This window comes from Pelecanus crispus, chromosome 4 (assembly GCF_030463565.1).
Source record: "Pelecanus crispus isolate bPelCri1 chromosome 4, bPelCri1.pri, whole genome shotgun sequence".
In the NCBI taxonomy this organism is placed as follows: domain Eukaryota; kingdom Metazoa; phylum Chordata; class Aves; order Pelecaniformes; family Pelecanidae; genus Pelecanus; species Pelecanus crispus.
Genome location: NC_134646.1, coordinates 78,035,365 through 78,144,664, shown reverse-complemented (window position 1 = coordinate 78,144,664; position 109,300 = coordinate 78,035,365). Strand labels below are relative to the sequence as shown.

At 40.6% G+C, this 109,300-nt stretch overlaps 1 protein-coding gene and 1 non-coding gene across 2 annotated transcripts; both read left to right on the top strand.

Moving 5' to 3' along the window:
- The first annotated feature begins 19,503 nt into the window (after positions 1 to 19,503).
- On the top strand, positions 19,504 to 87,482 carry NSD2 (nuclear receptor binding SET domain protein 2). Its single transcript, XM_009480361.2, has 21 exons — positions 19,504 to 20,100; positions 35,757 to 35,922; positions 41,435 to 41,601; positions 41,969 to 42,460; positions 47,227 to 47,371; positions 49,939 to 50,057; positions 53,165 to 53,246; positions 54,277 to 54,401; positions 67,431 to 67,562; positions 68,607 to 68,730; positions 69,761 to 69,961; positions 70,651 to 70,830; positions 71,869 to 72,025; positions 72,781 to 72,986; positions 73,439 to 73,542; positions 74,062 to 74,331; positions 74,427 to 74,543; positions 76,508 to 76,649; positions 77,386 to 77,492; positions 79,149 to 79,353; positions 87,214 to 87,482. Exons 1-21 carry the CDS (start codon positions 19,504 to 19,506, stop codon positions 87,480 to 87,482), a joined length of 4,107 nt encoding a protein of 1,368 aa, XP_009478636.1.
- LOC142593502 (small Cajal body-specific RNA 23) lies at positions 76,232 to 76,362 on the top strand. Its single transcript, XR_012831031.1, has one exon.
- Positions 87,483 to 109,300: the final 21,818 nt, after the last annotated feature.

Below are 109,300 nucleotides of genomic sequence, written 5' to 3'. Positions count from 1 at the left end.
TGTATAACTCATAGTATGAAGAAGATTCATTTAACTGTGTATTTTCATCAAGGTTATCATTTCTTATTCTGAACAGTATTTAAGCTATAAGCTATAGTTGCACTTAAGATGTCTCTCCTTTGGACAGAGACTAATTCTGTTTGAAATTCTTTAAGCAGATTATTTTCTTTTTCCCAATGAATCAACTTTCAATTAAAAAAAATACTATAACTCCGTTTTCATATGAGATTACACAAAACATACAAAAAGTCTGAAAAGCCTGTACCTTCTCATTTTCAATTAATTAATTTAAAAATAAAACCAATTCTAATACATAATGCTGAATGTTTTAAATAACCATTTTCAATGAACTTTCATTCAAATTAATTAGCAAATATATGTGTAGGATCTCCAGAATGCATTTAGTACTACAATTTTGTCTACTACCACTCTGTAGAGTTATACCTACAATAGCTAAGGATTAACCCCAGACAGGGTTCAGGCAGGTTGGAAACAATGATTACTCACTGTTAATTCGAAGGAAAAACATGGACTGCTGGCCAAAGTCAGCACTCAGGTGATGGGTTGCCAGCTGACAGCATGAATGACAGAGTAATGGTGATACAAGGGACAACGCTGGGAAGGGATCTCTGGATCAGTGCTACAACAAAACAGGACAATGGGCAGCATTAACTTTCCCAGTTTATTTATGTTTCGAGTAGAACTATGTCTTCAGCGTTTAGCCCTAATAGGTGGAAAAGTCTGTGAAACAAGAAAAACCTACATTTGTGGATTCTATATGACCTAGTACAGTCCTTATCTCATTAAACACCTGTAGGACAACAAACACTGTGGACAGGCTGTGCTGCTGTACTAACTTGGGAATATCTGATTAACTCATCGACTGCACTCATGTAACTTCAGTTTAACTCTACTTGTAGTTATGTTTACATTGCCACCAAGATGATCTGCATTCCGGAAAATATTTACTAAACAGATGATTATATAAAATCCTGAAATAAAAATAAAAAGGGGTACAAGGAATTCAGAAAGCAATCAATCCTTAGGATATGTACAGGAGAGAAATGTAAACATGAAGCTCCTGCTACAAAGCTCTACAATGAGATTAAACGTGCTTGCTAACTGCACCATCATTACAAGTGGCCTTTGCCAGAAGAAAGGCAAAGCTTTAGCACGGGGACTGCTAATCTCCATTATTTCTAATAGCAAGAAGTACCCCAAAAGGTGCCCCATCCCCTTGTTAACAGGGCTGACCAAACTCTCGGGGGAGAGGGTTCTGCACTGTTGCATGGAGTAGCGCCACACACGTAGAATTTGTTTCTGAGCTCTGCCTAGCGCAGTGAAACTACAGCAACTGCAGTGTAGGCCTTCACTTTTCTGGTGCTGTCTGTCCCTGTGGTGGCAACAACAACAAAAAAATCTTCCTTTGGCTTCAGAATTTCAGAATATCCTAACATATGCCTAAGGTCAGGGGCACTGACTACAATTATTGCTGAGTAAATGATCTTGAAAAAGTGTTTAAATTGTAAATTATCTTTTGGGCTAGTAACTAATTGATAATCTCTAAAATATTTAAGTATTTCTAGAACAATATGCAGCCGCTACATTTATTTAAATTCCTTTATTGAGTTGAACAGAGGGATATTGATCCTGGTACTATTTCTTAACACAATATATCCACGAAAGTTGAAAGGAGCAATAAAATTTTAGATAGCAAATGAAACAGGAGTTGTTAATAAATTAATACTATTATCTGCTCTAGTTGTACATGTTTTGGTTTTAATGACCTGTTTGGCTATTCAAGAAACAGCAAACTTAAAAAAAATATTGGCTAGTTCAAAAATCACAAGAAAATGTAACGAAAGAGAACAAAACCTCCAGGAAGTTCAGTCTGGAAATTTGCAACTACTAGAACCAGATTAGAGGAGATTTACTTCAACTCTTTCGAAGCCATCACTCAAGTGTAATGCAGCACGCCTGTTGTCAGCACAAGCTCATTCTGCACTGCATGTGCATTTACACCGTTGGAAGTTAAAACTTTTTTGAACTCAGTTTTTGGAAGTGTAATTAACTATATCCACTTTCAAAGAATCAGCCTCTTTGTCTATTGCAGTGGAAAAAATGAGATATTTTTTTATCACAATATGAGCTCAAGAAAACAGACAACTGTTTTTGGAATTAAAAAAAACTGCTTGCAGAGTTTCTGTTTAAAAGGGTCATGATACTGGAGAAGTTTTCACCAATGTCTATGTACAGTATAAACTGGTGCTATTCCAGTTAAAGGTGTTAACTGCCAGTGTAAGCTTTCCTGGAAGTTTGCATGGTGGCTTTATCAGGAGGTAATTACATGGTTGCAAATCTTAGTAGCATAGACAAGGCCAGTGATCTATAGGAGTTGAAAGGACTAAGGAAGATTTGTTGTCACCTTGACCATGATAGCAAAATCCTTCCACTTAAATCTTAAACAACTGACACAGAAGGCAAACACAAGAACTGCATTATCTAGAGGATCTTATGCATTAGTAATAAGTATAGAATAAAAATCTGTTTCTCTTATCAGTCATACATTGAGATGGATTTGTATCATTGAGCCTGAACACAGAATTAATGCCCAAGAGAAAGCAGGTTTGCAGCATGCCCATTATTGATAACTAGCCTGGTTTCCTATGCAAGGTTGGGTTTGGGTTTTTTTTTTGGGGGGGGGGTGGTACAGCAAGCACCCCTGCAAACATATCATGATTTGTACTTTTAATACGTTAGCATTATTGTTCAGCTATGGAAGAAAAGCACACCTGTATATGCCCATATGTAGCAAAACATCAGGATTCACATATTTGTACTTCTATTTATTTGTATTGATAATGCTGCCTCTATTTTTAATTTAAAAAAAAATCCTTTTTTTTCCTGTAAATGCGTATAACTGAACTTTAGAAAGGAAGCTAAAAGATAAAATTGTCGTGACTCTTAATTCATATTAGCTATTTTAAAATGTGATGGCTCTTTATCTTTCTCTTTAATGCTGTAAATACTGACAAGCTAAATCTTGTTTGTCTAACACCTTAAAGATAGTGTATTTTTTTTACAGAAAGGCTGTAAACCAAGTTAAGGTACCTTTATCACTACAGACAGATTTCTTTCAGCCACCTTGAGATTAAAGTTTTAATCAGCCGATGATTAAGTTTTTCATTACTACGTAATTAACACTAAGTTTGCACAGTTCAACTGTTAACTGCCACGCTAAGAAAGGAGCGCCCACCATTAAACACACATGTAAAAACATCAACAAACTTTAACATATGAAAGGAAAATAAAGGATTATGTAAAAAAAAAAAAATCTGAGCCTTTCTGTAACAGATGGTGTAATTTCACCATTATCCAGAAAGTATGATGCTGGTGTGTTCCCCTCCTCCATTATTGCCTGTTTACCTTTCACAGGAGTTGCGTTAGGCCCTTAGCTACCAGGTTAATACGGTAGCCATAGCACCGCGGAACTATATTCCCAGCCTTCTACAGAAAACACAGGTTCTCAGTGCTCAATCATTTACCAAGCCATCAAAAGCTCAAAAAAGTTGGCCATTACCTGCTTTACATTATCTGGTGTGATGGCTCATGAGAATATTTGTTCCTATTGTAACACGACAGATATTTAACGATTTGGCCTAAAAAAAATAGCTGTGCTTTCAATTGGCAAATTGCAAGCACATGTACTTATTTTAATGCAAGCTTTAAAAAAAAAAAAAAAAACCCACACAGCTAAACCAGGCCATACTTCCAGAAGAGACAGCCCGGGTAATTTGCAGCCAGGCGTACTTAGGTTCTTACAGCTATCCGACGGCCTCAAAATTGTATGCAGTTGTACGGAAAGTCAAAACATTTGGCTTAAATCAAGATTTTCAGAGAGCGCACATGTACAGTCGCTGAGGCCGGCAGGTGAGGAGGGCACGTCGAGCAGGCAGTGCGGCCCACGGCGAGCGTCCCTCTGCCCAAGGGGAGATAAGAAATAACATTAAAAGACTGTTTAAAAGAGAAGTGTTTTCCCCCGACCCCTGCGAGGCCGGCGGGCCCTCGACGCGCTCTCTCCCACCTGAGGACGCCGCCGCGGCGAGCCGCACCCCACCCCCCCCACCCCCCCCCCCCCAGCGGGCCGGGCCCCACACAGCTCCCGCCTTCGGCCCCACCTCGCCCCGCGGCCTTCCCTCCCCTGGCACCCGGCCCGCCCTCCTCTTCCTCCCCGCCGGCGGCGGCGGCCCTGTCAGGGCGGGCGGGCGTCCCTGGGCGCGGGCCGGGCCGCGGCCGGCTGCGCTGGCGGCCCCGCTGCCGCTCCCGCCGCTGCCGGCGCTGCCGCTGGCGCTGCTCCTGGCGCTGCTCCTGGCGCTGCTCCCGGCCGCCGCCGGGCCGCTGGGCCGCGCGTGCGGGCGGCTCCGTGCGGGGGGATTTGAAACAGCCGCTCCAGGGGCAGCGCAGCGGCGGCGCCCAATCAGCGGCCCGGATTTTTCGCGCTGGTTCTGGCCGGAGGAGGGGGCGGGGCCGCCGCGCAGGATCGCCGGAGCCGCCGCCGTTGCCGCCGCCGCTGTTGCCGTGTCGCCTCAGCTCCCGCCGCTGCCGCCGCTCCCCGGCACCGAGCCGCCGCTACCGCCGCCGCCTCCGCCCGGCTCCTGGGGGAGAAGGATGCGCTAGGGCACAGGTCAGTAGGCCGGGAGCGCGGCTGGCTTCCCCCCCCCCCCCCTCGCCCGCCTCCCCGGGGAAGGGAGGAGGCACCCGGGGCACGTTCCCGCAGGCCCCGGGCGGGAGGCGGGAGCGGCGGCGGCGAGGCTCCCTCGGCTCCCTCGGCCGCGGGGATGCTGCCGCGCGGCCCCGCGCCTCGCCGCGGTCACCGGGAGCCCCCCTCCCGGGCTGGGACCGCGGGCCCTCCCCGGCCGAGCGCTGTGGAGGCGGCGTGGGGGCCGGGGGTCCCGTCGCGGGGCATCCGCTCCCCCCCCCGCCCCCGCTCCGGCCCTTCCCCCGGGGACTCCCCCTCCGCCGGGGCTCCGCTCCCCGCAAACTTACCGCCGGCGCCCCGCCGTCTCCATCGCCCGCCCCTGCCCGGGCAGCCCGCGGCTCCCGTTTCCCCCTTCCCCGGAGGAGGGTTTTTTTGTTCGCTCCCCCCCCCCCCCCCCCCCCCCCCCCGCGCCGCTACCTGGCCCTCGCCGAGGGGCCGCGGGTCCCCCCGCCCCCCCGGAGGCTGCCGCAGGATTTCTGCCGCTGGCTGGGCCTGACTCTTGGGTGGCGGAGGAGCGGAAAGGAGCGATGCCGAGCCGGAGTCCCGGCTGTTGCAGCTTCATCCTTTCCCCCCCTGCCCTCCTCCTCCTCCTCCTCGGCGCTGCGGGAGGTCGGGGGCAGCATAAAGGGGTAAGGGAGAGGTGCCCACCCGTCCCACCTCCCTCCCCCGGGGAGGGGGCGATCAATCAGTGCAAATGAGAAAGAAAACCGGGGGGGGGGGGGGAAGAACCGATGGGAAGGGGGAAAAAAAAAAAAAAAGCCTCCCCCAGGGTTTAAACCGCCTCCTTAAGGGGTGGGGTGGCTGCAAATGTCCCCCCCCCGTGGCGGTGAGGGTGTGGGGAGGTGGAGGCTGCTCCTGCCCCTTCCCTCCGGGTAGGACTGGGATTGTACGGCAGCAGGAGTGAATGTAACTCTGGAAATGTATGGAGGGGGAAGCCATGTTTGATTTATTCCTCCACTAAACACTGGTGTGATGATCCTTCTACTTACACCCTTCTGCAGTCCATCCTGGACCTGTATGGGAGGAGAGCCTTGTTAGGAAAACGGAAAGAAAACATTCCAGCGAAGGCGTATGGGCTCGTTGGCTCAATCTTCATTAAGTATAAGAGGATAGGGCTCTTGTAACTTGAATTGATATTTGTGTGGTAAAAGAGCCTGGGGAACTTGTATTCCCAAGGCCATAGTTACAGCTCATCCGCTGTGGCTTTACCGCTCTGGGGGTGGAGAAGGGAATTTGCCACACTTCTTGAACATATTTATACTTGCTTTTTGGTTTTGGTTTTTTTTAAATATGTCGGCTGAAAGGAGGAGTAAATACTAGTAGAAGTACAGAGACAGTAAACACCGTATTTAAACAGATTTCAGAGAAAATGGGCCTCTTGCTAACAGGCATTAAACAGGCGAGAGGCTGGTATCAGTCATTGCCCATGTATTTTGTGTGCGTGAATAGTTTCCTTATTGGCATTTGCATTAAAATTGGTTTATAATGATTCTTAAATTTAGGAGCTAGTGCTGCCTGCGCTGAGTAAGCTAAACGAGGTCTGCTTTTAAAAAAAAAAAAAAAAAAAAAAAGGAAGATATGTTTGGCGTTTAGCCTTTTCAGACATCTAAGGAAGGTAACTGTAAACACTGTAGGGTGGCAATTAAGTTTGTAATAGATTTTGTAGAGAGTCCTTGCTGGTGGTTTATGCGGACATGTATGCTTACTAAAATTCCTTAAACATGGAATGTGTGGCTTCAGCTGCAGGAATAAATTGGTTCTTTACCAAAATGTTCGTATGTTAGTAGAATCTGTAAATTTATTGCTGAAGCTATTATTCGCTTGTTTTGCTGTGGGAATTTTGCTCAGGAAATGCAGCATATCAACCTTAATAAACTCCTCAATTTCACAGTGTGGTATTTGACTGTTGGATGTAATCATTGAATAAAACCACTGTTTTGCAGGACTACTCAGGGCTCAATACTTACAGTATATGCAATTTTTGGTTGTTTCAGTAAGCATCTATACCCCATATATTAAAGCATGCTGAGATTTTCATCTAGTATGCAGCCATCAGAAAATATGACAGTTTTTTTTCAGTATTTGAATATAAAAGCTCTGGATATTCCTGGAGACTGTACGGCTAGTTCTTGTCATGGTTATAGGAGTATCCACCCTCATACGTACTCGGAAAAATTCAGATATTAAAAGTACGGTAAAACCTACTAATTTATCAAATATTATTTGAAAATGTCAGAAGAAACTAGGTCATTATACTTTAACAGGGTAGATTTAAAGTAGTTTAGAAAATGGAAATTAAATGTAAGATACATTTCCTTTTAGTTCAGTAGAAATCCAACAAATGGCTAGTAAGAATTAAAAAAATTGTGTTTTAATATATGTAGGGCTATGTGCTTTTTCTGAAGCCAGTGGTTGTTTTGCAGATGAGACTGCTGCATTTAAATTACTGCCTGCGTGCAATAGACTGGATATTACAACAAAAACAACCCCACTTTGTTTTAGACTGGAGGCAAAAATGATTGTTGAGGGGGTTGCTTTCTAATATTTGGGTGGTGAAACTGATGTGTGTGGGTATACATACACACATATGTATATGTGTGCATGTGTGTATATATTTTTAAATATATGAGTTTGTGTCCAAAACATTGCACTAACAAAATGGCAAAGGAATGGAAAGAATGGATTGTTTTTCAGTGTCCTATTGTTTGTGGCCCATTCACCTCTCACTTTTGCACTGAGCCTGCTTTTTGTTCCACCGGTGTCAGTGTGTTTCCCAAGCGAGGCCTTATTTCTACAGACTGATAAATGCGTGTCTTTCCTTGTGGTCGATCAAAGCCTATTGACTGCATTGGGATCCTGTGTGTATATAAAGGTTCATCTGCTCTGGTCAGATTACTGGATGTAGTTTTATGATGAGGAGAAGATACAAGCACAATTCTTGCAGCATTTCGGTCACCTCTGGTTGTTCCTGCTTACATAACTACAAGACATCTCTTAGGTTTTAAGCGTAGAAGATGGTTGAGTGCATGAAAATTGCAAGTATTTTCTGGCTAGAACAAGGTAAAGCACCTAGCCTTTTCTGGGAAAAAAATTTTCACCTCGAGATCACTGTGCTGCACAACGGGAAGCATCCACTAAGTGATATTGCTGAAAACAACAGATACCCTAACATTCAGTAATCAAACATCAATAAAGAAGTGCTTGGTGGGACTAATAGTAACACAGTAGACTAGTAATAATGCAGTAGATGATGGTGACTGCATGTTTTAATACTATGTTTGTGGCTATAATATTTGAGCTCTTTCATTACTTTTCTGCAAAGATAAATGAAATGGCCTTACAGTTGAGTAAATATGATAGATCTGGTATAATTCTCAAATCTAGCCTTTGGATGAAGGAAGAATGGAAATACTGAAGTGGATCTAAGTGGATAAGTAAGTCCATGTTTCTAGGTAGCATTGCTTTCCAGTTAGGATGTAGCTTTGAGAAATGTCTTCACTGAGGATGTACTGGAATCTCAGTGGTGTAAATGAGAAGGCAGAGATGGAATACAGCACCAGGATAAGCTGTCAGGTGGTAAAGTGGAGAGAGAAAATAATTTCCCATCAGAGCTTGGCATGGGAGTCCAAATTTCCTTTGGTGCATAGTTGTGGAGGACCTGGAAGAAAGGGGATGGGTGAGGAGAGCCTTGTTGATGTGCCAGTAGTCACCCTGCAGCTTGTAAATTCGTGTAGCTGGTTGAACGGGTCAGCTATTTTATAAAATTAATGGTCACTTGGAAGGCTTTGGTTCTGAGAACATTTTTGTAGGAAAAGAGAGAAAGTACCTAAATTCACCCTTCACTGCACCTTCAAATTAGGTTCCCTATGACCTGCAGTCATTGGAGGTAATAAGACAGCCGTATATATGTATTTACTTTTTCCCTTTCAGTTTACACTGACAGAAGTTACAAAAGTGATATATCAAGTGCTATTTTTAATGTTTTTATCAAGTTGATCGTGTCCAGCATAGTTATTTTATATTTTCTGTCATCAGCAGGAAGGAAAGTTTTTGGAACCTGTTATAAGGGAAACTTAGACCATACTCTATTATGCTGCCCTTCTGGTGAATAGCAAGCCACAAAAATACGCAAGATTCCTGGAGAACAGATCATATATACTAATACCTCATGTATGGTGATGATAGGTTAATGCATAGTCCATCATGTATTAGTCTGCTCGTAAGCAACTCTATACTTTAGCACCAGATAATCTATTGACTCTGGTACATTTGAAAAGCTGCTTTTGTCCAAAGCATATAATAGATTATACCATACACTGGATTTTTTAGAACGCGTTTTGTGTGCAATAAAGAAATAGCTGTTAATCATGGTTGGACCAAAAGCAAGGTTTCTACTATCCTTCTTGCTAATGTTAAGAAATAATACCATTACATGGAAATTGTTCTGATAGTACAATGGTGTGATGAGCTACATGTGGAAAGTAGATGTTTGAAAATCTTTTTGAACATTTCATAGCAATTGAATTAAATTGACTAAGTACGGAAAAGTGAAGTGCTAGCCCATACGTACTTCAGAGTATTCTTATGTTGGGCAAAATTACTTTGCCCTGGGGCACCATTGATGTGGGTTCTCGTATTTGACAGAATTTGAAACTAATAAAATACATAAGTGACTTAAAGCATGTGTTAAATTGCAAGGGCTACTCACCAGGTGATGGCTCAGTTTCTAGTTTTGTCCCCATCCTTTCAACTTGTCCTATTTTTATCTTAGTGCAAGATAGCAATTTGATCTTGTTTTGAACTTTGGTATTCAGGTCCCCAGCACAAATTGGAGCTATTTTATATTCAACCATATTTGGGGTAAGGATACATCTGTGGCAAATGACTGGGAAACGATAGCATGATGTGCTATTGAAATAGACTTTCATAAAGGCTTTAACATTTTTCTTGTGCTATCTGTGAAGGATACTGTCGGTTTTCTGTGTGGCTCTTTGGAGAAACGCAGGGTGGTCTTGTTCTGTTGGCTGACAGAGATGGCCATTTAACTGTCTTTGTGAAACCTCTTCTGGCTTGTGCCTTATATCAAAATACTAATATACTGACATCTCACATCTGTGCTAAAACAAACATAAAAAGTTAGAAAATTTGTGTTATAAAATAATTATCTTTAAACATATTTGGCCTTGAGGGCTAACATCAGAATCCCACTTTTTCTTTGCCATGGTCAAAAACATAATAGAGAGTGAATGTTATCTTGTTCTCTGAGTTCTGACTTACTAAATAAGAGGTACACCAAGGAGCAGAAGATGAAATATTTTGTGACAAAAATATTTTCAAGGAAGAAGGCTGAGGTTAGGGAAGATATTATTAGATATGTGATCTAAATGCCATTTGAAATATTTTGAAAAGCTACTGATAAAAGAATAAAAGAAGCAATAGGAAGGAGATGCAGTAATGCAGCCTCCTATCATAATGTTTGGGACCCATTTCATTTTTTTATTCTTTATAATAAGTTGAAGGGTAAGTGTTCCTGCTGTGGCATGGGTTAGTCTGTGGAGCTGAGGTTCCCAAGATCGTGTATCAGATAAATCAATTGTGGAACTTGCCAGCCTTGGTGGGATGCCATCGGAGCAAAGAACCTGACTGCACTGGCACTTGAAAACATCTAAATTGGGGAGTTATCTCTGTAGTAAAGAATGCCCAGATTCTAGTCTGATAATAAAGCCAGAGGGATTTAAGCCAAACTATGAACCTTGGAGAGCAGTGTAGGATGAAAGATATGAGTATGGATCGTTTAGCTATATGGAGTAGTTGCCAGGAACTTTCAACCAGATACTTCAGAATGAAATTAATGTTGTGATTTTTCTGTGGATGCAAAATGCAGACCATCAGAAGCTGTTTTGTAGTAGCGCTCCTGAACAAACCGGAAACAAATGCTGTGATTAAATGTGGAACATGACTGAAATTCAGCAATAGTGCAAAAACCAAGCAGTAGGCTTAAAATGTGTTGTAGAAAGTGCACATACAATATCTATTCATCAGGTGAATGCTTGGCTCAAAAGTGGGAGTGGTAGCTGAGTCTTCAAAAACTCTGCAAGTAAGGACAGCAACTACAATTGCTTAGCACAACTTATTTCTACAGTCAAAACTTTTTAGATTTTCCCATAAGAAGCAGGTACAACAGAATTTGTCTAAAGCACTAGATTTGGTAAGGCAGTGAAGTAATCCACAGAACTAATTCTGTGCTAAGAGAAAGGACAGCAAAAATGGCAAGAGATACCCATTGCAAACCTCTAAACACAAAAGCTTTGGAAAGTGGACAAGAAGGATTTGTTTTGTTGGGCAAGAAAGTGTTTTATCTTTCTGTCTCCAAGTTAAATGGGTAAGCTACACTACATCTGGAGAAACGTAAAATTTGCCTCAAATTCCAGACCTTTAACCTGTAACAGTCATTCTAATGTCTCTTCTGGAAGAATTCTTGATGTAGATGTAGCAAAAGAAATAGAAAGGGAATCAAGAACACTGTGAATGGTAGTAATGCATTTTGGCAAGGACATGTTGAAGCCCCAGCAGAGGGGGATACTTCAAATAACGTCCAAACCAGAAGGGCCACTTATTGGCGAGTATTTGGATCTGTTTGGAGAAGATCTGGTGTTCCAAGTCTCTTGTGAGCTCAGGCTTGTTTGAGTGTTCCTGGCATACGTCTGCCAGTTGTGTGTGTAGTTTTTGCTTCGAGGTAGTATATTGATAGAATAATTAACATAATCACACGTACATAGTTACAGTCTATGTGTAAATAGACCAGAATTAGCACAGTATGGCCAGGATTACATTATAGACATAGTTGCGTTGCTCAGATATGGATATATACAGTTCTTGATGAAAGGTGCAAGTCTCTAAGTAAAATTCCATAAAGCCGTTGAGTCAGTATTAACTACCTCTGAACTTTACCTTCCAGTTCTTTACTTAATGTTATAGGATGTGAAGTTGAATGTACTGGATGAAAGAAGTCATGTATATTTTTACATGTCACCTGTCCACATTAGAGAGGTGCCTTATCAGTGCAATGTGTTGCTGTTTTTATAAACAACAGAAGATATGGCCAAATACTGTTCTACGATAAAGATTATGATACTCTCCTATGTATACATATAGCTAGGCTTTCATATTATTGACAGGGCCTCTTGTATCACCAGTGTCACAACGTTGCTCTTTAGAATTATTCCAATGCACCAGTGTGCTTCTGGCATCTAAATCCACCCAGTTGGCTGAACAGGTTTTAATGCTGTGATAGGCAAAGATAGCAGAGTTTTAAGGGTCTAGGCAAAATGATTGTATCCTCTTTATTAGTTGCTGTGTGGTCTGATCTGGGCAACATTGTTTATTTCCGTAGAGGTGTAGCAGGTAACATTTTGTTACTACTACAGTTTGATTCATTACTTACATTGATAACTTATTTTGTGGTGTCATCCCAGATTTGATCTTCCCTTCTCAGAATTTGCATGATCAGAAATTTTCGTGATACTCGTAGTGAAGCTTCAGGCAATTGCTATGCTGTCATGACCACATATGGAATAAGGGCAGAATCATGTGCTACAGTGAAGAGGAAACAAACAGACTATAGCGCATTTATCTACTGCAGTTAGTATGATGTAGAACCAGAGGATCCAGGTCCTGAGGGTATGGTGCAAGGAGCAGAGGTAGGATGCTGAAAAGAAAAAGCAGTGGGATTAAAGATGGGGGCGGAGGGGAATTAAAGTAGGCTTGGACCAGGTGAAAAAGCAGCGTAAATAAGGAAGGAACTTTGCACCTAAGTGCTGAGCTATTTGAGATTGCATTTGGTTCTTCATTCCCAAGCTAAGTAGAAGCCAGATGCGCAACTCTGGCCCACCTGAGAGACAGAGACAGATGTAATTTCATTGGTGAGTAAAGACCTAGACTGAATGAGTGTTCTGGCTGTTTTGAATTGTTGAGTCTTGTTTTGCTAGAGAGGGGCTATTCCATTCAGCTGAAACATTTGGAACTCTCCAGGAGACAGAAAAGTCTCAAGTTTGCATTTGAAAACACTTGGGGTTTTTTTTTTTTCACTTTTAGCTGTTTGTTAAGCAACTGTTGAGGGCTACTTTTTAGTGTTTATTAAATATTTGTGGTAAATCCAGTAGTTCCTACCATTTTAGACACCAGTGTTCCTCTCTGCTTATCTGCAGAGGAGAAGCAATTCTTTTCTATTTGATTTGTGATCCCACTACAGTAGTACCTGTATTTTCTCTTCAGACAGAAATGCAATGTTTTATAAGAATTTGAATTTACTCAAATCTATCTCCTTCCTTCACCACCCACCTTCAGCAGCAGGACGAGAACTGACAAAAATCAATTTCTGCAGCAGTGGAAAAAGACTATTTCTTCTGATTTTGAAGAAAACTAATTAATGGGGAGGAGTCCTCTTACAGACTCCTCCAGCCTTATCCTCAGCAGCAAGGGTTGGTTGCAAAAGCTTTTTATGAGGAGGAACAAAAAGTCAAGTCCATCAGTTTTGTAAGCTTTCTACAGTAGCAAGTAACATTTAAAGCAAAGAAATTCCTCACTTGCCATTCTACAGTTCTTAATTGTACAAGCTGGTATTTTTTTTTAAATATTTGGTGGCAAATAAATGTAAGTGCAACCATAAGTACACTAACCTTTTTCACACAATTTTCAAAATATGCTTGATCTTTTTGTGCGAATGTATATTACATCTCTATATAAACATGATTATGTACTATAAGTGTAAGGAAATTTTCGTGTACTTATTTAAAAATACTTTGTAGGTCAGCCTTGCCAGCTAACTGGTTGACTGAAATCATCATATATCTACAGCAAGACTAATGAAGTCTTTACTTCAGGTGCTTTTAAACTTAAAATTGGCTCCTTTGGACTAAAGTTTCCTTTTTTTTTTCTTTCCTAAGTCTTTTTCTAAGACTAGTGGTAAATTATTAGAAAGTTTTGGTATAATTATTTTCAGTTCTCTATCAGCTACTATAGTAATGGTTTTCTTCATAAGAGATAATGCTTTTGAATTTACTGGATAGAGCTGGTTCATAGCAATTTTTTGCAAACCCACAATGCAATTTTCAGTTATGCATTTTCTTCTAAAAGTAAATTCTGTTTCGATTCTGTAGTAATTTTTCATTATTTTAATATAGTGAAGAACAGTCACAATGTGCTGCATGATAGTAAATATGACTCTACTCTTATTTGATATTTCAGGGGTTTTATACAAGATAATGTGAATAAGCATACTCAAGTTTTCAAATGTATTAGCAAGAATATGTTGTAACTTCACTAATCTCTTAAGTATTTTTTCTCATTCTGATCTGAAAATAAGAATAACCTTTGGTCTTAAAATTGATGAGAGAGTGGAGAAGACTTATCAGAAATCTATCATTACAGGAAAAAAAAAGCAGCAGCCATCTATTAGCTTTTGCAGTGCCAGCTGAAAGCCTGATGTGTAGGTAATAAAAAGAGCTTTTGTGGATAAAGTTCTCTTATTGTGAATTTGTATTTAGGTGTGTCATCTCCCCCCGACCCCCCCAAGTAATTCACCTGAGAAATGGCTTTAAGAAAACCCTTAGACAAAACAAAAGTGGTATTTAATAGTAACGTTTGTTGTTGATTACTTACTCTGTTCACTCCCGTTGGCAGAATTGGAAGGAATGGACTACTCCATTATTTCTGACACACAAGAAATGCATCTCTGAAATTGCAGCAGATGTGGAAGAAATGAATAATAAATATCACATAAATGATAGAGGTCTGGACAGTGAAGGAGGAATCTGACATGCAGACTAACTGTATTTGGCTCATGACTCCTGTCAAATGACGGACCTTCAAGTAATTAATAACATTATTTAAAATGTCTACAAAAGAATTTGCCTTATATATGACCTGTTTTTTTAGTATGAAAATGTGTACAAAGCCATTGCAAGGATTGTCCAATTGTCATTGTCCGACTAAAATACCTAGAGACCTTTCTCTGATAAGTCAAATCTTCTTTTGCATACTCAAAACTATTTGTTCACAAGCCAAAATATGTTTATTCAGCAGACTCTTTGTCTATCATGTTTTTTCCTCTTTGTTAGTGAAAATGGTACTTGTTGGGTCACCAGACAGTCAATATGGGACGATACTAGCTTAAGCTCATTAGCCACTACTAGTGTGTGGTGCTTTTGTCCCCTTCCTTTCCCTACCCTCCCCCCAGTTTCCTTTTCTATAGATACAGAGTCATCTAGAAAAAGATAAGGGATTGCTTTTGCTTCTACGTGATATGGTGGTCCGGCATGACTGCACTTAATTTAACTACCAAATCTAATCATATGCTCAGCTGCTTCAGGACCTTACTCTTACAACTCTGATCAACCAGATCTTGTCTGTGATCTATCTATCTCACTTCATTCTTTCATGTCCTGTCTTCCGGGTCTCCTTGCATTAATTCTAAGCTCATAGTACTGCTTGGTTATCTGTTGCTGACCATTTTCTTTCCTCGCCCCTTTTCTTTTCTGCTCTATTGTCCTCTTCTCACAAAAAGCCTAGTCCTTTTTCTTGCTTACGGTATTGTGCTACCGTGAATTTTAGATAGCAAAGGTCGTGCAAAATTTAACTAACTTCAATTTTGCCCTTCTTTCTTGAAACCTTTTGTTATTCCTGTGTGTGGTTTTGCTAGCTTCTTCTGTTTAACTGGACCCCACAATGTAGCTTATTTTTTATGAGGAGGACCGAGATGCATATTGGCAATTTCCCTCCGTTGGTTGTCCTAGGTATGGTGGCTAACCTGCAAGTTGCTCTCTACAAGTCTCATCTCCCCAGTGGGGCTATATTTGCTTACAGGTACTCACATCTGTTATGTTTGTCCGTTATTCTACCTCTTGCTCTAAGCATCTGCTTATTTGGCTCCATTAAATCTTTGTACAAACGTGGTCTATTTTCCATATTCTGTAACTGTATCTACCTGTTCTGATAATCTTACCATCTCAAATTACTGCCATTGTCTTCATCTTCCCATTTACTGTTGGCCTGGGTACACTAACTTCCTTTTACCAGTTATACTCCTGGATTTGTTGTGTCTCTAGTCTCCAGCGATTTGAGGAGCTTTTTTTCAGTGCTTTCAGCTGGTTTTAGTGACCTGTATTAGTGAGAATCATTAACTGAACCTTCACTCACTGAAGTTCTAAAATCCGCATGCTGTGTATCTTCAGATGTATTAGGCAAATCAAGATAACCCCTGAAAGGTCAGTCTTTCACTGCGTGGTCTTACTGGTCTTCCTATTTTTGTGATATGGAATACTACTCTCAGGTTTATTAGCTAGAAAGAGAGTAACTTGATTTCTTTAAGCCATGTCTTTTCACTTATTTACTGGTCATTCTCCAGACAAGGGCCTGAGCAGCTCGATCTGCGTTGGCCCTGATTTAGTCTGGAGAAGAGTTTAGTCTGGAGGAGAGGAGGCTGAGGGGAGACCTTATCGCTCTCTGCAACTACCTGAAAGGAGGTTGTAGCAAGGTGGATGTTGGTCTCTTCTCCCAAGTAGTTAGCAACAGGACAAGAGGAAATGGTCTCAAGCTGCGCCAGGGGAGGTTTAGATTGGATATTAGGAAAAATTTCTTCACGGAAAGAGTAGTCAAGCATTGGAACAGGCTGCCCAGAGAGGTGGTGGAGTCACCATCCCTGGAAATGTTCAAAAAACGGATAGACGTGGCACTTTGGGACATGGTTTAGTGGGCACGGTGGTGTTGGGTTGATGGTTGGACTGATGATCTTAGAGGTCCTTTCCAACCTTAATGATTCCTAGTTTTTACTTTCATTAAAAAATAATCCAGCCACCAAGCCAGGAAACATGAAATTATTACTCTACCCTTAATTGGTTTAGGAGTGGCCTTGGTAGTGTTAGGTTAATGGTTGGACTGGATGATCTTAAAGGTCTTTTCCAATCTAAATGATTCTATGATTTAAGCAGGGGGTTGGAATAGATGATCTCAGGAAGTCCCTTCCAGCCTAAGTTATTCTGTAACTCTGATGATTTTTATCTTTTGAAACTCTTAAGCTATCACTTTTTTAATGCATCCAGTGTTTTGAGATTGAATATACCAGTAATGTAGTCTAATTTGATTATTCGTTGCTTTTTTTTTGAGTTGTCCTGGTCTGCCTCAAGCTTGATGGCTTTCTAGCTTAAAGAAATAAGTGATGGGAGTAAGAGTTATTATTAAGCAGGACAAAAAAATTACTAGCAGAATTCTGGATTAAAACAAACAGTTACAAAATGCAGATGTCTTGATCCAGAAATCCAGACCCTGGTAAGCAGCTAATGGAGCCATATTAAAGAGTGTTTTTCACCTTAACCGTGTAGTTGATGGACAGCAGGAGGTCACACAAGGCATTTTTGGTGCTGGTCCTCTTGTGAGAAGCTGTGATTAGCAGCAGTCTGTCAGGCAGGGAAGTGGGGAACTGCGGTGTTTGCTGCTCTGGCCAGCTCAGGCAACCACTGGATGGCGTCTGCAGCCACAGAAAAGCTGCTCACTTGTGGGCTTATTTTTTAGATAGAGTTGGGAATTTTGATGCCCAAATCAAATCTCTGTTTTGCATTCTGGTTTACTCTGTTAAGAATCTGTGGGAAGGAAGTACAGATTTTGCAACAATTCAGTGTTTTGGGATTTTTTTTTTAAGGAATTTTGCTGTCATCTCCATAACCATAAGCGTCATATGTTCCGTAACGGGTTCGCTTTTTGCCTACAGATTTATAGAATTTGTCATCAGTTGTTTCTTAAAATAAATATGATTTCAGTTAAATCTGCTGAATCACAGCTTGAAACATTGTCATATTATTAATTGGGTTGAGAGTCTGTCTCATGTCCATGTTTTCAGAGAAGATCTTGTGAAAGTACATGAGTTCTCTTTCAATTCAGTGAGTTCTTTGTTCTGTTCTGGTGGAGTTTTGAGTTTCCTTTTACCTCTGACTCCTCTTTAAAAGGGTTAATACAGTTGGCTGGTTTGCACTCATTTAATCAGAGATTTTTATTGGTAATTCTGAAGTCTGACTTCATCTGGCTAAAGAAAGATAAGAACCTTTCCTGTTGCAGATTCACTTGGACTTCAGGTATACTTCTCACCTTGTTTAATGCCAGCTGTTTGTCCCCAGAGAATGGTTTTCATCTCTCAAATGAGTCTGTATAGCTTGTATGGAGAGATACCCTTTTATCTTGTAGGTACCTTAGAGCAGCATGTTAGGGAGATGGGAGCATTTGCTGAGGAGTGATGGAGTTAAGAGTTTTTAGATTTTTTTTTTTTTCCCCTGCATCTTTGTGCATGAAAAGGTTTCATGTTGGCCAATTGCTTTGCATTGAGGCTTGGCACCCTTAAGAAGCTTTGCCAGGCTAGAGCGATGCTCACTTATAAGCATTTGTACATTGCTACTTCTGATGCAGAGGTAGCAAATATGCAAGTCTCAGGAATATGCTAATTGTAAGCATTGTAACTGTGTACATTAATAAACAAGGTAGTGAGATTCAGAAGAGATTTCTTCCATAGCAACCAACAATTCAATAGTTATTCATCATGGCTTTTACTGCATTTTTTTGGAAACATGTGAGACTAGATTTGATGAATTTTTGATTTGATGTGACAGTTCTTGGACTTAATCATATATGAAATTGGTTACCTTAAGCATCAGTATGATGATTATTGTGCTGAGCTTTCATAATATTTATGATGGTGTATTTCTCTATATCATGTATGTGCTGGACCTGGTAATATGAAGAGTATGCATATGAATTTTAAAAATGAAAATGATCATCTTGCCTGGCCTAGGAGCATAAAGGAGTCATTCTGCCAGATTCATTTGTTTGCTACGATCATATAATGTTGAAGTGGGCACGGTTAGCTTTTAGAACCCTCGGAAAACATGTCTAGGGCAGTTTTAGCTTGTTGGATGTTTTCAAATTTCTGTATGAAAAATGGGTGTTAGATGATGTTATTGTTGTTATTAAAAAGCTGAAACTCCAGCAGTTGCCTTGACCATTTAAATTTTGCACAGTGTGGCCACTGGCCTGAAGCATCAGCTGTTTCTCAGTGGGCTGGTGTTCATGATACAAAATGCTCACCTTTTATTCGTTCTCAGAGCCAACACCTGGGATACATATGTCTGCAGACTGAGCTGTGTCGTTTCCTCAGGAGGTGTGCTTTGACGGAGGAGTGTAGAGTGAGGAAGAGAAGCTTGTGGTGCTGCTGTCCATGGTGTAGGTGCTACAGTAACACAGCCTGTGGGGTTTTTACGCTGGCACAACCTCTTAGAGACAAACTCATCTGTTTTACATTGTTAATGATATTATCTTAGGTCTAACTCTTACTTGTTTTAAACAGTGCAATACCTTTGAGTAATTAGTAAGACTCATGCTGTAGATTGTTAACAGATTGTTAAAATGAGAGCTGTGATTTTACACTCTGCTTTTGTTTTAATAAAATTCATGATTCATCAATCTACTTTTCTTGGACTCTTTTTCATAATGCATGTTAACAGATATTGAAGTATTTTGGTTATGAGGATTGTAAGCAACAGGTTTTTTTGGTAAAACCTGAATGAAGTACATTGAATGTTATATTAGTGGGGACATATCTATCTGAATACTTGGTATCAATTTTGATATTTCTGTATTATTAAAAATATTCTCTGTCTTTTTGTCTTAATATAGCAGTGTAAGACTGGAAACATCTGGGCTGAATGGACTTTAGCATCAAAAGAAGTTCTCAACTGTTAACTCGAAAAATTAACTACATCAAAATGAAGCAGGTACCAGAGATCCTTGGAAATACCAATGGGAAAACTCAGAATTGTGAAGTGAATCGTGAGTGTTCTGTCTACTTGGGCAAAGCACAACTTTCTGCCACTCTACAAGAAGGCGTCATGCAAAAATATAATGGCCATGAGGCTCTTCCATTTATTCCAGCTGATAAATTGAAAGATCTAACCTCTCGTGTGTTTAATGGCGAGTCTGGGGCCCAAGATGCCAAGCTACGCTTTGAACCCCAGGAAATAAAGGGAGTTGGAACACCACCCAACACTACTCCTATCAAGAACGGCTCTCCAGAAATTAAGCTGAAAATCACTAAAACCTACATGAATGGAAAGCCTCTTTTTGAATCTTCCATTTGTGGCGACAACGGTGCAGATGTGTCTCAGTCAGAGGAAAATGAACAAAAGCCAGCAAACAAGGAGAGGAGAAACAGAAAAAGAAGCATAAAATATGACTCCTTACTTGAGCAGGGTCTTGTTGAAGCAGCGTTAGTATCAAAGACTTCAAGCCCCACTGAAAAGAAGGTAGTACTTTTTTTATTGTTTCTTTTGTTAGGTTTGTGAATTATACTGAGATTTCATTTGTTTATATGCTAACTGTCATTTCAGGCATTTCAATAGGTGCTTCCCACAAACAGGTCACTTTGTATGATGCTCTCTCTTTGTCTCAGCAAAGAACAGATGCACTCTAGTTCTGGGCTGTGTTTCTTGCCTAGGCTAGGAGTACCCCATAAATTCTGTTTCCATATAAGTAAAATAAGTCTCCAGAGCAAATCAGGGCATGTGGTAGTATGGGATGTATGAATCAGAAGCTTCATCCAGACATGCAGCCAAGACCTAGCAGGGATGTGCACCTGGGCAAGGGAGCTGGGGAGGCCTCTAAATTTAGGCATGGCCTTTAACTGTTGGAGCATGGGGTATTCTGGCTTCCTAATAACCAGATGTTTCAGAAGAAAATAACGGTTTCTGTATTCCTGGTTCTGAATTAAAGAAAAAAGTACTTAGGTGTCAGTTGGTTGATAAGCTAGGGTCTTTACCTTCAGATTTTGGCAGTTGAAATGCAGTCCCTACCCTTATTTGTTGTCTGAAAAGATCTGGGTTTGCTTGCTATAACCTAGTGAATTGTATTAATTGAAAAGGTCTAGGTACTTGTATTAAATGTCATTAAATTTTGTGGTCAAGCTCATCTGTTTTTTGCTTATTTTAAACATGGGCAGAAATGGAAATTTCACTTTTTTTAATTTGCTTTACCAAGTTGTAAATAAGAATGCTGCTGCAAGCCCTTTTCCCCCGTAATTTAGTTTTTGTTGCTAGACTCCATTTAAAGGAATGTGGTTTGCAGTCATTTTATCTTGGAGGAAGAAACCTACATAGCAGGGATACTTCTTTGCATATTAAGTTGCTCAGTGAGTAATTCAGAATACTGTTCTATAACAATGGTAAACGTCGATGAATGCTTTGGCCGGTGAACAGGTCCTGGTTTTACACACCTTAAATGCAAAATGTATGTTACAGTTTTCTGTCAACTGCAGGTTTACTAGTTAATGTTGATTCTTACTTTCTCCCAAGGTCACACGTGCAGAGAAGAACCACACACATAGCTGCTGTATTACTGATTTTATTTACCCGTATTTTTCTTAAAACTACTTAATAAGTGAGTTTACAGAACTGTGTAAACACTCTTCTAAGTATCAGAAATATTTATCATTTATTTATGATTTGAATATATTATTCATACTAGAATGATCAATACTGATGCTTTCAGGAATTTTATTAAAGAGTTTGTTTTCTTTAACTTTGTTAAGGAGAATGTTTTAACACTAGTTGGCTCAGACTTTTCTGAATCACTACTCAAGGTGAAAAGTATGGGCACAGTCAACAACTGTAGAAATTCTTTGCCCTGTTCATTGTTAATGAGGGTAAATTGGACTAAAAGGTGGTGTATTTATTAGCGTCAACAATTCTAGTATATTTCTGTGTTTTTTTGGGTTTGGGTTTGTTTTTTTTTTTTTTTTTTGAAAGAGGAGGCAATATTTAATATGCCCATCTACACAGTTTATTCTGAGGCCTTTCACATCGGTTGTCGATTAAGGGTGGCCTTTAATTTTTCCTGGTGAGCAGTTTATTTAAGATTAAAAGAAGGATTGATCTGGCTTCTCTGAGTTGTCTTTTGGCCAGAAATGGTCAGGAGAAAACCATTTCAACACTGTTTCCCAGAGTGCTTGAGACTTGGTGGCTGGAGAGTGATAGGGTTATCTGCTCCTCTGCCAAACCCACCTGCTTGACCTCAGACTTTGCAATATTATAAACCTACTCTTTTCAGAGCACTTGAAACAGACGGTCATGCTTCTGGCTTTGTTTTCTTGCATACGGCACTTCACAGTACAAAGGGCAAAAGGAAAAGCATTTGAAGGTCACAAGATATTGTTTTATTATATAACTCCTTGATTGTAAAGTCTGGGCCTTTTCTTTCTCTCGCAGGGAGGGTTTGCAACTGTGCAGGTTTAAAATAAAGGAAGAAAAACATAATACTAGGGAACATGCTGAAGAAGATTTTTCAAATGTTTGTCCACATGTAGACTAGTGATATACATGTGTTCTCTGTGATCATAACTGTAGTATCTTAATATCAGTGTTCTTTGGTTTCAGGCCCCTGCTCTAGCTGTTACTTCATCACCAACATCCAAAACCTGAATGTTAGTGCATCGTACTGTGGCTTTATGTAGCTGATTGTGGCTGCAAAGTGGAAGTTAGAGAAATGTCCTTGGAGTAAAAGCTGATTAATTTTGCATTTAGATATCTGTTTATTGTAGGTTACAAGTTAATGTAGAACCTGTTTGTCTGGATTTATTTCTAGGCTGGTTTCTCTCTCAATTTGTCCAAGCTCTTACTCTTTTGATTTAGCAAAAATTGCCATGGTTCAAGTGCTGCCTTTTGTGTAAGGTAATTATATCTCTGTTTGATGGACATAGGAGATTGCTATCTTGCTGAGGTGAGAGGCATATCATTTAACAAATGTTCCAGTGCTCTGTTGTTGGGTTTTCTTGTTGTTTGGGCATTTTTGTTAACATAAAGGAAGGCTATTTAAAACTTTTATCTGCAAGTCAGTTTTCAATTGGGAATAATGTGATCTGCCCAGCTCTGACGTGAGTTAGATTTCTGTTGATACCCACCACCTTTTCCAGGCCTCTGAGAAACAGCTGTGCTGCTTCTGCTTTCCTGAGGTAGAGTAAGTGGGACAAGCCGTGGCTCTTTCTTCCTGCCCCTCCTGCCTTTCACCCTTATTTCCCCCACCCCCAGTATCTCTCCACCTGAGGAGTTTACTTTAAAATCCAGGCCTCTGCTGATAAGGCCTGGTTTAGCAACTTTTATGCGAAGGCACTACACTGATCCTAGGGGTCTGACACCACCTCTGAGTGTTGTGTGTTATTGGTGATAGGTATCGCATGTTAGATATTTGAATTGACGCCAAACCCATGGACTCCGATAGTTGCCCACTTAATAGTGCCACTCACGCGAGCGGCAGTGTGCTTCAGTACTAGATTTTGTGGTGGCTGCTTTTTGAGTCATGGTTTTTGTCAGTTCTTGCAAAGCTACCAGTTAGGAATGAGGACTTCCCTAGATTTTTCTCACTCAATGCTTTTGTTAGAAGTGAAACAATCCTGTTTGGAGAAGAATGGCAGAGGTTTACTTCATGTACGAATATGAAGTGATCCAAGTCCGATCCCTAGAGCAATACAGAATTTCTGTACGGGAAACAGAGAGAGTGCATATATCTGAAGCTCTCATGCTGGTGGTCCCAAAGTAGGTCTGTGCTCTCTAACCCTAAGAACAGCTCAGCATGTGATACTGGCACATTTGCGCTTGTTCTGCATAAGCTGGTTTGGGCCTACAAGTGGCAGTTTGCCCTTTTGGCATGGCTTCCTGGCATGACTTCCTAGCACGGGTACAGTAGCTCAGAAAAAGTAGCAACGCTGTGTCCAGAACAAACCTGGAAGTCCACACACTGCTATACTTGCTAGTTTAGGGATTCCAGCTGTGCAAGATGTGTGTGATCCAAAAGCTGTACCTTCCACATAGCTTCCTATCCAGTTTTCTTGTAGCCCTCTTTTAGTATTATACCAGAAACTTGGCAGTTTGCTACTCTTTCTGCTCAGCACAGTCTGAGCAGCAAATGACTTTGCAGCAGCTACATGGGGGGCAATTGCAAGTTACTGAAGAAATTCCCCTAGTCCTTGTCGCATATTTATGTTGCCGTTTCGTCTTCACAGAGAAAAACTGTTCCAGCCAACTCCATTATATCCGTTACCTACATAATGTTATAGTGCCTTTCTCAGTGAATGGCAAAGATTTAGAAACCCAGTAAGGGCAGAACAGAAGCAGTCTGGGGATTATCTGCTGCCTTTTATGCTTCAGCGCCAACTAAATACAGGAGGATGGGGACCACTGAAGGTGGCGATGTTGCTCTGATGCTTGCATCTAATCAGCAGAAGTGGGCAGAAACCAACAAGTTCCCTCTGTGAGACTGGAGAGCTGTGCTCATCAAATGTATGATTATCCTGTTATAGCTGTTACAGCCAGATCCTGAGGTGACTTATTCTGTTTTAATTTGAAAAAAAGTAAAAAGAAAAAATAGAGTCAAATAAATGCGTCTTTTTCAGAAGGAAGAATTGCTTGATTATTTTTTGTCATCGGTTATTAGGAATTCCTGGTCAAGTACGATTACTGAACTTGTCATGAAATGTGCAGCTAAACTACCACGGGAGTCAGGATCTGTAGTTGTAGGGTAAAATGAACTCGATTACTTTTTTAATAAGCTGTTCTTGAGGTATCAGATCCTGTCTTCAGGCGAGCGATAACATAGGCTGTCTGGCTGATGTCATCAGAATCCCAAAGGAGTAGGAGTAGCCCTAAAAATCTCTTCTGGGTGATCCCTTCAGGAACAAGAGAAGTAACTTCTTACCCTTTTTGGGAGGGTTCTTGAGCTACTGTTTTGCGTTAGCCATTAGTAAAGGATTATGTTTAGCTATGCCTTCAAAACTTGTTTGTGCTAAGCAGCTCACAATGTGCAGCAGTAATTGTTACTTTGGAACTTTAAATTGTTTGTTCTTAATGCCACATTGGAAAAGTATCTTAAAGAACTACTTGTACATTAAGAAGCACCAAAAAGCATACAGCATCAAGAGTATACTGGTTTGGGGAGAGATTAGGAGCTATGAGTATTCTCAGAGTGGCTACAGAGTTAATTAAAGAAAGCTTATGTATTTGTTCAAGGCTCTCCATACCAGACTTCCTGTTCTTGTATGTAAAAGTGGCTGAATTAAGTACACTTTCTGCGTAAAACTGTCGTCTGAATATGTAATATGTAAATACTTCCCCCCCCCCCTTCATAAATGCATTGGTGGAAGAATCCAAATAAAATATGAAATAATATCTTGAAGTGATAACAAAAATGCTATACAAGAATAGCTCTACCAAGTTGGATCAAGGAGCCGTTTAATGCAGCACCTCTGCTCAAGCGTGAGGTTCAGCAGAGGATGCACAATGGAGAGTACAGACGTGGCAAATCATGGAGTGATGCTCTCTTTGAATACATTCAGACTCCAGCAGTCTGTGACTCAGGTTTCTAGAGCTGGTCACTTTGTATTTAATAGCCGTAGATGGCTAAATTAATGGAAGAAAACCTCATTTTCTTTTTGAGCCAGTGTAAACTTTTTGCATGTATGACATCAAGTAATAGAGCAATAGAGCAAGGTCTTTTTCCTTTTCAATTTGCCACCTACTTGTTTCACTTGATTCTATCATAATACTAGAAATAGGGATCATGGACAAACTTCTTTATTACTGATAGTTTTATAGATTTCTCACAAACCTGCTCAATTTTTTATTTCAGCTTTAAGAGTCCTAGTGTGCTCTTCCACATATAGGAGCTGCTCTAGAATGTTACTTCTTGTTATCATCCTTTTTCTGAACTGTGGTGCCCTTTGGGTTCTGCTGTCTCTTTTTTTGAGAATGAGGGACCAGAACAGTACAGGATGTTCAAGATACAGATGTTTTGTGGATGCATACAGTGGCATGTTAATGATTTTCTATATTGTTCTCGATTTCATTATTTTTCATTATAAATAATACTTAGCATTTAATTGATTCTTGACTGCTTCTGAACACTGAGCCAGTTTTCTGTGGAAAAGAGCTGACCAGATGTAATCTAACTCAAATTGGAAGAATGTCAGCAACTGTTGCATTATTTCATACTCATCTTTGCTTTGTGTGTTCCAGGACTTTTTTTATTTTATTTTGGTCTTCTGGGCACTATGGTGGACATGACAGATCAAGTAGAGTGGTGAGCCATCCATTTTCTGGAAGACCTAACTTCCCTTTATGTCTCAACAGCAGATTGTGTGCCATAGCACAGTTGAAAGGTTAATGACGCTTTTTTAGTTTAATGGTTTTTTAAGTTGACCAGACTTATTCTCAGACTTATTCTACACTGGTAGTGTCATGATTTAAATTACTACTGTCATTTCAGCATCTCCTCTTCATATTGTATTGACATTACCAGTTGGTGTGGCAAGGAATTTGCTTGTTTTCACTGCTTTACTGTCCAAGATACGGTGAAGCCTTTCTGTTGCTCTGCTCAATGTTCTGCTTAACCAAAATAATGCATGTCTAACTTGCGTATTTAGCTGAGAGTTAGATCTACAGTTCAGGGTTATGTTACTTGGATGGATTTACAGGCAGATTTTTGGGAAACTTCAGTGATCTGTACCAGATGTCATTTCTGGCCCTCAAAGCCCCCTTTTGTAGTAACCCTTAGGCAAAGTAGCGAAAGCAAAATATTTTGATCTGTCTTGGAACAGTGGTATCAGTCTCTTTTACAAGTTTCCTTGTTCTGGAGTGGATTTCATGTAGGGTACACGAACTTTAGGACCTCCAAAAGAGGTCTTTGTTCACAGACACTAATTTTATGTTTTGTCTATTACTGTGTTTCGTTATCCTCCTATTATAAATAAATAGGTCCAGCCAGGCTAACATTTGTATTTCTGCTTTTTGCAAATGCCCAAAGTACCCACAGGAGTTGTTTGCTTGTGCATCATAAAATGGGCAGTAGCTAAAAGTGTAAGTTGTCAATAATAAGGAATTGATTCCCTTCTCAAAGACAGTTCATGAAAATGCTTTAGTTTGGAAGCCCAGTGCAAGAGGGATCTTGCACAGACAGTTGTTAAACAAGCCCTGCTGCACTTGCGTGAAGAAGGGAAGTAAATCTGTGGCCTCATAGCAGCAACTAATGCTAGAAAAGTTAGGGTTTGTTTCTTTGTTGCTGTTTTGTTTGGTTTGGTAAATGTCAACTGGAGTGTATGTTGAGGATGTTTGTGATGAAGTAGAATAATTTGGGAACTTAGTTCTTGTGGAATTGATAGCATTTTGATCATGTGCTTTATGATGTTTTACTGCAACGACTGCCCTATTTTAATATTTGTATGGGGTTGGGGCATTTCTGGTTGGGGTTTCCCAGGTTTTCTGCACATCTTTATTGCTGAAAATAAGGAATGTTTCAGGAATATGCTTCAGCATTGCCAAATCAAGGTAATGTCTGTCTGATTAGATTTTTTTGGTTACCCCCCACCCCCTGCCACACTTGCCCCTAGGCTGATTAACCACTGATACTGTTTCTTGCGCTTCATCTCTAGAAGAGGAGGACCTACTAGGTATATGTAACAACACAACCTGGATGGAAACCTCTTATGCCTGCTTTTAGGTATGGGGATTCATTTTAAAGGTCTGATCTCAAAGGCAAAGTAGTACGTGGACTGTCTTAAATTATTAGTCAACTAACAGAGTGCTTTTATGCCAAATCAGCATTTGTTCTATTTAAGCCTAGACAGCTTCTTTCAGAAGTGTTCTTGTTGCAAAAAAGTGTAGAGATAAGTATCTGCCTTCACCAGAAAACCATGTTCTGTAAATCTAGTTGCCTATTTTGGTGGCAGTATTATCTGGGCTTGGGGTTTTCTGTTTCCTACCAAGAATGTCAGGATTCAGAACACCTACATGTGCTACCTTGGATGTTTGTGAGCTACCAAGAGGAGGATATCTGTTAAGAAAGTGTTTTGGGAAAACCCTGAACTCTGTAAGGGTGTAGGAGAGTGCTAAGGATAAGGCCGTGATACAGATTCTGATCTTGAAAGTATGTGAAACCATTGTACATGCAGATAACAAAATACATATGGATATGGCATTCTGAAAATCTGTAGGTATGCTGAGATGATTTAGCTTTCATTCTGTTATCCTACGTGAAATTCATACGGAAATTATTCAGAAATAACTGTTTCCCCGTGCCAAATTTCCTCATGGCTCTACAGTTATGCTTTTCCAGACTTCTGTAGCATCTCATATCCACGCTTGTCTTATATACCCAGATACCGCATCAAAAGCTTAAACTTTTGAGGGTGGGTGAAGGTTAGAGAAGTTGGATGTAGGCAGAAATCTTTTTCTAATACTCAGTATAAAAGAAGGTTTCATTCATTCTGATCAAGCCTTATCTAATTTAAATTTCCGAAACATGGAACCTTTCAATAATAAGCCAGTAACTTACAATTTAAGAGGTCATCTAAATGTAAATGCAGAAGTTCAGTAAAGCAGCTGAAAGAAACTGCTCTCCACAATTTTAAGAAAGATCGAGGGTTGGGAAGTGTTCCAGAACTTGGCATCATACTGGATCTATCTGTGAATGATTGAATCTGTTTCTCTTCAACTCTTTACTCTGAAAAAAGGGTTGTATCCTAGTTACTAAAATACCGTGTTAAGTTTATTTCTAAAATACTTGCTCATGTAGTGTTTGTGTAGAGGAAGATTGCTGATTTGGATAGACAGATTTGATTTTAAATGTAAAAGCATCCTTAAAAAATTTCTCATCTGCTGGAGACTTGCTAATAAGGGAACCAAAGCCAGAAAAAAGAATTGAAATGTAACCAGGAGTTTAGTGGTTGATTTGAAATACAAATTCGAGCTTTTATCTTGTTTTAAAATCCATGATCTACATTATGAATCCCTGTCCAAACTTAAATGAATTTTTATTGTCTTCTGCTTGCTTTCCCTCTTGGAGGGGAGGGTCCTGCGTGGTGATATTCAACATGCTGTCCATGAACTGCTTTAGATGAGTGTGTGGAAAGAAATGGAGGAAACAAACCTATTGTCACAAAACTTACGTTTGGTTTCAAAGAGCCTCAGCCAGCACAGAAAAGTTTGCAGGGGATCTGCAAGTAGAGTAGTGATTTTCTTCAGCCTTTTTTGTCCTCTTGTTCTATAGATTTACCATCTAAGCACACTGAAGAAAAATAAATAAATCTGGTTGTGGCAGGAAGATTCAAACTTAGGCAAATGTAACTCTTCACACTGCCAGATTTGACCCCCTTTTAGGAATAGAAGAAAAGAAGTGGTTAGTAATAGAAGAAAAGAAAAGATAACTTGAAGAAATTGTAATTGCTCTCAAAGTTGAATTTGGAAGCTTTTCGTTAAATCTCTGGCTTGGTATAAAACAATTCAAAATTGAAAAACTAATGAACCAACCCCCAGTAGAGTTTTTTCATTCTTTTTGGTTTTGATCTGGACTTTCATGTCCTTTTCCCCCTCAGTCTTTACCTCACTGCACAATATAATGCATGTTTTGTGAGGGTGTGGCAGGTTTAATTGTGCAGAGGTTGATGCAGTGGCCTTTTGAGGGCTGCAGTCTTTGGATGCTCTACTGAAGTATCCCTTTCTGTTTTACTGAAGGTAGAACACAAAACTTTGCCAACTCATTGGTTCTTTCTTCATGTTTCCTCATCCTTCTCCATTTCGTAGTAATAATTCAGTGTTTTCTCTTAATCTTCTTGCAAGGGTCTGGTTTACTCTTTAGTCTTCTGCCTGAAACATTCTCTCTGTAGGCAGTGGTTTGCTGAATGTGTAATTACAACAGTATTCTTCATCAGACAATAAACAGGATACAACAAGACAAAGTGGAAAAACTTATTTTTATTCTTAATACATTCAGTTACTTGTGGTTTACTATCTAAATATACTCCCCCACATCCCAGAAGGTGGGAGCTATTTGGATAAACATAGGGCCTCTAAGGACTTGTCCTTCTGGGATAAACAGATTTACTACAACGCGTGAATTATAATCTTAAAAAAAAACCCAACCAAAACACAAAAAAAACCCCACCCAACAAAACACTAAGGCAGTTATGTTTGAGAGGATACTGTATTTTTATAGACAGAATCATTTAGAACGAGCACTGGCCATTTCTTAACAGACTTGTGTTGTTACCCTTTTCATTTGAAGCAATAGTGTATATTGAGGGGTTTGCATAGATTTTAATAAGCTGTAGTTGTAATTTTTTGTTCTGAAGTGATTTGACTTCATGAGATTTTTGTCCTCAATCACAGAGCAAGAAGCAGCTGTTTCTCTGTCCTGAACGACAGGACATCACTCATTGGGAAAGTAGCTGCATCCCTCCATTCCTTTGCCTGATTTGGCTTTTGTCAAATTAAATTCCTGAATTTTTCAGAAAGCAAGAGCTTTCCTAAGAACATAATTGTGATGGTGGTATTTCAGGGAAGAAACATTTGGAATCGTTGTCCTATTATGTAGTTTGTTTGTTTATTTGCTTGTTTATAGTGTTCTTAATCATTGGTGAATTCAAGTGACAGAACAACATTACAAAACCAATCTTTTTTCTTCTATTGCTCCCTGTTTCTCCAGACAAACCTCCCACCTCTCCTGAACCTCTGAAAGGAATGAAGTTCGTTCTACAACCACTTCCTTAGTTCACTATCTTTCCTGATAGAGAAGCAAGAGAAGACAAAACTTTTTTATTTTTATTACACAAGTCCATGATAGAAAATAGGAGTATTAGTGGATGAAACACAACACAAGTAGATAGCAGGACCAGAAAAATATGTGGTTTTGGTCAGCAAGCAATGTTATCTTTTCCATAGTAAAGAAACACATTTGACTTGTCTTAAGTTTGTGTGTTCTAACTTTGATTCAAAGTACTTTTTAATTGCATATATTCTGTTTAAGGACCTTGATTATTTTGTTTTAGTTTCTTTGTAGTGCTAGTAGATTGTTTTTTATTCTGGAGTGCGGCAGACCTCCAGCAGTCTGTGTTTGTAGCATGGCCTTCTATTATAGTGCAGTCCAGTGGAAGTTCTTTGATACAGGATGGAACTGAATTGAAAATGAAAACAGAAAGGGAGATATCGGATATCTGCAAGTTGTTCCATATGTACTTCCCTGTTACGTTACACAAGAGGAGAGCATTTACTGTCTTCACTTGTCTTAATTGTTCTCTTTTTTTTTTTTTTTTTTTTGTCCAGTATTAAATTCTGGTGGTGTATGCTTCACCAATTCTCAACATTGTTCTTTGTCTGATCCCTTTTTGACAATTTACAGTTAGATGAAGTTTTTAAAAATTATTTCTATAGCTTTCCAGGTTTGTATATTGAAATAGTAGCTTTTTGATGCTTAAGGTAATTTGCAATAATTTTGAGGGGTTATAATTCCTTGCACATGTATGCACATGTGCGTATATATACAAAATAGGTAGTGGTAATATTAGTATCTCAACTCTACCACTGATCACTTTAAAAGGGATAAAGTTCTCTCAGGCTGACACCACCTAGTAAGCCTTCTAGGTGTTTTTTAAAAAAATTGCCTTTGTCCCTTGCTTACTAAACACTCATCCTGGTGTTTTCATAACAGAGTCTACAAACAAACCTAAAGCTCTCAGTACAGTAAAGATGCTGCCCTTAAATGCATTTTTCTTTGATCATTTTAAGATAGTTTTAAGCTTTGAAATTAGCCATTACTCATGGTGTGTTCTTGTCTCATCATACTCATTAGTCAGACCAGAACTAAATGGAAACTGATTGGATTATTTTGATCAGATGTAGGCAATGTTAATTAAATACTAATGTTTTCTATGGCCAAGCCACTTCTTTGGGCTAGTAGAATGCTTACAGCAGTGTCATAAATACTTGTCAATCTGCCTGTCACTCATCGCTTATGAAAGTGTTGAGAGAAATGACAAGCAAATCTGTGAAATGTTAAGAGGAAAGGCATGTTAAATTTTTCTTTTCTTTTTTGGTCCTTCTCAGCCTATTGCAGCTGCTGGCCCAGATGAGTTTTTAAGGATGCTGGTACTCTTCAAGGCATAATTTCTCACAGAAAAACTCAGTTGCAATAAGAGAACTACTCCATCCACACTCCACACCCCCCTGGACAAAATAAACTTGAAATCCATGTAGCTGCCTTTCAGAGCAAGTGGTTCATTAGGATACTAATCCAGAAAGTCAGGAATTTCGATGCCTGCCATATTGAGTAGTGCAGAGCCTGTCAAATGGCCTGTGTATTCAGCGTTAGGACTGCTCTGTGTGGGAGTCATCACCTGCTCACCCAGGCTTTGATTGCCCATTTATGTAACTTCTCTGCAGTCTGGTGTTTGAAAGGGGGGGAAAAAACCCTGGAATTCCTTCCCAAAGTAGAAAAGAAATATGATCACAAGCTGTTTCCTACTTCTGTTCAGCATAACTGGTTTAAAGTTTGGGTCTAAGGTGGTTGAGATGGTATTTATGTCAGAGGCTGCAGAGCTTGCAGGAAGGAGAGGGAGGGGGAATGCTGTGACTAAATGTGTATGCATTTACTTCTGTCAAAACTGCAGTAACAGGTAACAGGATGGGGCATACAGAGAGCAGTCCAAACTTACTTAGCAATGATGGTAAGCAAAGACTGTTCCATGCTCCTCTGCAGCACAGAAAGACCAACCAGCTTTACGTAGTTGACATTTATGGGTAGGAGATCTAACTAGAAATGAGAACAATTTCAGGAAATAAAAAGTCCTCAAAAAGACGCAAAGAGCCAAAAATCAAGCGGAAGGTATTTTAAAATAGTTTGATTTTGTGTAACCTTCCCTTGCTTTACAGTTGTGCTCCAAACCAGGAGTCTTCTATTTTAATTTGCTTGCTTAAGTATCATCATAGAAAGAATTGATCAGCTCTTGCAGGAGGAGGTATTCCCTGTCTTCTGGTGCGTTCACACAGACCACCAAAAGTGCAGTTCCAGTCCTGCCTCTCCATCTTCCATGGGTGCACAGTCAGATGCCCTGTTGTGTCTGACTACACACTGTTAGGAATCAAAATTTGCTTAAACAACAATTCCTGTTTTCTTCTGGGGGGGGGAGGGGGGGAGAAACCCTGCAAGCCAAATTACTTTTTTCTATACCACTTTGTAACTTGAATGGTGATTTAAAATTGCAGAGAGTGCAAGTGTCTCATTAAGAAGCTCCAGCTCTCATCATATGAGAACATAGATGCCGTCAGGGGACTGGGTGGCAAATCTGTTTAGAAATGCTCTCTTCCTCCTATCCCGTCCCATCCCATCAATAATTTAAAAAACCCAGCCTGGATACTGAAATAAAATCTATGCATATGACTTCCTTGCAGTATCTAGCATTTTCTGATGTTTTTAAACAATTTAAATAGTTAAGCATTTAATGCTATGCTGGCAGTTTGCAAAAATGTTTTTGAGAGGAAGTATTGAAGAGCCTGTTTATGTGCTACAGTTGCTTGTCTCAGAAGTACATGCCAGGAATTTCACCTCACTGTTTACTGTTGAGATACCTATTAAATAGATCAGAGTAATTCCCAGAATGAGGAAATCAAACTAAACAGGAATGATGTGGGAAAGTAAGATGGAAGTGAGCGAGTTCATGGTGATATTTTCTATAGGTTTTTAAATAGTCTCATATGAGAGCTCTTAAAAAAATTATGTATATAGAATTCTGTACTGTATTTTGCCATTCTTTTAAAGTATGTGCATTTTATCAATAAAAGAAAACATAAATACAGCAAGTGTTGTATAGATAAACTTTGCAGGTTTTATTGTTATGCCTGTCATGTTCAAGTTTTTTATCATGATCCAGTATAGTAAAAGAATTCTAGGCATATTTAAAATTTGTGAAGTGCTTTTATATATATTGAAATGCAATATTCACCCCTGTACTGCCACTCCTTTTAGATTATGCTGCAATAAGAAGCACTGCTGGAGCCTTTTCATTATTCCAGCCAGCTCCCTCTCATATTGTAGTCATAAATCTTTGCAGCTTAGTTGCACTTTTTGAAAAATACAGGGACTCATAAATTAAAAATGAGATTCAGAATTCTGAATAGCTTTTACATTTCTGAAAAGTTAACTCACTGAAAAATATTTTCATCCCACTTATTTGTTCAAATGCTGAAGTCAGTTTGTGTGTGTTAGGATTAATGTTTTTCTGGAACTGTTCTCAGCATATGTATTTCTTAATTTTTAGCTTTTAAGCATAACTTTTCATGTCATGTTGAACTGCTAGAAGGAGCATTTGATTTTTCACATCTTCTTGGAATCTTTTAGGTCCATTGAGACCGCTGGACTTGCGGCAAGCTCTGTGGGAGGGGTTTTCTGACAGTCTTACAGAATCCTTAGAGAGCCAAAAACCTTGAGACATGGGAACATGTCTCTAGCTGGAGGCACATGAACCAAGTCCGAATTCATCAGAAAAGCTGAATCACTGGATGAGTAACTGTCGCTAACTATCAGATGACATAGCATCATGTGTGTTTACCAGGCATAGCTTTAAAGCGTAGCTTTAAAAGCATTGAGGAAAGGAGTTTCTGAGTACATTAAGCTTTAGGGTTTTTTGATTTGATGTACCTCTATGTTTGAGTTGCAAAAAAATCCCTATGCTGTTGCAGCATGTCAGATTTTTGTTGTTTGTGTTTGGAAAATAACGTGTAATTAGTTATGGTAGTATTCTCTGGGTTTAAAAATCTGTACAAGGTAACCTGACCTACTCTGATTCAACATAATGCTCCAAATACTTGTTTCTGCATCCTGGATTTCCGGTTTCTTAACAGTGTTCTTTCTTTCCTCTTGCCACTTTAATTAAAACAGAATTTTGCTCCAGCTCTAACATTAAATCCACTGAAAGCCTGAAGCTCCGGTCTGCCTTCTCTGTGTTGAACTGCTGCTGTGCAAGATGAACGATATAACATGTTGCACATAAATTTAGTACTAGAAAAACAAAAAAAGCAAATTTAAAATATGTGATTTTTTTTTTATGGATATCTGTAATGAGACACGTTCTGTGCTTTTCTTACATCCAGAGTTAGAGCTTACCTAGATAAAGGCCTTTGTTATTTATATCAAATAGAACAGATGAAGCCAAAAGGACAAAATGTAACTAAATTCATGAAATGGTTTTAGTTGGTGAGTAAATGTCTGTGGTGCTGAACTTTTTTATGATGCAGTAAAAATGTGTGTCTATCATAGGGGAACATAAAACTCCCTTGTAGTTAAATCTATCCCTTGAAGTGGAAATAGTTCTGTAATTGTTTTCCAATAGCTAAAATAGCTTTAGAGCAGCAGCTGAGCACTCACAAACTTTTACTGCTAGAACTGGAACGGGGCGGGGGGGAGTGTGTGTGTGTGTGTGAATCTTGCAAAAGGGTGTGGGGAAGGGTTCATGTTGCAAATTCTCAGTATGTGAAAAGATAGCTGAAAGATGCAGAGTTTGGGGGTTTTCAACTGGTTATTTATGTAGTTTCTATTCAGACATAAAGACAGTATTTTAGTCTACTCTAGTTGGGATTTTTTTTCTTAAATCTTAACACATTTTTGTGTACAGTGCTTAACTTGATTAATAATATTCAATACAGAGTGAATTTGGCTCTTCCACATCTATGTCCAGTGCTTAGTTAATGTGTTCGAAATTAAAGTAAGCCTTCCTGATGGTCTGTCAGCAGTTATTCAAAAAGATAAAGGCAAACCACAGCTTACTTGCCAATACTTCTAACTAAAACCAAAAACATAAATGGAACTTGGAATTTTTTTTGCTGTGAGAGAACAAAAATTATGACTTAAAGTTTTTATTACACATGAAATATGATTACTGTTTGTTGGCAAACATGATAGCTCTTTATTCTGGTGAACTATTTATTTCCCTCCTTCCATTACCACTCTGTGTTTTTACATGTAACGAGAATGTTTAAATAGAATACGAACTGTAGTTTGTTGTTTATTTTTGTGTGCTATTTAGTAATGCTAGTGCATATCTGAAGAAATATGGTGATAGGTTTTTTTTTTTTCCTTTTTTTTATCTCTTAAGGCTCCTGCTAAGAGAGATCCAACTCAAAGTACCATCAAAGAAGACAAAGTCCATCTGTTGAAGTATAATATAGGAGATCTAGTATGGTCAAAAGTGTCTGGTTTTCCATGGTGGCCATGTATGGTTTCTGCTGATCCTGTTCTCCATTCCTACACTAAACTAAAAGGTATGTCAGTGATGCTACAAACATCCAGATTTCTTCAGGTATATATAACCATTAATTTGGGAAAATTCTGTTCTTCATTTTATCTACTCAGTTGGGTCAATAACTGAATCAGCTCCTTGTTGTCAAGAAGAATGTTAAAATCATGTAAACACTATTCTTGAGCATATAGCAGACGGAGCTTTTTTTCCACTGTCTTTTTAACTCTGAACTTCTTATCTCCAAAAGATATTAAAATTGTGATCTATGAAACTGTGTGAAGTCTTACTAAAAAGATTATCTGATGGTACTTCCCATTGTTTTTATGGAGATGCTTGGAGAAGTGATATGGGCTAAAAATTTTATTGAAAGCTAAGGGAATTAAATACTCCTGAAGACTGTGCTTTAGTCAAAGCAATCTGTAATTCAGGCAGCTAAATTTTCTGTGATTCATAGAATCAATACTGTTATCTACAGCCAACATTAGTTGATTCTAAATGCGGGGACTACCAAGTGTCAACGAAATTTTTCAGTAGGAACCTGTACGATTTCTTAATCTCATTTGCAGCTTTGTTCTCTGTTCTTATACCTGCAACTTTTGAGGCTTATCTGTGCTGGTTGTTGAATGAAAAAGTAATATAGGTTGGAAAGGACCTCTACAAGTCATATGGTCTCCAAGTTAGAGCAGGTTGCTCAGAGCCTTGTCCAGTCAAATATTTAATGTCTTCAAGGATGGAGACTTTACAGCCTTTCTGGGCAACTTGTTCCAGTGACTGGCAGCCATTATGGGAAGAGGACTTTTCCCTTTGCCTAGTTGAAATTTCCTTTGTTTCAACCTGTGTCCATTGCCTTTTGTATTAGCACTGTGTGAATCTGATTGATTAGCCACAGGTTGCCCTTGGTGAGTCTGTGCTGGCTATTCCCAGACACCTTCTTGTCTTTCATGTGCTTGGACATGTCTTTTAGGAGAATTTGCCCCATAATCTTGTAGGCATTGAGAGTACGCTAGTCAGCCTAGCTTGTAGTTCCCCAGTTCGTTCTTGTTTTTCTTGAAGATAGGTGCAATGTTTGCAATGGTTGCCTTTTTCCAGTCATTGGGTATCTCCCCTGATGACTGTGACCTTTCAAAAATTATAGAGACCACTGTTGCAATCACATTGGCCAACACCTTCAGCATCCCATCTGGTCCCATAATCTCATAGATGTCCAATTTGATTAAGTGCTCCCTGCCTTTTTCTTAATATGCTGTGGGTAGTGCCTCAGTCTTGCAGCCTTTATCACTAGACTAAAGGACCTGAAGGCTTGGGAGCAGATGTTACAGTTTAAAAAACAAACAAAATGCTGAGACAGAGGGGGTATAGAGTACCCCAGCCTTTTCTGTGTCCTTTGTCACTCAGTCTCCTGCCCCAGTGAGCATTCCTTAGCCTTTGTTTTGCTACTGTTGTATTTACAGAAAATCTTCTTGTGGCACATAGCATCCCTCACTAGTTTTAACCCCAGCTGAGCACTGTAAGCTATTTTTTACTATGTTTATGCCAAACTATACTGAAACTTTAGAAAAAACTGAAAATGGAATCCAGAAAACTTGCAGATTAAGGAGACAAGCAAGAAGTTAATAGGAATATCAAACCAAAGTAGGAGCACATAACTTTTGTTTTGATATTTATGCTTCTGAATACTTTCATCTATCTTATTAGATCAAGTGAAAGTATCAGCTTCCATTGTTGTGAACAGAGTAGGGCATTTACTTGTCACTAGCAATTTCAGTAACTTTGAACTATGTATTTCCAAGTCTGGGAAAGGAGTGTTTTTGTGGTTTTGCTTTTGTGTAGTTTTCAAGGGTTGCATTGAGAACTCGGAAAATTGACTAGAATATACATCTAAAATTTGCATTGGAATTACAAATTTCCAATGTGGAGGGACTGTAAACATGTAGGATTGGAAGTCAGAATAATCCTGATGCTTTGGATATGTGGTCTGAAAAAAAATGCTGTTCAGTAGGACTAAGTGTTGGATTTTCATAGTGGTAGGTGATCAAGCTGGGAGATGAGTGGAAGCTGCATTTTCACAGAAAGGAATCTGAGAGTCGTAATTGTAGTTTTCTCTGCAGAAAGACCAAAGTCACACTGACATAAATTAATAGTGCTGTTTATAAAAAGCATGAAGAAGATTCTTTGCTTTTCCAGTGGTAGTACTCAGCGGGAGTACTTTGTTCATGTCATCCTGTTTGGGCCATCTTGTTTCAAGAAACAGGGACCAAACAGAGAAGCTTCTGAGGACAACATGAACAGAAATCTAGAAGTCTACCTGCGTGGGCAGACTGAAGGAACTGGGGCTGTTTAATCTGACAAGGAGGAGCTAAAGGACAACCCAGTAACTGTCCTTAAATAACTTAAGTTACATGCAAAGAAGAAAAGGCATAAATTATTCTTGTTCCAGGAAGAGGAGAGCTTAGTAGCAATGAATATTTAGACTACATATTAAGAAGAACTTGGAAGGGATAAAGATAGTGAAGCATTGGGGTGGATTGCCTGGAGAAATGGTGTAATCGCATTCAAAGGAGGTTTTTAAGAACAAAATGAATGAGGATCTCTAGGATTATAGCCAGACTCAATGTTGGTAGTAAACTAAATGGCTTCTTGAGAACCCTTTCAAGCATTCATACAAATGTTACAATGGTTATTATAGACTCCTCAGGCAAATTTTTCTTGTGGCAGTCTTTCAGAGTTTTGATCAGGCAGTCCCTGTGATTTTAGTCTTTGGATTATTAGGGCTATTATTAGTTAAAAAGCTGAATTTTGAGAGAAATAAAGCCGTTTATTTGTTCCTAACGGAATTACTCTGCTCCTTGAAAGGTACAAGGTTTATGCTTCATTATCAATAATCTGTGTGGTAGCTTTTTATAAGGAACTATAGAAATAGGCCTAGCAAAAATCTCTGTGGTGGCTTTTTATAAGGAACTATAGAAATAGGCCTAGCAAAAACCATTGTCATATGTCTGAATGGAACCTGTGGAGTACTAACAGAAAGAAGGGCCCACAAAGTTTGAGATGTTAACTTCCATCTCATTGAAGTAATATGGATGATCCTTGTTTCTGATATTTGCTCTGGAGTTGGCTTGGGGCCTGGCTTCTCCTTCAGGAGGTTTGACTAGGTCTGGGCAGCCATCATAACTGATAAATGCACACTGATGTGCATATTTCCATCGGTACATATTTCCATTCTTGTTTTATCTTCCACCTACCGTTTACTGAGGCACTATCAAAAGTCTCCTGTTGCAAACAGAAGAGTTCTTTTGTATGGGAGTTGTAGAAATACTCAGCTAGGTCTCTGTATTTCTCATTTCTAGGATTAGGATCAACAGTGTTCATAAACAAACTGAATTTTTGGATGCTAATACTCGATTTCATCATTCCAGCTGGTTAGGCTTGAGAAAAGTTTGCAACTTTCAACTTGCGGGATGTACACCTTCATGTAAGGAGGCCCATACTGAGTCAAACTAAAGCTCCATCTCACTCAATATCCTGTCTCTGACTGTGGCCAACCACAGGTGCTAGGGTACAGAAAAAGACAAGTAACAGTGGTGGGTCCCCAGAATACTCTCCCAAACCTTCAATAACTAGTGGTTCCAGGATTCTGTGAGCCAAAAATTTATGTCTTTGTATATAATAACGCTTAATGAATTCCATTGTTTTGTCCAGGACCGTTGATATGAATTCAGCCCACAGACGATATCTGAAGATTCACAAATAGGTTCAGTGGTTTTAGTGGTAGGCACTATTGTTTAGACTCCCTAATTAGACAGTTACAGCTGTCCAGCATTATATTGTAAAAGGAATAGAGTGTCTGTGTCTGCTTGGAAGTGGGCTGTTGGCTGCTCAGAGGCAGATCTTTACAGGTGGTTTTAAATGTATTTTGTGCCATCTCTCTGTCTGCAGCTAGGACATCCTGGTAAAATACAAAAATTATCCTTTATTTCATCATAGACAGATTAAGTCATTGGAGCTCAGTAGTCCCTAGTTAAGCAACAGTTTGCTGATGAGGACAAAATAATTGCTGTGCAAGAGAATTGCTCCTGACTGTGCATTACTGGAACATGTATTAGACTACTGGATTGGATGTGTGATGCATACAGTCCCAAGACCTTTCCCTATGCCATTCTTCTAGATTCTCATATCTGATCTCAAACGAGTCATTATTGTTCTTGTAGCTTTCATGTATTGTTTTTTTAATATATATATATATGTATGTATGTAATGGTTAATAAAACTTATGCACATACCATTAGTTAGGTTGATTTCATATTACCATTCCCGATGCCACATCTTGAGACAATATCAAGCCCCTTTAAAAGTAACTGTTGGCTGAGCAGTTACAAAAAGAAAGTTCTAAGTCTAGAAACCCCAGTAATAATAGTGCATGAAGCAATCAGCTAGATGTATTTGGTGATTAAGGTAGAAGACATGCAGTGTATGAATAACCTATCAAAATCTAGACCTAGTTTGAAGACATCTGTAACGGATAACTGTGACTGTTATTTGTTCTTAATTGGGTAGACATCCTTACCTGATTTCCTCCCAGACTACATGTTAGACATACTAATGTGGTGAAACTTTGAAGAACCATAGATACTCGGGGGGGTAACTGATTTTTTTTCTAGCAGGATTGAATTTACAAACACAAAAGTGTAGGTCATCACAGTTAAAACGCTTTCTATTTTTAAATGGGACCCTAATTTGAACACTTAGACAACAAATCTGCAAGTTTTAATGAAGGAGATGCTCGAGGACGTCTAAAGTCTGATTCTCTTACCTCTGCCTTTTAGAAGTTCATTGTTAACTGTGAACTCTTTGGTGAATGTTGAAGGTGTTGTCTTCCCCCTTCACTGTAGAATAGCTGAGATCTTGAAAGGGAAGGTTGTATGCCTATATCTTGCTACAGTGAGACAGTATTCCTCTTTACAGTCTTAGAGGAATGAATGTTTCTTGTCTAGGTTTCAGAATTGTTCTCTTATCTTCCCACTCTCCCTTCTCTCCCACCACCCAAATCCTTTTCTTTTTGTGCTTTGATTCCTTAAAAGCTTGGTTAAGATGAAATTGTGATTGCAAGTATTAAAACTAGCTGAAGTATATGTTTCTGTTCAAGAATATTAAAAGATAAAATTTAGGTAAATCAGAGGTGAGGCTGAGTGCACAGACTGTCCAAGGTTTGGAAACTTTTTCGACTAGCATTTTCAGAAACATCCAGGCCTACATGTAAGTTAATATATATGGAAAGCACTGACAGATGATTGTAACCTTAAGTTAATTTAGCAAAGCATATTCTTGTTTGGAATTAAACTATTGGGCTTTTGTGTCAAACTTCATAGATTATAGCTCAGAGACTTTCAAGCTAGTTAAGTGGGTTTTTGAAAGGTTAACCAGTTGTTCAGTGTTTTTGTCATGGTAACTATAGCAGCTTACAAAAGACTTCAAGTCTGAAAGTGCAGAGAACAACCTAAGTGGTATCTTAAAACAGGTTCATTTTTAATTTTCAGGACAGAAAAAGAGTTTTCGTCAATATCATGTTCAGTTTTTTGGAGATGCCCCAGAGCGAGCCTGGATATTTGAGAAGAGCCTTGTGCCCTTCAAAGAAAAAGACCAGTTTGAACAATTATGCCAAGAAAGTGCAAAACAAGCCCTCACTAAAGCAGAGAAAATAAAGGTAAGAGGCTACCAAGTCAGACAAGATTTGCAGCTTTTTATTTTACTGTTACAGGTATGTACAGATATAAATAAATATTCTAGAAAGCTTTAAAGAAAGGTTGTTTTACAGAGGCTTGTAGTCTTATATTTCACTTACAGATGCAAAGAACGGGATGATTTACCACTGTTAGTTACTTATTAAAAGTCAGTACTCTTCTGCTGTGTCATTGATTCATGCATGGTATCGGTACTATCAAATACAATTCCATTTGAATGTCTGAATTGTAATTACACATTACACTTAGTCTCTTGGAATTGTTTTGTGTTAACGTTGGCATTTTGAAATTAAGTGGGCAAATTTCCCACACTGTTGTCTTATCTTGCAGATGTTAAAGCCTGTTTCAGGGAAGCTGCGGCCACAGTGGGAGATGGGTGTTAAGCAAGCAAGTGAAGCAGTAGGCATGACAGTGGAAGAACGGAAGGCCAAGTACACCTTTATCTATGTTAGGGACAGACCTCATCTTAATCCTCGAGTGGCAAAGGAAGTTGGCATTGCTGTGGAACCGTTAGAGGAGATAGATGAGTCATCTTACTCAAACGAAGAAACCACTCAAAATCTGAAATCGATGAAGGAGTCTGGCATTCCTAACAAGAGGAGGAGAAGGACATCAAAATTGTCTGCCACTGATGATATGCAAGAAGGCAGTCAGTCGGGGACTAAGAATACTACTCCTCAAAAGTCATCCGAACAGGCAGAATCCAAAAGAGGGATAGGCTCCCCTCTCAATAGAAAGAAAACTCCAGCATCTACTCCACGAAGCAGAAAGGGCGATGCAGTATCTCAGTTTTTGGTCTTTTGTCAGAAGCACAGAGATGAGGTTAGTTGCTTTTAGCTGTTCTTGTTGTTGATTGTCTCATTTCTGTACTTAAACTTCTTTACTTAGTTGACAAAAACTAGTTGTTAGTGTAGAATCCATAATACTCTGGGCTTGACAAGGTATGCCTGCATCAAATCTTAGTCTAGACAGGAACAGAGAAAGAAGGGAATGTAGGTGAGCAATATAAACAAAACAGTGGTAATGCCATTGTACTTTAAGCATAAGTTGTGTTAGTATCTTCTTACATAATCTCATAGTCCTTTGTATTCGCCATAATTTTTTTTAGTGTATGTAAAATATAGTAAACATACATACATATGCTCAGGCAAATATAACAAAGGTTATGCTGTTTATGGCAATCTACTTGTAGTTATCCTGCACATTCTTTCTGAAGATGTGGCTCAGTTCCTTTGGTGTGTTCCCTTGTCTTTGAACTCAAAACTCCATTTACCTACCTACAATCTTTTGCTGAGCTTCAAAAGAAGCTAGTCGCCAAAGCTTGTGAAAATCACTGTCAAGTGTGCAATCTGCTGGGACAGCAACTAGGTCCTCTTGAGAGGATTACGCTTCAAGACAAGGTAGCATAAATAAATACCTTAATATCCACATTTCTTAGGAAGACAGAAGTATAAAAGCAGTACTGCTGTTCTAGCTCATTACTTCAAAGTCATGACCGTCATTTTTCTTCCTTACAACCCTCTGCTCCATTTGCAGCACAATTCCATGCACTGGAAGAAGCATGAGTGCTCATATTTTCTTGTAGTTGTACTATTCCGTAATGCCCACAGAAGGACCAGAAAGTTAGTGATGACTTTGTCACACTGTTTAGCTACTGAATAGTTGACTTCATTATAGGACATTTGTGTTAGAAAACATTAACAGATAGTAACTTTATAAAGAAAAATTGAAAAACAGATTCTGTTGTATGGAAGTCAATTAGTTGTGGTTCAACTTGGGATCTTCTTAGATGATTGCAACTTAGGCTAATATTGAGAGTGAAAATGAACACAGCGTTAGATATACCTTTTAGTGGCTTTGGTTAAATTGAGAAAAGCATTGGCAGTTCAGTTTGCTGGCTCCAGAAGGGAAAGGGTTTTGTAGCCAGACTATTAAATACAGATTTTGACATAGTCATTTTGAAAAGCTGTATGGGTAAATCATCTGTCTCATGTTTGAGAGACCTGAGTTCTATTTCCAGTTCTTCTATAAATAACCTTGTGTCTTGCATAGTGGCAAGGGGGAATTTCCTTGGCCTTTAATGTAGGTAGCAAGAAGTCTTGTGCAATATTGAGGGACATGAAATTACTTCTCTGGAAGAAATGAGATTATTATGACTGGTTTTGTCGATTCTTAGCCAAACGTATCTTACCACAGAAAACACATGCTGAGTCTCTGATGTTGTATTTCTATTTTCTGTGCCAGTTATCAAGGTTCATTCCCTACTATGGTTATAGTGTAATTCTCAAATTAATAGATGGAAAATATGAAGATTATTACAATATTTGACACCGAGGAATTGCTTTGTCTTCAGTGTCATTTCAGGAAACTGAAAAACTTGCATAAACTTGAAAATCACACTGATGATAGTGGCTAATGTTGCACAGTTTTAAGTCAAAGGAAGTAAGTTTCAAAATATTACATATATTTAGAGAGAGGACATCCTACCATTCCTGACTAGAATACCTTTAAATAAGATCAGTCATGAAAACCCAAATCCATCTGATTGTGTGACCCATTCTAACAGGCACAGAAGCACTTCTGTGTGTAGAACAGAACTAGGTTATGAAAACTGCAGATACCAGGTAACTGCAGATGACAGCCCCTCTAACTGATCAGGGCAGTAGAACCTGTCTTTCCTTTCTCCTGAATTCAAAGTTAACTGTCGAAGTGGGGAAATACCATTTTAGATAGTCATGCTTCTTGCACAGAACCAAAGTTACCTGAGTTTGTTTAACACTTCCAGCCTGTCATGTCGCTTTTAAAATGGCAGTTTTGTGCCTTCATTGGAAGGTGGAGATTGTATCCAAACTAGAATTTGGAGTTTTGCCTTCCGTTAGGCTTGTCTGGTTCAACTTGCATGGTTTGCTTTCCATCCAAGAGTTTGCTTTGTTGCTGTTGTAATGTTCTGATGCTTTAGAAGGAGTGATAACATTGAATAAAAAACAGACCTGTTCTTGAGCTACTCGTATTGGTGGCATCTGAGAGTTTAGTGTATGGCTACTTCAGTATTTGTATGTAGAAACTTAGAAGAAAGGAAAACCATGGATCCAGAAGAGGCTTTCTGGCCCCCGGACTTGGGAAGGGATGGAAGTGAATGGAAAGGAATGACTGAAGACTTCTATTTTGGGGCCTCTAATAATCACAAGCTCTCTTAAAAGTAGAGCCGCTTCTGCCATGTCTTGCTTGGAGTCCAGCTTTGTACGGTAGTAGAATTCATAGATTGGTTTGGTTTTATTAATTACTACTTTTTGTGTTACTTTTTCTGGGGATAGGAGGGTGACGAATAGTTGAAATTTTTAGAAATTAATTATGGCTGCTGGAAGACTGGATGAACTGCTGGAAAATGTTTTTAATGATCTAAGAGGCATGCTTCCCTTAGGAAGGTATTGAAAGCTTGGAGCACTTTCATGGTTGTAGTGACGCATTAAGTATTTTGCACTGTTACCAAAGGAGTACAGATATATTTTGTACTGTTGGCATTCTTATGCGCTTCCTCTGTGAAACATAACCATAGTAACTATTAGAAGGGAGTGTTTGACTTGAGATAAATGTATTGTTCAGTGAGAGGCAGACAGCTATACTGTTTATATTAGAAATTCACTGATTTGGGCCTTGAGTCTGTTTTGAGGTAAATTAAGAAATAATTTCACTAGTATAGTTCACAGTTGAAGATTTCTGCATGCGTAAGGAGCTGTTGAACATCAAGATAAATAAGAGCGAAGGTAAAATGCTTTGCTTGGATGAGCTAGGGTGTGCCTGGTCTAATTACCATGTTTTCCACACCTATAGTGATACTAATTCCCAGATCCAAGAAAAGGTCTACCATGTGTTCTGTAGCATAGTTAGACTTAGAATAAGTACCTGGGAGAAGTGCATGATTTTCATGTACATCAAGATACCCAATACATCATTTCCAGTATTTATACTGGGATTGAGTATTACAGTTATGAAGTCTTTGGAGAAGACTGCTGGGCATTTTCCTTGGAGGCCTTCTTCACAAGGATCCCTTAACCATTAAGAACCATGAGTGTCTTCTGTTTGTCATTTCAGAGCACTCCTAGCCAGTTGAAAGTTGTTTTTATTCATATTTTGGTGGGACTGGAGATGATGTTAAACTGTATTTCATTTATGTGAACAAAACAAGTTATTTCTTAGAGAATTAAATAACTCTGTGCCCTAGTTGAGCACACTGAACTAAACGCTTAGTAGCAATGGTCAAAATTGATGCTGATTTCTTTTCCTAAGTGAGATTTGTTGGAGGGGTATCTTGTGGGTCTGTCTGCGTTCTCCCCTCTCAATAACTTTTTGATATTGTTGGATTTTAGCCAAACTTTGAGTAGAGGCCTCCAAAGGTAGTTGTATTCTCCAAGCTTTATGCAGATGGGTTATACCAGATAGAAGCAAGAGAACTTGGTACTCCACTAGGGGAGAAATTACAGCATGAATTTTCCTACTAGACACTGAATAATCCCAATGGAAGGAAGGTACTACAACTATTCTAACCCTTTGAGAAGCTTCAGTCACACTTGCATCTTCTTTGACAACAGGAAATGCAATTTTAAGACACTAAGTTCTACGAAATTAGGTTTAATCATTTCCACTTGTCACAGAAAATTTGTATTTCTGTTCTGTTGAATGGTATTACTGTTTGAATGCTTGGCTTTGTTTGCCTAGTTTTTATTTTGCTCTTTGATTTTGGAGCATTGGTTGCATCACTCCAGTAATAGGATTTGGAGAATGCTGGGTAATGCGAGCAGAGGGTTTGTTTTTAAAGCTACTGTTTCATTTCTGTAGATTGTACAGTCTTAGAGCTTTCCGACTTCTATGATTAATCAAATCTGGTTTTCCTTAAGTAGAAGTATGGGAATACTGAAGGAGTTCGGGAGGATTTTTTCTTCGCTTTTAATACTGGATTTTCTGTTTGTGTTGAATAAACTGCTCGAAACTCTCTTAAATTCCATGTTGATGGCTATTATGTGTCATGCTCATATTATTAAGAAAAGATGCACAGCTTTTTGAGTTCCTAATGTTAATATACATAGTATAAAATGACAAATTAATACAGGAAAATGTTGCATCAGACGCTAGCTTGTATAAATCTCTCTAGATAGGTGTAATGAGTTTTATGTTTAACGAGTTCTCCTATGAATTGATGGATGTCTTTGTAGGCAAGCATATATTCCAATATTGCTTGTCTGTCTTTTGTGGTATAGATTTAAACTTCATCAAGAAATAATACAATTTTTTTTTGAATGACCACAAGATTTACATTTACTCCATTTTTGAATGTTAAAAGGCAAATACATACTTCCAAAATGATTCTTAATACTTCTGAATTTGCTAATAGATTTTTTTTTTTTGAGACAGAGAGAGAGAAGTGGTTATTCAAAGAAAAACTGGATACAGAAGGTTTTAATCTAGTTCTGTCTACAGCAGAAATGTTAAATAACTCATGTGTATCCAGTTTTCCAAAGCAATAGAAGTATGTACACCATTCTTTTCAATGGTCACCTTTTTTTAATACAACCCTATTTCTGCATGTATAGGTGGTTGCTGAACATCCAGATGCTTCAAGTGAGGAGATTGAAGAATTGCTCGAATCGCAGTGGAACATGCTTAGTGAAAAACAGAAAGCTCGCTATAACACAAAGTTTGCCATAGTGACCTCTCCCAAATCTGAAGAAGACTCTGGTAAACGTAAAACTGTGCTAGTGTACTCTAACTAAATTTGATATACATAGTGGTGTTAAACTAAGCACATATTTGAGACCTGTAGGGAAAACAGCTTTCACTGTTTTCCAGTTTTAATTCTTGGTGTTTGTGCCAATAGCAAAGGAATGCCAATGGTTACAATAAACGCAACCCATGAAGTCTACATTTCTTGCTCATTGTTCTGAAAAGTTGTTATATGTAAACCTTCTACTGTTTAGAGATTGATGATTTCTCATTCTTCTTCTGCCCATAAGCAGCTGCCATTGCATCCACTGCCTGTTACGAGTGGATGGTGGGAAGGGAAGACAAAGTGTTACTACTAGTAAAATTTGAGTTGTTTTTTTATATAATAGTTAGGAAATGGTTTTAAAAGTTTAATCAGTGCTACACCTTTTCTTCGTATATACCTGAAGTATATTACCTCATCATCATCAACTCAGGAAGAAGTATTCCAAACTTTATTCTGAAACTTTCATCTGTTTGGATTTTATTGTGCTAATCAAAGTTTTTTAGGACATTGTGCAAGATTGCAAATACTTTTTTTTTTTCTCCTTTTATTTTTTTGTTGCTGTTGTCTAGCGTTTGGTTTTGATAAACAGTCTCAATTATTTTGCAAAATACTTAAGGGGTTTTGGAGTCACTTATTTGAGAAAGAAGGAGGAAGATAGTTTGGCATTTGCATGAACTTTATCAAATTTAACTAGCTATCATTTTTCAAATTTAAATAGCTTTACAGCACTGTAAGAAGACTTCTTATGGAAGTATTAGAAGCCAACAGGTGCTGCTTTGGGCAATGACAAGAATGAGAGGGAGTGTTTGAAAGTTTGTGAGACTTGGAAAAACTTGTATAAAAATGGCAGTCAGTTTTGTTAACTGTGTGTGTGTGAAATAACATCATTTTGTGGAAAATTGAAAAGTTTTTAACTTTAAAAATTTAAGTGTCAAATATTTGGATATCAGTTTAAAAAAAAAACACATTCTGTATCTCTCAAGGTTCATCATTGAAGAATATTGGAGAGGCCAAACGTAAAGTGTTTCAAGACTCACCTAAAAGGAGATCAAGATCCAGAAGTAATTGAAATTTGTGTTGTGTGCAAATAGTTCATCATTATAAGTAGCTATTGAGTGTATTTTTTTATGTAATCGCCCACGTATCATAATCTCTTTATTTTATCTCAGATGTTGTCTTCCTTGACGTTAGAATTTTAATGGATCCCAAATTAAATATCTAAACACTGTAGTGCTGAATTTTGTTCACCTTCCTCAGTGTCATATTGCAAGAAATGTAATTGAAATTGTACCTGTACCAGGTGTTTCTAGTACATATATTGTGTACATTTATAGTTATCTACAGATGAAAACGTGTCAGTTCAATCGTTCCCCTACCCAAATCCTCTTATCTTAAACTTGGAAGAATATTGTGGGATTTCTTTTGCTGGCTTTTTGTAAGTAGCAGGTTCTCCTGGAGCCATTTCAGTCTGCTTTGTGGATTCAGAGTCTGATAAAAGAATATGTCCTAGATTGTTTAGATAAGAACATTAATTTGATAATTACCCATTATTTTCAAGTTGCTATATTTTTAATATTTACAGCTATTTGTTCCCACTGGAATAGAATACTTGTAGCTGTAGGGCAGTTTTCAGTTAACATATTTGTGCCCCTGGAGCTTGCAATCTTCATACTAATAATACTCTGTAGCTTCATAAACTAGAGAGTACTGGAGAGTGTAATGATGTCATTTCATCCTGATGAAACAGACCACTTCCTAAACCTTCATCTATCTTTGTGAGGTGGAGTGAGTGCAAACAATAGCTGAACCTGTGGAAAGGGTATGTAGGTTAGTCACTGACCTTTTGTAATTGAGCAGCTGCTTGAACTTTACAGCGAACGATCATCTAAGTACGTGAATAAGTGCGTTGGTTTAAAATGACCAACATCATTCTGTTCTTAGGATTTTGGTTCACAAAGGAAGGGGATCTTACGGTCTCCTGTAAAATATAAGTAAGCTTGCTAGAGTTCATAACTGCCATACTAGAAAGAGAGAATTAACCTGTACGGTTGGTGATATCTTGTCTTTTCCAGAGGCCCCTTAATAGATGTCGCCAGTATCTTTATCTGTAGCATTTGGAGAACTTAAAGGAGATTTAAGGAAGGGACTTAAAAGTTCATTTCAGTGATAAGACACTGTTACAAAGTGGCAGGAGAGTTAAAAGCTGTATGGATCAATCATGTGCAGTCTGACAATATGAAACAGATGTTGGGCAGTAATATTCAGATCTTAATCTAGTGCTTATACAGGTAGACTCATCTTTCTAAAATAACTTGAGTATGAAGCAGTTGATTTGGATGTGTTCTAGAGTTAGTCTTCAGCACCAGAAACCAGACCTTAAGCATTAAGAGGTCATCAAACTGTGTTAATGTTTAACCATGTTTTAAAAATAATGACTGAAAGAAAAGTAACTTAAATAACTAGATCAGTTCAAAATAATTTGAAAGTGGGTTTTAGATTATTTTTCATGTAAGTTTCCCCCATCCCCCATCCCAAGGTAACTTACATGGAAATAAAAGAAACCAAAAAAAGAGGACAAAGGAACCTACAGAAGATTTTGAAGTTCAGGAAGCACCTAGGAAAAGACTCAGGATGGATAAACAGAATAATCGGAAGGTAATTATGTCGTTGGTTTGTTTGGGTTGATTTATAGCAGCACCAATCACATTGCTGTAGTTAAGTTTGTCAGCATTTCCATTTTCAGGATTAAAAAAGTAATGTCTGTATATCAAACCAAACTGTTGTAAATATTCAGAGATACATGTGAGCTTATTGCTGTGGGGTTTTTTTTTTGCTTTGGTTTTGAGGATGGAGGTATGACAAATTGCACTTGCTACTTAAACTGTGGTGAAAATGTATGCTGAGAAAATCTGTTTCCTGAAGGAATGTGCAGAGGCATGACCCTTCCGTCTTGTCATGCTTTGTAGTTCTTTTTCTTTCCTCCTGGAATTCAGAGATGTATACAAGAATGTTAAAAAAAAAAAAATCTTTAGTCAATACTTAATTTAGACAAAAGTCGGGGGAAGAGAGGAAAGCAAGTAAAGCAAAACAGAAAAACTACTTTTCAGGAACTGGAAGCCTGTAGTACACTTGGCATACTGAGCCATTTCTTAAGTTAGGAAGCTGCAGTAAATATTACAGTATATTTATCGTACAAATCACAGGCTCCTTTTCAGTTTAGCTTTCTTGTGAGAATGAGAATTTTCCTTACATAGGTCACTAAAACTATGTATATGGATACAGCCCAAATGTTGTAGAGAATGAAGCATAGGTTTATTTAGTCCTGCATGTAGACCAGTGAACTTTATGGGTTTTACTTGTGTGGAAAGCTTAGCTTACAAGTGTTTTCAGATGTGTTATGACAGTATCATACTGTAATTTGAGTCTTGCAGACCTCATCTGAGGACTTTAGTGATACAGTGATTAAATGAAACAACCTAATATAAGGAAAGGTGGTGGATTTATTTTTTAAATGAACTATTGGAGGTCACATTTGTTTGGTAGGCTGGTTGTTTTAGTACCTCTGTTGATATTGTGGATATTCAGACAACTTGTTTAGAGTTCAATATAAAAAACGAATAGAATTTCAGATAGCCAGGCTTAATGAGCTTATTAGCAAGGGACAAAGATAATTCTTAGAGAAATGTTGTTACCTTTGCAGAAAGAAGGGCGAAAACTGGGTTTTGCACTTCTTGCTCTAACGAGTTAGTCGTTGAATATTCGTCTTATATTCTAGGAGAAGTTTCTCAACCCTTTTTAAACTTGTCTAATTGATTTGAATTCCCTATAATACACTAGATTTATGGAATAATTAATTTTACTTATTGTAATTCCTGCTATGAAGTCCTTGTTTTGACTGTCCCTAAAGTTACTTCTTTACTGTCCCACCGGCGTTTGTACACTACAATTAGCCTACATTATTACAAGTAGAATGAAAGGTGGTTGCAGTATAGTTCATGCAGAGGAGGTTCTGGTATCTTTGATGCTGTGATGCAGATGTGAGTATCAACAGGAAAATAAATAAATAAATGAGATGAATGATTCCCTTAAGATATGTACCACTAATAACGCTGCCTTAGTAATGTGCGTTTAAAAAGTGTTGTCCTCTCTCTGATCCGTTTATCAGAACTAGTTACAAGGAATCTGGTGTGTGTAAATATTAGGTAATTTGGAAATTCTAAATGCATATAGCAGTGTTTGTGCTTCTGTCCACAGAAAGGTCAGATATCATAGAAAGGTTGCTTGCGGTTTCTTTTATGAATTATCTTAGTCTTTTTCCTGTCTTTGCCAGCCCAGAGTACTTCTAGCTGTATGTGTGGCTGTTTAGCAAAACATTTAGTGAATGACAGTGAAAATGTCTATGATTCAAATGATTCAAAAAAGTAAACACTAACCATACATCTTCCTTCTGCTGTTCCCAGTTTACCTGCAGGCTTTTGTTACAATCATTTTGGATAGGAGGAGCTTTAATGACTCTTTTTCATGACATTTTACTTCTTGCATGAGAGTTGTCCTTTTTGCCTTTAATTCTTATTTACAAAATCTGAATGTTTTCACACAAAGTAACTAAGTCATAAGTACCCATATGGAAGTTTTGAAAAATTAATTTGTTCATCAGTGCTTTCATGATTTATATAAAATGCACATTAACAAAATGGGGGTTCTGTAAAGCATGCTTTAAGAGTGAACTATACTGTACATTTTCTTTCATTTTTACACAGAAGTGTAACAGTAATCTTACAAAACTGATATTGGGAGCCTCTGGTGGCATTAGTGCTAGGGCGTCTTGTCTGCTTAGAAGTCAGTAAAAGCACAGTGTAGCACATCTGTAGTACACTAGCCATTCATATTTTATTTTTACAAGGGAAACCAGTTCTCTGGCCTTTGAGCTGTTCACCTGCACATCTTTTGTAAAACAATGTCAGATGAAGAATATGAAAAAGTATGTAAAACCTTCTGTTTGGTAGAATTATTCTTACTAATGAGGTGAGCTTTTGTCAGGGTTAAGCATTCTTGGCTACAGTTTTAGTGACTTATTACTTGAATGAATTTGTAACATACAAAAAGTAAAAAAAAATAGTGGCATGTGTAAGGAACAGTGTCTAATTTTGACCAAGCTTTGACAAAAACTTCCCCAGTTTTTGGCCTAAACTTTTAATGATAAATTCTCAATCTGGAGCAAATTTATGTGTTGTTTATGCTCCCTTGAAAACAGTGTTTTTATTTTGGAAATGCTGAAACAATCTTAACCATAGTAATTTAAAAAATGGCACTGCTATAAGTTGTGGAGTCGAAAGCAAGCCTTTCTGAGACTTAAATTCTGCATAGGGTTTATTCTCAAATTTATTTACTAATTCTGCAGTTTACCTTTAATAATTAAAGGTGTTAATTTGACCAGTTTAGACAAAGAATAGTAAGGATTATTTACATGTTTTGTGTTCATTTAGAGCTCCCCTTTTTGATATGCTGAGTTTGGGATGGATAAGTGGGATGCTGGAATACTGTGTTCTTTAATTTTTCTCATTGGTTTACGGGTTTGTACCCTGTGCTGTAAATGAGTTTTAAAAATCACTTAAATGGGGCTACCTTAACTACATTACCATTCAGATATTTGTAAAGACACTTTCTTTTTAATAACATAAATCCAGAAGTTATTGCCAGTTTTATCCAACCACTCATAAATTAGGAGTTTTTTTATTTTTTCATATTTTTTTTTGTGACAGAGGGAGACAAGCAATGACAAAACAGCAAAAACAAACTCTTCTAAGGTCACAGAAACCTCCTCTTCACAAAAGAACCAGTCAGGTAATGTGGTCAGAATAAGTTTTAATGTAACTTTTTCAATTAAATAATTTTAAAATAAACAGGTTGTCTGAGGCAGCCGGCTAAATTTTGCTGACGCAATAACCAGTTACAGCCACTATGCCACAGATGGGGGGGGGAGCGTGCCCTCTTCCTTCACTACCACCATTTTGCAACATTATACTTGACTGAAATTGTGTATTGCTGATTTAGAGCAGCAGTTCACAAGTTCACCATTTGATGGCACCAAATTAAAGCTATTGCCCTGTGATTTTGACGAGCAGTGATACAAATCCTACTGCTCCAATTTGTCATTGTGCATTAGCCCAATAAAATAAGTGCAGTGACCATCAATGTAATCAGTTACTATATGATTTTTTTAGTCCTTTTAAATGATGCTTGATGGGAGGCAGTGTGGAGCGCGAGAGGGAATTCTTCTCTAAATAACCTTGGATCAAAATCCAAAAGTCAGACTTGTTAATCGTGCTCAAGTTTAAGGTAACTTCTGTAAGAGCACGTCTCTTTAGGTATTATCATGATATGCCAAAGATGAGTAACCTTCAGCAAGCTCTGCGCAATGTAGAAGTGATGACGTGCCATAGAGAATGTCTGATACCTGGCTCCTGTGTATAACCTTCCTCTTTTAACAAAGTGTTAGTGGTACTCAGATTGTGATGAGATCATGTAGGCCTTCTAATGTTTATCTGAGGAGATAACTGTTACCTCTCCTTTAAAGAGGTCATAAGTCACAAGATATTTTGATTTTAACAGAAATGAGCCAAAAAAAATTGGTAAGACATTTCTTCGCCATTTGTAGTACATATTTGATTACTAGAAACCTCTTTATTTTTAAAATCAAGGCAAAACACATGGTTTCAGAAACTTACTTCATGTTCTCTCAGCCCTACGTAGGTGCCCAGAAGACCTACCTAAATCATTCCTTCGTTTATCTGAAGGAATATTTTAAATGGCTTCAGGGAGATAACGTTTTAAAGTTCCAAACTTCACTTTGTAAACCAAAATTATTTTACAGCAACGAAAAATCTGTCTGATGCATGTAAACCTCTGAAGAAGCGAAATCGGGCTTCAGCAGCAGAATCTTCAACTCTTGCTTTTAGCAAGAGTTCATCTCCTTCAGCTTCCTTAACTGAGAATGAGGTAAAAAAAAAGTGGTGTTTGCACACAGCCATTTAATTACAGAAATTTTCAGGTGTGAATCTTGTTTTAAAACAAAAATCAAAGGCAAATTCTCTAACGTTGGTGCTCTAGACAAGTTACAGTTTTGGCCTCTGTGAAACCTGTTAATGTGTGCATTGCAAATTCATTTATTGTAATACGAACGTCTGATTTGGGGACGTCGAGATATTATTGTGGTTTTTAATGTATTTACCAACAAAGTTTTAGAATTGTAACCTATTAGAGGCAAAGTAAAATGCCGGTGTGTTCTGTATTTTCTTCTACAGACTTTATGTAAGTGTACTACATTAGTTACATTATGTAACTCAATATTGTCATGTTGCCATAGCTTTTATATTGAAGCAAGTTTCCTAATCCTCTGTTTGAGCTAGAACTGGACAGTTTTCTGAGCAGAGCCCCTTTAAGCTCAAATTAGTTTTCAGGCTGTTTAAGTGCTATTTCTCTGTGATGCAAATAGCTTCATCCCCCGTAGAGTTAAGCAGGCAGTGAAGGATGTATCTTTTTGATACTTACTAATCATAGTCTTAGCTCTGCATATTTGGAACTGTAATTCTTCTTAATCAACATCCAATAAATTACATGTATGTACCAGAAGTGTATTCATACAATCCATTAAACCATTCCCCAAGTCATCTACACTATTAAAACCAATCAGCCAAAGAGTGGCAGCATGAGGGTGAAGTATGCATGCTGTTTTGCAGGTGGATTCAGAAATGTAGTTGGTAGGATTTAGTGAAATATCCATAGACAAACAGCTTCAAGCAGTTTGTATTACAGAAGCTGTAGAAAAAATACTCGCCTGCTAACAAGGGAGTAGGGCTTCCAGCTATCCTAGAGACTTTTTCATCTCCCCTAACAAACGCATGAGGTACTTAGACACTATAATGAATGCAGTTAAAATATCTAGACAATGTTCAGTAAATGGTTTACCTTTGGGTGGGAAAAAAAGATTGCATGTTAATGGCTGTATATCTTACTGTAACTGGAAAAATATTTTAACAAAAAACCCCAACAAATTCTCCCTCCTGTATCCCAATAAAACAAGCAAAGGAAGTCCCACAGGAAATAATGTCCATGGCAGCAGTCAAGTAAAGTAATATTTGTTCTCTCAATTGAGAGACTCCCATCTATTGGCTTATCAGCTTCTGCTGTTTTGGCTTTACTGCTGGGACTTGCTGTTTAATGGCTGTTTCTGTTTGGGACCATCTATTCAGCCCAGACCAGTTTAAGGAACATACTGTCTTTTTGGCTCTAAATACGCATCTCCAAATATTGTAATCTCAGGAGAAAGACTCTCCTATTTCTAGATACTGTGTTTATAAAATGAAATCCCCAGAAATCTTTTTCAACAAAGTGCTCATTTTGGTAGGAATTTGGGTTGTGACTTAACAATTCACATGTAAGCAAGGATATGGTTATATAGGCTGAGATGGAAATTTTAAGACTTGGCTCTTAATCTACTCAGCTACTGCTAAACAGCAAAAGGTGTAAGAAAAAGTAACATCATACACTGCTTGCAAAACACAGATACACAAACTAGAAAGTTAATTAATTGTTTTTAAGGGTTTAAAAGGTTTTAAAATATCAAAACAATCCCAATCAACATAACAGAAAATACGCCCTGTCAAATAACAGAGATTTGGCAGGGCTGGGTACAGGGGGGAGTAGATTAGTAGGCTGGATCCTTAGATGGTTTAAAGCTGATCTGAACTTGTACCATCTAAGGATTGGACCCAGTTTGTTTACTATGATATTAGATATATTTTGCCTTTAAATAAAACAAAAATGTCAGGCATGTGTTTCTGAACTTACTATTGATCTATTCTAAAAACAAGGGAAGGTATAGATTTTGGATTGTGTAGGTGGCTTTAAAAACTATTTTCCCTTTTGTATTGTTATTTAGCACTTGTCTAAATGGCTAAATATGTGTGTGCCCTGAGAGCCTTCATCCAGAGAGAAACCTTCTCCAGAGTGTGAAGGGAAAGAGTTTAAAAAACACACACAATCATGCAATGATGAAAGCCTTGCTCAGCTAATTGAATAGGATGTAATTCTTCTCAACATTAAATACATTTACTGATTAACTTTTTTATTTCTGTGTCCACTATAATACTTCTAAATGTTGGCTTAGATGCTCTCTTAACAAAGATAGAAATAATTCTGCGTATTCCACAAGTACATACACCTCCACAAGCAATACTAAGTGGATTCTGGCCTTTTTTTTCCCCCTCCCCCCCTTTCTTTTCCGCCCACACTATTTGTGGACAGCTGGTTCCAGAATGGAACCTGGATATGACTATTATTTGTCAAGGACTGTTGCTAGCTGCACACCTCTTAAATGTCAGTCCATTGCAACTAAGTTCCAGGAAAGGTGTGTTTAACAGGAAGGGTGTGCTCAGTTTTTTCTTATTTGAAAGATGCATCTTACTTTGACATTTTTTAAAAAGACTTTGGATGCTTTTTGTTGTTATTGGGGGTATTTTTTAATGGGGTTTACTTGAAATATTATAAAATTAGTCAAGGCCAAATTTTCAATTGATAATTTACTTTGGGTATCTAATTTACAAGGGAGAGAGACAGGGGTTGGGGTATGGACTTCTGCCTTAAGAACAAACATTTATAGACCTGACATATCAGAGATTAAAAGGTAGGCTTTCACTCCCTTCAAAAAATCAGGCTCTGAAGTTGTTTTAAGATGGATGGACGGAAGCAGTAGGGTGTTTATACATGAATGAATAAATTTCATACCTGCATTTAATCTTGAAACAAAATACTTAATTGTACTTCTAGGCACTTGACATCAGTAGCTATTTCCTCCAGTACTTCATGTGAAATATGATTTTGTTTAAAATCTAATTCTTAATGAGCAACTGGTAGGGCCAGATGTGAGAAAGATACTCAACACTTTGGAGTCTGCAAAAGCTCGGAGTAGTTTTTTACTGCCTATGTAAGACTCGGTGTAACCATCCAAAAGTTCATGATATTTGTGAGAAGAGATACAGGTGGTGTATTCTTGGTTCTTTTTTTACCTTGGCCCTCCACCCCCCAATAATGTAGTAGGTGCCAGTAGAGTGTAACCAGTATTTTTTTAATAAATAAAAAAGGCTTTACATTATCCTTACTACTGGATTATTGACACACTTTGTGTGTTGGCATGAACATATCTGCTTTAGCTTTTCAATCAATTTTTGTGGTTATTGGCGTGCTTCATTAAATTGGATGGATTGTTGACAGCAGATAAGTGTCATAGTATCCTGCAGGGTCTAGATACTACTTCTGAACTTTGTCAAAGAAATTGTAATTTTTTAAAGAGAGGTCAAAATAAAGAACATGTAATATTCTAAATTCTTAGCTAGTCTGTCATTCATCATACCCTCATGAAGTATGAGCTGACCAGCAGATGGCAGTTTAAAGAAGCCTTTGAAAGATTTTGAAGGTGTTGCTTTCATCGTAAGTTCCTTATATCTTCCCTAGAGGGAATTCTTCTTTCTGTAGCATCCAGTGTCAAAACAAGCTCAGTTGCTGGTTATAGCTACAACTTCTTGCGTTTCCAAGGCCTAATAATGCAAGTTATCATAATGCAAGCCTTAAGTTTTGCTCTTTTTCTGCATATTAAACAGTATATTTTTTTCTCATTACTGATTTGAGGCAGATTTGGTTTCTCTGCATTTTTTGATGGGTATTAGCATGTGTACACAATGGAGAAAACACGTACAATTCTTAAAAGGTAAGGTAATTGATTGAGAAGGCAGTCTTGAGACATGTACAACTTGTGACTAAAAAAGTACTTCAGCTCCATTTATTGACCCTGGAGTCTAGTTGTCCTACAGTATACAACTAAAATATTCTAGGCACACTTACTGAAGGTAAAAAATAACTGTCTTTGAGATCCTAAGAACAGGAAGGAAGAAAGGAATTCACGTTATTTTAAAGAAACTACTGCCTTAAAGAAAAAATAGTTGAAGCTAACCTTGCAGGTTGTTAAACAAAATCAGTGTGCTTCTAGTGTTTCATTCTAGCTTCCTTCGAAGATAATTTTCTCTTCAAAACAGTACTTAAGGATAATTTAATATATACTGTCACTTTAAATCCTCTGACTTAGCAGACAGTTGTTTTACTGTGTTTGTTTCTGTATGCCTGTAGATTTATTTTTTTCCTGTTTCAAAGCACCAGTATGCAGTCAGGGGTACGTTTTTGTGGAACACTGCAAGTAATTGGACTTGTTTCTTGCTAAACCTCTGCTAAAGCCTCTAATAACTGAAATGACCTGCATCATCCATCAGATCATACAGTTTTGTTACGATGCTTCCACTTTCACATGGAAAAAAGTTCTAGGCTTGACTCTTGTTCTTTGGCAGGACGTTCTGTGTAGAAAATTAAGTTTCTTATGTAATTATTCTCATCTTGTGTATTACTTAGGCTTCAGAGTGCAGAGAATCTGTTTACTGAATGTTTACATAATGTAGGTTTTTATTCCACATCCCCTACCAAAGTATCATGAGTATCTGTAGGCAATTTTATAATGTTTTAAAATGTTCTCAGAGTTTTAATTAACTTTCCAGGCAAATTCAGAAATGCATAATATCCTTATCTGAAACGTCTAACTCCTGCTAATAATAAAAATGAAACTTGTCCCAGGCCGTCTTTTTTGCTATTACAGTACTGTGTACACTTGTGGCACCGCATACTTAAAGAATTTATCTAGTCTAGCAGTATGGGCCAAAATATCATTCTTCATTCAGTTCAGGAATTCTTATACTGAAATAAAGGAAATGTTAACTGTAACTCAATTGGCTCTGTCAGTTTTTCTGTCTCCGTGTGGGTGCACGATAGATTGTCTTTTGAATACAGTCTGATCTGTTGTTTGTATGTTGCTTATTGACTTACTCTTATATAAGTTGTGCTTAGATTTAAAAAGAAAAAAACCCAAACCCAAAACCCTCTAGCCATTGAGATTTTGTTAATAAGAAAAGAAATGCAGTTGGTGTTTCTCTGTGGAAAGACTAAAGAGTTTGCTTATCAGAACATGCATACTCCAAGCTTTCTAGAGAGAGCTCTTAGCCAGACCAGACCACTTCCTCCTGGATGACTGTGGTATAGCAATCACTGACTCTAAAATCACGTCAGGAAGTCTGAGCTTGTAGCAGCGTCCTTAGTTTTAAGCAAGATGGAACTCAATAGCCAACAGCATTCAGAAGTCATGGAAACATGCTTCTAAAATGCTCATAAAAAGATGCAATGTATCTGTTTAAAGATAGCAGATGACCTGAGAGAGGATGCCACTTAAGCCAGTGAGTGTCTTAAGACAACTCTGAAAGAGTGGTAGGTCACTCTTTGTGGGCCCTTTCTTTTATGGATCCTGCTGATCCTGCTGTGGAGGTGACTTGCCTACCAAACAAAAAAGCAGAAGGAAATAATTTTCTGCCATGCTTTGTTTTCATTTTATATACCCCTAGCTTTAAAATAAGTATACATAATGGATTCTGTTTCCATTTGATGTTCTACAGCTGGGATTATGAAACAAGAGATGCACGAGTAAAACAAGGGGAAGCGGGAGGGTTAACTTTTTTGGCTCTGGAAAAATTTGCCCTTTAGTTGCTTTTATAACTGCTTAAGCACGACATGACAGAAGAATACCATTGTGTTGAATATGACTAAGACCAAAGCTTGTATTCTTAATGCTTAAGAAGTGCTGTTAAGCAAGCATATATGAGTAATATAAGAAGTGTTTTTATAAGACTGAATGAGTTAATAAAGTGAGTTTTCTGAGGAAGATTTTTTTTAATGAACATTGCACTTTTGTAGCTAGAAAGTCTGAAAAGGTGTGTGACTGGTGGAGTAGTAACTGTTGGAGCCCATTCCAGTGTGGGCACCATAGATGCATAAATATTAGCAACTTTTTCACTCAAAATTTCCAAATTCGTTTTCAACCTTCAAACACCAGGCAGGGAAAGCTTATCTGAATTGGATCTAGGAAGTCCTAGTGAAGCTGATAAGCACAGAAGTGTGAATGTTGCTCACTTTGCAATTGCTAACACACACTTGAATAGTATTTGAAACTTACCTCTACTCCATGAGGCACGAGTCTTTGCCTTAACAAATACTGATGCTCTAGTCCCTTAGGACATTCTTTAGCCAGGAGGCACTTACAGGGAAGAAAAAAAGACACCACCACCACACCCTTCCCATCCCCAGGATAACGCTGAGCCAGCAAAGATGCTTTTATAGATCGTCTTTTAAAAATGAAGACTTAATCCTAAGCCTAAAACAAAAAAGCACGTTTAATAGCCAGGTCAACAGCTGATTTAAGGGCCAGTCTTGACAAGCAGAACAGTTGCATTTTATGTTCTTACTATGGTAACTTCTTAAGTTCTCGGGCTGTAGATTGGATGAGTACAGCCATTTATTTTCAGACCTAGAATTTATGAACCTCTTTTTCTTTCAAATTACAGTGTAATGGTTTTGCTGGTACTGGTATTTACTATTTGATTTTGGAGCTGTCTGAAAGGAAGTAGAAAATTTTAAATGGAAAACAAAAATTTTCCTCAAGTGGGTGAGTCAATGGAGCAAATGTCCACATAAGTATTTCACTTCATCCTCACCTGGTGCTTTGAAACACGGCATCATTTGATTTTTAAATTCCAGGCTATCCTTTCTTGTATTGTGTATCAGTATGATTGGATGCCAACTGAGAATATGTCAGTACCTTTTTTTTTTTTTTTTTTTTTTATAATAAGTGAAATTTCAACCATCTAGATGTGGAACTAATGATACCATTTGCAAAGTTCACCCACGTGATTCTAGAAATATGCAAGCTGAGTGTACATACCAGCTTGCATCCAATTTTTTTTTTTTTTTTTAAAAAAAAAAAAGCCAGAGGGAATGAAGAATTGGCTCGCATTTCTGCTGAGGTGTGTGGCTGAGACTTGGAATCAGGTACCTGGTTGCAAAAAATGCTTAAAAAGTTGTTGTAGACTTGAACTCAACATTTAGATGTACTGAATGATGTGAGAAATGTTCCCCTATGTTAGTGCTTATCCTTTCACCTTTGAACGCTTTAATTGATGGTGCAGTGAACTATGCAGTTAACTGAAACTCTGTTGCAGCCGAGGAAAGTCTTGCAGTAGGAAAAACATTTGAGAAGTGATTTTGTACACAATGCTTCCGTCAAATCATCTTCCTGCCCTCCCCTTAATCTTTTTAGAGAGCTTCAATCAAAAGGCAAAATTAAGAATATAAACATATAAACTCACAAAATGCACATAGCTGACTCAATTTAATTCCTTTTAATACTCTAGTGTCTTAAGTCATATTTTAAATGTACGGAGTTGCACACACTTCCTCCTCTTTTCTTAGCCTGCCCAGCAGCCTCCATCAAAAACAAATTCTCATTTACTCAACATAATCATGAGAAGGAAACTCGACAAACAGTCCTTGCAGCTGTATGCACATTGTGTATCCTTTTTGCACAAAACGGGAGAGGTAGTTCAGGAAGCAGTAAAAAAAAAAAGTAAATCTCATCCTTATATTTAGCAATTAAACAATTACCCAGTATTCCGTGGTGGTTGCTGGTGTAATCTGGCTTTATAGAACAAATATTGCAGTATGCAAAACATCTTCATTCAGTTAAGAATTAATGCTGAAGATTGCTTTTATAAGCATTCTTATATAGTCTTTCTAAAAATAGGTCAGTTTGTCTGAAAGAATCCATTAAACACTTCTTTTAGTTATTGTGAACAGGGAATTGTAGCATATAGTTCAAAAGAAAATTAAAAATACTTTGGGGATACGAAGTCTTGATATGCTGATTCCTCTACTGCTGTGGGTCTGAGTAACTATTGCCAAAAAAAAAGTTGTAGTAGTATAAGATGTCTGATCAAAATACCTTGAGATGAGTAGACCCAATTCTAAACTAATGACACATTGCCACAATTTGTATCTTTTCACGTTTAAAAATACAATACTAAACCCAGAGAATTTACAGACATGCCAAAATTTTGTCCCAGTTGACTCAGTAACAAGTATTTTTCCAGTAACAAAGCTATACAGAACTTGGAAAAATGCAGTGATGTGTCCTTACATGTTCCCTTTGAGTCTTACATGTGTGAGTAGTGAATAATAACTGATACACAGTTACTATTATGGGAAAGGCAAGATTGCCTGGGGAGCCTGACGGTAAATTTGTCACTTCCGTGAGCAACCATATTCTGAACCCCACTGATCCCTGAAGTAAGTTCTGCCCCAGCCCAAATGAAGAGCAAAGCCCATGATTTGGTTTTTAGGCCAGTTTTTTCCGTTTCTCTCACTTGTGTATGCAGATGCGCAGTTTCCAGTAGAAAAAGCTGCATTTGATTTCCGAAATACCACCCGGTTGCTCAGTGTTCAGGCAGTGCGGTGTGAAAGCCTCTACAGGCAAGTACTGGCAAAATAATGTTGACGTTCAATAATTGAAGGAGATGGGAAGGAAAGCCTGACTGATGTGCAAAATGTAAAGTTTGATGGCGCTTGTGATGATACTGACTTCAGCAGAAGAAGGGTCTCTTCCGTGTTGCAGCATCGGTAATTGCTAATGAAAAGTGGAGGTGATTATAGAGTTCGGCTACCATTTCACTGCAGAAACTTCTCACTTGCTATAAATCTGAAGTGAACAGCCTTGCTGTTTTCCCCCTAAATTTGCACTCTTAAAAACAGTGCTTTGCCTTTATGAGAAATGAGAAATTACTCAAAATGTAAACCAGAATAAAACAGCAAACCAGCAATCACTACAAATTGCTAATTAACAGGTTTTGCCACTAATCTAAATGTTGATTACTTTGAACCTTGGCCTGAATATCAGAAGAGTTAATTACATGCAATTTACTTTGCTAAGGAGATTATATTACAAAAGTAAGGACAAGACAAGCTCTGGCATGATCACAAGGGAAAGATTTACATTAGCAACTTAACAATTAAAGAAAAAAGCCCCCCAAAACCTGTGCTGATTTTTATTGAATGCTGTGATTTGGGCACTCATATGTGAACTATTAGACCTTCCATTATGGAAAGTTGTGTTAACAAACCACAAAAGCGTTATGTTTAATTTTGGAGGTGGCTGTGTTTCATGTCAGCATGACCTGATTTCCAGCAATTGTCTTGTAAATCATCTTTAGTTAGTGACTGTTTCAATCTACAAGTATTCTTATTGTGAAACTCAACTGTCCCCATGGTGAATCAGAAGCTTTTAGTGCCGCTGCAGCTTCCTTGGGGTATGAATATAGTTTTCCCAACCATCTCGTGCTCTAGCTGGCATTAGGTTGCAAGTCTGCTCTGAGAAACGTTAGATGAAGGTTGTCTCAGCCTCTTCTACACAGGCCTGAAGGGACAGATGCTCGTTTTACTTCCCTGATAATTTCCATCAGCTATTCTGGGATAATTTCAGGAGCTGAGGTGTTGAATTCTGGCCCTCTTCATAGAGGGAGCTTTCCCAAAAGATGGTTATATAGAACAGGGTTTATTTGCAAAGGGAGATGGCTGGTAGAGAGTGTTTCGTCTTCTGCAAGATATAAGGAAGATGAGATTGGGGTCAAACTCTGAATTACCCTGAAGAAATGCTTCCCTCTCTTATAACAGGGAATCTGCTAGCTTCCCCCTTTATTAGCCCCTTAAAATTAGCCAATATGAAAATTCAGATGATGGTGGAGTGGATGCGAGCTGTGTATGAGTTACACGTGATGTGGCTGGTGGATGCGATGGCTAAACCTTTGGTCGTGGTAGCAGGGATCAAGAGATGCGTTCTGCAGCAGCAGCCTGCATCAGGCAGTAGAAGTATATCGCTGAGCTGCTTATGAATCTCTTGGTTCTTAGGAGTTGCAACAGCCATGAGCAGGTATCCAGGGTTGTCTGTGTAGTGCAAAACTGGTGGTTAATAGAGCATTTGATTTGTGAAGTGTGTGAGGCTCCTGACAGCCGTAAAGAAGAGATCTCGAAAGCTACTCACAGTCTGGTAGCCATACGGTTGATGAACTAAAGGTATTTTGTTCATGCTATGTGTGTTGGTATTGGTGCTTGAAATCCAGCATTGCTCTATAGGCGGGTGTAAATTGCCAAGTTTTGTCTTGAATGGGCTGATAGAATTTGGGTTTTGTGGTTGCATTTGTGATGTAGAGTTTGATTCTTGCCAACACTGCTCCTTTTTGGCTAGGTAACCGTTTAATTTAAATGAAGGGCTGGTGCATTAATTCTGAGGCAGTATAATCTCAGTTCTTCAGGAAAATAGCTGGCAACCTATGGTTCACAAATGGCTGGGATTTGGTGACCTCTGTCTAGGGGGGTTCTGAAAAACTCATCTGCAAATAGGGTTGCCTTTCCATATAGAGGTCTGCATCCTTCGTTTGAACAGTTTACAAGTATATAAGATAAGCTGGGAAACCGCTGCTTTGAAACAAACCTTATTCTCTTGTGACTGAATGTATTTGTCACTGGATATGTTCTGTTTCTCTGCTCTGCCTTCAGAAGTAGTGAGCTGGGGGAAGAGGCGTGCTTTCCTCAAGGGCAAGACTGTATAGCTTTTGCTGCTGGGAAGACTATCATAACTCTTAAGGTGTGCTGCACAAATGGTTCTTCTCAGGGTTTAGGTGTGCAAATTAACATAAGACTGATTGTTTTGTTTCCAACATAGAGAGTACTCTTTTTTTAAGTAGAAAAGAAATACAGATCTAAGACCTTCCAGCTTTTTTTTTTCTTTTTTTTTTTTCTTTTCTAAACATGACTAGTTTTGGCTAGTTGAAACAGGAACATAATGAGGTACTAAAAATGTTAGAGCAGTGCACTGCTTATACTAATTGATGTTTCTGTGGGAATAGTTTAACCAAAAATAAGCATGTGTGTAAGTTTACTTAAACCGTAAGGGAAAATGTTTTTGTGTTTTTGCCGACCTCCCACGCTACCTTTCTTTATCTGCCCCTTCCCAGCGAGAACTGGCTGCTCCTGGCCATGCACTCAGGTTGCATTTGCAGTTTACTGTTTCACAGCTCCTTCCAGGGGACAGAGATTTCCTGGTGCCTGAACAAAGCAATGATTTTACATGCAGTTTCTTTAAGCCACTTCTAAAAGGGTTGGGCAGAATCTCCAAATCACTCCAGTGTAGAAATATTCATAGGTGAAGTGTAGGTACAAATCACTTCGATAGTATGCATTTGCACAGAGGAAATGCATTTAAACCCTTGCAAGTAATCTGGAAGAAATAACAAAAACCAAAACAACCGACAGCCATCCATCTGATCCAATTTACAAATATTTTTAGACATGACCAAGGAAAACAAATGTTAAATGCAAGTTAGCTGGCAGCAATGGTGCGAAGTAATTGCTCAAACCAGTGTTTCTAAAGGGATTTTATAAAGACTAATGCTAGGCCTGGTTCGGCTTTACATTTTTCTTTCTGATTTGAAAATTAATCACTTTTAATAAATTTGCACATTACATGGAGATTGGCTGACATGGGAGGTTGCACATAGCTGTCTCCATTACGAAGTAAGCTGGGCCATTTTTAATAAAATGTGGTTTACTGTAGATAAATATGAGATCGTATGTCTGAAAACAGGAAGCAAATTCTTCATATAAAGCGGGGTGTCTGTATCCTGACAAACAGCTATTGGCAAAATGATCTCTTGAGTACTGCGGCAATTTACAGTGACTTTCAGTGCTGTATTGCAAAGACTTGGGGAGATCCTTACCCAGCAGAACAGAAGCAGTGAAGAAGAGTAGCGTGTTGGTTTGCTTTGGATATTGTACTTATGAGACTTGTAATGAGCTGTTGCCTCCAGTTCTCATGACTGGTATTTCAACAACTGTTTCAAAGTATAGATAAGGTTTAGAGGAAACCCACCAAAATTCTCTTGATGCCGGAAAAAATTCCTCAGGGAGAAACTTAGAGGGCGTTCTGGCTTACCAGAAAGGATTGAAACGGGCTTAATTGCAGCATGCCTTCACAGGAGGAAAATGTCTGGTTCCAAAGGACTTCTAATATAGCTGAAATACCTGGAGAAAGCATGGTCAACTGTGAGTTGCCATTAGACAACTCAAAAGGGACATGAGGCAGTATTTTTGATGGCATGTGTGAGTAACTGTTAGAACAAGCTCAAAGGGAAGTGGCAGGTTTCTTTTTCAATTGCAAGCGGTAATGCTGTCCTGGAGAATGTACTCAGCCAAATGCAACTCACTGAGTACCATGTGGGGGCAACAAGATGAATTTCTGCACCTTCTGGTGTAACGTGAGATGAGACAAATGTCCATTCCCTCCCTAAATTCTATTGAACTGAAAACTGCCCTGTATTTTCTTTTAAATATGTTACCTGGTTGGTTTTTTTTTTTTTCCAAGTAAATTATTAATATTTTAAAAAATCCTCTATCTTTAATACATCTAGATCTGTTACGTAAGATTTATCCATAACAGTGTTGTCTCTTGTAGTAGTATTTTGAATTCATTGTTATCTATATAACGTTCCTTAAACATATTCAGAGAGCCACTTTCTTCTTTCTTCCTCTCTTCTATATATTGTTCCCACGTTCTTGGAGAATATTGGGTCAGCGACTTTCATATGCAGCTTGAAGTTTACCAAGTTTCTAAAATTAACTGTTACTCTCATAAAACATGTATTCAAACTTTAATCAAGGGACTTGAAGATAGCCCTGTGTTACTGGCTAGGCACTTCTAGCTGACTGTATTACAGAACTGAGTATAAATAAAATGCCATATTACAAAGTTTTGGTGTTTTCTTTTGGCTGCTGTTGAGTTGGTGAGGATGATTTTTATATAGTCCTTTTGATGAGACTTCCACAATTGCATGCTCTGGTTTTAATCAAGCTTTTTTTAAAGGTGGGGGAAACAAAACTGAAAAAGTGTGCCTAAATCTGCTAGTCTGAATTGCAGTCTGTTTGCTTCCTTCAGTTGATATTCTGTACAAAATCAATGATACATGACTGCTTTCTCTAACACGTATGTTTAATCTTCAGATCTCCGATGGCCAAGGAGATGAGCGGTCAGAATCTCCCTATGAAAGTGCTGATGAAACTCAGACAGAAGTGTCTATATCATCCAAAAAATCTGAGCGAGGAGCAGGAACAAAAAAAGAATATGTGTGTCAGGTGAGAGATGTTAGCTGGGGCAGCGAGCCATGTTTTCCGAGGTTTCCTAGAAAAGGTCTTTTTCAATATGAAAATGACAATATTAGGCCAGAAGGAGGTTTTATCGTGTGCCTGAAATGTCTGTTAGTGATGAGGGTGCCATGCCAGTAAATGGAATTCTTCATTCCTAATTATTTTTTTTCTTGACCTCCAATAAGTGACTTAGCCTTTCTGCTTGAGTTTTCAGATCTGTAAGATCAGCATAATTTGTACCTCAGAATAAGTGCATGAGTGTTGCCAGCTGACTAGGTAAATGACTGAGAAGAGCTGCTCACTTATCTGTTAATAAAGAGAAAGGAAAAGCCAGTGGGTTTTGTGCTTCTGCGTGCAGCAGATGCATCGGTAGCAGCGTGCACGTGGCATGCTAATTGAAAGCAAAAAGCTTTCTCAAACTATTCTGAAAGAGTTCTTGGATTATGAAATGATAACACAGTACAAATGGACAGATCAAATTTGTTCCCACGAGACTGGGCAAGCAGTTGTATTTCCATTTCTTGTACATAGTGATGATGAGGTTATATCTATCTTTAAATGTTGGCTAATCCCTTAAATTCTGCCAGCATTATTGTTCGGTTCATTTTTAGTTATGCATGTGTCATTGCTAACCACTTGGACATAGAAGTATCATTGTGCCACCTAGATTAATTTCCTTTTGCCAAGGAAAAGGAAAACAAGGATGCTTTTTAACCCTACTCAGATGCATCAGTGTGCTTAGGGAAAATTTCTTAAAGCTTTTTTTCTTTTCCTTTTTTCTGTCAGATTGTATTTACTCATGAACCGTGGTTCTATGAGTGATATTTCTAGCGGTTTAATGACTCTATTATCTGTTTCAACTGGAAGCCAGGGCGTGTGATGATACTTGTAAAATTATCTTTCACTTGTTAAATTTGATTTCAACAACGGGAAAAGAGATTTTGAGGAGCAATATATGAAAAGGAATAAAGAAAACAGTTTTTTCCACATATGAACTTTTCTTTAACATTCAATGCCTTTGTGTTGTAAAAGCTGTGTGAAAAAACAGGTGATCTCCTACTGTGTGAAGGACTTTGCTATCGAGCTTTTCATGTAAGCTGCCTTGGGCTCTCTGGAAGACCAGCAGGAAAATTCATTTGTAGTGAATGTACATCAGGCAAGTTTGTCCCTTTCTATTAATTTTAAAAAAAAAAAAAAAGTTATAGTTTTCCCATGCATTGTTCTAGGAAATCATCCTGGACAGAGTATCTATCTCTGGAGAAATCATATTTATCCTTTGGTGCCTGACAGGGTGGGAGTTCATGTAGCACCATTAAGTGTGCCGTGTTTTAGAAAGCTCACGTTATTTTCAGTGAGAACTCTCTTGCAACTTGGCCAATTCAGTCTGAATTCCATTGCCTTAATAATTGCGGAATATTTGCTCTCTGAGTACAATTACAGATTAAATTTAAAGTCTGTCACAAAGACTTAAGAAATCCTAGGAAAAAAGCGGCAAGTGAAACATTTTAAGTCCTTTTTCAGTCCTTTGTGTGTCTATGTCAATCTTTTGCTTTTCCTGTTAAAAGACTACCTTATTGCTATTAATTTCATTTGCTTTTAATCCTATAATAACTGCTTGGAAGTTCTTAATCTTAAAACTTTATGTAAACAATTTGCGTTCTTGCTCATAAGCTCAGTTCAGTACACGTGGTAAACCTTGTTGGAACAAGGCTGCTTCAAAATAAAGCTTTTCCAAGCAGTCCAGAGAGAAGATTACAGGATGCTTGTCCTTGGTTTGTGGACTTACTTCAAATTTCACAGGTTCACAGACAACCCGTCATCCTATTTCATTGCTTTAAAAAAAAAAAAAAAAAAATTCACAGTCATCCTGGCATACTGAAGCTTATAAATAAGAACGTAAAAGCAGATCAGTGAGGCTCTGGGTGTTGTTGTGTACACTTTAACTGCAATGGGTTTGCACTGTAACTTTATTTTATCTGTATCTGAACAGATTAATATTTAACACTAAAGAGTTAAAGTAAATAGATTGCTGCATCAAATAATACAATTTTATTTGAGTTTGTTTAAAAAAAAAAAAAAACCAACAATCTCCCCCATGCATAACAAAAACTCACAACAGAAGCATTTTAAATACACATGTTTGGATGAAAAATTAGTTACATTATTTTTATTACTTTTGCCACTAGGTGTGCATACCTGTTTTGTGTGTAAAGAGAGAAAGGCAGATGTGAAACGCTGTGTCGTATCCCACTGCGGAAAATTCTACCATGAAGCTTGTGTGAAAAAATTTCATCTTACTGTGTTTGAGAACAGGGGGTTTCGATGTCCTCTCCACAGCTGCCTAAGTTGTCATGTTAGTAACCCCTCACATCCACGAATTTCAAAAGGTAGTTTCATTTTATGTTTTTATGACTGATGAATTAAGTCTATTTATGGTATGTTAAGGTAAGGAATCTGTCCATTTCATAGCTGCTAGCTGCAATTTTTCAGGCATGCATGTACTATTGATTGATTCAGAATTTTTTTTAAAAATAATACTCGCATAATTTTTAATCCAACATTAGTATTTACCTTGGATTTTTTAACTAGCTTTCAGTTCTCTCTAGTGACCGATGTTTTCTTCTCAAGAGAGAATGGAATGCATAGAATAGAATATGGAATAGAATGCATATATGATGATGAGAGACAGGCTGAGCAGAGGGAGCGCAAGACCTGTGAATGTACAAATAGTGCAGCAAGGCTCGCTGAATGTGGAGACATTTGATTCTGTGAATATTTTTAGCTTTGGGCAGCATCTGTAGGCAAAATTGCATGACTGAGGAAAGCTTGTCTACCCTGGTGTGCATAGTTAAAGCCTTCACATTTAAATATTATGGTGCTTTAGACTCAGTGTAAGGTTCTTCAAAAACCTTTGTTAATTCAGTATTGTTGCTAAATGCAAATACACAGACTTTGAAAACGTAATTGATGTATTTTTTTGTGTATATAGGCTACCTCAGGCAGTAATACCATTTTTAAGCTCAAATAACAAATCAGTTTTGTTCAGAAATAATATGGCAGTATTCTGCTTTGCTAGGAAAGATGATGCGCTGTGTTCGCTGTCCTGTTGCATACCATGCTGGAGACGTTTGCATTGCTGCGGGATGTGCAGTCATCGCTTCCAACAGCATTGTTTGTACGAATCATTTCACTGCCATGAAAGGAAAAAGTCATCATGCGCATGTCAATGTGAGCTGGTGCTTTGTGTGTTCAAAAGGTAAACTGACGTAAAACTCTTTCATAAATGCAGCATCAAAACCAGTTTATTCTTCAGTTTAAATTTCATTTTACTAATCTGTTTATAGAAAATTATTAGAAATGGGCCATATTAAGTTAGGCTCCGTTAGGTATTGAAATAACTTCAGGTTGGCTTGTGCTGCTTCAAGTTTTTGAGTATCCTTTTTTTGCAGATAAAATTTATTAAAGAATGTTTTTACTTGGACTTTGTCTGGCAACCAGAAGCCTGATTTAATTCTTTGCCAGGGACATGTAATGAGAAGTATTTTTCTGTTCTTTCCCCTGTGTTCAGTGTACTGAAGCTTTTTGTGTTTCTTTATTGCTAATACGTAATATTAAAAAATATTTTAAGAGTTGCTTTTACTTTAGCAGCAGACAGCAAATTGAATCAGTATTAGTTGTTGCTGGGAGTGCCACTAATTAAGGGTGTTTTGGTTTATGTTGTATAATAAATTTATTTCTTATTGACAACCACAAAATGCATAGTGCTGATTAAACTGTAGCAGTGAAAGTTTACTTGATTTGTTACAAATTAACATGCAGCATAGCAGCTTGTTAAGCTGCAGCTAACTTTGCACTTGATAATTCATGAAACAAACTAACAACCCCATTCCCTCTCCCCCCAGGAAAAGAAACGTAAGAGAAATCTGTTGTTAAAATTTTGTATACAGTGAAAAATTAATATATATTAAACTATGTTAAATATATTATAGTCATTGAAGTAAAACAAAGTAATTATAATTGGTGGTGTATAATTCTGGCTTTTTTATCACTAGCTCGCTTGTTATTTTGTATATATTACTAATCCGAGTCTGCCGGGCATTCAAATTAGTACAGACCTCTTGGGTTTTGTACGCAACTAAATTATATGTATGTGTTACAGGCCAGCATGTTTTAACCATTTATTTTCTAACTGAACCTACCATATGGGTATCACACTGCTTTGAACCTGGTTGGAATGCAAAACTTCTATTTTTGTCTTGATGTTTTTCAACTTTCTTTTTTTCCCTCTCTGAAGGAGGAAGCTTGTTGTGCTGCGAGTCATGTCCTGCGGCATTTCACCCAGACTGTTTAAACATTGAAATGCCAGATGGGAGCTGGTACTGCAATGACTGCAGGGCGGGGAAGAAACTCCATTTCCAGGATATCATTTGGGTTAAACTGGGAAATTACAGGTCTGAGGAATGGATTTATGTTGTTTTACCGTACTGGCATGTTTAATTAAGGATCGTACAATTGGTTGCTTCTGTAGGCCAGCCTTGCTGCACACAGATTTCTCATTCCTCTGTGAACTAAGGACCCCACCTCCTTTGCAAGCTTCAAGTTCAAAGACTTGAAGCTTTGTTCTTGCTCTCTGCCAAGGCATTACCCATACAGGACTCCGTGTAGTCTTGTGACATCTGCTTCCAGTGTATGAGCATTCAACCCCTTTTGTTTCAGAGATCTCTTCAAATAATTAAGCTGGTATAACTTGTAATTGGCTAAATTACTGCCTTGCAGGCTGGGAGAGAAGTCACTCAGGTTGTCAGTGCTTTACACTTCATTGAGATTTGAGTGAGATAGAGGTGGGTGGGGTTTATCCTAGAAAGCGCTAATAGCTATTATCAGCTGTCTCTTCATCTTTGACAATTACAGTGATTGCCAACCTTATTAAAGATGATGTGTTTGCTAACCAGATGTAAGGAGCTTGATGTGTATGTTTATCTTGTAGGCGGGCAAAAGTCCCACAGATTTGAGCACTGGGCTTTCCTTTGCTAGTCCTGTCTTCTCTCCTTGCCTAGTGAGTGGGGGGAGGGAAAGGGTTTTAAATCCACTTGGATCTTGGAAGTAATAATCAGTTACTGCTGCTTAGGGTGATTTTGTTAAACTGTCCCTTGCAGGAAGAGCTTGACTAAAATGCTGTATTTTTTTATTTGTACTTCTATGCTAGATGGTGGCCTGCAGAAGTTTGCCATCCGAAAAACGTTCCCCCAAATATCCAGAAAATGAAGCACGAAATCGGAGAATTTCCTGTGTTTTTCTTTGGTTCTAAGGATTACTATTGGACACACCAAGCACGGGTGTTCCCTTATATGGAAGGAGACAGAGGGAGTAGATACCAGGGGATCAAAGGAATTGGAAAAGTCTTCAAAAATGGTACATAACTAAAAGTAAACAAAAAATAACCTGGCGATGTGCATGCTCTACTTTATTCACACATAGCCTTGGGACTGGTTTTGTACATTTGTTTTGCAATATTGAATTCAAAAAATTGTTTTGGTGTCCGGGCAGCAGTCATTATTACTCACTTTGAATGAAAGCAGTATTTTCATGGCTTGTGAAAGACTAGCATCTAATTGGAATTATTTCTGATGATTTTTGCTTCTGGAAAGGAAATCATGAGTGCAACTGAGAGACAGAAAGAGTAGAATTGATACATCTGTTAAGAGTATTAACACTCCAGAAGCATTGTTTGCAGGAAAATTGAATGATGGTACTAGGAAGTAGAAGATGATTCTTTGTTTAATACACATGGGAATGAGCAAGTCAACTTGGGGGGGAGTAATCCTCTTTCTAGCATTTCTGTTGATACAACAATCTTTTTTTAGCTTTGCAAGAAGCTGAAGCTCGATTTCGAGAAATAAAGCTACAGCGAGAAGCCAAAGAAACCCAAGAAAGTGAACGTAAACCTCCACCATACAAGCATATTAAGGTAAAGTTTGAGGAAATTACACTGGATACTCAAAGGTCTAAGCCAGCCCTGGAGAGGAAGAGCTGAATGGTGAGATGCGGAGGAGAGGCTGTAATGACATGCTGATAATTGTGCTTTAGAGTCACAGGATGATGAAATTTTGCTTCCATTGGAACATCTAGTGTTGCAAAACACCAGGGGAGGTTTAGATTGGGTATTAGAAAAAATTTCTTCACGGAAAGGGTAGTCAAGCATTGGAACAGGCTGCCCAGAGAGGTGGTGGAGTCACCATCCCTGGAAGCGTTCAAAAAACAGGTAGACGTGGCACTCTGGGACATGTTTTAGTCTAGTCTACCCTTAATTGGTTTAGTGTGGACTTGGTAATATTAGGTTAATGGTTGGACTGGATGATCTTAAAGGTCTTTTCCAATCTAAACAATTCTATGATTCTGAAACCAAATTAGTAACCACTGTGATAACTCTTACAATAAATTCAAATGTTTTAAAGTGATATTTGGACTATTTTAATGTATTATTCAGGTGAATAAACCTTGTGGTAAAGTGCAGATATATACTGCTGACATCTCTGAGATTCCCAAGTGCAACTGCAAACCCACAGATGAAAACCCTTGTGGCTTCGATTCTGAGTGCCTAAATCGGATGCTGATGTACGAATGCCATCCACAAGTTTGTCCAGCAGGAGAACGGTGCCAAAACCAGTGCTTTACAAAACGTCAATACCCTGAGACAAAGATCATCAAAACCGATGGGAAAGGGTGGGGTCTGGTCGCTAAGAGGGACATTAAAAAGGTATGAATCGTTCTTGCCTGGCAGAGAACTGGTGACTTGTGATGATGTTTGTGGGTTTGGTATATACTTTACTAGTGATACCTGGTATCTTTCAGGGAGAGTTTGTGAATGAGTATGTCGGTGAGCTGATTGATGAAGAGGAATGTATGGCAAGAATCAAATATGCACATGAAAACGACATTACCCACTTCTATATGCTTACTATTGATAAGGTAGAGTATTTTAAATTTTCTTCCATTATTTAATTGTAATGTTATTTCGATCTCTTTTCCTTCTGTTGATCACCGTGGAAGGGCACTCTGCTACCTCTGATGTTTCACAGTTTCATATATTCACAATGTTGTATCTTCTATGCCTGCTTGCTCCATTTTATATGTATAATACATCTCATTAGTTCTAACTACGTAATGTAATAAAGTATATATGAAGGTCTATAAATTGTGCTTTTCTGCTTGAAATCAAGTACAGCAAAAGTATTTATCTGCCTAGTCTTAAAAGGCAGTATGAAGTTTCAGGAACTAGAATGATAGAATAGTTTGGGTTGGAAGGGACCTTTAAAGGTCATCTAGTCCAACCCCCCTGCCATGGGCAGTGACATCTTCAACTAGATCAGGTTGCTCAGAGCCCCGTCCAACCTGACCTTGAAATAGTAATGATACAGTTGAAAGAATTAGTTAGCAATCCCTTTACTAAAATTTCAGCAACAAAAAAAAAAATTCTCACTTGAGAGTAGTGTGGAGTATAGTTGTGAGGCTGTGTCCTTATTGGGCATTTAATCTTTATTGCAACTTTCTGTCCCTTTCTTTGTTTATAGCAAAACTAGGCTTGTACTTTTATAGAAACTCTTTTCTGAAAGCACTGTCTACATTAGTAGCCAGCCAGCACTTCACAAATTGATTCTGCAGCAAATTAATCCAGTAGATTAATGAACACAGCAAATTAATCCAGCGTTTGTGGTTCTCTGTTGCACACCTCTGAGTATTTTGTTCCTGAGAAAAGGAAGAAAGCGGAAAACCTGGACAGTAGTGGGTATTGATTATATATATATTGTATTGCTTTGGTGCCCAAACAGCTACTTAGGAGAAAAACAAGAGTTGGCTGTCAGTCCTGCATATTTTTTCAGTCCTAATCACCTTTCTTTTGCCCAAGACAGGCCTGCTCTGTGTTTCCACAGCTCCTGTTTTCATTAGCCCTGTAACTGAGGAGTTCCTGCACAGGAGTTATCACCTAAGAAGGATGAAACCATTTTTCTCTGAACGCTTCAGTTTCTCACCCCTCTACTAAACTGACACACAACATCAGTGTGTTAAATATCTGAACTGAACGTGTATTTGACTCTTGCCGTAGTTAATAAATAATCATTGTGGTTCTATCTTTCAAAGATGGCCATGCCATTATGAGGATGAGCTGCACATGCAGCTGGAGTGGCTGGATGTATGTGCACATAGTCATGAGAATCATACGTGTGCATTATAAATACGAGTTTAAAGGAAACTGTAATAATTGTTCATAAATAAGCAAAGCTGTCTTAAGCAGTCCTGCAAAGAATCATGGTTTCAAAATTCTTCTGGCTATTTCAAGACTTTGTTTTATTTTGTTAATGTTTGGTATGTTTGGTAAAGATAGAAATTAAAAGGCAATTATGTATAGGGATGGGATTTTTTTTTTTTTTTAGTTTACCAAGAGCTTGTTTTTGTTTAAACTAGGCTGATTTGGGGAAAGAAAGCTGGTGAGAAACTGGTAATCTCTGCAAGTAATCATGCAGTGACTTGGTAAATACCATAAAGCACAGTATTTGTAAATGCGTCACAGCTTTGTGAATGCAAAGTAAAAGGTAAATGGACTGAGTTTGAGTTTTGAGGCTTTTTGGAGGGAGGGGGTTCTTAATATGACCACCACAGTGCTCACAAGAACACTTATCCTGCCACGTGGCTGAGTTGAGTTCTGGGAAAATGTGAGCTAGAGCATGAGTATTGCTTTGGGAGTGTCACATTCCAGGCCACATGAGACACTACAGTTTTCAATACAACATGTACCATTGGTTTGCTTGTGTGCTTCTGGGTAGCAACACCATGTCTGTTTTGGATGCAACTACTGAAATAATTTATGGATTTTTTTTTTTTTTTTTGAGGGGGGGGAGAAAAAACATTCATTCTATTGCTGGTTTGATCTCCAGGACCGTATTATTGATGCTGGCCCCAAAGGAAACTATTCTCGTTTTATGAATCACAGCTGCCAACCAAATTGTGAAACTCTAAAATGGACAGTAAATGGAGACACTCGTGTCGGCCTCTTTGCTGTGTGCGATATTCCTGCAGGTATATCAGCTTATGTTGGTTTTGGTTTCATTCCCTAAGTTAAACCTTTTGCACAGTTATGAGTGGGATGGTCATGGTTTAACTGATTCAGTGCAAATATTTGTGTAGAGAACTCAGCACGCAGAAGAGATGCTTTGTGATCTGCCTTTTATTTAATGTTCCTTACTAGTGAGTGTCCCATGGATGCTTTTTGTTGCTTGCTTCTTAGGGAACACCAAAGAACCCCTAGTCAGTATCCCTGCATTCACTTCGTGTTGTAGAGCATAGTTTTTGTTTTAGAGATCTCAAATAATATTTCTGTATCTTTTCTTCAAGTAACAATAATATACTTAAACATCCTTCTTGCCCCACTCCTTAAAAATATATATGTTCTGCTTGTGTACACACATGCGCACACACACACATATCTGTATATATCTATAGCTATATCTAGCTGTCTGGATATATGGATATATATGATGTGTGTGTGTGTAGACCAGACACATGCACAGTTTTGTGAAGTCAAACCAATTTATTTTAAAATGTAATTGCATAAGACACCATGCTGTACTGGCATCTAGTTAATCATTGTCAGTGCTTATGAGCAGTAAAGAAGGGGAAAATCCTATGATAATAGATCAGCCAGCAAGTACAAAACCAGAAGACAGATAACGAAACCTTTACTTGTTTGTAATAATTTTGATAGACTTCGTTACCTTGTCCTTCGTAATGAAAGGGTACGTCTTATCTCACTCAGGGACGGAGCTGACTTTTAATTACAACCTTGACTGTCTGGGCAATGAAAAAACAGTCTGCAAATGTGGTGCCCCAAACTGCAGTGGATTTCTTGGGGACAGACCAAAGGCAAGTAATATGTCAAGAGAATTTGACAGTGTCTTGTCAAACTACTAGCCTTGTTTTTCTTTTAGGGTATGTGTTGGTGGACTAGTTTTATGTTATGATAAGGGTTAATGCTGCTTAAACAGACACTAGCTGTCCTCTGAGGAAACAGCTTACTGTTTCCCTTGCTGGGAAGATGGAAACATTCTTTTGCCAAACATAACCTTGGTGCTAAAGAATACATTTTTATGCTGTAGTAGTACAGCAGGCAATACTGCTTTTGGGAACACCCTAAAATATTTTTCTCCCACTTTCTCCTATGAGAAGTTGATTACTTTAGGTCCCGAATAAGAAATATTGCTAGCTACTGGCACTAGCTTTTGGAATCAAAAGCATATAAAAGAAGGGGTTGCAGAGGGAATAACCTTCCCAATCCTGTTCGAAGTATGAAGAAGGGGAAGGGTTGTAGGAGCTAGGAACTGACTAAGAATTAGCCTAACTATAGCCAGTGAGATTATTCTGACATTGCAGTTTATATTTCCCCCATCTAAACCTTAATATGATTATTTTATTAAGATTTGTTAAAATTCTTTCAGTTGAACTGACGAATTAAAAAAAAAAAAAAGAGTTTTTAAATGTAAATGTAAAGAAACAATGATACCAAATTATGTCAAGAAATGGCCTGTATGATTCATGTCAGGTTAATTTAAAATCTGTAATCCAGGAGAAGTTGATGGGGCTTCCTGAAGGGCTGGCATAAGAGTGCGAGAGAAGGCACAAGTACATTCCCAAGAGAAAGAAGTCTCACCTGTGGATGTAGAAAGGCTGCACCTTCATGTGGTCCACCTTCATGTGGTCCTTTACACTGCTCAGTATCAGGCACTTCAGAGGATGGATTTAAAACCTCCAGAATTCGCATAGCTGTTTTTTGTTAAGGGAGAGGCTTAAGTGGGGTTTCACATAAGCTTGTGATCAATTTATGCAGACAGCCATGAAGAAATGAAATGTTACAGTTCAGTTTTGCAGGGCTGTCTGCATTGGTAGATAGAATGAGCTAAATTTAAAGAAAGTAGTTAATAATTACTGGGGTGAGGGGGAGGGAATGATGGTAGGGATGTCAAAAAAACATCCAGAATTAATTTTATATGATTTGGTGAAGGAGAGTTGAAGTGTAAGCAGCAGACTGTCAGACTGAAATAGAGATAAGTATTGGTATGTTCTTTCTGGCATTATGGACAGAGTTACAGTTCCTGAAATTCTGCTGCCTGTTCCTCAAAGAAGGGAAGAGGAGGCTGTTTTTAATAATTCCAGCATGAGCATACATATATGGAAGAGAAAAATGGATATTGAAGATATTGAAGTGATTGGTGGTGCAAGAACAAAATGGAGATAAATTAGCTGCAAGTAGATTAGACTGGAAATTGGAAGACCTTTTTTCAATCATAAGAAAGTGGAGGAGCTTTCCAATAGGAAGGGATTGTAGGGGCAAGATCTGGTTTCAAGATGACTTTTTACAAATGTTTTATCAACACAGATAGGCACAGTGAGGCTCTGGACAAGTCTGTACCAAGTCAAATTTTTGCCTGTGTGCACAGTCTGCCAGGCATGCCAACAATTTTGCGAGGGTTTTTTTTTCCTTTGCAAAACTGACATTTACAGATTTGCATCTTATTCTTTTAGAATTCTTCCACTAATGCCTCAGAAGAAAAAGGCAAAAAGACCAAAAAGAGAACACGGAGACGCAGAACGAAAAATGAAGGGAAGAAAGAATCTGAAGACGATTGTTTCCGTTGTGGTGACGGAGGCCAGCTGGTATTGTGCGACAGGAAATCTTGTACTAAAGCTTATCATCTCTCCTGTCTTGGTTTGGTGAAACGTCCTTTTGGTGAGTTGGCTTGTGTCGTGGTTTAGCCCCAGCCAGCAACTAAGCACCACGCAGCCACTCGCTCACTCCCCCTACCCCGATGGGATAGGGGAGAGAATTGGAGGAGTAAGAGTGAGAAACACTCCTGGGCTGAGATAAGAACAGTTTAATAATTGAAATAAAGTAAAATAGTAATGCTAATAGTAACAGTATAATAATGATAATAATAATAATGATACACGAAGCAAGTGATGCACAATGCAATTGCTCACCACCCGCCGACCGATACCCAGACAGTTCCCGAGCAGCGATCGCTGCTCCCCGGCCAACCCCCCCCAGTTTATATACTGAGCATGACGTCATATGGTATGGAATAGCCCTTTGGTCAGTTTGGATCAACTATTCTGGCTGTGCCCCCTCCCAGTTTCTTGTGCGCCTGGCAGAGCATGGGAAGCTGAAAAAGTCCTTGACTAGCATAAGCAGTACTCAGCAACAACTAAAAACATCAGCATGTTATCAACATTCTTCTCCTACTAAATCCAAAACACAGCACTATGCCTGCTGTTAGGAAGAAAATTAACTCTATCCCAGCCGAAACCAGGACAGTATCCACCCCTTATTCTATACCATCTACGTCATGCACAGGCCCTCCCCTTTCCAATGTGTTCCAATTAATCACCACCCCTTTCCCTATCTTGATATACACACAGATATCATTCCCTTCGTCTATGGCCCATCCCTCTAAAATGTCCATTGAGTTCATTTAGCCCATGACTTTGGGTTCCATCTGTCATCACAGTCTTTCAGAGCAGGAGAGGTGGTGTGCAGTGTTGGACTGTTGCATGCTGAAGTCAGTTCTCATTCCAACATGGTTTCATCAAAGTTCATTTTCCTTAGGCTGGGCAATTCTTACTGCAATACCATTGATGCGGCATATAGCAATCATAATATATAGTATTATATACTTAATATTAACCTACTATATTATTATATTAACATGCAGTTAAGAGATAACATATAGTTAAGAGATAACATACAGTATTATAAAGCAATTAATATTATACAATTCAGTTCATTGGCTATTTTCACCCAAAATCAAATTCCCTTGAGGTACACATTGGGCTTCCCCATCCTTTCGCATCACCCACCAAGTGCACCCAGGTCCTTGAGCAAAAGCAATCCCACGAATGGGTTTGCCTTTGCCAGAGGGGGAAGTAACCCAGACTGTCTTCCCCAGCATATTTTTCATGTGCACTACAGGAACTTTATCTCCTTCTACAGTACGTAAAAGTTTTGATTGGGCAGGGCCAGCTCGATTGGCAGATCCCCTGGTGTTGACTAACCAGGTGGCTTTTGCTAAATGCGTATCCCAATGTTTAAACGTCCCACCACCCATTGCTCTCAGGGTAGTCTTTAACAATCCATTGTATCGCTCAATTTTCCCGGAGGCTGGTGCATGGTAAGGGATGTGATACACCCACTCAATGCCATGCTCTTTGGCCCAGGTGTCTATGAGGTTGTTTCGGAAATGAGTCCCGTTGTCTGACTCAATTCTTTCTGGGGTGCCATGTCGCCACAGGACTTGCTTTTCAAGGCCCAGGATGGTGTTCCGGGCGGTGGCATGGGGCACGGGATATGTTTCCAGCCATCCAGTGGTTGCTTCCACCATGGTGAGCACATAGCGCTTGCCCTGGCGGGTCTGTGGGAGCGTGATGTAATCAACCTGCCAGGCCTCCCCATATTTATATTTCAGCCATCGTTCACTATACCCAAGGGGCTTGAACTGCTTGGCTTGCTTGATTGCAGCGCATGTTTCACACTCATGAATAACCTGTGCAATACTGTCCATAGTTAAGTCCACCCCTCGATCACGAGCCCATTTATACGTTGCATCCCTTCCTTGATGGCCTGAGGCATCATGGGCCCACCGAGCTATAAATAATTCACCCTTATGTTGCCAGTCCAAATCCACCTGAGCCACTTCAATCTTAGCAGCCTGATCTACTTGCTGGTTGTTTTGATGTTCTTCAGTGGCCCGACTCTTAGGTACATGAGCATCTACATGACGAACTTTTACAACCAGGTTCTCTACCCGGGCAGCAATATCTTGCCACAATGCGGCAGCCCAGATTGGTTTGCCTCTGCGCTGCCAGTTGCTCTGCTTCCATTGCTGCAGCCACCCCCACAGGGCATTTGCCACCATCCATGAGTCAGTATAGAGATAAAGGACTGGCCACTTTTCTCTTTCAGCAATATCTAAAGCCAGCTGGATGGCTTTCACCTCTGCAAACTGACTCGACTCCCCTTCTCCTTCAGCAGTTTCTGCGACTTGTCGTATAGGACTCCATACAGCAGCTTTCCACCTCCGATGCTTTCCCACGAGACGACAGGACCCATCAGTGAACAGGGCATATTGCTTTTCATTTTCTGGCAATTTATTATACAGTGGGGCCTCTTCAGCACGTGTCACCTCCTCCTCTGGTGATATTCTAATGTTTTTTCCTTCTGGCCAGTCCATGATCACTTCCAAGATTCCTGGGCGACTGGGGTTTCCTATTCGAGCCCGTTGTGTGATCAATGCAACCCACTTACTCCATGTAGCATCAGTTGCATGATGTGTAGAGGGGACCCTCCCTTTGAACATCCAGCCCAACACCGGCAGTCGGGGTGCCAGCAGGAGCTGTGCTTCAGTACCAACCACTTCTGAAGCAGCTCGAACCCCTTCATATGCTGCCAGTATCTCTTTCTCAGTTGGAGTGTAGCGGGCTTCGGATCCTCTGTATCCCCGACTCCAAAACCCTAGGGGTCGACCTCGAGTCTCCCCTGGTGCTTTCTGCCAGAGGCTCCAGGTAGGGCCATTCTCCCCGGCTGCGGTGTAGAGCACATTTTTAATATCCTGCCCTGCCCGGACTGGCCCAAGGGCTACTGCATGAACTATCTCACGTTTAATTTGTTCAAAGGCTTGTTGTTGCTCAGGGCCCCATTTGAATTCGTTCTTCTTCCGGGTCACTTGATAGAGAGGGCTTACGATCTGGCTGTAATTTGGAATATGCATTCTCCAAAACCCCACAACACCTAAGAAAGCTTGTGTTTCCTTTTTGCTAGTTGGTGGGGACATAGCTGTTATTTTGTTGATCACATCCATTGGGATCTGACGACGTCCATCTTGCCATTTTATTCCTAAAAACTGGATCTCCTGTGCAGGCCCCTTGACCTTACTCTGTTTTATGGCAAAACCAGCCTTCAGAAGGATTTGGACTATTTTCTTTCCCTTCTCAAAAACTTCTTCTGCTGTATTGCCCCACACAATGATGTCATCAATGTACTGCAGATGTTCTGGAGCTTCACCCTGTTCCAGTGCTGTCTGGATCAGTCCATGGCAAATGGTGGGGCTGTGCTTCCACCCCTGGGGCAGTCGGTTCCAGGTGTACTGAACACCCCTCCAGGTAAAAGCAAACTGGGGTCTGCACTCTGCTGCCAAAGGGATGGAGAAAAATGCATTAGCAATATCAATTGTGGCATACCACTTAGCTGCCTTTGACTCCAGTTCATATTGAAGTTCTAGCATGTCTGGCACGGCAGCACTCAGCGGCGGTGTAACTTCGTTCAGGCCACGATAGTCCACTGTTAGTCTCCACTCCCCATTAGACTTTCGCACTGGCCATATGGGACTGTTAAAGGGTGAGCGAGTCTTGCTGATCACTCCCTGGCTCTCCAGTCGACGAATCAGGTTATGGATGGGAATCAGGGAGTCTCGGTTGGTGCGATATTGCCGCCTGTGCACAGTTGTGGTAGCAATCGGCACGTGTTGTTCCTCAACCTTCAGCAACCCTACAATCGAAGGGTCCTCTGAGAGACCGGGCAAGGTGGACAACTGTTTAATTTCCTCTGTGTCCAAAGCAGCTATACCAAAAGCCCACCGGTACCCTTTTGGGTCCTTGAAATACCCTCTCCTGAGGTAGTCTATGCCAAGGATGCACGGAGCATCTGGGCCAGTCACAATGGGGTGCTTTTGCCACTCATTCCCAGTTAGGCTCACTTCAGCTTCCAGTACAGTTAGCTGTTGGGATCCCCCTGCCACTCCAGAAATACAAATGGGTTCTGCCCCTCTATAGTTTGATGGCATTAGCGTGCACTGTGCACCAGTGTCCACTAGAGCCTTATACTCCTGTGGGTCTGACGTTCCAGGCCATCGAATCCACACAGTCCAGTAAACCCGGTTGTCCCTTTCCTCCACCTGGCTGGAGGCAGGGCCCCTCTAACACTGGTCACAGTATTCGTTGTTCACTTCCTGTAAATGTGAATCAAAAGTCCCCTGATCAAGGTCGGAAGTAAAATTAGCCCTCTTACTCTGTCTCGGGAACTGCTCACTGGAAACTGGAGCTGCAATTTTCCTGGGAGAACCGCCTTTTCTAATAGTTTTTCCTTGCAACTCACGCACCCGTGCCTCTAAGGTTGAGGTGGGTTTTCCATCCCACTTTCTCATGTCCTCTCCATAATCACGCAGGTAAAACCACAGGGTGCCCCGTGGTGTGTATCCTCTATATCCTCTCTCTTGAGCATAGGGACGTTGACTCCTAATGGCTGAGACACTGGTCCGTGCAGGTGGGGAGTAGGACAGATCCTCTCTGAGTTGTTGGAACTCTTGGCATATTTTTTCAGACAGTTTTTCCACAGCCGAGACACAGGCCCGTAGGGAGGAAGAGAGCTTTTCTTCGTAGTCCCGGAGTTGTCTAGCCACTTCATCCACCGTTGGTGCCTCGTCGTCTTTCCAGGCTAGTATTGCCAACGAGTTGGAATACGATGCTGGTGCGCTCCGTACCACCTTCCGCCACATGGATTGTGTGCACCTGACTTCATCTGGGTCTTTGGTTAACCGCTCATCATTCAGGTCACTGTAAATCACCTCCAGCACGCCTAATTCCCTCAGGTACTGGATACCTTTCTCTACGGTGGTCCATTTGCTTGGGCGGTATAAAACATCCTCCTTGAAGGGATACCTTTCCTTCACGCTTGACAGAAGTCGCCTCCAGAGGCTGAGCGGTTTTGCCCCTTTTCCAATTGCTTTGTCAATGCCCCCTTCCCTGGAAAGGGATCCCAGCTGCTTGGCTTCCCTACCCTCTAAATCCAGGCTACTGGCCCCGTTATCCCAGCATCGGAGCAGCCAGGTGATGATGTGCTCGCCTGGATGACGACCAAAATCTTTTCGCATATCTCGCAGCTCACTCAGGGATAGGGATCGGGTGGTCACCATCTCATTTATGGGTTCTTCCTCCTCTGGTTCTCGTGATGGCCCTGGTTCATCTTCATCCCTTACTAAACGAACTGATTTCCTCGTGTATTTCTTCTTCTGTATAGGGGCAACTGATACCGGTGCAGGTTGGTTCTCTGGTTTAGCCGCAGTGCCTGCCACTGGGGTTGGAGTGGCTGCAGTACCTGTGGTGGGTGTTGGAGTAGCCACAGTGCCTGTGGTGGGTGTTGGAGTAGCTGCAGTGCTTGTGGCTGTGGTTGGAGTAGCCACAGAGCCTGTGGTGGGTGTTGGAGTAGCTGCAGTGCTTGTGGCTGTGGTTGGAGTAGCCACAGTGCCTGTTGTTTTGTCATCAGATCCAGAGACCTTCTCTTTCCCTTGAGGGTACTGAATAGTGTTAAACAGGGCTCTATAAGCATGGGCCAGTCCCCAGCATGTTGCAATGAGTTGTGTCTCTTTGGAGTTGCCAGGGTGAGAACATACTTCTTCCAAATACTTTACTAGTTCTTCAGGATTCTGCACTTGTTCAGGGGTAAAGTTCCAAAACACTGGAGGTCCCCACTGCCCTAGGTACTTGCGCATACAATCCCACACACCCTGCCACTCATAACTATCCAGCCTTGGGGTAGATCTCTGGATGGTATTTTTAAACTGCTTACTGACCTTTATCAAAATGGAAACAACATTCCCAAGAATTATCAATAGAAGTATCTTAACAGCCCAGGGGTGTTCAAGATACAAGAAAGTTGTTGTAATGAAGGAGGAAACATCATAGAAGAAAGCAGCAAAGGTGCCATTCTGTATTTCCTCCACAACAAGCCTCTCAGAGTAAGAAGTATAATTGCTAACTCTCTCTATGAGGTAGTACCCGAAGTACAGTAGTGACTTCTGTATGAAACCCAAATACCAAAGAATGCTCAAGGTCAGGGCTTTGATAAGGAACCTCCCAAGCAAAAGATCATGAATCACTGCAGAGCATAGCACACTACACAAACTGACAGCAAGCTTTAACGCGTGCTGCAAAAAAAAGAACATGGTGCAGATCAGAAGAACTAATATCGTGACCGGCAACTGTTAACAGACTCCTTAATACACTCTGATTAATCTGTTGTTATCTCAAGCCCCACGTTGGGCGCCAAAAAGGACTGTCGTGGTTTAGCCCCAGCCAGCAACTAAGCACCACGCAGCCACTCGCTCACTCCCCCTACCCCGATGGGATAGGGGAGAGAATTGGAGGAGTAAGAGTGAGAAACACTCCTGGGCTGAGATAAGAACAGTTTAATAATTGAAATAAAGTAAAATAGTAATGCTAATAGTAACAGTATAATAATGATAATAATAATAATGATACACGAAGCAAGTGATGCACAATGCAATTGCTCACCACCCGCCGACCGATACCCAGACAGTTCCCGAGCAGCGATCGCTGCTCCCCGGCCAACCCCCCCCAGTTTATATACTGAGCATGACGTCATATGGTATGGAATAGCCCTTTGGTCAGTTTGGATCAACTATTCTGGCTGTGCCCCCTCCCAGTTTCTTGTGCGCCTGGCAGAGCATGGGAAGCTGAAAAAGTCCTTGACTAGCATAAGCAGTACTCAGCAACAACTAAAAACATCAGCATGTTATCAACATTCTTCTCCTACTAAATCCAAAACACAGCACTATGCCTGCTGTTAGGAAGAAAATTAACTCTATCCCAGCCGAAACCAGGACAGCTTGCCTCTTAAACCTACATAAATCAATAACTTGGGCAGGTACCTCATTTATTGCGCTGAAACCTTGTCATCAAGAGTGTCTTCTCAAAAACATTCTTTTCATATGGTAAGAACTTCATTTGTGTATCATGTAGGAGCTCTTCTTGAGTATGGAGACAAAATCGTGGCCCTCCTCCTGCCTCTGGCAAAATGAGCCTTTTGTTTTACAAATGTAGATAATTGAGTACATCACTTGGTAGGAGCACTGTGGCCCTTTCACAGGAAAGTTGATTATATCTAAGAAATGCATGAAGCTAGTTGAGTTCAAGCCAAAAGCAGCCAAGATGCAGTAGCATCTGGAACAAGGCAAGTAGGAAAATGTTAAGGGCAGCAGACGTCAGGTTGCCGTTCCAGATACCACAGGGGTTACCCGGTTCCAGAGTCAGCCATGTCACGTGGGATATGAAGAAGCGAAGCAGGCAAAGCCTGTTATCCCAGAAACAAGTTAAACAATGACTGGTAAAATATGCTGGGGCAAAAGAGCTTGTAGGTAAAGCTCATCAGCCACCCCTGAGCAAAACTTGTAAAAACCAGGTGAGCGTTGTAACGGTAGGCAGCAGTTGACTGGATGTTTGGATACTCCACCAGCCTGCAAGTTCTATAAAATTCTGTTGAGTAAAGCCTGAAGAATTTCTTCTAGCTGGAGTTCAGTGCTGTATTTAAATGAAAGGATGTCAAGTCTGCTACTCACTTCTGTCAGTTGAGCTTCAGAAGTATAATGTAGCATTTTGAATTTTTGAGATTAGCCACAGTGGTTGCCGTCTCGTCTAGCTTTGTCAGGAAAGTCGTGCATTGTTCAGCTGCTAAAACACAAAACTTTAAAAGACGATGACATGTTTTACTCCCTACTAATGCGCTCTTTGGTTTTGAATGCAGGAAAATGGGAGTGTCCTTGGCACCACTGTGATGTTTGTGGCAAACCTTCTGTTTCTTTCTGCCACTTCTGCCCAAATTCTTTCTGCAAGGAACACCAAGATGGGACAGTACTAAATTCTACGTTGAATGGACAGTTATGCTGCTCTGAACATGTTCTTGGGGTGGATTCTGTTGAAAATCAGAAGACTGAGAAACCCCGCAAAAAACTGAACAAGTTGAAGCCTAAGAGAAAGCAGAGGAACAGATGGATGAGAGCTGAATGCAAATAGTCATGGACTGCAGTTTCTACTGCCAACACTATCTTGTAGATAAGTTGTGAATATGACCAGGGAAGGACACAATTTTACATATATTCTGTAAAGGTTACTTGGGGGGGATTTTTTGTTTTGTTTTGTTTTTATAAATCCACTGAGCCAACCACAGCAGTCTTCTGCTGCTTCTGCACTGATAACGAACTGCATAGTTCAGAAAATTTCAGGACAAACCAAACTTATTACTCAGCATTACAGTTACACTTGAATTGTTACGAATGTAAAAGGTTCCCTCCAAAATACTTTCAGACTGGAGGTAGGTTAAAATCAAACCAGGTAGGCGTAAACATAGGTTTTTGAGATAGTATTTGTCAACCAACAGATGTTAAAAATAGTATATCCTTGAAAGAAGTTTTTAGCTCTCAAGTCCTTTTAAGTAAGAAATGGCTTGGTCTGTGGTCCCAATGAGATTTGCTTGCCTTGTGTGTTTTTGAGCAAGTGCTTGAATGCCATTCATGATCCAGGTGCGTATCTCGCTATAACCACACCCATAACAATTTGTGCTCTTATAAAATAGCTCTCCAATTATTATTAAACAAACAGGTTTTTAAATATCCTTCCACCAAGAAATATAGTGTGTGGTGGGAAAGGCACACCCTGTATCAGAGAGGGGAAACCTTACATTGTAAGAGATTTTTTTCTATACTGTTTTTTCCTGTATTTCATTCCAGCGAAATAGAAGTGACTTGATCTTGCAGAGCTGCACAAGTCTGGATTTAAAGGGATATCATCTTGCAATCTAGGCCCAATACTCTAGGATTTTTGTCTTAATAAAAATAAATCTTACAAAACCTATTCTTTGAAAAAATTACTTGATTTTTTTTTTTTCTTTAATGTCAAGTAAAATGCCGAGGCAAACATTTCTTTGGAATGCTTGGAGTCCAAGCATTACAACTTTGTGATAATGCAAAAAATGCCAAACAGGGAACAAAAAAACCCCCATGAATGAAACAGAAGGTGAAACTTGACTAACGTGCAAAAACTAAATTCAAAACAAGTTATTAAAAGTGAAACAGATTTTTGAAGAAGCACGTAAGGAACAATTTTAACGTGAAATTCAGCCTGACTCTGTTCCTTTTGATAAAGTTTGTGTAAAACTGGCTACTTGACTTGGCAGACTGTTTGAAATCATTCTTTACTTTTTTTAGGAGCTCTGCTCTTGACTATCTTATCACCACTGTGTTGTGTCAGCAAAGCTGTTTTGAATTCTTTGCTCCCGTTAGGTTCTCACACTTGCAGTGAGATAAATATACAAGATTTAGCATTGATGGAAATAATATTAGAACTAGGAAAAAACGGTAAAGAAAAAATGTCTTTACCTGTTTTCTTCCCAGTGCATGTCATTGGTGTGTGATTAGGCAGTGTTACAAGTAAGTTTTGACTTGTGCCATTGTTATCTAGCCTATGTAAACATAATGTGCGCCTTCACGTCCATTTAGTAATTTGTGTATGTTCTAGCTTAGTTTGCCTTTAATAGTGCAGAAACTCTGTGTAGCCCTTTTGAAAATGAAGCCTTGCTATATCAGGAAAGTGTATGTTTTCTTCCAAAGCATTTCTTCAGGAGTTGATTGCAGATTTAGTTTTTGGAATTATCAAAATCCCCATTTGTTCCCAACATGTAAGAACTTTGGGTTTATTAGAAGATTTTAATTGAAAGAGGTTTTTAAATGTAGCATTGCCCTATCCTGAACTCTGGTTTCTATTTTGTGACCAAACTGCTTTGTTCTTTTATCAATTTTTATAAACACTGTTGGAAGGTTAATTTTTTCAAATAATTTTGAAAAAATAGCACAGTTCAAAATAGGGGGAAGTGTTACATGTTTGCATTTTTTAAAGTGGTATGCCAAGCCTTGCACTCAAGGAAAAAATCAAGATTTCTTAATTGATTTTGAGGGAATCTTTCCCTCTGCTATAGATATGTGTTGTACCAGGACTGAAGCATAGGCCTGTGCCTAAAACCAAAACCAAAAATGGTATTATGTATGTTTCTCTAATATTGGTTTCTGAGGGGAGGAAAGTGAGATCAGGTAGTAAAGCAGAAAGATTTTCCTCGTCGCTTTTAAACAAAATGAAGGAATTTGATGTCATTGGGACCATTCTTTGAATACTATACCATGTAAGGAAGGCTTTATAAGAATACCTTTAAATAAGTTATTATAAAATTTTACCTTTACATTCCATTGCTTTTATAATTTGTTAATTTTTTAGTTGTTTCGTTGCTTTTTCCTCTTCATATATAGGTGTAACAGCTCTGGCACCCTGGAACAGTTATGCCCCAGGTCCTGAGAGGCAGATACCCACTTCCAGAAACCACCATCTCAGAATAGTTATTGATCGGCACTGCTGCAGTAACCCCATCCATTTTAAGATCGGTCACGGCGCCTACAACTCCCCGCCTGCCTCTCAGGTGGGCTCATGAGCACATTTAGTACGGCAGGATGCAGGACAGCCACCCATTTTGTATCTGTCTGTGGGTAAATAAAGACTTTGGCGTTCAAAGCAATCCCTCTCAGCGCTCCTTTTATAATGTTAAATTTACACAAACAGATCTTAGCAAGTGGCTGTTTGACTTTCTGCTTCCTTCTACCTCTTCTCTGCTCTTTACTACTCGAGTCTTTGGGCCAATGAAGGCTTGCATCACTGAGACTGCAAACTAAGAGTTTGCTTTTGAGTTGCTAGGAATTCATTCCTTCTGCTGATCACATACTTTTGGAGATTGATCTTCAAAAGAAATGTGGATCATGTTCTCCCTTAATAGGTACTGACCATGTAACCCCATGAGCTCAGGTGGGTTGTCTGGTAGAATTTTAGTTTCTGATTCAGGAAAGGTGGTTTTGGGTGTCTTTTAATGAAGGATTCTGTACCTTACTCTGCAGCACTGGGAAAATAGGCTGAAGTTTCCTTAAAAGAAGATGACAAAAGAAAAGTTGTTCCACTATTTTCCTTCTCCCACTGTTCAAATACAAGGGAAACCAATCTTGAAATACTAAGCTTTCTCATGATGCAACTCAATACTTTTTAGTATTCAGCAACTTAAAGACTTTCTGTTATAAATTCACCTAAATAACATCTAAGTATGACATATTATGTGGCATTAAATTACATACTTAGCGTCTTGACCATCGAAGTAGAAAGATGTCTTTTCCAGCAAACTCTTCAAAGCTGGTATATGATAGCCAAATTCAGAATTTGTTGTTCTTTTATCACATGAGCAAGCATGGAAACAATTTTCAGTTGAATATGTTAGATGTATTTTCATACAATCTAGGAAGAATAATCAAATTAAATGTCTGTTTTGTTCAATAGCTTTGTGTTCATGGTCAGTTTTTAGGGTTTTGTTTTTTTTTTAATTTTAATTACTTGGAAAGCAAAATATCTTGAAAGACATATTAATGGGATTTTTCCGTATTGTTGAGTCACATTATTCCATGTCTGACTGCTTGAGAAACTTCAGTGTCTTATTAAATATTAAATTTATTCCTAGTTATTTAAGAAGTTGCTAATTCTGTTTTTGTAAAACAATATAGTCAATATAGTCAATATAGTTTTTTTTTTTTTCTTTAAAGAAAAAAGTGAAATGATACATAGTAGGCAAGAGTGGTATGGCAGTGAAGGAACTGGATGTTCTTTCATTGTGAAAATGACCTCCAAGACCTCCTAAGACACTCCATAGAAATAATGTTTTAAGCTTATATGGAGATGATAACAATTGTGCTTTGGCTTGTTTTCACAGCATTGCTTATCACAAAAATACTGACATTTTGCAGCACAGGTTTTCCTGTTACAGTGCAGTTTTATGTTGCTCATAATTTTACAGGCTTTAATGACTTTGAGCTGGAGTCATGCAGGCCTACCAGTTCTGTTTCCTTGGGTTCATTTAGCTGTCACTGGTGCTGCTCCTGCTTGGTCAGGTCTGAATTTGACTGTTTTTTTCTTTTTTTTTTTTTTTCTTTTTTTTTTTTTTTTCAGCCAGTTTTTAGTTTCGGTCTGGTTTGACTTCATAGGTAGAATCTCCCATGTCTGAGAGCAGCTACTTTTTTTTTTTAAGAGCATTTCAGAAAATTGCTTCGATACTAATGGATTACTGTTCTGCTGAGATCCTCTGGTGCTGTGCATTAGGATTGTGTCCTTTTGCTGCTCCCGTGAAAAGCCACAATTTTTTGCCAGTTGAGAAACTTAATACCTGTTGACTAAATCGACAGTGTGAAAGAGACTATTGGGGAGGAGGTGGGGAGCTCTGCCTGTGCCACACAGTGGCGTTTGGGTATGGTTAGAGGTACTATCCATGTTGCTGCTGATCCAGATTAGAGTCACAGAACAGTTTGGGTTGGAAGGGACCTTTAAAGATCATCTTGTACAACCCCCCCTGCCATGGGCAGGGCCATCTTCAACTAGACCATGTTGCCTAAAGCCCCATCCATCCTGACCTTGAATACTTCCAGGGATGGGGCATCCACAGCTTCTCTGGGCAACCTGCCTGACCACAAAGGCTGATACACCTCTTTTTCTGTCCATTTATTCATCTGACAGAGCTGAGAGGGATCAGAGAACTGATTTTTTTTTTTGATTTTTTTTTTTTAAACACAGTAACACCTCCCCTGGGGAGAGGAGAATGAGCAGCTGAGGGCAGTAACCACTTAACCCCCCACCAGCTGAGTTACTTCAGCTGACACTGCTACTGCACTAGCCCAGTGAAGAGACAAACATGAGAAGTAACACCTGCTTCCACCTCAGTGCACATCCATTTAAAAGCGTAGATCTTCTTTTAATAGTACATACTATTTTTACTAGTGCTCATAGAGCTGGTGAAGCACAGCGCTGTGATGAAGGGTCACAGCTGCCTGGTCTGTCTGGGGTTGTGCAGCACACCTCCTGTGTGTATGCATTTTGCTGTAGGAGCCTGGAGGCTGTTGCCAGTGGGAAGGTTGAGAGACCCCAGGTACTGATTTCATGGCGCAGTTGAAGCTGGCTCCATTACAGTCGCTGGGCATTTCTGCGTGCCTGGTATGCTGGTGAGCCCTCAAACGGCTGTGAGGGTAAGGTGCAGAAAGCTAAACATCACTGTGAGAAAGAATATGATAAGGAAAACATAGCAAAACAACAGTTTTAAGAAGAGCAGAGTTAACCAGCCACACAAACACCTACACTATTTGAAATCTTCCCTGTAAAACACAAATCACATCAGTTTAATCAGATGGTTGAACTAGGCTGGCTGCACAGGAGAAAGCTTGGAATGCCACAGCTCCGTGCAGGGAAAACAGCTACAAATCACACACAAGAACTTTGCACAGGTATTTAAGCAGTGGGTTTAGTACAGGCACATCTCTTAGGCAGGCAAAAATGTGCTCCATGGCTGCAGCATGCTGTTCTGTTTGGCTCCAAAGGATTGCACACAGTTTCACATCTTACTGGTGTGGCTTGGTGGAGAAAGAAACAATTCCTGCAAGGTTTGATGAAAGTTCTGTGTTGCTTTTGTAGCTCTGGTGTGAAGCATCATCTTACAGCAGGAAACAGAAGGGACATATTTGTCCAGCAATCAACCATTATTTTAGCTGCACGTGTTTTCCCCACAGCTGAGAGGAAGGGGAAAGCTTCGGGCTCCCTCTCCTTGACCTAGCCTTGCTTAAAGTAATGGTGAAGTTTTCAGAATAGCAAAAAGAAAATAAGTGCATATTCTTAAAAGGAAGCATATTTGTGTTAGTTCCTGCTCAGGTGGGAATGATCATTGTATCACAGGAACCTTAATAACTGGAGCAGTCAATCCTCACTGAGTTTGTTCAGCTGATTGTTGAAATGGCAGGAGAGACATAATTGTTTGCTGTTTTTTTCCCCGAGGAAAGGAGAGAAGTACCTACTTGTGAATTAAGCCAGGAATTGAAGGGGGAGACTTCCCATCAATCCATTTCTGTACAGCAGGTAGCTGGGTTGGTTAGCACAAGTAGCCACAACTCAAAAACGGAGTTTTATTTCTCTGCACTTAGTGTAGCTATACAGAAATAAGTTGCTCATGGTTACACATTTTCCCCATACACACACACACATCTGTATTGCCCAATGGAACAAAAGAAGCGGGTGATTGCTGCTAGCATGACCTACACTACCAGCCAGCGTAGACTGGTTCTACGTGCTCAGTCCCCCCGTAAGTTGTGTGTCGTCCTGAGCCTCGGGGTAGCAGTAGAGACTTTAACGATTGCTTGCTATAGTCTTGCCGCCTTCTCAGAATTATTAGAAAGACAGCAAGGATTGCACCTGGAAGGCAAGGAAGGGTAGTTATTTTCAGACAGGAAGGTAAAGTGTCAGGTGTCATTTGCTCTAGGGCTTCCCAACTCAAGTATTCTCTTCTGGTAAATTAAGTTTTTTCTCCTATATACTCTGCACAAAAAAAGGTTTGGCTAGCCATAATAATAAATACTCAACTTTGACATTTCAGCTATGCTCTCGAACCTGTGGAGAATAACGGCAGGTTTTCATGAAATAATTCAGTGAGTTGCTTTCCTACTCCCTTTTGCTCTGTGGAACTACTATTTTCCACTTGGCATCTTATCCATTGCTTATCCCACCGAAGGATCTTGTTGAGAAATGAGTTTGCTGTGTGCAGCGCTTACACTGAAGCACAAGAAGTAACTGACCTAGATTAACTTTGAGTCTAGACTGAGATCAGGACTGTCAGGAAAAATTACTTTTAGGTTGGGCGTAGACATGGAAATAATTGGCAAATACCAAGTACTGTGACATTCTGTTTGTTTCTGGCAGAAGCATAATCAGGGAAGATCAGAAGAGCGCAAATCTGTCGCTGTGATGCAATATGGCCAGACAAATACATCCAAATTTAGGTTGCATGAGCAGACAGTCTCATGGTAAACAACTGATCTGTTAGACCAGCCATGAAATACTTGCAGGTTCCTGTGTGGGCTGTTCCTTTTACCCCTCTTGTGAGCAAGCTCTTTGACAGGCATGACTGCATTGAGGAATGCTGTCCTGTGACCCTCAGACTTGTTCATCAGAAATGCTGGTTAATGGGCCGTTGTCCCTATGTGGACAGGCTTTTTATACACTTCATTTTAATCTACTCTTTCTAATTAATACTCACTTCAGATGGCATCCATTTTGGCAGATTTTTGGACTACGGCCTGCCACAAGAGGATATGGGCCAGCTGCAAGCCCTGGCTTCTGAGAACAACCCACCAGGACTCCTCATCCCTCTGGAGAAGAGCAGTCAACCAGGACTGCTAGAGCTATAGCTCCTCCAGACCCTGCTGTCCTTTTCCTCCTCCTATGCATCTACTGAGTCCTCTCCTCAGGTGCCAAGAAAAGAGTTTGATGAGAACTAGCCCTGCTTTGCTCTTGGAGAACAAGCTTTTGCTCTTTCTTGTTCACTGCAGGGAATAAACACATGTATTTTACCCCCCCCACACACACACACCTTTTAACAACAGGGAGCTGGACTGGAGAATACATCTGCAGGAGGCACAGAACTGTTGCGCTTAAAACACAGAAACCCATGGATATGAGGCTATAATTCCGTATTCCTTTCCATGCTTATGGAATGAGTATTACTGGTGTAGCTCCCAGGTGGAAAAGCTCATCCAGCCACTGGCTTGCCCTAATGAGCTAATTACAGCAGGTGGCATCTGAGATGAGGGATGCTCACATTCTCAGTAGGTGCTGGTTGCCTTTCATTCTGTTGGTTGCAAGGTGCGCAACAGCATCGATACAACCAACACTGCACAAGCTGACGGCACCCCGTCCAGCTCAGTGCTGCAGCAAGAGTTACAGGGGAGGAATGCTTTTTGGAGACTTGAAGTCTCATACCAAAAGGAAATTGTCCTTTTTCCTACTTTTGGGCAGCCAAGAAATTCCTGGTTTGGGGTCCATACACACACCTGCTTCCCAAGGACAAACAGCAAACATTCAGCATTATGCTATCCTTCCTTCAGAGCAAATACAGCAATATCCCTACTTACAAATGGTGAAAGGATTATCATTTGCATTGAAAGCTGCCAGAAAGACCTTTATTAGAAATCCAGGTTTCCAGCAAGGTAACATACACCATCCAGAGCACACTGCTGGCATAACACAAAGGTGCCCAGCTGCAGAGTGGTGTCTGGTTTTACCGGAGGACAGAGAAGACCAACACTTACCTGCTGAGAAGATGGCCAGGAGAATGACCATCAGGGGGGTCAGCTGGCAGGAGTCCCCCGCCTTGTAAAGAAAGACCTCCATGCAGTACGCCGGCTCAGCGCTGCCCGCAGGGCAGAAGGCGTCAGGAGGGCACTTGACCGGGTTCACGTCTGGGCTCTGCCCAAGAGAAGAAGTAACTCAGCACCAGCGAATGGGGAAGACCGCAGAAGGTAACTAGTGTGAAGGCAGGTGACACTTCAGCATTGAAAAAACAGAAGGAAAATAACCAAGAAATGAACCTGCCATCATTAAATTCAGCCTGTCTGCCCCTGTGGTGTTACTCAGAGCAGGGTGAAGAGCAGAAGGTGTCATTGCACAGCACATCCATACATCAAACCCCCTCACTGATGGATTCACCACCCTCTGACCTTCCACTGATGGCCCAGTGAGACCAGGCAGCTCCAAGGACGGCACAAAGCCAGCCTCATAGTGTCATAATTTTAACCATCTCCCTCCAACAGGGCTCTGTCTATGTTTAAGAAAAGGAAATTGGCTCAGATAAAAATGGTGTTAATTGAAGTGTGTTTAGCTTGTCAGAGGACAGATATAGTTGCTAATCCAGGCTGTCAAACCAGCTGATGGAGACTCACAGGGCAGTAGTGATTTTCTGGGCACAGGTCACAGCTCTCCTTGCCCCGCTGTAATTGGTATTCTCCTGTCCTGCAGAGCTTGCATTTGTTGTCGCTGGGACCTTTGAACATACCTAAAATATCAAATAAGCACAAAATTAACATCTGGGACTAGACCCGGGGCCTCTGCAATTGCATATGGATGATTTGGCTTTCAAAGCCACGAGGAGAAAGACCATTAAATACTTCATGTGCATAACAAAAGCTGAGCCTGGACTTTGGTCCTTGCTTGGTGGCAAAGGGGCAGGAAAGAGAACAAACAGGGACAGAAGGACTAAAGGATATCTGGGGTTAGATCTTAGCAAACAGAGTAAGTGTGAGTACGGTGCGAGGTGGGTTTAGTAGCGGGCTCTGGCTTTAAAGCAGAAGGAGGGTTGGAGCTGGAGGTCAGCAGTATTTCCTCCTCTCTAATTCTGGATTCAAACACCTTTTCCAGGTGTTTGAAACTTGCTGAGCAAAGCTGAAAGCACAGCACAGCTTATGGGAACGATGGGTCACAGAAATCCTGGGCTGCAAAGCGGTAAATGCTTTTCTGCATGTTTAAAACACGACTACAAGAAATCGCTGGTGCTGCCCGGGGAGAGGAGGCTCGCCGTCCATGGCTGCAGGGGCGGCTGGAGCGCTCTGCCCTCCCGCCGACTCACCCGCTGCGGTTTGATGTTATTTAAGACAGCGATGCAAGGAGCAGAGCCATTTCCTCAGCTCCCCTCACTGACTGTCCCCTCTGCCACTGCTGCTTCCCAGCCTCAGGCAAGCCCCTGTCCCCAGGATCTGCTGCGGCAGGGAGATGAGCCTCGGGAAGAAATCATTCCTTCTGATGCTGAAGCTGTGCGCTCCCAGCTGGGCCACCACAGCCCCCCACCCTGCGCTGCAGCAGTTACCTGGCAGGCAAGGCGTGCACTCCGCCGACGCCTCCTGAAGAGCCTCTTGCCCAGCACGGCAAGGCAGACACGCCGTGCAGCTGCTGGTGCTGGGGACGGGAGAGGAGACAGACAACGCTGCAGGACAAGCACTACCAAGACCAGCCCAGCCCTCCAAAGCCAGCTCTCTTATGTACGCACAGACTGAAGCCTCCAGGGTCTACCAGGAGCTAAGCTTTTGCCATTTTGTGGCCATTTACTGTGCCTCTCGCCAGTGTGGTTTCTCCCACATCTAATTAGGGCTGGGTACATGATGTCATTTCTGTCCTCTCTTTGGTTGCTTACTTGCATGAAACTTGTAGGAATTCGCTATCCCAGAAGTCACTATTCCTTAGCAAACTTGGCTGGAACTGGTGCAGGGGTACTGTCCCCACAGCTGAAGTGGCAGGTGACTTGCCTTTGGCCACTACTTTGGGTCTTTTAGCTCAGTGGCTAAAAAAAACCCACCCCTCCCTGCCTGCCTGCTGGCCAGCATCACAAAAAGACTTCTTACTTGCAAAATGATCCAGGCAGGCAAGGCAGACAAAAAGTTGCATTCTGCTTGGAGCTGAAATAGCCTGAAAAAGAGAAGAGTAAGGCTTCAGGATCTTTCTTCCACCATCACTGCCCCACATCCTTGTGTATTTGCTCATCTCCATTTTACAAGCAACCCAATCAGCTCCCCACCATGCGCTTCAGGTGGCATTTCATGGGCTAATTCAAGATGTTTGCTCTTCTGTTTGTCAAAAGCCCTGAAAGAGCAATAAAAGTTTCCTAACGACCTCTGCCATGCTGAGGGAAGCGTGGGGGGCTTGGGCACTTTTCCCTGGTGTCACTCTCGCATCCAAAACCCCGCCAGGGAGACAGAGGCCTGTCAGCCTTCCCAGCATGACAGGCTCAACTGGAATGAAGCCGAAATCGGTGATCCCAGTGCCAACTGCTGGGTTATTCAGCTGGAGCAGGTCTCTGACCAGGGGAAACCCCTCTGGTCACCCCAGCCCCTCCAGCGGTTCCCCCACCCCAGAAAGTCCGGGATGCCTCTCCTTTCCAGCAAAGGGAAGGACACAAGACCCACCAACCAGGACGGCTTTGCTCAGTGCAACAATCTGCTGATTGCTCTCCCTCCCTGCACCACCAGGACCATGAAGGGCAGGAGGACACCTACAGACCCTTCCCCAAAGCACAACAAGGGGTGAAATGCCCTGAAATGCCTATGGCGTGGGCAGGGGGCCAGGCAAGACCCAGCTTGTGAGTCCCTGCCAGGCCAGCGGGAACCTCTAAAGGCAGGAGAACAACACTTGGGAGTTCAGATGGTTTGGGGAAGGTGCCTGATGATGCACAACACTGGTCACTGCCATGGGTCCACATGGGACAGAATAAGGGTGCCTGTGTTCAGAGAGGAGGTGGAAGTGGCTAAGATCTGCCTTACGCCCTGCAAACTGGCCCAGACTTGCAACAAGCAGCATATGCTGCGGCCGAGCAGGATGAAAACAAAACCACCTCCCTCTCCCTGCAAGAAAAAAGGAACTTTTAAAATTTATTATTGCGTGATTCAGGGGCCACCCCCATGGACTGCTTTGTGGTCTAACAGAGTGTTCAAATTTGCTGAGTAAAGGGAGCGACATACCGCAGCGCTGTCACCAGTTAGGCTTCTTTCCTTCCAAACTTAGCAAGTGATAGCCAAGATTTAGGTACCAGCCAAATAGTTTGGTGGGCGGACTTTCAAAAGAACAGTTGTGCATGTATGAGAAGGACTTAATTTGTGTACAGAATAGCTGCTGCATTGCATGTGTTAATTAGGTTTTTGCATAAGTAAATGCTAGTCTGTTTTGAACATGTTGTTACGCTGTCTGCGAACACATTGTACCAGGCTCATGTTGCATTAGCCTGGTGCAAAGTAGCTCGCTGAAAACCCAGTTTTTAATGTCTGGGAAATAAGGAGAGTATTGCACTTAATATTCAGACCACAGAAGATTGCCTAACTGAAAACAAAGATGGTTTAGACTCATTTTTGCCATTAAAAATGGGGGAATACTTTATTTTCCTGACACCCTCCTCCCCCTTGTGCTACAACTGAAATTTCATAAACCTTATTTCCTTACTTTCTGGAAAAGGCTTTCATGGCAGTGATAGTATTAGCTTGTTGTAAACAGAAGCGTGACTACCAGATCTGTTCTTTTCATTTTAATAAAAATGTCAATAACAAAATGGGAAGAGATCTGCTATTCTATTTTTAGCCTGAACAAAATAACCTGTTTACTCTCCAGTGCTTTTAAGTTACCTGGTAATTGCATCTGGCCATGGGAAAAAGCATCGCATAGCCTGGTGAAAATGCATTTGGGTTGAATACAAATCAAAGCCTACCTTTCTCACACGCTCTGCAGGCTGCAGCCCCAGACTCATTAGCGTAATGGCCAGGCAGGCAGGGAAGGCACGCCGTGCTCCTCGGGAAGCTAGGAGAGAAGGGAGCAGAGGGGAGTGCTGGTTTAGGTCACCAGAGCCTCTATCCACTTTAAGAGGAGAGAGCAGAGCACAAGTCTTTGTTTCACTAACAATCCCAGAAATAGGGTTATTATAATGAAGGAGTTCAGGCAGAAAAACAGCAATTTGAACTCACCTGAATGTTAAGGTCCACTGAAAAAAATAAAGTTTTCTGTATCACTAACATTAGAGATGCCCTGTGCCTGTGGGCTATATGGAAAGGGATGGGTTTCTGAGTCTGAATTCTAGGTCTTGAAAACTATGTTGTAGCCAGGCTTAAAAACTTTGGTTTAAAGTCAGGCTCTTAAATCCACACTTGGAAATTGAATTGAATTGGAAAGGTGCTTGATGTTCAGCATCCATCAGTAATTTTTAAAAGGAGCTGCTCCATTGTTGAAAGTCAGGTCACTTAGGAGTCAAAAAAAGGAGCTAAACCACAGGCACTGATGTGTGAGAGTCCTGACCTTAAATAACAGGGACTGTGGGAAAGGGGATGTAATATGTTAGACCTCCGGGAGGAGGGGGAGGAAAAGAGGGAAAGGCAGAGAAAGAGGAAAGCTATTGCATTCATCGCCAACAGAGCCAAATCCCCAACAACAAGCATGTGGGTATAACAATTTGTTAACATACTCGGGGATGCTTTGGAGGAAAACAAGGACACGCTCTTTAATTCCTTCGGAAACCCCAGGGCTAAGTGAGATTTGTGGAAAAAAAATAAACTCAATTGGAAACATAGCAAATGCTTCGCTTAAAACAAACCAATACAGGGCGTGCGCCAGCCAGAGCCGCTCAAAGCTCAGGGGAGCCTAGATTCTCCAAATACCACAAAAATGTTAAATGATCCCATGGAGCCCTGAGGCGCGGGCAGCTGCTATGGAGATGGCCACGCACACTCTGCGCCCGCAGGCCCCCTTCCCCTCCGCTTCCCTGCATCCCCCTCCGCTTCCCCGCATCCCCCCTTCTTCAGGTCCCCCCCGCCCCAGCAAGCATAAACCCAGCCGCTGTTTGCTGACCCTCCCTTTCTGGTCCCTAGCTCGGCGTTGCCCTCTCCAACATTCCAACAGGAGCATTTGTGTTGTGCCCTGGAGACTGATCTTGACTGTTTTTTTTTAAAGCACTTGCAGGGGGAAATAAAGGCAGGCAGGTCCTCACAGCAAACAGCAAGGTGGGAGCATGGAGGAGCAAGCTGGGGGCTTCAAACTCAGGGGCTGCTGCAAACAAACTGCTCGGTCAGGTCACCCTTCCCTGCAGCCAGGTTTTGTTCCCTCTCCCCACTTCCCAGGGCTGTCCCAAATAGAGCTGCTCTGGAGGGGACGTGGTCCCAGGAAGCCCGTGCCGCCCCTTCTGTCCTTGCAGCCACCGAGGGACAAAACCCACCGGCTGCTTGCAGAAGACGTTGCATACACCAAGGGAAAACCCGATGGGAAATGGAGAGAGCAGCACGTGCACATGTCCCTGCAGCCGGAGGACACTTGCACAGCGTCCCCGGGACAAGGCAGCCTGGTGAAATTGGAAGGCTGGGCTTCTCACTGGGATGGCTTGTTAGCTTTTCCACACTGTGCCAGCTAAGGATGTTGCTTTAGATGCCAGCGACTTACATGTGATGAGATCCTTTGGAGGCGACAAAATAGAGATTGAGAAAGTAATTGGGCAAAGGACAGAGATGAAGCCAGTTGGCCAGAGGTATCCCAGAGGAAAGCCGAGGAGATGAACTCACACTTCACTCCCAAGCGTCCCTCCGTCACAAAAAACACATATTCTCTCCTAATACATACAAAAGACTGTGGAAAAAGAAAGGGCAGCCTGCAGAGAGCTGGAGCCGGCTGTGAGAAGCCCTTGGCGCAAGTTCCCCCACCCGGGGTTTCCTGGTGGGAAGAGTTCAGCAGCGCTGAAGAGGTGCACCCCTTCACACCTCCCTGCCCCACGGGGAGCTTGTTTGAAGCACAGCCCAAAGGCTCCCTGCGGCTTTCTCCAGCATTTGGAGTGTTTGTAGGCTAGTTTAACAGGCACGTAGCTATTCTGGCTTTGCAGTGAACGAGCTCCCTGACCCAGTTTGCTGCAGAGAAGCTGGGGAGCACACGGCCTCTTGCTGCTGCCTCCGAGTGCTTTGCACCGCGGGTGGGTGCTGGGGCAGCAAGCCCTGCCCTCCTCTTTCTCTGGGGGATGCAAAACCCTGTGCTTCCCACTCAGAAACCACCCTGGCAGCACTTTTTCCTGTAGCCCAAAGGAGGAGATTTTGCCTGCTGGGAAGTGTTTTGAGGGAAAACATCCACCACCCCGTGCCCAGGGGCTCAGTCACTTACTTAGCGTAATGCCCCGGTGGACAAGGCAGACACGATGGTTGCCCACTTTCAGGCTGGTAGTGGCCCAGCGGGCAGGAGACGCAGGCACTGGGGTCCGTGCACGAGGCCCCTGCACAGCAGGAGCAGCTCAAGGTGCCTAAATGGGAACAAAAAGGTCAGGATCAGGACTGGAAGACTTGACTTAAACTGCTTTGCTTGTCAGGACAGGTCACTGCAATGAATGGAGAAGTGCTGGGATGCAACCCCTCCAGCAAGACAGTCCTAGGGGGTGGAAAACTGTCATATTAATGCTAATGATGCTGCTGTGTGTTGTTAGCAAGCTGAAGAACAGCCGTAAGATGATCTAAGGTCTCAAGTCTATGAACATGGATTTCTGGTAATTAAGATGACTGCTTTTTCCTCTTAATTTGAGCGGCCAGGAGGGTTTTCCTTGTTTCTCCACCAACACACAAACAAACAAAACCCATACTCCTTTGGTTTTCTGATAAATTTAGTCTTGTGGGTAGCAGAACTGAAGAGTAAAACCCCAGAGCAGAGAATCTGCCTTAAACAGCAACAGCTTTTCTTTGAGCACAGGTACCACAGCATTCCCACCAGACACAGGCTCTAGCCCTCTCTGCTCCACAAAACAAATCTGAGCTACACAGAGTAGTGGTGTGGGATTTACTGTAGCTGCACACATCAGACCTGCCATCCTACTGCTGGCAGGAACCAGTCCTTGGTGCTGCGGCAACCAAGCTCGGGCAAGAGAAGATCCCATAGATGAACGTCCTGCACACAAGGGTGGTGGGAATTACCTCCTGTCCTCTGCAGATTTACCCTAAATCAGAGCTGCTTAGGCCTCTCTAGAAGTGCTGTGCACTGGGGGAGATAAGGAAAAAGTACATGGCTTGTATTTTAGAGATGTTTTTATTTAGGATTTTTTTCCAGAGTGAGGTGGTGGTGTTTAAAAAAAAAAAAAAATACAACCACATTACAACATAACTAACTTCTGAAAAAGGTAATATCACACACTCCTGACCACAACAGAGGTTGACCGGCTGGTTCTTCAGCCCAAGTGAAAAGGCTATTTCTTAGCAGAGATTCTCTTTCAAACATTCAAGACAGATAGTTGGAAGCTATCCTTATATTTGGCACTGTACCTCAAAACAACATCCTCCTGCCAATAAGTCAGGTTGCACTTGTGTTACACTTTGCAGCCACAACCCTGCTGCTTCTTCATCCTACTGGGGAAGCTTTGGGAAGACCAATGAACAGCACATGGCCAGCAAAGGCTGAATTTTTAACTTTGGAAAGGTGCAATGAATTAACTCCCACTCCTGATGCCTGTCCAAGCCTCCAACATGAGAACGTGTGTGCCTTTCACCTCCCTTGAAGATTCATTTTTCCGCCTAACACGAGAGCCAGGGTGAGCATGGGCTCTTACCTTCGCTGGGAAATGTCCCTGGGGAGCACTGGGCACAGGCTGTCACGTTGACTCTGCTGCAGTTGGAGGGCTTGGCGGTGGTGAGGAATGGAGCTGTTGACAGGACCCCCGGAGACGTGGCCATGCCTGGAGCGGACACCGGGGTGCTGGTGGATGCAGCCATCAGTCCTGTAGATGCCTGAGAGGTGGCTGTGCTGCCAGGGGTGAGGACGGTCACTTCTGTGGTGGCAGGCAGAGTCTGAGCAGGCTTTTCTGTGCTTGGATCGGCAGACGGCGCTGCTGTGGATGAGACAAGGTTTGCAGTGGTTGATGCCACTCCAGCCGAGAGCGAGAGCGTTGCAGAGGCCACAGTGGTGGTTGCACTGGGAGGCGCTGGGGTTGACGCAATGGGGACCTGGGTGGTGGTTGCACTGGGAGGCTCTGGGGTTGATGCAATAGGGACCTGGGCGGTGGCTGTCTGACCTAAAGCAATACCTAGGAGAAGAAAAAAACATAATTAGCAGCCAAATTATTGTTCTGCCTTTAATGGAGGCTTCCCATTAGGTCACTACCAACTGCTTAACCTATGCATCATTGCTTCATGTCCAGAAACTCCCTTCTGCTACGGTCCACTGCAGAGCAATCCAGAAGCAAGGAGGCAAACAGCATTGGCAGCATCTGAGCATCTCTGGCACGAGAGACTTATCAAGGAAATAAATTAGAGGGTCCATGAGACCACAACTCAGTAGATGCCAATGTCCAGGAGGTCTGAGTCTCCTAGATAAAAGGGTGTGAGAATTGCCTGAAACACTTGATTTTTGTTAGCAGCAGCTCGAGACATTTTACCCTGAGATCCCATGACAATCTGATTTAAGACGCTTGTCAAGTAGCTGGCTGTTTTATCCCATCTCCATTAAAGGGATCAGCAAAGAAAAGTCACGGATTTGGGATTTTTTTTTTTTTTTTTTTTTAAAAAAAGCTGTTCTGGAGATACATCCAGTAAGCAGAAGGGAACCCGCAGGCCAAGACTTGCTTTGATTCTGAAATCCCCCCCGTCAGAGCCGGGACAGCTGTAATCTTCAGAAAAAAGGGGTATTACTGCAGTTCAAGTTGTTTTGCTGTGATACGTAGGGGACTGAAATGCTGGTGAAAGCCATCTCTCAGCACACAACCACAGGGGATGTCTTCCAGTCTCCGAACAGAGGAGAGACCCATAAAACTAAACATGAAAAGCAGCAAGTTGCTTTTAATTTAGCACTATGGTACTAAGCAAATGAAGCAAAGCAGAAACAAAATAGCCAGTTCCTGCCACAGCAAATATCACATCAGCTTGGGTCAGAAACTCAGGGCAGGGCTTTACTCTAAAATAACTGCAGCTTCTGAACACATCCAGCTTCATACAGCATCAGCGTGTGGCTGTGGCTTTTACATGGCGCTCACACGCTCACAACCAGCACACATCTGCAAAGCCACCACAGCAAGAGGGCCTGCTGAAATCAAGCGGCCATTGGCAAGGAAAATAAAAGGACTATTTTAAGAAATTGCTTTATGGGTTTCAGGCAGCCCAAAGAGCACAGCTGACACCTGACGGCAAGATGCAGACAGGAAGGACACGAGCAGGATGAGAAGCTGGAGACTCGGAGGGGTCACGCCTTCGAGTGCCGACAGCACAAGCACCAGGTGGCTGCAGACCCCCGGGTCCCTGCAGGCTTTTTCCCAAGCCTGCTTCTCCCCCAACCTTTGATTTCTCTCTCAATTTGGGCCACATCACATGAGGCCGGGCACCATGGGTACCACTGCTTAGCACCGCCGTGGTATGAACAACAACATGCAGACCAAGCTGACTAATAACTCTAGTTACTGCAGGAAGATCAGGACACTGAATAAAAGAGTCCTTACAAAGTTACAATCACATGGAGAGAGTTCCTTGGGAGCGCTCCCTCCTACTGCATACTGCCTGCTTTGTACTCCACTGAGTGTGAAACCCCCATCTTTCTGTAACTATTGAGTAAAGCAGCAGAGGAGCACCCAGCCGCCTGGGCCACTGCCCACCCTTTCTTGCTGTAGCCCCCAAAACAGAGATGCTGAATTCAACAGTGGTCATTTTGTGGCTTATTTTTTTGCCCCAGGCCCAAATCCCAGTGACCTGGAGACACCAGCGTTGGTCCCAGGCAGGGAGAGCGTTTCTGCAGTACCCACAGAGGACACTGCTACCTTGGCCATGCCTCGACCCAGGTCCAGGTGCACGGTTCCCCTCGTCTGACTCGCCTGCCTTAAGGGCTGAAGTCAGTCTGCTCCTCTTTCCTCGCGTCTGGCAATGAGCTGAGTCCGTCCCAAGTTTTATTAAACTGATCTCAAAGTAAACACTTGCAGTAAGTCAAGGGCACTGTCAAGTTCTCCTGGGAAAAGCTCTCAGAAGGACCACTGGGATCAAAGTCTGATCTCCCCCAGAGCAGCCTGTTCCCAACTTTTGCTCAGCTCTACCAGCTGGAGATACTGCAGGGGATTTAAACACCTTGGACTGCACGCAGCTGGATGATTTTTTTTTAAACAATTTTTTTAGTTAAATATTGCCTCTTTGTAATCTTTCATTGGCTGGTTGGTTCTGGTGTTAAATGGTGGTACTGTTAAGATGGATTTTTTTAAAATGGAAAATATCTTTTCATAACACATTACTGAAATAGTCATTTAAAGAGTTGCTTGCAAAACTTCAGTAGCCATCAATAGCTTTCAGTAGCCAGTACTTCATAAATGCATTTAAACAACTTCTGGAGAAAAAAAGAAGTAAGCAGGCTGGAAAAATTAGTTTTGAGCATCTAGTAAAAATCGGTGATGTTTTGGTTTATGTTTTGTTTTACCAATTATAGTATCACAGGTGTGAAAAAACAATAGTCAAACAACCTTGGCTTCATCAGACCATTTTCTCTCCTGCACCTATACTGTCTATGCCAGGAAGCAGTGATTTCGCTTCCTAGAGAATTTTTTTTTTTTTTTTTTTGATGGGCACTGTGACTCACCAGAAGTATCTCCAGGGACACTTCAAGGATGGGTCATTTTGTGTGACGCCCTGGCACGATGCTTCACTCCAAGAGCCTTGAGGATGTCAGGGAAGGTTACTGAACTGTTAACTACAGAGCTAATCCCTCCTAACTTACAAGGCAGGCAGCCCTGCTGACTTGCGAGGCACACAGACACTGGCCAGGGACTCACAAAATGCAGAAATAGGATGGACACTCCCTTATTTTTTTCTTCCCTCTGTCTTGCACAACTGTACAGCCTGCCATTCTGAAAAACTAATCCTTTGAGCCAAACAAACACAACCAAGTCAACAGTTACAGATCTAGGTGAAGGTAAAAATCATCTTTGGCGAATTCAACAGGTGAACAATTGGCTCCTGAAATGGAGAGTTTCCCCAAATTGTTTCATTTCAGCAGAGTGCCAAACTACAGCTCGTGCCTCATTAGGTGCTCAGGCTGCCCTGGATGCACGCCGCTAAGATGAGGCTCGCCAGGTAATTGCTCTGAGCAGCTTTGCCCCTTGCCAAGGAACTCTGTAAAATGCAAATTGTTCTAACAGGGCTGATGGGTTCATACTCCAAAAAGGGAGGCAGCCGCAGGGCCCTGGCAGCCTCCGACCCCCCAGATGCAGGTGGACTGCAGTGAGAAGGGAGCAGGGCAGCACCTCACCCCCAAGGAGCTTCCAGTTGCACGTGGCCAGACTTGCCCTGGAAGGTAAGTGATCTGAAGTTCAATAAGTTTTGCAGATCCCACATAGCAAAAATATTAAGTATAAGAATGCAGATTTTTTTTTTTTTTTTGGTAGGTAAGGAGTACAAAAGGATGAGAGAACAAGGAGAGGAGCAGGTAGAGGCATGATTACAAAAATATCCAGGTATTTTTATATATGCTCCTTCTCTTACAAAGACCCAGTTACCAAAACACCCCAAGAAAGTGAACATACTGGGGCATCCTGTTCCTTGGGGTTTAAGATAAAGCCATGAAGAGGCCACTGCAAATCCTCAATATGCAGAGTAATAGGGATCTATTTCTCCTTTTTTTTTTCTCTTGCAAAAGCAAGTTTTTATATTTACCATATTCAGCCCACTTCCAACACTGCCTATCTTTCAACACTTATTTCCTTTCCTGCCTTTCCCCTCCCCTTGCTGTGCCCTCTGCAGCACCCCAAGACGGTGAAGCCCAATGCTTTCACAAGCCCATTAACAACTTTACCCACCTCCGTGCTCAGCCAGCGAAGAGAAACGCCGCTTCAGGAGGACTTACCTGTTAAACACGCCGTGGTTAAGCTCCAAAGCAGAGGAGAGGGCCAGGCACTCATTTTTCCCTGAGGAGTAACACAGCTTGTCAAAAAGCAAGATCAGCAGCTAATGTTCTACACCCAGCTGTTTATTCTGCTCTGGTTTTGTGCCCAATATTGTCACCTGACTCTGATCATGCGGCTCAGTCAAATCAACCTCCCCCCAACAAAAGGGGTTTTATATTTGGAGACTGCAACAGATCTTAAGATGTTACTGGCCTTCTCAAAGCGTAGTGCAAACCAAGTACTGAGCAGAAGAGCAAATCTAAGCCTCTTCTCACGGCGTGCAGAAATACACGCAAGAGAAGCGTCCTGGAGGAAGCAATGGGCTCATAGAGAGGAACGGGCAGAGCTGCGCAGGGGCCCCGTGCCTGGCTGCTGGCCAGCCCCCCGTGACCTCATCAAGTGAAAGGATTTCATTTTTTTAGACACCCAGGATTTCCTGCAAGAAGAAAAACAAGAAGAAAAATAACCCCAGAAGAGTCCACAGTTCAAAGCAGCTCCCATTTTAACTGAGGCCAACAATGCCATAACCAAAATTCACCCTCTGAATTTCCCAATCAGCATTTAACTCCCCCGACGTTGTCCCCAAGGTATCAAACTTGATGCATCGAGTTGTGGTTAGGATCAAACTCAGCAATCCCAATGATGATGATTCTGAGGTGAGGGCATTAAGGCCCCATCCAGTTTTCCATGTGTTACCCGGTGACTATCCTGCTTGCTGTTCATGCCCCGAGGCCGGGTCCTCCTGCCTGCGCCCATGCTGCCTAACAGATGTCCCTGTGGTTTATCTCACCTCGCAGCCCTGCTTTGAAAGATGCCCCCCAATTCCCTCTGGCCCATCGGTTAGTAACCAGCATTGCCGAGCCTCCACTGCAACAGAGGATTTTCTTCTACATACAGCCGAATGCCACATCTCACGTATGTCACCTCTTCCCCTAAATTCAGGGAACAGCTGGCTACTCTCGTAGCATTGGGGATGCTCTGCACGCAGAGCCCCCCCAGCCACATGTTCAGCGAGCAGATCGGGCACTGTCACACACTGCCTGTGTCTTTTGTGCCCCAAGACCCTCCACAGGGCTCGACATGCTGAGCCAACAGTTAGCGCGCTCTAACCCCAACCCTCAAGCTTTCCTCATGGTGGCCCAGGTGGGGTTGGTTTGGCATCACACGTACTGCTCCGACAGCACCGTGCTGCACGTGCAGTTGCTCCCCCACATTGCCTGGTTGCTCCCCGAGATTGCATGGCCACCACATGGGCTGGGGGTTGTGCAAGGGAAGTTTCTCGCGCAATCCCTGCCTGCACAGCCCAGTGGCGCTTCCTGTACCAGCTGCACAGAGAGGCACAGCCCCTGCTATGGGAGATGCAAGCACCCACCAGTCCCTGCTCAAGGACCTTCTCTGGTACACACAGCTCTGCCAGGGACACTCGCTTGTCCTCCTGTCTCCAGCAGCAACAGTCTGGTTGATGCAAACACGCCTCATGGTAGCTGCAGGAAGACAGGGCAGCCTCCTGAACTCTGGTATCACCGGTTCAGGTGGGTATGGGTCAGTCAGTGGCCAG

Bases quoted from the DNA above. Each gene is read 5' to 3' on its own strand.
- NSD2 (XM_009480361.2), top strand. From the start codon at position 19,504: ATGGACTTTAGCATCAAAAGAAGTTCTCAACTGTTAACTCGAAAAATT. The intron at 72,026-72,780 runs GTCTGAGGAATG...CTTCTATGCTAG, and splicing joins GTTAAACTGGGAAATTACAG to ATGGTGGCCTGCAGAAGTTT. The intron at 72,987-73,438 runs GTACATAACTAA...ATCTTTTTTTAG, and splicing joins TGGAAAAGTCTTCAAAAATG to CTTTGCAAGAAGCTGAAGCT.